General features: G+C 57.5%; 3 protein-coding genes across 11 annotated transcripts in view; 1 reads left to right on the top strand and 2 right to left on the bottom strand.

Annotated features, from left to right (window-relative positions):
• The window catches only part of ZBED4 (zinc finger BED-type containing 4), a 24578-nt gene extending 16563 nt beyond the window's left edge, over positions 1-8015 (bottom strand). For 2 of the 4 annotated variants that reach the window (XM_061418908.1, XM_061418911.1), the window contains exons 1-2: positions 7860-8015; positions 7162-7275 (exon numbers count right to left, since the gene is read on the bottom strand). The gene's annotated coding sequence lies outside the window, so the exon portion shown is untranslated. Of the gene's footprint in view, positions 1-6096; positions 6176-7161; positions 7276-7859 lie in introns of all 4 variants that reach the window. The other 2 variants (XM_061418910.1, XM_061418909.1) reach the window with 2 other exon arrangements.
• Positions 8016-33391: 25376 nt separating this feature from the next.
• Positions 33392-68851, top strand: BRD1 (bromodomain containing 1). Of its 6 annotated transcripts, none has more exons than XM_061418896.1 (13): positions 33394-33482; positions 36357-37734; positions 47928-48084; positions 52695-52826; positions 53159-53287; positions 53520-53832; positions 55236-55496; positions 60483-60587; positions 65241-65376; positions 65720-65847; positions 66065-66174; positions 66816-66970; positions 67455-68851. In XM_061418896.1, exons 2-13 carry the CDS (start codon positions 36371-36373, stop codon positions 67636-67638), a joined length of 3174 nt encoding a protein of 1057 aa, XP_061274880.1. In that variant the 5' UTR covers positions 33394-33482; positions 36357-36370; the 3' UTR covers positions 67639-68851. The 6 variants fall into 6 exon arrangements, 5 of the variants coding, with proteins under 5 accessions (XP_061274883.1, XP_061274882.1, XP_061274880.1 ...); XM_061418895.1 differs by having other exon boundaries at positions 60108-60587; XR_009736762.1 differs by lacking the exons at positions 66816-66970; positions 67455-68851 and adding an exon at positions 60108-60400 and having other exon boundaries at positions 33392-33482; positions 66065-66153.
• Positions 68852-128967: 60116 nt separating this feature from the next.
• Positions 128968-132330, bottom strand: LOC133248798 (palmitoyltransferase ZDHHC3-like). Its single transcript, XM_061419102.1, has 2 exons — positions 132315-132330; positions 128968-129848 (listed from the first exon to the last, which is right to left on the bottom strand). The coding sequence occupies exons 1-2, from the start codon at positions 132328-132330 to the stop codon at positions 128968-128970; spliced, it is 897 nt and encodes a 298-aa protein (XP_061275086.1).
• Positions 132331-139452: the final 7122 nt, after the last annotated feature.

The raw sequence follows: 139452 nt of genomic DNA, 5'->3' as shown, positions 1-139452 counted from the left end.
ATCAGCTACAGCACCAGAGAGCCAGGGCAGGGCTCCCACTCCACGTCCAGCCCGTGAACAGAGACGCAGGAACTCAGCCGAATGGCTCCATCTCGTTCGGGGTGCTGATTAACGCCCGCACTGGGTGCACCCCTGGGGGAAGCGCCGGGGGGCCACACATGAGGCGCCGTCCGAGGGGGCAACAAACCACTGGAAGCAGTCTCCCCAGAGAGCAACCTGATCCCACCGCCCACCCCGAGCAGACCAGGAGCAGGGAAGACTCATGGGACCGCAGTGCCGCCGGCAGGGACCGCCCGGGTGACGGAACCCGCCACCACCGGCCCGGCCAGCCCCGAGGGCCTGCGCCAGGGCTAACGCCAGCACCTTCCTGGCACAGACGGGAGAGTCTGGCGCCGGGGTACCACCAGCACGCACCCGGGACGGGGCTGTCAGGGGAGCCCGCTGCCTTCCTGTTTGTCTTCCTCTATGGCTGGACCAGCTCTCTACACACTAGCTCAACATCGTAAGTGGGATGTTTCTATTTTTTTCCTTTTGGCTGCACGGGGATCTCGGTTCCCTGACCAGGGACTGAACTCACGCCCCCCGCAGTGGAAGCAGAGCCCGACCACTGGACGGCCAGGGAAGCCCCGACGTTTCTGTTTTAGGGAAAATGCTGCCTTTGGCTCTAGCGGCTTCCTACTACTTTTTCTACCATTTTCGCACCAAATATTTAGAAAGACAAAAAAGGATGTTGGCTTTAGTTCTCACACCGCAGAAGGATTATGCACCTGAGGCGCTGGGCATAATTCTACACGGGTGTGAGGAACAACTTGGGTTTGGTCACCCGTCCCAGAGCTCTGGAGCATCTCCGGCTTGAAAGGTGAGGGCCCCCGGTCACGGCACCTGGGTGGCATCCAGAACCAGCTGTCCTGCGGTCCAGCTTCCATGTCCAGCAAGTAGGAACTAGCCCACAGGAAAATCATCAACATGGAGGTCAAACAGGGTGATCAGGGGCAGCAGGTGAAACAGCCTCCTCCTCCGACAGATGCGGCAGGCCTCCCTGCGTGGGGCCGTGCAGCCGCCACCCCATGACAGCCAGAGGGTCACTCTGAAGCTGGTGGTGAGCGGTGTGGGGCTCCACTCAGCAGGGAGCACAGCCCCCTGAACTGAGCAGAGACGGGGGAGGATAGGAGTGCAGAGGACGGACCCAGAGCCCAGGCCTGCCGAGATGACTGCACGCATTTCAGCTCCGAGGGCAAAGCGCCTAAAGGCAGAGGCAGCCGACCAGAGGATCCTTCCACGGGCTAGAACAAATACCGTGTGTGGAAGAGTCTCAATTCCAGGCGTGTGCTCTGACTTGGGGAACATACAGTTATTTTTCATTTTGAGAATTAAAGAAAGCGCCTTCCAGGCTGCTGTAACGCAGGAGTGCCTGTCAGAGCAGGATCCCATGTGTGCATGTCCCGTCGCGGACTCAACAGCTTCCTAACACAGAGACCAGCTTTTGTGCAGGCCCTCACCTGCCACAACACCAAAAATACACGACCAAGTATCTCCATTCCTCATGCTGCAGACGCAGCAGATTAAAGAAAAACTTCAAGTCATCTCACCCACCCAGGCAGGAAGGGCCCAAAGCTTGGCACCACCCCAGCGAGGACTCTGGAGCCCCCTACCAAGCCACATTCACCCAAGGACCCAGGAACCCCATGTCCAGGGACAGACGCTGAAGACCGCCTCATCAGACACATGGCAACACCTGTCCCAGGTCAGGCGCTGCAGCTCCACAGCCAGGCTGCAAAACCACTCACACCGCGAGTAAGGCCTGGCACATACGCGCATCCCAGTCGCTTCAGTCTCGTCCAACCCTTGCGACCCTATGGACTGTAGCCAGCCGGGCTCCTCTGTCCATGGGATTCTCTAGCCAAGGATACTGGAGTGGGTTGTCATGCCCTTCTCCAGGGCATCTTCCCAAACCAGGGATCAAACCCAGGTCTCCTGCACTGCAGGCGGATTCTTCACCAGCGGAGCCACCAGGGCAGCCCAGTTCATACACAGACCACTGGGAAAAAGCGAGACACACACAGTAAACAGTGCTCGTGAGGTTTCATGACGTAAAAGACAGGAGAGAAACAGGTAAGTTACGAGCATTACTGTCTGTCTGAAGAGCTGATTTTGGCACTTCTTAGGTGGTGCTGGTGTAAAGAGCCTGCCAACCAACGCAGGAGGCACAGCAGACACGGGAGACGTAAGAAGCGCAGGTTTGATGCCTGGGTTGGGAAAATCCCCTGGAGGACAGCGTGGCTACCCGCTCCACTATTCCTGCCGGGAAATCCCATGGACAGAGGAGCCTGGTGGCTACCGTCCATGGGGTCACAGAGAGTTGGACATGACTGAAGCAACTTACACCCTTATTTTGCAGGATGAAGCAGAAATAAAAATGGTTGCCTATAAACAGTGGAGGAGACAGGAATGCGAGTGAGCTTGCTGATCGTATCTTTTATATAATGCTGACTTTTGAGCAGTGTGATTACCTCTACATTAAAACACGGAAAATTTCAAGTGTGAAATCTAAAGTGAAAGTGAAGTAGCTCAGTCACGTCCGACTCTTCTGACCCCATGGACTGTAGCCTACCAGGCTCCTCCCTCCATGGGATTCTCCAGGCAAGAGTACTGGAGTGGGCTGCCATTTCCTTCTCCAGAAAACATAGAAAATTGACTTTTGAGCGGTGTGATTACCTCTACATTAAAACATAGAAAATTTCAAGTGTGAAATCTAAAGGTGTATCAAATAAGCAACCATACTGCAAACAAAGAATGTTCACGAAGGGGCTTTAACACACAGGATTTTATTCACCTGAAGCAGAATACGTACTAAAAACAAAAAAACACCTTAAATTTTGCTAAGTGATTTCATGAGCAGCAGCAACATAATGTTTTCATTTTACCTGGGTTATATGTACTTTAGCACAAAACAAAATGTAACTATGCCAATGCCGTTAAGAATCAAAGTTTTCAGGATACAAAAAAGATATAATTTAAAAAAACAAAGAAATTAAGTAAAACTATATAATTTTAAATTTGTCTTGAAAACATCAGTATGGACTCTTGATGTTTTAGACACTGATCCCCTAGCTCTGTGCACCAGACCCGCGCTTAAGGCTGCAGTGCCCCACGAGCACACTGAGCACAGCGGCCCCTGGACTCTGGTTTCTAAACACCCTCCTGCAGTGCCGGGGGCCACAGCGCTCTGCAGAAAGAGCCGACTGCAGCTCTGGAAACAGGAAAGGCTGCAGAAAGGACGTGCCGCCAGGAGCCGGCTCCACGGGGATCCCACAGTCGGTCACAACTGTCTGAACGTACAACAGAGAGACGGAAGACCTCAGCAGGCTATAACATAACGGCTGGATCTGCCTGTCTGCACTGATGCTCAAGAATCAAGAGAAGAAATGAAAACACCTGCCACGGGGCGGGGCGGGGGGGACGACACTGCAGCCACCGCTCCCTGCAAAGGGGTGACGAGGGGAGAAGGCGCAGCGTCCCGCCTTCGAGTGTCACGGGCGAGGAAAAGCACGTGAAAGGCAGGGGAAGGAACCACAGCCCGGGCGGGGTCTGTCCCGACAGGACAGTCTGAGGGCGGCGCACAGGAGGCCCAGCACCGCCGCCTGAAGACGCAGGGTCCCCGGCGGGTGGCACCCACGAAGCTGCAACTTATCCTCGGACTGCTGACCACACGGAGGGTGGCCCCCAACTGCCCGCCGTGTTGTTCAAGGGTCAACTGTCAACAGCAAAGGAGAAAATGGCAAACAGACCCAGACACAGGGACATTTCTGCAAGACGACTGGCCTCGTCTCTTTAAAAAGTCAACGTCCCGAGTGGGGAGACCAGACTGCGGGTTGGCCGCTGAACGCAGTGAGGACTACCGTTCACTCCCTCCACGGCCGCGCTGCTGGGGCGAGCACGGCCCTCTGCCTCTTTCTCCCTCTGGGGGAGGGGGGCGGCGTGCAGCTCGCAGGACCTTGGGTCCCTGACCAGGGACTGAACCTGGGCCCTCGCAGGCAGCATGCTGACGCGCTGAGTGCGAACCGCTGGACTGCCTTTCCTGAGAAGAGGATGCTCAGCGGTGACGTGCTGCGGCCCCTGCTGCCTCCTCGGAGCCCGCAAGCACGGGCGGGGGATGCACACCAGCGCTGCAGCTCAGGGCCGGAGCAGCGGCACCTGGACCTGCTCCCAAGCCACCGCCCAGCCTCCAGGACACGCACACCGGCCTGCAGCCCGAGCCCCGGGCTCCTGGGAGCTGCCGGGCACAGCTGGGGCACCAGTGCCGCCCTGCGCCCGGCGGCCTCGCCCTCGGATGTGGCAGCCTTCCCACCAAGGCTACCAGTGCAGATCTGGTCCACACTGAGAGTGAGCCACACCTGCTGAGGATGCAGGGCCACGGCTAACATCTTCCCGGGGAGGAGCCGCCTCAAGTGCAGACAAGCCACCACCCAGGACTGGCCGCACAGAGCCCAAGAGCCGGACGGAGGCCAGAGCACACTGCGGGGGCCGAACCGAGAGACCCGGAGCCAGCTCCTCGAGACGCGGCGGGCACCCCGATGCAGCCGCGCTGGAAACATGGCGCGGCCCGAGCAGGCACACGGGCTCCGTGCGGGGCCGTGGCCCGTCCACCCCGAGATGTTGAGGCTCACAAACCAGGGCCGCCCGGCTGGCTCTGCTTTGGCTTCGAGGGCCCTCCACTCAGTACCAGCGGCTTCTCTGGGGCAGCGGATGGTCCCACCAGCCACAGGTCTGATGGGTCGCCGCGGTGGGCTGCCCCTGGACATGGTTCAAGTGTCCGCGTGCGACTGTGGGACACCCAAGCTCCTGCTCCAAACAGCACGCGCCCTGGGCTGCTCCCTCCCAGCAGGCCAACCGCGGGCAGGCTCAGTCGCCGGGCCCTGAGTGAGGACGGGCCCTACGTTTAGACCTGCGGGCTTGGGGCGGGCCGGGCAGGGTTGCAGGGACTGAGGAGCCCCTGTGGCAGCGGCGGGTCAGCAGGGGATGCCCCGCCCCAGGCCTGGCCTCTCCGGTTCCTAGGGTGCGCAGACCTCGCTGAGGGGGCAGGTGGCTGCCACAAGGGCTTCACCCAAAGGAGAGCGGAACCCAAGCAGGGTGAGCACCTGAGCAAGGTGGGGGACGGGCTCACGACAGGAGACGGCCCGAACGCAGGGGCCGGGCTCCGCAGCTCAAGGCCGCTCCTCACGCAGGGCCTCCGCTCCGCCACCCCTGGCCCCTCGGCGCGGGATGCAAAGGTCCCTTCCTCTCCAAGCAGTCTTCTGAGAGCACGCTTGTTGCACTGCCCATCACCCTCACCCATGCCTGCCTGTGATCTTCCTTGGAGAGCTCACTCCGCCTTCTCTGCCCATCCCCACCGGGACATGCACCACTGCCCCAGCAGGTAGAACGGCGCCAGGCGAGAGGAGAGAGGCAAGAAGCCTCGCGTGGAGGCAGGCACCTCCAGCCCTCCCGGGCCCTCCGCCTCAGAAACAGGAGGAAGGAGAAAAGGCCTGCTTTCATTCCTAACCGTGCCTTCCAGGATACCAGCTGCCAAAAGCACACATCAGATAGTTAGCTAGACGTGATCTAAATGCTTCAGAGTGATGAAAATCAGGCAGGGACGGAGCCTAAGGGAGGAGGGAGGGAAAGACAGGGAAGTGGAAGGGGCCGAGGCTCTGGAAGCTGCCTGACAGGAAGTCTGCCGCCACCCGGACAGACGGGAGGCCAGACGAGAGGCTGCGGGGTGGTCGGGGCAGGACTCCGTGCGGCTGAATTCAGTAAGACACCAACCGTAAACAGAGATGATGCCTCCTACAGCTTACATTAGACGTCAGGCAGTAACCAGGAGAATGACGGTCACCTCTCAGTCGCCTGCTTTGTGCAGAGAAGCTTAGGAGGAACCGGCGCTGCTGAGGGACAGTCGGAGGGGCCCCAGCCAACCCTGGCAGGCGCCCCCGTGTGCCTGTGAGCACTGCCCCCTGCGCCCTCGCCGGCAGTCCTCACACTGAAGGAGGGAATCAGAGCAGAGCTGGGAGGAAGGAGCTGAGGCCGGGCAGAGAGACACGGGGAGGACAGACTGACCACGGCCACAGCGCCTCGTGCTCCCGCAGCGCCGCTGCCCAGGTCTGCTCTCTCTCCAGCTTCCACGCCGGGCAGGGATCTGAAAGACAACACACACGCTCTTCACCATGTCCTGAGCACAGCTGCCTCGGCTCCTCTGCACAGACGCAGGGTTCAATCCACGGCCCTAACGGTTCCCCTCAAACCCTTCCCAGCGCTTCAGGAGCACTCCTGGCACAGCGTGAGCCACTCACGAACCTCCTTCTGTGTGTGGTGACATGAAAAAGTAGGGCAGACATTTCATGCCCCAAAACATCAGGGTTAACAGTACGTGTGCGGCAATGTGGACTCAAAGTCTGTGCTTTCTTCCCATACAGGAGGTTAACTTCCTGAAGATTCATAGAATCTCTTAACTTGTGCCACATCTTTTCCTGAGAAAATGTAAACCACCACAAGCCGATACCATCTGTTTAAGGATTACAGGAAGCGTGCGCCCGGCACAGACAGCTCGTGGCAGGCCCCGGGTATGAACTGGTGAGAGCAGTCTCCTCTCACAAGATAACTCTGCGTGGAAATTAAGTCATAACTGCAATTTGGCTTGTTCAGAGCGCTTTTTAAAAACTCCAACTAAATTTTTCCTCCTCTCCTAATTTTAACACCATACGTAGAGAAGACATCAAAAGTTAATATACAAAGTCACAAGAATGCCTTAGCAAACTGGTCTCACGCAAGTCTGAGATGCGTTTTCAATACTATGGACTTGATCTGATCAGAGTTCACTTCAAAACAAATAACTTCCCTTTTTTACAAACTTGAGAATGCCCACAGAAGCGTCTCCTGATGGCCCAGCTGGGCAGAGGCTTGCTTGCAGAGAGATGCATATTACGTGTGTCTACAGACTGTCACTCAAAATGCACCGAGAGTCTAGGGGGCTGGCAATTCTCTTAAGCAGGCAGAATGGTGTGGGTCACAGAAAAAAAGATAAATGACTCCATCGTTACTTGGGTCAAAAAAAAAAAAAACACCGCAACTGGAAAAATGACCGAAATTCTGCTCTGCAGCTTGATTCGGGCTTTGACTACTTACACTTGAATGTCATACCCAGAAACACGCTCAGCAACCAAGAAGCATCAGAAGCGTGCAGACATGAGGAGCGTCTCGTGTGCTGAGCCGTGTGAACGAGGCCCCGGTTGCCCCTTCCTGGAAGCGCACAGAAAATGAAATACTGTACCGGGGTTGGGGGACACCCGAAAGGCACAGGGTGGAAGGCGATCCGTGGCGGTGGCGGAGGGCAGAGGCCCTCAGGACGGACACTCACCGGGCACCTGTCTGCTGGCCGGTGACCCCCGCCCCAGGGCGACTGCGGCCCGGGCACGCCGCGTGGTCAGCCGGAGAGCCCACGCCGGCCGGCACGCCTGTCCCCGTGCTCGCCCGCGGCCGGCCCGGCGTCCGCGCCCGCTCCCACCGCCTCGCGCTCGCTCCGCCGGCCGCGCGGCCGGAAGAGGCGCCCCGGGTGCCCCGCTGTCAGCCGGGCCGGCGGCCGCGGGGCGCGCAGCTGGAGCGGCGTCCGGGCACCGAGGCCGAGTCCGCCGCCCGGGCGGGGTCCCCACCACGGCAGGCCGCCCCCGCCCCGCCCCGCGCAGGCGACCCCGCGCCCGCCCGGCCCGACCCCGGCCTCGCCCTCCAGCCCCCGGCCCCCGGGTCCGGCCCCGGCCCTCCGGTCCCGGCCCCGGCCCCGACGGCGCGCCTGGACGGCCGGCCCGGGACGCGAGCCGCGCACTCACCGCGGGGACCCCACGGCCGCGCAGGCGGACGCGCCCCATTCATCGGCCTCGGCTTTGTCCGCCCCCGGCCCCTCCCGCGCCGCCGCCGCCGCAGCCGCCGGACGCTGCACCCCTCCCAGGGCCCCGCGCGGCCGGGGCGGGGCCGGGGGCGGGGCCGGCGCGCGCAGGCGCAATGCCCGCACGCCCGCCTCTCCCCGGGGCCCGGCCGGACGGGCGGCTCTAGGTGCCGAGGCGCCGCTGAAGGGGCGATTCCACAGGCGTCGCCCCGCCCCCAGGGCTGGGTTGGGCCGACTGCGCAGGCGCAGTCCCGCCCCCGGGCCGGAGTGGGCCGACTGCGCAGGCGCAACCTTCCCCGGGCTCCGTGAGGGCCGGCCGCGCAGGCGCAGTCCCCGCGCGCCGGCCCCGCCCCCGGGCGGCCAGCGGGGCGGCCGTGAGGTACCCGGCGCTGGCGGCGCGGGGGGCGCTGGCCCCGCGTGGGGCGCTGGCGGGGTGGGCCGCCGGGGCCTTCCTGGTGACTCGGCGGCGGAGCGGGCGCACGCGGGCCGCGGCATCGGGGGCTGCGGCGCGACGGGCGCCCGGCTCCACCCGCAGGTGCGCGGCGTCCCTCGGCCGCGGAGCCTCGAGAGGCGCACGGGCCTTACCCGGACGGCGTCCGTCCCGCCGAGGAGCTCCGGGGGGCTCTGCGTGCGCGCCGGGCGCGTTTAGGCCCTGGAGTCTCGGACGATAAGGTGCAGCCGTGCGCGGGTGCGCCGGGTGCAGGGATCGAAGCTTAACGTGTGGGGGCCGGGGGGGGGGCCCTTCCTCTCGGGGAGGCCGCGGGGCCGGGCTCGCTCTCCGTGTCTGTCCCGGACACTCAGTTTCCTAACTCACAGTAATTCACCGACCAAATAAATTCTCCAACTTTGTCATCTTGTTCTAGGCTACAGCTCACTTTGTATGAGAACGAGACGACACGGGTTCATTCCCTAAGTCTCACTGTAAAGGTTAGGACGTCTTTCGTTCACCAATGACTGGTCCGCTTCAGTGGGGTCAGTCGGCCGTGTCTCCGTCTGCCCGGAGCCCTCCGTGTGTCCCCCCACAACGGCCTCCACGACCCCCGCCCCCAGCTCTGCCTGCCTGTCTGGCCTCTGATCTCACTCCAGCCCCAGGGGCCTGACCTCTGCGACGGAGACGGGCCGGCGAGAACTTACGGCCGCCTCCGCTCTTTTCATTTGCTTATCGTGGCAGCGGGTTGTGTTCCTTTTGTTCTCCTACCCCAGCGTCTGCTGGGTTCTGTCTGGCCCAGGACGACGGTGGAGGTCTGTTTTAAAGCTGGGGGCTGGCGGGTGGACAGCAAACGACGGCTGCGGTCCAAATCCTGCCGCCAACGGTTTTTATTTGACCCCAAGCTAAGAATGTTTTTTCAGTTTTCAATGGCTGGGAAGAAAAATCAAAAGAATGTTTCATGACATGAAAATTCTGTGAAATTCAAATGTCAATGTCCTGACTGGAGTTTTCCCGGAACAGAGGGGAATCTTCTGCTTCACTGGCCACCTACAGCTGTGTTCACCACACAGGCCATGTTGAGGAGCTGTGGCACAGACCCCGTGACGGGCAAGGCTAGGAGTATTTGCTCTCTGGCCCTTGCGGAAAAAGTTGCCAGCTCGTGCCCTAGATGAAGGAACAGCCTCTTACCTGGTCCCACGGCTTGTCATCCCTCCACTGACTACCTCATGGGGGTTCCTGTCTCACGGTCAAAGCTGGAGTTCTTAAAATCGTGGTGGCGGTGCCCACACTGCCCAGCCCCTGCCGCCCTGCCCTGCCCACACTCGCTGACTCCGCGCCAGCCGAACGGCGGCCTCCTGGGCTCCACCTCATGGCCTCTGCACAGACTCTTCCTGAGCTGGAATGCTCTCACCCACACGTCTGCCTGTCTCACCCTCTACGTCTGCAGATCTTTGCCCAGATGTCATCTGGGGAGGGGGCGTGGCTCTTTCTGGTCTTTCCCTACAGAGCAGTAGCCCCCCGCCCCATCTCCCAGCCTCATTCTTCTCTGACATTGACCTGTTTGTGGTCAGCCTCTCAGGGTAGAAGGAACGCTCCAGGGGAGCAGGGCCTCCTCTTCCTGTGTGATGATGGACAGTGCCCAGTGCTGAGGAGAGCAGGGGCTCCCTGCGTCTTGGTGGGTGGGCTGATTGCGACCCCACTGTGGCCTGGCACTGATCTGAAACGGATGTAAAAGGTTCCGCTGGCAGATGGCGACAACCCTTCCCCAAGGGCCTCACCAGTTCCACCTCCCTCCTTTGTCCGCGAGCGATTCTCACACCTGCAGACAGGCGGGGTGTGCCTGCTCTGACCTCTTCCAGGAGGGGTTTGAAGGGCTTTCGCTCCGTATCTCACTGACCCCAAGGACATGAATCTGAGAAAACTGCGAGACAGCGGAGGTCGGAGGAGCCTGGCGTGCTACAGTCCATGGGGTCACAGAGAGACACGACTGAGGGACCGAATAACAACAACAGCAAAACTTCAGTGCCCAAGTGGGCACCGTGGGCCTGAAACGGGGCACGGCACTCGTGAGGCGCACCAGCGTGAGGCATGCCGTTCCCGTGAATCAGGCCACCTCATGACCCTGTGAACAGCTGCAGGCCATTCATGTACCAAACCCTGGATGAGCACTTTCTGTGAGCCCAAGATGCTGGACTTCAGTTTTAATTTAAGCAAGAGAAGCGTGAGCGCCTGTGTTTTAACCGAGTTCTGAGCACAGACTTGAAGCCCCAGGAAAGAGGGAGGGTTCTGTCTCCTGCCTGGTGCTGGGCACTGTGTGCAGTCCACGCTTAGGCAACGCATGGAGTAAAGAGTGACCAGCCACCTGCTTTGAGGCCACCGGGGCGGAGGACTGACTGGCCTGCAGCACCCTCACGGCTGTCTGTCCACGCGGGGTGCACTGTGGCCCTTGGAAGGGGTTCACCACACGCCAGATTCTAAGCCCAGCTCAGGGGACATGAGGTTGATGGTGTCACGTGTGGAAGCCGCTGGGTGCCCGGCTGTGGTGACCACATCAAGGGTCCTGATGGCCGGGCCTGAAGTGAGGGCGGCTGTGCCATGGAGCCCCGTCTGCATAGGGGTTTGGGGCAGACACCCACCTGTCTGCGGCCGAGTCCCAGAGCCCACAGTTCCCCTTGCGGAGTGTGGGTCTTTGTGGCTCTGGGGCCTTGAGAACGGTCCCCCTCTCTTGTTCTCAGCACAGGTCCCTGCCTTCCCTTCGGGGCAGCAGGAATGCTGTGTGTGTGTGAGTGTGTGTGTGTGTGTGCAGGAGGGGAAAACTGCCAGCAGTTCAGGTGAGAAGACCCCAGGTGGGCCCAGGGGGAAGGGCAGCCATCCGTCCATCCGGCTGCAGGAGGCAGCTTTGGGTGCCAAGCACCCGCCAGACCCTCAGCGTGTTGTCCCCTGGTCCCTGGGAGTGCCACCCCCACCCCAGGCAGATGGTAGCATCTCTGCTCCTCTCGGGGGAGGAAGACTGCAGCTGGAGGGGGCCTCCCCGAGGGGGCGGAGCTGGCAGGGCAGAGTGGGGTCACATGAGGTCTGGGAGCCCAGGAGGCAGTTCTGGGCGGCCCCTCATGTCAGATGTGGATCGGGGCTGCTGGACAGAGCGGCCCGGACAGGAAGGCGCTCGGGAGTTTGTCCAGGTCTCAGGTTTTGCTCTGGGCCTGGGTGGGCGGGGGCTTGGGAACCCCGCCGAGGACCACCCGCTCCAGGCAGCCATCAGCAGATCACCTGAGGGCCCTACACAGCTCTTCTGAACTGGACCCTGGAGTCACTCTGCACACTGACCCCAACTCCTCACCTGGGGGGGCTTGGCCCTCCCCACCCCGTGCCTGCCCCAGCCTCCCAGGAGTTGGCACGTTTGCAGGTTGGGAGAAGGGGTGTGGGGGCACTCGAGGGCAAGGGGGCAACGGGCAGCCTGGGTTGGGGAGGTTTCCCCGGCGCTCCATGGTCGCTGGTTCCGGTGGGGGTGATGTCCTCAGGGTTTTGGGGGGGATGCAAGGAGGGCAGTGGGGCCTGGGGGTGGAAGATGGGTGGGGGCAGAATGGGACCCCAGGCTAGGGTCTGGGCTGCCGGAGGGACTGAGACCGAGGTGGGAGGGAGGCCCGTCAAGGCCGCAGACCTGAGCCCCCTGCCTGCCTTCCACGGCCCCGCGCCTGCCCTGCTCTAGGCCCCACGCCCCAGGAGGTGCCACCCCCACACAGGCACCCGGGCCTCCCCGGGGTGGGCGAGGCCGGGTCTGCGGCTTCCACTTCTCCACGCCCGGCGTTTTTCATCGTCACCTCCCGCCCTGCTGTCGGCGGCTTCCCGTGGTTTTCCTCTGGGCGGAGGGGGCCCGGGGCTGGGCGAGGCCGTCCTCCTTTGAGGCTGAGGAGCTTCCGGGGCCTGCGCTGAACCCCCGGGACCTCACAGGGACCCCGGGTGGTCCTTGACTTTGTGCAGGAGGCCATGCTGCTGTCGTGGTGCCGCCAGCCTGGGGAGTGGCGGCCCGAAGTGAGTGGTCCAGAGGCCTGAGCGCAGGGCGCTTGCGCCAGGAACACTGACCCTGAGGCCTCACTGCCGGCGGGACAGCCCGAGGCCCGTCCCACCCTGAGCCAGCGTCGCAAGGGGCCTGGCTGCCCTTCCTGAGACGCTGGAGTGACGGCAGTGCCAGCTTCCCTGGATGGGGCGGAGGGAGACCGCGAGCTGGGTGGCGGGTGGGGACCTGCGTCTGCCAGGTGCCGCCCAGTCACGCACTCCTGCTTAGAAGATTGTGGGGGCCTGTCCAGGTGGGGGGCCCAAGGGTGGGACCACTCAGCCGCCTGAGAAGGTGAGGGCGAGGGGCCGCTGCTGAGGCGCAGGGGCTCCTGGGGCTTTCCACTGGGCTTTGGCTGCTTCCTGGGCTGCAGATGAGGGGGCTTGAAGGGCTGGGGTGGCTGTGTTAGCAAGACCACTCCGGTGTGGGGGAGTCAGTGAGGGGATCCTGGCCTCTACAGGAGGCGCCCCAAGAACTTTAGGAGAGAGAGAGGCAGGACTCAGGAAGCGCTTGGAGAGCAGCTGCAGCTGGGGTGCCTCGCAGGGGGTAAAGGAACTGGACTCACCGTTTTTGTGGAGGGGGTGCAGGGAAACAGCAGCAGTAAGTGCCGCAGCCAGGAGAAAGCACAGCGGGCTGGGGTGGGCACGTGGAGTGTTCAGGGGCAAAGGCCCTGGGGCTGCGGACACGGGCCAGGAAGGGAGAGAGACGGACACAGAACGACCCCGTGGAGAGGCTGTGATCCCAGCAGGCCTCCTCGGTGGGAGTGTGTGGGACGGAGGGCCTGGGGGGCATGCCCAGGTGGGAGCAGGCCCTGACTGGGCCGAGGGTTCGGGGAGGGGGGCTCAGGCGCCAACCCCAGATGTCAGACAGTCATCACTGTCTGTGATGACTGGCTCTGTCTTATTTTCCAAGGTAGAGGTAACTCGGGGTTTATGCGGGTAACTAGGATTTCTAGATTTAGCAGATCTAAAAAAGTGTTGTTTATCTGATTTAAAATGTAACTGGGTGAACTGTATTTCATCTAGAAGCCTAATCTTAACAGGAGGGCCGTCCTTGTTAACAGTCCAGCCAACACAGAAAGAAAAATGGAGAACTATGTATGATCACACCCCTTCCAAAGGATAACTTGGAAAACAATTAGACATATACTTGGCCCGGGTGTTACAGACAAGGCTGTTAATTAAATTTTTTTACTATATGTACTTTTCTCAAATCTACTGTTTTCACTCAACAGAATGGCTTCTTCCACGTGGACGCACGGATGACGGCTGCGCAGGGTCACGCTTACGCTGAGCACGGCGCTGGAGGACGCCAGCCATCCTGACCCCGCTCGGCAAGCGTTCCCTGAGGAGCACGGGCTTCTCATGCCGTTTGCCTTTTGGTCATTTCTTCAGAAAACATTCCTAGCAGGGGTGGTGTTTTGTTTTGTTTTGTTTTAATGAAAATGTTACTGAGATAACTAGAGGTTCACTTGCAATTCTGACAAATAATGCAGAGGCGGCCTTGGACACCTTAGCCAGGATTCCCCAGTGGAAAGCAACGTTTTCTAAAAAGAAACCAGAAGACCGCAACCAGGACAGCGGTGCTGGTACAGCCACTGCTCCTGTTCCGGTTCCCCTAGCTTTACTCGTACGTGTGTCTGTGGTAAATTCTACACAGTTTTATCAGCCAGGTTGGTTTGAGAAATCTCCAAAGACACTGAAGAGTCCCAACAAGGACTGCTATTTTGTCCTTTTATAACCACACTGCCCCACCTTGTCCCCAAACCGCAGAAAGGCAACTGCTGATCTGTCCTCCCTTCCAAAAGCTTGTCATTTTAGTGTTCCTTAGATCAAAGTGCCAACATCCGCTGGATCATCGAAAAAGCAAGAGAGTTCCAGAAGAACATCTATTTCTGCTTCATTGACTATGCCAAAGCCTTTGACTGTGTGGATCACCACAAACTGTGGAAAATTCTTAAAGAGATGGGAATACCAGACCACCTCACCTGCCTCTGGAGAAACCTGTATGCAGGTCAGGAAGCAACAGTTACAACCAGACATGGAGCAAAGGACTGGTTCCAAATTGGGAAAGGAGTACATCAAGGCTGTATATTGTCACCCTGCTTATTTAACTTCTATGCAGAGTACATCATGAAAAACGCTGGACTGGAAGAAGCACAAGCTGGAATCAAGATTGCCAGGAGAAATATCAAGAACCTCAGCAATGCAGATGACACCACCCTAATGGCAGAAAGTGAAGAGGAACTAAAAAGCCTCTTGATGAAAGTGAAAGAGGAGAGTGAAGAGTTTGGCTTAAAGCTCAACATTCAGAAAATGAAGATCATGGCATCTGGTCCCATCATTTCATGGCAAATAAATGGGGAAACAATGGAAACAGTGACAGATTTTATTTTCTTGGGCTCCAAAATCACTGCAGATGGTGACTGCAGCCATGAAATTAAAACATACTTACTCCTTGTAAGAAAAGCTATGACTAACCCAGACAGCATATTAAAAAGCAGAGACATTACTTTGACAAGAAAGATCCATCTAGTCAAGGCTATGGTTTTTTCCAGTGGTCATGTATGGATGTGAAAGTTGGACTGTGAAGAAGGCTGAGCGCCGAAGAATTGATGCTTCTGAACTGTGGTGTTGGAGAAGACTCTTGAGAGTCCCTTGGACTGCAAGGAGATCCAACCAGTCCATCCTAAAGGAGATCATTCCTGGCTGTTGATTGGAAGGACTGATGCTGAAGCTGAAGCTCCAATACTTTGGCCACCTGATGTAAAGAGCTGACTCATTGGAAAAGACCCTGAAGCTGGGAAAGATTGAAAGCAGGAGGAGAAGGGAATGACAGAGGACGAGATGGTTGGATGGCATCACCGACTCAATGAGCATGAGTCTGAGCAAATTCTGGGAGATGGTGAAGGACAAGGAAGCCTGGCGTGCTGCAGTCCATGGGGTTGCAAAGAATTGGACACGACTTAGTGACCGAGCAGCAACAACAAAGATGGAATCAAGAGGTCAGGAACCTTTTGGGATTGGCTATTTTGCTCAGCATGGGGTTTCCGAAGTGGTTCTAGTGATAAAGAACCCCCCTGCCAAGGCAGGAGATGTAAGAGACACAGGTTCAATCCCCGGGTCTGCAAGATCCCCTGGAGGAGGGCATGGCAACCCACGCCTGTATTCTTGTCTGGGGAATTCCACAGACAGAGGAGCCTGGTGGGACACAGTCCATAGGGTCACGAAGAGTCTGACAAGACTGAAATGACTAACTCATCCGCCTGGTCTGAGTGTCACTGCCCATCGCTCGTGTTGCTCAGGAGTGTTCCCTGGTGTGGACGGACCAGTCTTTCTTCCAGCATCAGCCTGTGGCGTGGCTCGACTATGGTTGGCTCAGCCATCTCCAGTTGAAGGACATCTGTGTTGATTCCTGTTTGGGTCTATTCCAAATAAAGATCCTAGGGATGTGTATGTATGTGTTTTGGTGTGAACAGAAGCCTTCAGTTCTCTGGGGTAAATAACCAGAGGGTGCCTTCTGGGTCACGTGGGCCTGCATGATTAGATTCTGAGGAAACTGCCAGGCTCTACCTTTTCACTTTCCTGCTAGCAGGCATCAGTGATCTTGTCTCTCCACATCCTTGCCGGGGCCCGTTGTGGTCATAACTTTTTACTCTGTCACTGTTAATAGGGGTGATATCTCACTGTGCTTTAGCGGCTAATGTGAGATCTTAGTCCCCGGACCAGGCATTGAACCCTTGCCCTCTGCAGTGAAAGCTCGGACTCCTAACCACTGGGAGACCGCCAGGGAAGCCCCTACAGATACTTAATTGACATCTGTGTATGTTTTCCTTAAAATGTCTCTTCATATCTCTTGCTGATTTTTAAAGTTGGATGACTTATTTTTTTACTGCTGAGTTTTTAGGGTTTTTATATATTCTGTACACTAGCCCTTTGTCAGATAGACGGGCTTGCAAATATTTTTTCTCAGCTTGTCTTTTCCTCCTACAGAGCAAGTTGTACATTTCGATGAGATCTGCTTTATCAATATTTTCTTTTATGTCTTTTGCCTTTGATGTCAAGTTCAGAATTTTGTCCTGGCCCTAGATCCCAAAGATCTATGCATTTTTCCAAAATGTTGTCTAGCTTTACGTTAAAGCTCATGATCCATTTTGAGTTTTGTGTAAATTGTGAAACCCTTGGGTTTCCTTCCCCTCTTCCTCCCCCCGCCCCCGACCCATGCATGTCTAATTGGCTTTGTTTAGTTCTTCAGTCATGTCAGACTCTTTTGCAACCCCATGGACTGTAGTCTGCCAGGCTCCTCTGTCCATGGGATTTTCCCACTAGAGTACTGGAGTGGGTGGCCCGGCCCTCATCCAGGGGATCTTCCCGACCCAGGGACCGAGCCCACATCCTGCAGCTCCTGCGTTGCCAGGCGGATTCTTCACCACTGCACCCCCAGGAAACCCAGGCACATCTAATTGCTCCAGCGCAAGTGGTTGGAAACGCTGTCTCTCCTTCCTCAAAATGCTTTTACACGTTTGTCAAAAATCACTTGGACACCTTTGTGTGGGTCTGTTTCTGGGTTTTCTGTCTTGATCCGCTGATCTGTGTGTCTGTCCCTCCTCCAGTACCACAGTCTTGATTACCATAGCTTCCCTGGTGGCTCAGCTGGGAAAGAGTCCGCCTGCAATTGAAGGTGACCTGGGTTCGGTTCCCAAGTTGGGAAGATGCACTGGAGAAGGGATAGGCTACCCACTCCAGTATTCTTGGGCTTCCCTGGTGGCTCAGACAGTAAAGAATCCGCCTGCAATGCGGGAGACCTGGGCTCGATCTCTGGGCTGGGAAGATCCCTTAGAAGAGGGCCTGATGACCTACTCCAGTATTCTTGCCTGGAGAATCCCCGTGGACGGAGGAGCCTGGGGGGCTCCTGCCCACGGGCACAGCACACACAAGTGCACACAGGAGTGTCAGAGTCGCGTTGACTGAGTGCCCCCACTTTATTCTCCTTTTCAAAATTGTTTTGGCCATTATAGTGCTTGGCCATTCCGTACACATCTGAGGATAATCTTGTCCGTATCTACAGAAAGCCTTGCTGGAATTTTGATAGGATTTGTGTTATCTTGTATATCCATTTGGAGAGAACTGGCATTTACACTATTTTTAGTCTTATAACCATGAAAATGGAATGGCTCTCTATTTATTTAGATCTGTGATTTTTAAAATCAGCATTATGTTATTTTCAGAATTTTAACTTTATTCTGAATCATTGTAGATAGTGTTATGTTTTTAATTCCAGTGTCTTTGTGTTCATTGCTAGTATATAGAAATACAACTGATTTTTTAAAAAATGTTTATATTGTATTCTGAGACCTGCATGAACTCACTTATTATTTCTAGGAATTTTATGGATAGATTCCTTGGGCTACTCTAGTAGATAATCATGTCATCTGCAAATAAAATGCAGGTGGTTTTATTTCTTCATTTTGGAGATAAATGCATTTCTTCCCTTTTCTTATCTTATTTAAAAAAAATTTGGTTGCCCCAAGGTGTGTGGGGTCTTCTTGGACCGGGGGTTGGACCCGTGCCCCCGGCATTGGCAGGCGGACTCTAACCCCCGGAGCACCGGAGATGCCCCTTCCCGGGTTACTGCACTGGGCGATGCCCCCAGCCTGGTCGGGCCTGACTGAAGGTAGTGAGGGGAACGTGCTTCCCTTAGTCCTGGTCTTAGGAGGAGGCATTCAGTCTTTCACCATGAAATATGTTACTTACAGTTGACATCATTCCCTTACTGCTTTTCTGAGAGTTTTCATCACGTTGTATGGGTGTTGAATTTTGTCAAACTGCCTTTTCTGAATTGACTGATACTATGTAATTTTTCTACTCCAGATTGTTAATACAGTGGACCACATTACTTTTGAATATTGAACCATCCTTGCAGCCTTGGAATAAATCCCACTTGGTCATGGTGTATAATATTTTTTTTACACATTGCTGAATTCTATTCACTAATACTTTGTTGAGGGTTTTTGTGTCTATATTCATGAAGGACTTTGGTCTGTAGTGCCCTTTTTTGATACTGTCTTTATTTGGCTTTGGTATTAGACGATTCTAGCTTCATAAAATGAATTTGGAAATGTTCCTCTTTTTTCTATTTTCTGGAAGGGAGTGTGCAGAATTGGAATTATTCTTGTTTAAATATTCGGGAAAAGTCTTCAATGAAACCATGGAGATTTCACAGAAAGTTTGGAGATTTCTTTCCTTGTTTGAGTTTTAAATTATGAATTCAACTTCATTAATAGTTATATGACTTTAAATCATCTGATTTACTTTGAGTGAATGGTGGTAGTTTGTGTTAAGAGATTAGTTCATCTCATCTCAACTGTCAAATTCTGTCTGTAGAGTTACTCCTGTTGTCGTTTAGCCGCTAAGTCATTTTGGACTCTTTGTGACCCCATGGACGGTAGCCCGCCAGGCTCCTCTGTCCATGGGATTCTCCAGGCAAGAACACTGGAGTGGGTGCCATTTCCTCCTCTGGGGGGTCTTCCCGACCCAGGGACTGAACCCAAGTCTACTGCATCGGCAGGCGGACTCTTTAGCACTGAGCCGCCAGGGAGGATCCAGAGCCGCTCATGATACTTGCTTATTATCCTTTTACTGCGTGTGGGGCTCATAGCAGCACCCCTATTTTCTCCCTAATATTATTAATTTATCTTTCTTTTTTGCCTTCTGCTTTGTATGAGGGTTCTCCAGAGAAACAACCAATAATGTATGTGTGTGTGTTTATTTTAAGCAATTGGCTCATGAGATTGCAGAGGCTTGGTGGGTCCAAGATCTGATCAGAGAGGCTGGAGGGTCAGAATTCAAGTCCACAGGGAGTCTGCCTTGGAAATCAGGAAGAGCTGATGCTGCAGATGAAATCAGAAGGCAGTCTGCTGGAGAAGTTACTCGTGCATGGAGGAGGTCAGCCTTTGTTTTATCTAGTCTTCTACTGACGGGACAGGCTCTTTCCACGTGGCTCAGGGGTAACGAATCCGCCTGCCAATGCAAAAGATTCAACCCTGGGCCAGGAAGATCCCCTGGAGAAGGGAATGGCAACCCACTGCAGTATCCTTGCCTGGGGAATCTCATGGACAGAAGAGCCTGTGGGCTACAGTCCATGGGGTTGCAAAGAGTCAGACTCGGCTGAGTGACTGAGCACACGCACGCATGATCGGACAACACACTCTATATGATTTCAATCCTTTTACATTTGCTGCAGTTTGTTCTATGACCCAGGATGTGGTCTATCTTGGTCAGTGCTCCATGGATGCTTGAAAAGGGTGTCTATGCTGCTGCTGTTTGGTGGACAGCTCTATAAATGCCCTTTAGGTCCTGTTGCTTGGTGATGGTTTCGCCTTCTTCTAAATCTTTGTTGACTCTGTGTAGCCGTTCCAGCATTTGCTGACAGTGGAGTATGGAAGTCCCTAAGTAAACGCTGTAATTGTAGACTTGTCTATTTCTTCTTTCAGCTCTATTATATTTTTTTATACACACACACACACACATATATGTATATATGTATTTTTTTTGGCCACACCATGTGGCAAATGGTATCTTAGTTGTCCATCCAGGGATTGAACCGACACCCCCTGCGTTAGAAGCAAAGTCTTAACCACTGGACCACCAGACAAGTCCCACTTTATATGTTTTTAACTCTGGTGTTTGGTGTGTAAATACTTACAGTCATTATGTCTTCCAACTGGATTGATCCTTTTATCATTATGTGATATTCCTCTTTGATTCTAGGAATTTTCTTTGCTCTGCAATCTACTTTATGTGATTTTAATATATCATAAATTATAACATGATAAATAATGCATTCCGTCCAGTTCAGTCGCTCAGTCATGTCCGACTCTTTGCGACCCCATGAATCGCAGCACGCCAGGCCTCCCTGTCCATTACCAACTCCTGGAGTTCACTCAGACCCACGTCCATTGAGTCAGTGATGCCATCCAGCCACCTCATCCTCTGTCGTCCCCTTCTCCTCCTGCCCCCAGTCCCTCCCAGCATCAGAGTCTTTTCCAATGAGTCAGCTCTTCACATGAGGTGGCCAAAGTACTGGAGTTTCAGCTTTAGCATCATTCCCTCCAAAGAAATCCCAGGGCCGATCTCCTTCACAATGGACTGGTTGGATCTCCTTGCAGTCCAAGGGACTCTCAAGAGTCTTCTCCAACACCACACTTCAAAAGCATCAATTCTTCAGTGTTCAGCTTTCTTCACAGTCCAACTCTCACATCCATACATGACCACTGGAAAAACCATAGCCTTGACTAGACGAACCTTTGTTGGCAAAGTAATGTCTCTGCTTTTGAATATGCTATCTAGGTTGGTCATAACTTTCCTTCCAAGGAGTAAGCGCCTTTTAATTTCATGGCTGCAATATGTAATAAATAATATGCTGTGGTCACGGCTACATTTTTGGCTACTATTTGCATTATACGGACTCTGCACTCTTTCATTTCCGTCTTACCTATGTCATTATGTTTGCTGTCCTGTAGACAGCATATAGTCAGGTTATGTTTTTCTTTGATTTAGTCTAACAGTCTGTGTGCTTTACTCAGAGTATTTAAAGCGTTTATGTGTAGACTTTTGATACAAGGCTGAACTCTGCCATTTTATCACTTGATTTCTGTTTGCTTCCTTTCTAATCGTTCCTCTCTTCCTCTTTTCTTGCCTTCTTGTGGGATACTGAACATTGTTTAGAATTCCATTTTGGGTTTTTTAGAGTGTTTTTGAGTATAACATTTTGTAGCTTTCATCAACTCTCTGGGTACTACAGGACACAAATACAAGTTATCAGAGCCTGCTAATATAATTTCAGCCCTTTGAGTGATGTGTAGAAACCTTGCTTGCATTTCACTCCCTTTACTGCTGCTGCTGCTGCTGCTAAGTCGCTTCAGTCGTGTCCAGCTCTGTGCGACCCCACAGATGGCAGCCCACCACGCTCCCCCGTCCCTGGGATTCTCCAGGCAAGAACACTGGAGTGGGTTGCCATTTCCTTCTCCAATGCAGGAAAGTGAAAAGTGAAAGTGAAGTCACTCAGTCGTGTCCAACTCTTAGCGACCCCATGGACTGCAGCCCACCAGGCTCCTCCGTCCATGGGATTTTCCAGGCAAGAGTACTGGAGTGGGGTGCCATTGCCTTCTCTGCACTCCCTTTATATTCCCATTTAAAAACTAGAAGTGCCCAAGTCTTTCTTATCTGTACATTTAGCACCACATCGGACAGCGTTACAAGTGTTGCTTCAGCCACCCAACGTGGCATAAGAGGGTCATGATGAGAATAGTTATTACATTTCCCTCTGTTTTACCCGTTCTGTTGTTTTTCTCACCTTTCTGAGGGTTTAAGTGTTCGGGGATCATTTCTGTTTGAAGAGCTTCTTTTAGGGATTCTGTCGGGGTAGTTCTGCTAGGGACAAGTTCTTTTTGTTTTCTTTGTGGATGTCTCTGTTTCCCCTCACTTCTCTTTGTGGCTGTGCTGTGTGGCAAGGGGGTCCCAGTTCTGCAACCAGGGATCAAGTCTAGGCCGTTGGCGGTGAAGTGCAAAGCCCTAACCACTGGGCGGCCAGTTAAATCCCTCTCCGGCATTGGCAGGCAGACTCTCCACCGCTGAGCCACCAGGGAAGCCCCCCTTCGTTCCTGAAGCATTTTTCGCTAGATATGCAATTGGTGGTTGACAGTCCTTTCCTTCCAGCATTTGAAAAATGCGACACTTCCTTCTGGCCTCTGTGGTTTCTGATAAAAAAGCCAATGTTATTCCAGTTGTCCTTCCCTTATACGCAGTGTATTATTTCTGTCTGCTTTCAAGAGGTTTTTGGTTGTGTTTTTATTTTTTGTTTGTTTTCCTTCAGTTGTTCAGATCAGGTAATTTCTGCTATCCTGTTCTCTAGTTCATAGATTGTCTGTCGTAACACAATTCATTGTGTTACTCACTCGGTGAGTTTTAAATTTTGGTGTATTTTTCAGTTCTGTGATTCCATTTGACTTTTTTTTTTTTTTTTAAACTTTACAATATCCATTTGACTTTTTAATAGGTTGTTTCTATGCAAGAAGATTTTCTATTTTTCTACTTGTTTCGGGATAATTTGTAATCGGTTATAGAGGCATTTTTGTGGCAGCTGCTTTTCAGTCTCTTACAGCATCTGATTCATTTCACTGTTGGTATCTGTTAATCGTTTCCCTGTCCTGTAAGTTCTTTCTTTTTTATACGTGATCTTTTTATCCATTTATTTTGGCCGTGCTGGGCTTTTTTCTGGTCGCGGCGAGCAGGGCCACTCTCGCTGTGCTGTGCAGGCTTCTCATCGCGGCGGCTCCGCTCGCAGAGCACAGGCTCGGGCGCGGGCTCCAGCACTGTGGGTTCCAGGCGCAGGGGTCGTGGCGCGGGGACTTAGCCGCTCTGTGGCACGTGGGATCTTCCCGGATCCGGGATTGAGCCTGTTTCCTGCACTGGCAGGCAGATTCTTTCCAGTGAATCACCAGGGAAGCCCTTTCCCCAATTTTTAAAGTTATATTTAGTTGGGGGAGCAGGAAGAGGTGAGTCTAAATCATCTGCTCTCTAGTGTTAGGATTTTTAACTTTTAATCTATGTGATTGCTCAGTGTATTTTAAGACAGCTTTGAAAGAAAGCGAAAAAAGTGAAAGTGAGTCGCTCGGTCGTGTCGGACTGTCTGTGACCCTGCGGGCGGCAGCCCACCAGGCTCGTGTCGGACTGTCTGTGACCCTGCGGGCGGCAGCCCACCAGGCTCCTCCGTCCGTGGGATTCTCCAAGCAAGAGTACTGGAGTGGGGTGCAATTTCCTTCTCCAGAGGCTCTTCCCAACCCAGGGATTGAACCTGGGTCTCCCGCATTGTAAGCAGATGCTTAACCATCTGAGCCATCAGGGAAGACGGCTTTATTGGGATATAATTCACATGCCCTACAGTTCGCTCATTTGAAATGTGCAATTTGAGGGCGTTCCCTGGCGGCCCAGAGCCTAGGGCTTGGTGCCGTCCCTGCTGTGCCCAGGTTCCATCCCTGGCTGGGGAGTTAAGGTCCTACGAGCCACATGGTGTGGTCAGAAAAGTGAAACTCGATGGTTTTTAGTCTATGCACACGGTTGTGCAACCCTCACCAGAGGCAGTTTTAGAAGAAACTTCTTTCCCGTAAGAAACCCCACACCCACCGGCCTGACCAAGGCCCTGGCAACAGCTAATCTGCTCTGTCTCCGTGGGTTCTCCTGTCCTGGACATTTCATGTGAATGGGGTCATGTGATCTGTGACATTCTGTCTCTTTCACTCTGCAGAACATGATTCAGGATCCACCCTGTTGGGGCCCATTTCAGTGCTTCATTCCTTTTCATTGCTGAACAGTACTTCATCTGGGCTTCCCTGGTGGCTCAGTGGTGCAGAACCTGCCTGCCAATGCAGGAGATGAGGGTTTGATGCCCGGGTCGGAAAGATCCCCTCGAGGAGGAAATGGCAACCCGCTCAAGTATTTCCTGCTTGAAAAACTACCATGCACAGAGGAGCCTTGCGTGGTACAGTCCATGGGGTTGCAGAGTTGGACACAACTCAGTAACTGAGCACTATAAGCTAATACTCCATACACGCCAAGCTGGATGAAGCAAAGCTGGAATCAAGGTTGCCGGGAGAAATATCAATAACTTCAGATATGCAGATGACACCCTCCTTATGGCAGAAAGCAAAGAGTAACTAAAGAGCCTCTTGATGAAGGTGAAAGAGGAGGGTGAAAAAACTGACTTAAAACGTAAAACTCCACATTCAAAAGACTAAGATCATAGCATCCAATCCCATCATTTCATGGCATCTTCATGGCAAATAGATGGGGAAATAATGGAAATAGTGAGAGACTTTATCATCTTGGGCTCTAAAGTCACTGCAGATGGTGACTACAGCTATGAAATTAAAAGATGTTTACTCCTTGTAAGAAAAGCTGCAACAAACCTAGACAGCATATTAAAAAGCAGAGACATTACTTTGCCAACAAAGGTCTGTCTAGTCAAAGCTATGGTTTTTCCAGGAGTCATGTATGGATGTGAGTTGGACCACAAAGAAAGCTGAGTGCCAAAGAATTGATGCTTTTGAACTGTGGTGTTGGAGAAGGCTCTTCAGAGTCCCTTGGACTGCAAGGAGATCCAACCAGTCCGTCCTAAAGTAAATCAGTCCTGAATGTTCATTGGAAGGACTGATGCTGAAGCTGAAGCTCCAATACTTTGGCCACCTGATGCAAAGAACTGACTCATTGGAAAAGACCCTGATGCTGGGAAAGATTGAGGGCAGGAGGAGAAGGGGGCGACAGAGGACGAGATGGTTGGATGGCATCACTGACTCAGTGGAGTTTGAGCAAGCTCCAGGAGATGGTGCAGGACAGGGAAGCCTGGCGTGCTGCAGTCCGTGGGCTCACAAAGCGTCGGACACGACTGAGTGACTGAACAGCAGCAGCAGCGTGTATGGAGAGACCACATTTCTATATTGGTCGGTTGACGGACGTTCGGTCTGCTCCGCCTCCTGGCTGTTACCGGCAGTGCGCTGTGAACGCACGGTGCACGCTCTGTGTGTGCCTGCGCTCCCCTTTCTCTTGGGTGCACACCCAGGAGTGGAGCTGCTGAGGCGCTGCCCAACTCAGCTGCACCGTTTTTCATTCCCACCAGCAATGCAAGAGGCTTCCAACTTCTCCACATCCTCACCTATACTTGTTATTATCTGATTTTTTTTTTTTGGCCACACGGCTTGCAGGATCTTAGTTCCCCAATCACTGATTGAACCCCGGCCCCAGCACTGGGAGGTTGGAGTCCTAACCACTGGGCTGTGAGGGGAGTCCCCTAACTTTTTGATTCTGGGCACTCTAGCGGGTGTGAGGTAGTATCTTATTGTGTTTTTTTCAAATTAATCCGTTACTTTGGCTGTGCTAGGTCTTAGTGCTGCACGTGGGCTTTCTCTAGTTGCAGCGAGTTGGGGCTGCTCCGCACTGCGGGGCACGGGCTTCTCACCCCAGTGGCTTCTCTTGTGAGCTCAGGACCGAGGCACGTGGGCTCAGGAGTTGTGCGGGGCTTAGTTCTCCGTGGCATGTGGAACCTTCCCGGACCGGGGATGGAACCCGTGTCCCCTGCACTGTGAGGTGGCCCCCCATCCACTGCACAACCAGAGATGCTCCCCACTGTGGCTCTGGGCTGCCTTTCCATGACGGCCAGGGACGTTGGGCATCTTCTCACGTGCTTATTGGCCATTTGCAGGTCTTCTCTGGGCAAGTGTTTATTCAGTTCACATGTCGATTCTTTCATCTGGTTATTTTTCGGTTGTCGAGTTGAGGACTTTGGCTTTTATTCTGAGAGAGACTGCAGAGCCACCAGGAGGTTCTGAGCACAGGGGTGATGGTATCACGTGGGCTGCTGTCCAAAGAACAGCTACAGCGATGCCAGGGGCGGCGGAGAGACCGGTCAGGACACCTGGATGACACAGGTGGGAGACGAAAGCCTGGCGCCGGGGTCGTAGCAGGGGCGGAAACACCGGGCTGGTTCCCGATGCCTCCGAGGGGAGCTCGCAGGATTCGCTGACGGCTCAGGGAAGCCTGGCGTGCTGCAGTCCACGGGGTCACAAAGAGTCAGATACAACTTGGCAACCGAACAACAGCAACAACAGATGTGAGCAGCAGGAGTGCCTCTCAGGACGCATGGAGTCACCACCAGCTGAGACGGTGGATTAGTGTGCTGCGCGCCCTGACAAAGCACCGCAGACCCGGTGGCTGTGAGGCTTCGGCCACAGAGCCCTGCAGGCGGGACATCTGAGCTCCGGTGTCAGGCGCTGCCCCCCCGGAAGTCCGTCGGGAGCATCCTTCCCGCCTCTCCCGGCTCTGGGGGTCACTCCTGGCATTCCCGGGTGGGCAGCCGTGTCCCTCCAGCCTCTGCCTCTGTGATCTCGTGGCCCTCTCCCTAGAGTCTGCGCCCACAGTTCCGTCTGCTTGTGGGGACACCACTCATGGGCTCAGGGCCACCCCCAGTGACCTCGATCGCCTGCAGGCACCCTATTTCCAAGCAAGGTCACGTCCATGGTTACTGAGCATGAGGGTGCCAACCTATCTTTGTTGGGGGGACACAATTCAACCTGTAACGGATGGGGAGACACCAGAGGAGCAGGTTGGGGATGGAGGCCAGGAGCCGGGCGTCAGGCGTGTTTGTTTAAGGGCATCCGTTACACCTCTTAGAGAAGATGCCGAGGACGCAAAGAGATACGGAGCTGCCCAAGTGTGATTTTCAAAAGTTAAGAATACGACTCCCCAGCTCTGAAGCGAGGATGTGTCCAAGATTTACTTACCTCGTTAACAAGGAAACCAGCGTAATGCTGAGGCTGGTTAAAACCCTGGAGAGAGAGAAGGATGTGTAGTGAGTGGCTGAAAAAGAGCTTGCTTGAGTAAGTGCGCTGATTTAGATTAAAACCTGGTTAATGTTCTACAGGGCTGTAAAACTGCAACCTCTTCCAACTAACCTTTTCTGCAGAAATAAATTCTGTCACCACTGGGAAAATTCATTTGCAATGCTATCAGACAAGAATCTCATTACCTACCCATCCATTTTCTGCAATCTACCTTTTCTGAGTTATTAAAAATCATAGTCAGTAGTAAACAGCAAGTAAAACAGACACACACCCTAGAGAATCAAAAAGTACCTTGGCGGGTCTGCTGGAACACACTCAGACTCCCACCGAAAGGACCCACCGCCATCCTCTCGCTCATTCACATTTTGGAAATGTTTAAGTAGTCCCCCGCTACGAGGATACATATTCTCCAAAGGCGGTTCTTCACAGAAAGCCGGTCTTTCTGTGTTTGGACGTGACTCACCTTCACAGGTGCTGAAAGAAGTGGTAATTAACACACCCGCGCCTCCTCGCTGGGCTGGCACAGCTAAGCCACGCGGGGTTACCTAACAACCAAGGCCGGAAAATCCACTTCTGTCTGGAGATGTCCTCACCAGGAATGTGGGGTTGAGTCTCTAGCACGCCTGAGATTCCAGTTTCTCTTGCCTGCAACACCTGTGCATGTGGGAGTTTCTTTCTGCACAAGGACCTCGGGGTTGGGCACAGTTCCCGTCTGCCTGACTGCATCCGAAGCTGAACCCGGGCACACCAGGGTTCAGACCTGGCGTGGGCCTGCGGGCCCTGGTTCATCACTGAGGCTACAACCCTGGTTCCACAGGTGGACGGGTCATCCTGAATCACGGGAAATGTGTTCTCAAATGTGACACCTGTCTCAGGCCATGGCGGCACAGTCCTTTTGTCTAATTAGTGGCAGTCGCTCAGTCATGTCTGGCTCTTCGAGACCCCATGGACTGCAGCCCGCCAGGCTCCTCCGTCCATGGGATTCTCCGGGCAAGAACACTGGAGTCGGTTGCCATTCCCTTCTCCATTTGTCTAATTACATCCTGGTAAAAAAAGAGGGCTGATTTCTACTGAACCTATGCAAATAACTAGATTTCTCTTGGAATTTAATTGTGGGAAAAAATGATTTTCCCTGAATTCCAAAGTAAGAAAATATCATTTAAAGAATGTTTTGTTTGCAAAAGCACAGTCTACTAAATGAAAGGTTAGAGGCAGATCAAGAAGAAGGATTTTTTCGTTCCCGGGTTTCGGCACCAAAAAAAAAAAAAAAAAAAAAAGAAGGATTTTAATCTTACTCCTGCCAAAAAATGTCAATAGAACATTACAAAGTAACACCAATACCGTCTCCTTGGCTTTGTCAGGCCCAAGCTTTCAGCAAAGATCCAGTGGGGTGGGGAGGGAGGGAGGGCTGTGGAGGGGGAGGGTCAGGGATGTACCCAGAGCTGGGCTCAGCTTGATGCGCCTAATGGGGAGCTTCACTGATGGCTTGGCTTCCGTGGTGGCTCAGCAGTAAAGAATGGGCCTGCAGTGCAGGAGACACAGGAGACCCAGTTTCAATCCCTCAGTCAGGAAGATCCCCTGGAGGAGGGCATGGCAACCCACTCCAGTATTCTTGCCTGAAAAATCCCATGGACAGAGGGACCTGGCCGGCTACAGTCCAAAGGGTCGCAAAGAAGTCAGACACGACTGAGCGACTAAGCAAGCAAGCAATGGGGTGTGGGGGGAGGTAGTTGTGCATCTTGGGCGAAGTTTCTGGCTGGTATAGCCCAACAGACGATGGGGCTGGAGCTGCAGGGTATACACTCAGAGGCTTCTCACTGTTGAAAGGGTTACAAACTTAGAAATGCGGAAGGACAGACGAGATGTGTTGTGCCACAACTAAAGCTATCATTGTGAGCTCAAGATTTGTCCACAGACATCAGGCGAGAATCAGGCGTGTGTGTGTGCACGTGTGCGTGTGTGTGCGCGTGCGTGCGCATACCATGCCCTCCTGACTCTCTCTGCAGAGTGCAAATGGAAGCACACTGTGCATTATCATGATGATACTATATTCTGTTTCTCCCATTCAGCGTCACGTGATTGAGACCCAGCCACGTGGACCCAAATGGTGCGGCTCCTTCACTTCAGTTGCCGTGTGCCAGACCATTGTGTGGGCACCCCTCACTCTATTCGTTCTATTGTCTGGACATGTACATGTTCCTCCCCCCAGTATTTTTAGGGCTTCCCTGGTGGCTCTGACGGTAAAGAATCTGCCTGCAGTGCAGGAGACCTGGGTTTGATCCCTGGGTTGGAAGGTCCCCTGGAGAAGGGAATGGCAACCTGCTCCAGTACTCTTGCCTGGAGAATTTCATGGACAGAGAAGCCTGATGGGCTCCAGTCCATGGAGTTGCAAGGAGTCAGACACGACTGAGCGACTAACACTTCCACTTTGCAGTATTTTTGTTCTTAAGTGGTGCTGCTTTGAAAATGTTGCCAGGTCTCCTGATGGGTTAGTGCAGCTTTCTCTGGCACGCAGCCAGGCATGGGACGTCCCTAGGAGTATCTGTTGACTGAACCTTAGCGCTGGGAACAGGTGTGCAAACCCTGGCAGCTTGCATTTTCCCAAACGCCGGTCACTTCTCCCTGCCACGTGCTCGTCTCAAAACTGACTCTGACGCTGATTTTCACAGGAGGTAGGGGTCATCGTCCCTCTGTCTGCTGAGTCGGGTCAGCTTTGTCGACAAGTGATGCCACGTGACGTCTGGAAAGTGATGCGGGGACCGCCTGGTTCTCTGGGCACTCTTGCTCTTGGAGCCTGGCCACCCCCCCTTGAGGGCATCCCCACCAGGCCGTCAGCCCACAGCAGGAACCACCTTGCCAGGCACACAGGTGCTGGATGTTCCGGGAAGCACCTGGGGTGCAGCGAGGAGCAGACCAGCCATGCCGCTGAATCTCTCCCAAGTAGCAGATTCCTGAGGGAAAGGAGTGAGTGCTGTTGTTTGAAGCTGCCCAGTTTGGGGGTGCTTTGTTATGCGGCAGTGGCTAACTGATGCACACACCCAGTTTCTTTGAAGAATGCCACATTGTTTACAAGATAATTGTACCACCTGGAGTTCCAGCCAGCAGGGCTTGTGCTCCTTTGGTGTGGTTTTAGTTTCTATTTCCAAAATCGCCGGTGAGGTTATTGGCTTTTTCCATGTTCTTCTCTGAAAGGAGACTGATGACAGACGTGCCCGTCATTCTTTTGGCTTGTCTTTCTCTAACGGATTTGGAGGGTTCTTCATGGCATCGCTGACTCGATGGACGTGAGTCTGCGTGAACTCCGGGAGTTGGTGATGGACAGGGAGGCCTGGCGTGCTGCGATTCATGGGGTCGCAAATAGTTGGACACGACTGAGCGACTGAACTGATCTGATCTGATCATTGTGGATACGAATCATTTGCAAGGTGTTTGTGTTGCAAATATCTTCTAGTTTTCAGTTCTTCATTCTCCTTATGGTCTTCTGAGGAACAAAAGTCGCACGATACATACTTTTCACCTTTTTATTTTCAATCTTGGTGACGTTTTTGGGGTGTGTTTCCTGTAATTAGTATTTAAGTGTGTCAACATTCTAATTAGAGAGTCTCTAACAGATGTTTTTAATTCTACCATGTCTCTGATTACTCAGGTGTTTGAATTTATTCCCATCATCTAATTTTGTGTTCCTCATTTATCATGTATTTTTTTTTTCTCTTTTCTGCTTTTTGTTGGCACAATTTGTCTTCACTTCAGTTTTCTCCTGGCTGTTTTGAAATCTGCAAGTCCTATTTCCATTTTTCTTGTGGAAACTTTGGAATTTCAAACTTTTCTTCTTTTGATTCTAAAATTTTCTTCTTGTTCAGTTGCTAAATCATGTCCGACTCTTTGCGGTCCCATGGACTGCAGCACACCAGGCTTCCCTGTCCTTCACTGTCTCCTGGAGTTTGCTTAAACTCATGTCCATGGAGTCAATGATGCCATCTAACCATCTCATCCTCTGTCGTCCCCTTCTCCTCCTGCCCTCAACCTTTCCCAGCATCAGGGTCTTTTCCAATGAGTCACCTCTTCGAATCAGGTGGCCGAAGTACTGGAGCTTCAGCTTCAGCATCAGTCCGTCCAGTGAGCACTCAGGGTTGTGATACAAGAGCTGTTGGGTGCTCCTCCTTCCTGCTCCTCCCTCCTCTTTCCATAGGCCGTGTTCGTCTCATGTGGGACTTTCTCTCAAGTCGTTGTTTGATTTTCCCTGAACAGTTTAAGCTGGTTTCTTTGCGGCATCAAGGTCTTAACCTTGGATTCATTTTCTAGGGCATATCTTTCAGTCCTTTTTGAGACACTTGGTGTGTGGATGTTTGTAGGTGTGAAGACACCATTATTTGCTGTTTCACTTGAATGCAAGTTTCACTGTGTATGGAATTTTAGGTTCAGTTCTCTAAGAATGTTGACAGGTTCACCCCTTTGCCAACTGACAGTCAGGTTCTGTCTGATTAAAGAAAGCCCTTCCCCACTGAAGGCTTTTGAGCTATTCTCTCCACCCTTGGAATTCCGGAAGGCCACTAGGACAGCCTTCCCTCCTCCTGCCATCCCCCTGGTGGTGGAGAAGCCATCCTCCTGGGCTGTCTCCTGTTTCCTGTCTCCAGCTTCCTGTTGGCGCCCGGCTTGCCTGAGGTGGACAAGGGTGTTTATTCTCCACTGCTGTTCCCACACATCTGGACCCAGACAACAGACATTTGCAGGACAGGAGGACATGCGTGCGGCTCCTGCATCTGGTGCAAACGTGGTCGGGGCCCACTGCTGGGTCTGCCTCACCTTGGCCCAAGGATGTGTCTGGAGGTTGGACTTTGCTCAGGAACTCGATCTCTGGGTGGCCTTGCCTGCAGCCCTCAGCCACCTGCCAAGCCTTCACTTTTCAACGTGTACACTGGCTGCACAGATTCTGGTCAGCGAAAGGCCCCGCCAGAGCCGTGGGTGGACAGGGCCAGCCGACTGCCAATAAGATGTTTGCCCGAACAGCCTAAGCGGCGGCCTCTGCCCTGCCTGCCCACGTGGAGGAAGGTCTCCCGGGGCTCCGAAGAACCCAGGCTCTGCCCTGGGAGCGTGTTTCTTCTCCTACGCTGGGGCCTCCCTGGCTGCCACAGACTGGGGGCCATCTGCCGCTTGTCCCCAGGCAGGGCTGGGCTCTCTCATGGCCAAATCCTCAGGGAAACAGCCAGGCCTCTCCCTCCTCCCAAAACACTTCGGGATTCAATCTCGAGATGAAAACTATCATGAAACCACTGAATTTTGGAGTTTAAGCTAAGGCCACAGTGGAAGCTGCCAGTGCAGACTAAGGCTAACCCTCAGGCCTCTGAAGTAGCGCTGCTCAGGTCCCTTCTGTCCTACCTGGATCCTACACGGTGTTCCCATCCAGGCCCCCCCGCCCTCAGTTCCTCAGGGCTCCCCGCTGCTTGCCCCTGCCAGTACTGGCGCCCCCCCAACCCCCCACCCTGGTCTCCAGCGCAGGGCCCTCCAGGCTGCCCGCGGCTCTCTGCCTGCCCAGCACGTGTGCATCTGGCGCTCACTGTGGGCTCCCTCAGTCCTGTGGCCCCCTCCAGGCACCCTACCCCCCAGGTTCCCCCAACACTCAGCGGGGCCTGCCCCATCCAGTGCTCCCGACTCCTAGACCGGCCCCCCTCATCCCCTTCCCGCTCCCCTCCCAGGCTCCCCCACCAGCGCCCCCTCAGATGCCCCCGGTCAGGTGTCCGCGACTCCCTCGCGCGCCCATTGCCCCTTCTCGTGAAGCCCGCGCCCCGCAGACGTCCCCCACAGCCGGTTTCCAGTCCCCATCGCCCGCCCGGCTCCCCCTCAGACAGCCCGCAGCCCGTGTCCGGGGCCCCGTCGCCCGCCCGACGCCCCCTCTCATGAAGCCCGCGCCCCTCAGATGCCCCCCACAGCCGGTTTCCGATCCCCGTCGCCCGCCCAGCACCCCCTCTCGTGAAGCCCGTGCCCCTCGGAATGCCCGCCCCCCCCCCCCCCAGCCCGTGTCTGGAGCCCCGTCGCCCGCCCGACGCCCCCTCTCGTGAAGCCCGCGCCCCTCAGATGCCCCCCACAGCCGGTTTCCGATCCCCGTCGCCCGCCCGACGCCCCCTCTCGTGAAGCCCGCGCCCCTCAGATGCCCCCCACAGCCGGTTTCCGATCCCCGTCGCCCGCCCAGCACCCCCTCTCGTGAAGCCCGCGCCCCTCCGGTGCCCCCGCCCGAGCGTCGGCGCGCGGCCCTGCCCTCCGTCCCCTCCCCCGGCGGCGGCCGCGCGTCATGGCGGCGGCGGGCGGGGCGCGTCTCGCACGCAGCGCGCCGGGCGGAGCGCTCGCCGCATTGTTTGCTTCGCTGGGGAGCGAGCGGGCGAGCAAGCCGGCCCTGGCGTCCGAGCAGCCCCGCGCCAGCGCCCCGCCGCCCCGCCGCTGCCGCCGCCCGCCGCCCGCCGGCCGGGCTCCCGCGCCGGGCCTCCGCTCGGCCCCGCCGCCCGCGCGAGCCGCCGCCCGCGAGCCCGCGGCCGCCGCGCCGAGCCGGGCCGGGCCGCCGCCGCCAGGAGCCCGCGCCCAGAGCGGCGGCGGGCCGGGCCTGCGCGGCCGTTGGCGGAGGAGCCGCGGGCGCCATTAGCGCCGCCTCGGCCGCGCCGGCCCCCGCGCCCGCCGCCCGGCTCCCGCGGCCGCGGCCCCGAAGGTGAGTGCGCCGGGCGGGCCGGGGCCGGGGCCGGGGCCGGGGCCGCCGCCTCGCCCGCGGGCCGCCGCCGCCGCCGGCCTCTCGGTGCTGGGGCCGCCGCCATGTTTGGGGCCGCCGCGGCGACGCATTGTCCGCGGGCGGCGGGGCCGGGGGAGGCCGCGATGTGGGGGCAGCGGCGGGGAGGCCGGGGCCGGCGGGCGGGAGGCCGGCCTGGCGAGGCGGGGAGGGAGGGCGGCCCGGAGGCCCGGGAGGGAGGCCGGGTCGGCAGGCCGGGGGACCGGGGAGGGAGGCCGGGCGGCTTGGGAACTCGACAGGGAGGGAGGCGAGGCCGGCGGGCGGGAGGCTGGACGGCGAGGGAGGCCGGCCGGGTTGAGAGGCCGGGGGCCGGCGGGGAGGTCGGTCTGGCGAGGCGGGGAGGCCCTGGGTCCGGTCGGGAGGCTGCAAGGCCAGGGAGTGAGGGCGGGCCGGGTTGAGAGGCTGAGCGGCCGGCAGGGAGGGAGGCCGGCCGACGGGGAGGCCCGGAGGTCCGATCGGGAGGCTGCGAGGCCTGGGTGGGAGGCTGGGCCGGGGGTAGAGAGCCCGGGCGGCTTGGGAGCTCGACAGGGAGGGAGGCGAGGCCGGCGGGCGGGAGGCTGGACGGGGAGGGAGGCCGGGCTGTGGAGGCGCCGGGGCCGCCCTGCCCGCCGCGCCTCCTGCCCGGCCGCCCGGCGAGGTGGGGGCGGCCCGGGGGCTCGGCTTCTCCGGCCGAGCGTTTGCCCGAGGGTCGCGTTATGTAACGGACGCGCTGGGCTTGTTGGGCCCGGACGGGAAACTTCCTGTTCCAGGGCCGCGCGGACCCGGGCGGCCGCCCCTCCCGCGCCCGCTGCGGGCGGCCTCCGGGCCCCCAGGAAGAAGTGACCTGGTTGTAATTTACGGGGCACGCGCTGCAGGCGGGCCCCGCTGGAGGAGCCGCCCACCGGCGGAGAAGGGTCGCGGGGGCGGCGCTGCGTGCCGCCCCTGCGCGAGGGTGTTCGTGGCTTTCCTAGGGCCAGGCGGGAAAGGCGGTGTTGGAAGGTGAACCGGCCCTGGGTGCCGCGTTCCTCTCTTGTGGCCACACGGCTTTTCAAGGGGCATTTATCAGAAGGGTCTGGAGGGGCTGCCGATAGTGTCCACGTGGGAACCTTTGTCCTGCACGGAAGCTCCAGGTGGACGGAGGTTGGAGGTTTGGAGCCTGGGGTGTAGGGGAATGGTGGGCTGGTGAGGTGGTCTGCAGAGTGACCAGCGCCTTCTGTCCCTGTCACCATCGAGCTTTCAAATTGCAGAGCTGCCATGAGCAGTAACTGCTGTCCTTATAGCAAGTGGCCAGATAACAAAGCCTCAGTCACTTCAGGAGCGTGTGGGTTTTGAAGAGCCGGTTATGGTTAGTGCTGTTGGTACTGTGCTCTGGAGGAGAAAATTACACGTTTGCCTTTCGTCTGCTGAGTAACCAACTGTGGCTTCTGCCCCACCCCAGAGGACCCCTGAGGCTGCACTGGGGGCCCTCCGCAGGCTGTGGTGCTGACAGCAGGGGGACTTGCCCTCTCCCCAAGAAGGGCTGGCAGGGCCAGGGCAGCTGGGGCGCAGCTTGGCTGACTGCACCCCAGGAATCCAGGGCTGTGGGCCCCTGGGACGTGGAGATGCAGGTGGGTTAGGGTTGGTTTGCTCGTGGTGGCTCTCAGGCTCCCCTTTGTAGGGCATTCTTGTCAGATTTCACATGAACGTTTCTGTTTGACAAAAGAGAAGGAAAACCACAGTCAGAAGGACCTGTCTCAAGGAATGCATTTCGGGTCTGCTGCGATTTCCTCTCAGGTGTGACAGTGCAGGCTGCCGCATGGCGGCTTTTCCTGGCCGACTCCCCAGGGCTTTGTCCATCGGGGGGCCTTGTCCAGCGGGGGGCCTCGGGCTCCACCTGGCATGTGTGTCGGCCAGTCTCGTCAGCATCACTCTGATTCCTGTCAGTGGTGTGTGGTGGTTTGGAGTGGGGAGAGGGCATTGTCATCAGTTCCTAAGGTGTCACCCTGCTTGGCGGGTGGTGGACCAGAGTCAGGGATCGTCAGGAAAGGGAGACTGGAAGTAGAACTTGCTGGTGGCCGATGGCAGATGTCTGACAAGAGCAAGTGCTTGAAAGTCTCCATGGCCAAGGCTTAAGTCGCCTGAGCCTGTGCTGCACCCGGTAGAGGGGAGGAGCACTCTGTGGGTGGCGAGGGGGTCTCCGGGTTGCCCTCACTGTGACGGGATGATGGCCCAGCACTGTGGTCAAGCCAGCAGCCGAGAAGGCCCCCGAGGGGCAGGCAGGTGGCTGGCGTGCAGTCGCCACTTCTGAGAAGCCTGCCCAGGCCAGTATGGGGCTGCCCTCTTGGGTCCCGGCACGGCCGGTGGCCTTTGCCTCAACACGGTTGTGGAGGGTGTGTTCGTGGAGACAGTGACGGGCTGAGGGCTCTCTCCTGGGTAGCAGTGGGGGTCAGACAGTGGCCAGAGCCTGCAGGAGTGCAGCTCTGTGCACGTACTGTCTTGGGCTTGGGACAACTCCTGAGGGGTGTGGATCCAGGGTGACCAGTGAGCAGTGGGCGTCAGCATTCTGGAAGGACTCGTCCCCGTGTGTGCCTCTGGGGGCCCTCCTGACTGCCTGCCTTCTCCTCTGGTCCTGGGAATCCTTGGCGGGGAGCAGTGGCTGTAGGTGGTGGTTGTCATACCTCCGTGAGTCCCGGATGTGTGATTTTGGAAGCCTCAGGGGTGGGTTAGCTGGGACGTCTGCTTGGATTTAGTGCCAGTTGGTTAGTTCTACCCATGTGTGCTTGGTGGTTTTCGCCTCTCCTGTCTTCTGCGTGGCGCTCACGTGTTGTCTGTCTGTTTCAGGGAGTCAGTGCCAAATGAGGAGGAAAGGCCGAGGTCATCGCGCTGCAGCGAGGCACCCTTCCTCCCCTGGCAGCACCAAGCACTCCCCCACACGAGAGACCCTGACCTACGCGCAAGCCCAGAGGATGGTGGAGATCGAGATCGAGGGGCGCCTGCACAGGATCAGCATCTTCGACCCCCTGGAGATCATCCTGGAAGATGACCTCACGGCCCAGGAGATGAGCGAGTGCAACAGCAACAAGGAGAACAGCGAGCGGCCGCCCGTGTGCTTGAGAACTAAGCGGCACAAGAACAACCGGGTCAAGAAGAAAGGCGACGCCCCGCCCAGCGCCCACGGCGCACCGGCCTCCGCCAGCGCCCTCCCCGAGCCCAAGGTGCGGGTGGTGGAGTACAGCCCCCCGTCGGCGCCGCGGCGGCCCCCCGTGTACTACAAGTTCGTGGAGAAGTCTGCCGAGGAGCTGGACAACGAGGTGGAGTACGACATGGACGAGGAGGACTACGCCTGGCTGGAGATTGTCAACGAGAAGCGCAGGGGCGACTGCGTGTCGGCCGTGTCGCAGAGCGTGTTCGAGTTCCTCATGGACCGCTTCGAGAAGGCCTCACACTGCGAGAAGCAGAAGCAGGGGGAGCAGCAGTGCCTGATCGACGAGGACGCGGTGTGCTGCGTGTGCATGGACGGCGAGTGCCAGAACAGCAACGCGATCCTCTTCTGTGACATGTGCAACCTGGCCGTGCACCAGGAGTGCTACGGCGTGCCCTACATCCCTGAGGGCCAGTGGCTCTGCCGCCACTGCCTGCAGTCCCGGGCCCGGCCGGCCGACTGCGTGCTCTGCCCCAACAAGGGTGGCGCCTTCAAGAAGACGGACGACGACCGCTGGGGCCACGTGGTGTGCGCCCTGTGGATCCCCGAGGTGGGCTTCGCCAACACCGTGTTCATCGAGCCCATCGACGGCGTGCGGAACATCCCGCCCGCGCGCTGGAAGCTGACCTGCTACCTCTGCAAGCAGAAGGGCGTGGGCGCCTGCATCCAGTGCCACAAGGCCAACTGCTACACCGCCTTCCACGTGACGTGTGCCCAGCGCGCCGGCCTCTACATGAAGATGGAGCCCGTGCGCGAGCTGGCCGGTGGCGCCGCCACCTTCTCCGTCAGGAAGACCGCTTACTGTGACGTCCACACGCCCCCCGGCTGCACCCGCAGGCCTCTGAACATTTACGGGGACGTGGAGATGAAAAACGGCGTCTGTCGGAAGGAGAGTTCCGTCAAAGCGGTCAGGTCCACCTCCAAGGTCAGGAAGAAAGCCAAGAAGGCCAAGAAGACGGCCCGGGAGCCCTGCACGGCCCTGCCGCCTGTGTGCGCGCCCTACATCCCCCCGCAGAGGTGAGCGCTGCGAGGGGGCGCAGGGTCTGTGCGGGCCCGCCACGTGCCATCTGCCCGGCCCTGACGGCCCCTCTGATGGGGCCTTGTTCCCGCTGCACTTGGCGGGAGCGTGGCTGTTGTCAGAGACTCGGGTCTGAGGCGGGGGTGTGTGTGCGTCTGGTCTCCTCGAAGCCCGGGGCCGAGCCCGCCCAGCCGCAGCCCCGCCTCGGGTGCCCAGGATTCGCTGCCCTCTCTGCCTTCCTCACCGTGCTCACAGCAGCATTTGGGGGTCTTGGGACTGAAAAAACGCACGCATTTATTTATCCGGCTGCGTCGGGTCTTAACTGCGGTGCACGGGATCCTCTGTGGCGTGTGGCCCCGAGCGTGCAGGCTCCGTTGCCCTGCAGCATGTGGGGGCCCAGGTCCCCAGCCAGCAACTGACCCCGTGTTCCTTGCACTGGGAGGCGGACTCCCACCCGCTGGACCACCAGGGAGTCCCCTTGTGGGATGTTTAACTTGCTGAACTTAGGCAGTGTGGCCGGGTGAGGCAGACACGGTGGAGATGAGAGTGGGGCTGACGGGGACCCTGGCGGGAGATCCTGGCCTCATTCCTGTCGGGGCACGGGCTGTCTGGTTTCCCAACCTTTTCTCTCAGATGAGCGTTGCCTGGTCAGCGTGGGGTTCTCTTTCTAGAGTGGTCCCGGTGGTGGGTCAGGATCCCGCCGGCCACCCCTGTCTCTAAACTCTCCGCCTTCTGCTTATCTCTCTTGCTACTGACTTCCTGTTTTTATTTCATTGGATTTAAAATTGCTCTTGTTGGGAACACCAGGTAAGTGGCTTGCGGAATTTCTTAGCAGACTTGTGAGCACCGTGTGGTTTGGGAAAGACTTAAACACAGGCTCTAGTGTTGAGCGGCAGAAAGGCAGGGAGAGCGGTTCAGGGGGCTGCGGCAGGGTGGCCTCGGAAGTCCTGCCTTGTGCTAGAGGAACAGGCACTTCCTGGGTGTTTGTTAGGAGTGTCCAAGAGGAGAAAAGTACGTAGATAACAGTAAATTCAGACAGTGAATAGAAAGCACTTCTCCTTCTTCTTATCTGGAGAAGACTTCTGGTAAAACCAAGCGTCTCTTTGCAAGTAAGTCGGTCTGACTTTTAAGACAGTTTCGCTTGCATTTGGAGAAGGAAATGGCACCCACTTCAGTACCTTGCCTGGAAAATCCCGTGGACGGAGGAGCCTGGTATTCAGGAATCCATGGGGTTGCAGAAAGACAGGACTGAGCGAATTCACTTTGACTTCACTTGCGTTTCTTCCTGAGGGTTGGAAAGTATAGGATTTGTATCAAGAAGTTCTGTTTAAGACCCCAAAGTTTTCAGGTTTACTAAAATCAAAGTAAATAAAAGTTGTGACTTTATAAATTGAGAAGCCAGGAGCCAGGTGCTGCCCTCTGTCCAGTCCCACGTGGTGCCCACTGCCTGCCTGTCTGTCCGTCCACCCGAGGGGCAGGCACGCGGCGGGGAAGTGCGGGCTCCTGGGGTCGGAGGTGCCGCCTGATGGGGGCCGAGCGGAGGAGCGACAGGCCCTTGCGCTGCCCCCCCCCGCCCCCGGCTCAGGGCGGAGGTCAGCGATGCACCTGGGCGAGTGTGTGTGGCCGTGGGCCTCGCCGTCGCTGTTGCCCAGCATCTCCGGAGACCCTGACGTCAGGCCAGCGTGTAGGGTGTTGGGTCGGCTGGGACGCCCAAGCTCACGACCACTGCTCTCTTGCTGAAGCTGTGCTCCGCGGTGCGGCCTTAGGATCCAGGCCCCAGAGGGGGTCAGTGAGGGTGTAACCCCGCGCTCTCCACAGCCGCAGGACAGAGCTGCTGCCAGGACGGTGTTCAGAGCTGGCTCAGGCACTGGCTGCACGAGGGACTCTGAGGTCTCAGAAGAGGAGGGGCCCCTCACTCGGCTGAGGGGAGGGTTGGCTGTGAGAAGGCTGGGGGTGGTGGCAGGGACTGTGAGTGCTTCTGTAGTTTGCGTGGTTTAAAAAGTTGTTTGCAAATGAAAAAGATAGTTCAGACACACTAATTTTGAGACTCTCATCTGTTCTCAACAAGAGGCAGATGGTTTAGTTTTTCTCATCTTGCAGCATGTTTACACTACAAAGGTCGCTTTTTTTGTCTAGTAACAGACCCCAGAACAGAGGTGTGGGTGCCCTGAGCATGTGCTCCCTCCTGTCCGAGGGCCCCAGGCCTGCGGTCAGCCTGGCTGGCTGTGCAGGCTCAGCCCTGTGGCTGCTCCGTGCGCGGCCAGGCATGGCATTGGCTCTTTCGGGAACACCGAGCGCTGCCCTGGGTGGCCCTCCTGGCCTCCCGCTCCTGTTGCCGTGAGGGCCTAGCCTGCAGCGAGCGCGGGAGCTGTGCCCGTCTGCCCGCCTGTCCCCTCCCTCTCCTGCTCTTCAGTTAGAGTGACTTTCTCCCTGATGGAGAGGCGACACGTTTGAAGTTGGGGAAGACCCGTGAGGTCAGGTCGGAAGGAGAGAGAGCTGTTGCTCGCCCTCCTCTCTCCCTCCTGAGCTGGTGCCGCCCTTCTGGTGAAGCGGCCCTTGTCCTCGGGGCCGCTGTTCTCCTTGGAGCCTCTGTCTCCTCATCCGCTTCCTCTGCCTTGTGCGCGAGGGCAGAGGGCGGTAGAGGCAGTCACGGCAGGGCGCAGGCTCGGAGAAGGCGTGTGTGGGATTGGAGCTTCTGGGTCTCTGGGGTCACTGGCTGAGTGAGGCTCCTGCAGAGCCGCAGGCCGCTGTGGGCGCCGTGGCTGCTGCCCTGGGCGTGGGGAGGGGCCACGGCAGGCCCACGTGGCCCCCGGGTGGTTTACGCACTGCTGCTCACTGTGGACGCTGCCTTGCGATCCCTGACAGGGCCCTTGCCAGGGTGGGGGCTCGGCGTCTCATCCCTCCGAGGACGCGGCTGAAATCCCAGGGGGGCCGGCTGGACGGTGGGGGCTCGGCTCACGCACTTAATGCTCGTTGAATGTAGTAGCGAGGAGTGTGGGCCTTAGTCTTGCCTGCATTCTTTTCTAGCAGCTAGTTTTACTACGATTTCTGAAGTTCTGATGGGCTGTGGCCTGGGTAAACGGGGGAGCCTCGTGGCCCCCGCAGGTGGGAGCACAGCTCTGGGTGCCCCATGCGTGTGAGTGTCGCCAGGCAGCCCCCCACTGGGTCCTTGGGGAGGGGCTGTTGACAGAGCCCAGGTCGGGAATGCGGGTTGAATGGTGGCCATGGTGCGGGGAGCCGGCTGCCCCGCTGGGCGAGTGCACGGCTGGGGGACCGCGCCACGTGGGTGCCACGTGTCTGTGCTGACCCTCCCGTGACTTCGCTGGTTTCCCGGTACTTGAACTTGGGGTGGGGTATGGGGGCTGGCGGCCAGCTCCAGGCTCTGCCCCCAAGGGCCTTCGGGGGTGGGGTGGGGTCTGGGCACAGGCCAGCCCGTGGGCACTGTGAGTCAGTGAAGCCCAGTGTGGGGTGCCTGGCGCCTCATGGTGGCTGTGCCATGTCTTGGGCGTCTCTGAGCGCCTCCCGCAGGCCCCCGTGTTTCTGGGGCTGAAGCAAGCGCCGAGCGGGGTTCAGCGGGGCGCGTCCCGTGTGCCTCAGGTGTGTGGACCTCTGGTGGGCTGGGCATCCTGGAGGCGCAGAGGGGGCCTGGCCCCTAGGGCGTCTGCCGAGGACTGGGGTCTGGCAGTCCCTGCTCACGGCCCCCGTGTCTGCTTTGCAGAGGGGGGCAGGCACACGTGGGCGTTTTCCTCCGTGCTGCGCTTGGGGTCGCTGCCTGGAGTGGACCGTGGGGCGGGCCCGGCGCACGTGGAGACCGGCCTCGGCATCCCGCCGCGTCTCGTCCTGTATTAGTTTCGAGTTTTTCTCTGAGATAACTTCAGATTTATAAAAGCTTGCAGAAGTAGGAGGAGAGACGTCTCCCCTCACCCCCTTAGCCAGAGGCCCCTCTCACTGATGGCTCACCAGTGTGCTGTCCCGGGGGCAGACCATGTGCCCCTGGGCACCACCTAGGCGGGGGCTGGCCTCCCGGGGCGCCTTCTTGCCTGCGGCCGGGAGTCCCACTTGGCCTCCCTGGGATCGGGGTCACCCTTAGATTGCCTGTGCCTCCCTGTGAGGGCTGAAGGGCATACCCACCCCATGGGGTTCTCTTCTCCTCTCAGTGCCATGGAGGGAGGTGCGGTTTTCGGAGGGTCTGCCTAGCGGGCCTGGGTGCTGAGGTGGGCGTCTGGGGGCGTCACCGCTGGTGGGGTTTCTCAGGAAAGGGGGCTCTGACCAGCTGGCTGTCACGCGCCTGCTTGGGCTGTGAGGGGCGGCGCCCGGCGCAGGCAGCTGCCTGGCTGGGGGCTGGGGGTCCTGCTGGGAGGCGCGCACAGGCTCCTGGGGTCCCGGCCGTGATCTGTGCCGTCGGGCAGGGGGTGCCCCAGGAACCAGCAAGGCCCAGAGCTGCGCCCCTCCAGAGGCTGACTCTGGGCTTTTTGGGTCTGGTGGGGGGCTTCTCTCGCATCCCCTGATCTCCGACTGAGCTGTTCTGAAAGCGCAGGGCCTGTTGTGGCTGGGAAGGGAAGGTGGCCCTGCTCCCTGAGATGCCGGCGGGGCGGCCTGGGCCCTGCTCCCGCGTCTGTGTGTGTGAGGAGGGATGGTGTGTTTAAAAAACCAAGTAACGAATCTGGCTGCGCGGGCTCTGCAGTTGCGGCATTTGGGCTCGTGATTGCGGCCTGAGGGGTCCCTGACCTCGGCCCCCGCGTGTGGAGTCTCAGCCAGTGGACTGCCGGGAAGTCCCAGGGGTGGTTATTAATGCTGTTTTCTCCCTGTTTTTCATGACTTTAATATAGAAAGTTAAAAAAGAGACGCTGACAGGGATTTATCAAATGTAGCAAAAAACGGTGACTGACGCTTGTTCCTGAGGCGCCTCCAGGCCCACCAGCCCGGCCGCGGTCGCAGCAGCCGCTTGGAGTGGATGGGGCTGGGTCCCTCTCAGGCCTGCCTTTCCGTTCTTCCTGCCGGGGTGGGCTGCTCTCCCGCTGCGGGCATGGGCAGGCCTTGAGTGCTGCCCTCTGACCGCAGGCCCCTGGCGCGGGCCTGGGCCTTGTCAGCAGGGTTGGTCTCCGTGCCCCGCGGTCCCGGGTCTCTCCCTGGTTTGGCCTGTGGTTGGCAGGCAGTTTGCTGGTGCTCAGCGCACGTCTCCCCCTCGGCGTCCTTGCTCTTTACGTCTTTAAAAGCCCTTGTCAAGGCTGGATGTTTGTGAGGCTGGAAGCGCCACCCCCATACCCCAGCTTCGGGAGCACTGGGCTGGCCCCCTCGCCCGCTCCTTCCTTTGGGTCACTTGGAAGCACACCCCAGTCCTGGACGTCCCCCGGGGCCTTGGCAGCGCAGCTAACAGCACACTTCAGAGCCTCGCCGTGCCTGGGCCCTGGAGTGGGTGTGTCTGGACAGCGTGTGTCTGTCTGGCCTGAGGACGCGGCGTGTGACCCTGTGGTCCTCAGCCCACACACCTGTCCTTCCCGCTGGCGGGCAGGGCCATCACTGGTCTGGCCCTGCACCCCTGACCTGGAGACCGCTCTGAGGGCCCCCCATCCCCGAGATGTGCGTCTCGGAAGCCCGGCTCCATGCCTGCCTTCAGCCTGACCCAGGCGTGGCTCACCTTTTGCTCACTACGACCTTTCCAGCGTCTGTTGAAAGTTCACGGTTTTCTCCATAAAAACGTCCATGGAAACCTCAGTCTTAGAAGCAGTGCTCTCTCGGCGTGTCTGGGTGCTGGTGAGATCCAGGGCTTGACGCTGGTGGTGTGCGTTGCAGCCTCCCTTAGGTTCTCTGGACGTCGTGTGTGAGGTGACGGTTTGGGCGGACTTTCCCTCCTTCGGGTTTTCCTGTCTTCTTTTTTGCTAGCCCGAGTGGGTTTGACGGGCGAGAGCGGGCAGCCCCGCCACAGGGATCACCGCCTGCCTTTAATGTGTATTTTTGATCTATTTTATGGCTTGTATATGTCACATCTTACTTACCCGTTCATTTCCTGAGGGCCTCGAGGTTTTCTTCTGAAAGCTTTGCAGCTATCCCTGCGCTCCTGCCCCCTGCCCCGCGGCCTTGGCACTGACGGGACCTCTGGGGCCTGGACTGCTGGCCTCCCGGGTCAGGATGGCTCCGAGGCGAGGCGTCGCAGGCTTGTCGTCCCTCGTGCTCACGCACCGGCGTCCGTGCAGCCGTTTGCCTGCTTTGCCCGCTTCGTCCATGAAACACCTCCTCCCCGAGACTCACACCCACCCAGCCCCGGGGGCGTCTGTGCGGCCAGCCTGTGCGCGTGCCTGCCTGCCTCCTGTGTGCCCCCGGTCATCCGTCAGGCTCTTGGGATTTCAGGTTGGTTTGGGGGTGACCTGCGTGTCCCTTTTTGTCCTCCTCACTGGTGCCTCCACTTCTGGCCTTCCTGTCACTCACACGTGTCTTGTGACCGTCTTCCTTCATGGTTGGTGTGCCCACTTGTGTGGTGAGCGTAGCCCTGGCGGGGGTCCTGGGGGGCTGCTCTCGAGGGGCACCTCCCAGTGCACCAGGAGCAAGTCGCAGGGTGCGAGGGCCCCTTTCCTTGTCTTTTGTCGGGGGGTCGCAGTCTGGTCTCCGCTGTGTGAGTGGTGCTTCTGGGACTTCGGTCTCTAGACCACTGGCCTCCTGCGCGTGGCCGTGGACCCCAGGCCCTGGGGTGTGTCTGTGCGTGTGGCGTCTGGCCTGACCCCCCTGTCCCGCCTGGTTGGGACGCCCACCCGGAGGACTGGACGCGTGTCCTCGCCTTCCTGCAGTCAGTGCGGGGCTGGGTTGGCCTGAGTTTCTTTTCTGATAGTGAACCTCCTCTGAAAAATGGGTTCCTTTTATTTCTTTTGGGGGTGGTAAGAAAACTTTTAAACGGTTCATTCAGTTTCTAGAGTAATTGTTAAAGGAATGTATTTCAGTTTTCTTCTTTTTTTTCATAATTCAGATTTGGCCAGTTACATTTTTCTACAGGTTTGTTTGGCATCTCAGTTTTCATGATACTTTTTTTTTTTTTAATTGAAGTATGGTTGATTGATTTAGAAAGTGTTAGTTTCTGCTTCATTGGAAGGACTCATGCTGAAGCTCCAATACTTTGGCCACCTGATGTGAAGAGCTGACTCATTGGAAAAGACCCTGATGCTGGGAAAGATTGAGGGGAGGAGGAGAAGGGGGTGACAGAGGACGAGATGGTTGGATGGCATCACTGACTCAGTGGACGTGAGTTTGAGCAAACGCCGGGAGACAGTGAAGGACGGGGAATCCTGGCTTGCTGCAGCAAGTCCATGGGGTTGCAGAGAGTTAGTGACTGAACAGTGGCAAATTTCTGGTGTGTTGCAGAGTAACACAGTTACACGGTTGTTTTTTTCATATTCTTTTCCATTGTGGTTTATTACGGGACGTGGACTATAATTCCCTATGCTGCGTAGTAGCCACTTGTTGTTTATGTGTTTTACATACAGTTCTGTGTATATATTAATCCCAAACTCCTGATTCATCTCTCCCCAACCCTGTCCCCTGGTCACTGTAAGTCTGGTCTCTAAGCCAAGCCTGTGGGTCTCTGTTTTGTACTTAAGCTGATCTGTGCCATTTGGATTGCACGCATAAGCGACACAGTGTTTGTCTTTGATTTGGCTCACTCGGCGTGACCGTCTCCAGGTCCATCTGTGCGCTGCTGCTGAGTCGCTTCAGTCGCGTCCGATTCTTTTCGACCCCAGAGACGGCAGCCCCCCAGGCACCGCTGTCCTGGGAGTCTCCACTGTGTCATTATTTCCTTCTTTTAATGGCCGAGTGATATTCCCCCTCTCTCTCCCTCTCTCTCTCTCTCTCACACACACACACACACCCCATCCCTGTTGCTACTGTGTCATTATTTCCTTCTTTTTTTGTGGCTGTTTCTCACACACCCCATCTTCTCTGCCATTCCTGTTGACGGGCATTGAGGTTGTCTCCGTGTCTTGGCTGTTGTGAACAGTGCTGTTTTAAAGGCACAAGGCTCACTGTTAGTTGCTTTCTGCTCCCGTTTGCGTCTTTGCTAGTCTTTTCAGCTAACACGGTTCTGGTTTTGCCGAGGTTTTCCCACACTCTTGTGCCCTGCCTCATGTTCCTCCCTGGCGGCCTCAGTTGGTGTCGCACGCCGAGTCCACCTTTTACTGGTGCCACCCTTCACCGTTGCGGGAGCCGAGCATGTGAGAGAGCACACGTCTGCGTGCGCTCCGTGTGTGAAGCTGCCTGCTCTTTGCTGGTCCTGAGTCAGGTGGCAGTCACAGGGTGAGGACAGGTCTCAGCAGAAGGGCACCTGCTAGGTGCCCAGGACAGACACAGCCCCTCTGCAGAGGGGGGGCCCGGGGTCCCCAGCGCCTTCTGCTGGAGCCGTGGAGGGGCTGTGGGGACGCTCTGGCTGCCGCTGGAGCCGGCACCGTGTAACCGGGCGGGCCTGTGGACGCGCTGGGCTGGGGCTCACTCTCTGCCCGGGCCGCTGTGCCTGGGTGGAGCTGCCCCTCGCTGGATTCCTCGGCCGCCAGAAGAGGCCCCGGGCAGGGCCATCCTGAGCGGCACGTGGCCTTCGGCCCCGAGGCTTGAGCTGCAGCCACTGCCTTAATGACGAGGAGCGTTGTGGGTCTGGACTCAGCGGAGCCGAGGGCGTCAGCACAGTTACATATGAATTAGGAATCACATATGAATTAGGAATCACACTCCTCAGAAGATGTCCTTTTAAAATTCCTTTATCTCCGCCCTGAAATGTTGATGTCCTGTGTACCGGAAGGAAGCCTCCTGGTCCCATTGGAGTTTGGTCCTCAGCCTGCATTTGTTGTCTTCAGGAGGCGCGGTTCCCAGGAGGGGCAGAGGCAGAGGCCAGAACCCAGCCTGGAGGGTGTGAAGCCCTTGGTGTGCCCTTGAGTGTTCTTAAAATCCTTCGAGTTTTACAGTCTCTGAAACGATGGTCTTGCCACGAGGCCTGGAGACGCTTGTGCTTACTTTTGTGATGAGGAGCTGACCCCACCCCCAGCAGCTTCTGCCTCCAGCTGTCCCATTGCTTTTTGTCTGGCGGGGACCGGGGCCCCCTGAGAGGAGCCATCCTGCAGGGCCGCTCCCACCTGGGGGAGGTTGGTGCGTGAGCATGCGTGGCTTGGGGTGGGGGATACCCGGGGTCCCTGGACGCGTGAGCTGAGGGCTCAGAGGAAGGGACACCCGGGGTCCCTGGACACGTGAGCTAAGGGCTCGGAGGGGGGCACACCCAGGGTCCTTGGACGCGTGAGCTGAGGGCTCAGAATGGGGGACACCTGGGGTCCCTGGACACATGAGCTGAGGGCTCGGAGTGGGGGACACCCGGGGTCCTTGGACGCCTGAGCCGAGGGCTCGGAGGGAGGGACACCCGGGGTCCCTGGACGCATTGAGCTGAGGGCTTGGAGGTGGGGACACCCGGGGTCCCTGGACGCATGAGCTAAGGGCTCGGAGGAAGGGACACCCAGGGTCCTTGGACGCGTGAGCTGAGGGCTCAGAATGGGGGACACCTGGGGTCCCTGGACACATGAGCTGAGGGCTCGGAGTGGGGGACACCCGGGGTCCTTGGACGCCTGAGCCGAGGGCTCGGAGGGAGGGACACCCGGGGTCCCTGGACGCATTGAGCTGAGGGCTTGGAGGGAGGGACACTCGGGGTCCTTGGACGCATGAGCTGAGGGCTTGGAGGTGGGGACACCCGGGGTCCCTGGACGCATGAGCTAAGGGCTCGGAGGAAGGGACACCCAGGGTCCTTGGACGCGTGAGCTGAGGGCTCAGAATGGGGGACACCCGGGGTCCCTGGACGCGTGAGCTGAGGGCTTGGAAGGGGGGACACCCGGGGTCCTTGGATGCCTGAGCTGAGGGCTTGGAGGGAGGGACACTGGGGGTCCTTGGATGCCTGAGCTGAGGGCTTGGAGGTGGGGACACCTGGGGTCCCTGGACGCATGAGCTGAGGGCTCGGAGGGGGGGACACCCGGGGTCCCTGGACGCGTGAGCTGAGTGGCAGTGGCAGGTCGTGGCCCGCAGACAGACGGAGCCAGGAGGCAGGTGGTGGTGGGGGGGCGGGGGACAGGCGGGGGCCGCACGCGGTTTGTTAACTGTAACGCTGTTGTTCTAGTTTCCGTGATAACGTGTCCACGTCCTGCTTCATAGCTAAACCCCGAGTTTTTCCATGTTCTAGATTAAATAGGATTGCAAATCAGGTGGCCATTCAGCGGAAGAAGCAGTTTGTCGAGCGCGCCCACAGCTACTGGCTCCTCAAGAGGCTGTCCAGGAACGGAGCCCCGCTGCTGCGCAGACTCCAGTCCAGCCTGCAGTCCCACAGGAGCTCGCAGCAGGTACGTGGCCCGCCGGGGCCGGGAGGCGGCATTCGGCCGGGGCGGCAGGCGGAGCCTCCGTCCGAGGTGCCCCTCGGCCCCGCGGTGTGCTGGCCTTTCCTGGCCCCGCCCACTGGGGGCGCGCGGGGGAGCCTCTGCCAGCTGAGCAGGGGGTGGGTGTGCCGGGGCCTCTGGCAGGGACCAGTGCGCAGGAGGGGCAGCCGGGGCGGGACGCGCGCCTTCCTCTCAGTAGCTGACGCAGGTTCACAGGCCGGCTGACGTTCAGAGTCCTTTTCTGAAAGGCGGGTTTAGGAAGGGAGACACCGACTTCATGAGCTGTCACAGATAAATGGGGCTTGGCCGCTGCTGGAGCTGAGGGCGGGCCTCAGGGCTGAGCGGACTCTGCTCTTCCCACTGCCCGCGTGCAGCAGGGCCGCCCAGCACGTTGTCCGGAAGGCTCCGTGAGCCACGACGCCCGAGGGGGTGCAGGGGTCACGGTGCCCCTGGGCTGGCGGGGACTTCCCTGGTGTGGGGAGCCCCCTGCCGAGTTCCAGTCGGGCAGGGCTGCCTGGCTGGAGGCTCCCGTCGCTGGTCCCACGGCGGGTGACGGCGGCCGCCCGTCCGTTCGCATGGTCCCCAGAGCCGCCGCTTCCCCGCTCTGTGTGCCTTCTTCCCGTGGTTCCTGTGCGAGTCCCAGGCTGTGTGCCGCCCGGCCTGGACGGAGCTCTGCCTCTTCACCTCCTTAGGCCTTCACCTCCTCAGGCCTGCAGAGCTGATGGCAGGTCATTCAGCATTGCACACACATGAATGCTCGTTTAAAAAGGGAAGCTTGGATTCTGCTATCTCTCTAATGCTTTTTGAAATCCAGAGGAGTGTGACGTTTCTGGGCGACTGTGGGGTGGGCCGTGCCCCTGACCCTCCTCTATCTCCAGGGAAGAAGGTGGCACACGGCCGCGGGGCCGCTCCCTGGACCTGCCACTCCCGGGGTGTGACAGGCAGGTCAGGTCCCCCCGCCCGGCGGTCCTGGTGCCTGCAGTGCCGTCTGAGTCCCCTCCCCCGAGACGGGCCCAGATGTGCAGGCTCACCAACACCGCCCCCCCGCCCGCTGGGGAGGCTGAGCCCCACGCACCAGGCTGGAGCCGCCCTGGACGCGTACAGAGGGGCTGACAGGGCCAGGTGCTCGGCTCCCGCCTCCTGCGGGCTCCGTGCAGCGGCAGGACTGCTGACGGCTGAGTCCTGCGGCCCGCCCTGGGGCGGGGATGCTCGTCCTGAGCCTTCTGCCCCTCCTGGGCCTTTCTTGGGGAGGCCGTGTGCTCTCCTTCTCCCCACTGGACACGGGGTTCTGTCTCCGTCAGGGCTGTGTCAGGACCTGGGCCTGTGGGCTGTGAGGGCTGGCTGTGGGCTGGGGGAGCGTCCTTGGGGCTGCAGGGCTGGAACCTTGGGGACTGAGGGTGGCTGTTTGGCTTGGTGCTGCCTCAGGAGCTCCAGGAAGGAGGGCAGGGCAGAGCCCACAGGGCCTTTGGGTGCTCGGAGAGGGTGCTGGGCCTTGGGGCTGGTGAGTTAGGCAAAGGGCATCTCGAGATGGGAGCAGGGAGGCCGGACGGGGGCCTTTGTCCTCAGCCCGGTGACGCGGAGCAGTGGGAGGTGCAGAGAGAGCAGAGCTGGGAGTCTGGTCTGGGGCTGGGCTGGCGTGGGGAATCGAGTGGGGAGCGGGACCTGGGCCGAGGTTGGGGTGCGTGAGGGGCCTGCCTGCACCTCAGGGGAGCACGCATTCCCAGGGTCAGCATGTGGGTTTGAGAGCAGTCATGTTCTTCTCACGTCCTGCTACGCATGGGGAATTCGTAATGACGGGAGAGTCCACGCACAGGAAACAGAAGGGCCGGTCCTCGTGGCCGAAGGAGTTGGAAGGAGCCACAGAGACTCAGACGGGAGGTGCAACCGGGCTTGACCAGGGGCCAGTCCTGCTCGGTGGTGGTGAGCTCAGTGGTGCAGCCTGTGTGGGCAGGGCCACGGGTTGGGGGTCTGCCTGCCCCCCGCCAGCCTGGCATGGCCGGGAGCTCCCCATCGCGGGCTAGGTGGGAGGGCTGCACTATCTCTTGCTTCCCACCCATCCTAGTGAAAGTTGGCTTTGGGGGGCAACCCGTTCATGTTCCACATGGACTGTCGAACGCTTGGTGTGATTTTGATGATTTTTGAAACTTGAAAAATGTTTGGTATCAGAGTTTAACCTGACTCACTAGTCTGTGTGTCTGGGCATCTGCCCTGAGCTGGGCCCTGGGAGAGGCTAGGTGCAGCCCTTCTCTCTCATGGCAGACCTTCCAGTCAGGGACGGACGGACAGATGGGATGAGCTGGGCTGGACGGGATGAGGCGCTGCGGTTGCTGGGCGCTCCTGGCCCCTGCCTCCTTGGTGGTCTGGCCCCTCGGTGGTCTCTCCTGGGCCCATGGAACCCTGGCCTCTGTAGGTTCCCGTGGTGGTTCCATCCTGCAGAGCAGGCTGGGGGCCTGCTGGGCATGAGGGTGCGGCTGCTGTCCCACCCGCCCTCGAGTGCTCACGTCCGCCAGATCTCCCTGATGCGTCCTGTGGTGGGAGGGCGTCCCCCATTCGCTTTCCGGGGGCTTTCGGACAGCTGGTTGTCCTGCCAAGCTGGGGCAGGGCCTCTTGCTGTCCGCACTGCTGCTGCTGGTGGTCCGGCAGGGCGGGGCGAGACGGCCGTCCCTCAGCGTCTCCCACCCTTGCTCGTGTCCTGGGAGTCGGCCTGATGTGCGGGGTCCTCACGCTGCAGAGCTGGTCTGCTCTGTCCGCAGCTGGGGTGCTGGTCTGACCCAGTTGGTGTTGACCTTGTGGGGTGAGGGGGTTCTGTCCGTCTCACTTCTAGGCACCGGGTGTGTTCCCCTCCTTCCACGGGTGAACGACGGCTGGGTTGCAGTCTTCTCAGAGCTCTCTTGATAGCTGTTTGAAACCAGAAATGACTGCAGTACTCCCCCAGTATATGCAACCTTCCAGGATTGGTTTCACTAGCAATTAAAGTGGAGAAGGCAATGGCACCCCACTCCAGTACTCTTGCCTGGAAAATCCCATGGATGGAGGAGCCTGGTAGGCTGCAGTCCATGGGGTCACTGAGAGTCGGACACGACTGAGCGACTTCACTTTCACTTTTCACTTTCATGCACTGGAGAAGGAAATGGCAACCCACTCCAGTGTTCTTGCCTGGAGAATCCCAGGGACGGGAGCCTGGTGGGCTGCCAGACGTCTATGGGGTCGCACAGAGTCGGACACGACTGAATCGACTTAGCAGCAGCAGCAGCATCAATTAAAGACTGCTCATGTGGAGTCAGAAAGGCAGGCCCTTCTGTACACAAGAGGCGTGGGGCTCGGTTACGTCCTCCCTGCAGCTTCCTGCTTGGCGGGGGCACTGTGTCGGAGGCAGGGCCTGTGGTCTTGCAGCCAGTGGTGGGCACAGCAGGTGGGCATCAGGGGTTTCTGGGGACTTAATGCTTTCCTCTGTCTCATGTGGGGCACCAGGCTAAACGTCCTTGGAGCTGATATTTTCAGTGTCTGTTTCAAACTGACGAACAAGATGATTTCAGATGCTCTTGGGGAATTTGGTTTTCTGAGCCCATTGTTTAATGTATTTACTGGCCTTGTTTATACAGCTGATGTTACTGTTAACTCCTGTTTGATGCCTGAGAATTTCAAATAACGTAAAAACAAGCCGGTGATTGGAATCCAGTAGAGCTGGAGGATGCCGGTGGAGGGGAGGCTCAGGCCCGGCTCAGTCCCTGTGCCCGGCCTCCTGGGTGGGCCCCTCTGCTGCCTTCCCCAGTAAAGCGAGAGGGGCCTTGCAACTCTGGCCACGGGTTTTTCGCCTTCAGACCCTGAGGTCCTGGAACGCAGCGTCAGCCTTAGGGTCGATCCTCTCAGAGCAGAGTGCTTCCTGCTGCCAGGGTTCAGGGTTTGCACTGGGATAGGGGTTGGGGGCCGCGGACGCAGCCACATGGCTGTGCTGATACAGCTCACTCCGGATGGGGTGGGCCCCAAGGGGCAGAAGAGGCTGAGGAGAGAAGAGGGCCTGAGGCTTGTGCGGAGCGTTCTGGAAAGCGGTGCCTGCGCCGCCGCAGCCGGAGCAGGTCCACGGTGGCAGCGGCGGCAGGGAAGGGGAGCCTCATGCGTGAGGTCGGACTCGGCTTCCGGGTGGCCTTGACCGGGAGGGCCCCAGACTCCCGCCTGGAGGCTTAGTGGGGGTTGTGGGAGGAGCTGTGGTGGGTTAGTCTTCAGGTGTGCTGAGCGGCCAGCAGGTGCGGCGGTGGGAGGGTGGGCCCCGGGAGCTGGGGGCAGGCAGCCCTGAGCCCCTCCAGGAGGCTCTGAGGACCCCAGGCCCTGGGCAGAGCTCGGGGAGGGAGGGGAGCGAGGCCGGGGATGCGGGCACTGGCGGTGGGGTGCAGGCGGAAGCGCTGGGCGCCCTGGCCGCGCGCTCTCCCTGCCCGGCCCCACCCCTCGCCGCAGCGCTGGCCTGGAGATGAACCAGCTACAGGCGAGCTTGTCCCGGGAGGAGGCGAGGGGCTGAGCCGCGGAGCCCTCCCCTTGCGTGTCTGTGTCGGGGACAAGGTCGACTCCATTCTTCTTCTCAGAGAGAGAACGACGAGGAGATTCAAGCTGCCAAAGAGAAGCTCAAGTACTGGCAGCGGCTGCGGCATGACTTGGAGCGCGCGCGCCTGCTCATCGAGCTTCTGCGCAAGCGCGAGAAGCTCAAGCGGGAGCAGGTGAGGCTGCGGGGGCGGGGCGCCCCGGGAAGGGGCAGCTTGCGCTGGGCCCCGCAGTCCTTGCCCCAGCTTCCTCTGAGTGGTCCTCTCTGGTGAGGGGTGCTGGTGGCTTTAGGGGTGATACCCATCTCTGCCGTGAAGAAGACTGGCTGGGGTGGGATCTTGGTGGTGTCCAGCGGGTCCCAGGAGGTGTGAGCAGGAGGAGGGTACCGCTTGTGCCTTTAATGTGGACCTCCATTGGCCCCTGGACGGTGCTGCGCCCTCGAGGTGGGGGGTGGCTCCTCAGAGGGAGTGTCCCCTCGGGCGCTGAGCCCTGGTGCCCTGGCCCCCAGGTGAAGGTGGAGCAGATGGCCTTGGAGCTGCGGCTGACCCCGCTCACTGTGCTGCTGCGCTCGGTGCTGGACCAGCTGCAGGAGAAGGACCCGGCCCGCATATTCGCTCAGCCAGTGAGCCTGAAGGAGGTAGGTGTCCTGGCCTCCTGTGCCGGCCTCCCTCGGGTCTGCAGTGGCCCAGGGGATGTGGAACGACCCCTCCCAGTGCGTGCGTGTCTGGCCAGAGGACCTGGGCTGCCCCGCGGTGCTGCGTGAGCCTGGAGTGCGCCTGTGTGTGTGTGTACATGACGGGTGTCCTGGTTATGTGGAGTGTGTGACTCTGGTTGTGTCTGTAAACAGTTGCTTTGTTCCCTGAAATCAGGTCCCGGATTATCTGGATCACATCAAACGCCCCATGGACTTTGCCACAATGCGGAAGCGGCTAGAAGCACAGGGGTACCGGACACTCAGGGAGCTGGAAGAGGACTTTGACCTCATCGTGGACAACTGCATGAAGTACAATGCCAAGGACACGGTGTTCTACCGGGCCGCCGTGCGGCTGCGCGACCAGGGCGGCGTGGTGCTCAGGCAGGCCCGGCGCCAGGCGGACAGTGTCGGCTTCGACGAGGCCTCGGGGATGCACCTGCCCGAGCGGCCGCCCCCGGCCCCCCGGCGGCCTTTCTCCTGGGACGAGGGTGAGCACGGCCATCCAGGAGCGGGTGGGGGGCACTTTCCCTGATGCTGGAGTGCAGGCTCAGGAGGCGGGATGCGAGCTGCACGCTGGCTTGAGGTTTCCTAGGAGCCTCGTGAGGACTTGTGTTCACGTCGTATCTTCAACCTAGTATGCCTGAGTATGGTGATTTTAATGTGTAAGTGACACAGGAATCACAGAGGGTTGCTTTCACTGGCTGCTGCTTCTCTGCCGTGTGGCGTGTATCTTACACTCAGCACATCTCTGCTGAGAGCATCCACGTTTCAGGTGCCCACTTGAGAGACACATGAGCCGTGGCCCGAGTGGGACAGCAGGTCGCCCTGATACAGACCAGGGAGCAGTGTCGCTCTGGCCGTGTGCTCAGGTGGGCCTGGGGGCCTGTGAGGATGTCCTGTGGCAGAGGAAGCCCCTGGCGAGGGAGCAGGGAACAGGTGCAGGCCCTCCCTGCTGGGGTCTGCCTACCTCAGGAGGCGGCCTCCAGAGGGACGTCCTGTGTGCGCTGGCTCTCCCAGGTCCTATCCCCTCCCTCACCTGAGCGCTCGGGGTCGGGAAGGGGCGCCGGCCGTGCAGGAAACAGCCGGGCGCGTCACTGTGAGTCTCTGCATCCATTTCCGCGCCCAGGTTTTCACGAAGGATGGACTGGGGCGAGAAGCGCACTTGTGTCCCCTCTGCGTTTGGGCGGCCCCAGGCCCCTCCCCACGGTGTCCTCTGCCCGAGGGCAGGCCAGATGCTACAAGGCTTTCGGATGAGATAGGATTTCTTTCTGTGAGCCTTCCCATCTGTGGCGTCCTGTTAGGACGCGCTGTTACTCGATTCCCTGCACTGGCTTCTTGCTCCTCTCGTAATGAGGTGGGCGCTTTAGGGAGAGGTTTGCCGGTGGAGCAAGGGCGTCTCCTTGACTGATGGCCGCGCTGCCATGCTTTTTGTTCCAGGTATGTCTGCAGGGGGTTCTGTAGACTCCTTTAGTTTCTTAGCCGCGTCTCACTGACTCAGGGTAGTCACTTTATACGTTTTGGTGTTTGGCTGAAATTGAGAATTCGTTAAGGATTTTTCTTATAAATATGCCCCAAACACAGGATTACCTGTGAACTTTGCAGCCCAGTTAAAAAAAGCCACATAGCCACCTGGGACTATGACTTGGGCTCAGACGCACTGGCCCCGAGCTGGCACCCCTGGCTGGTCTGGACCTCTTTCCGGCCCTTCTTTGCCTGGGCACCTGGTCTCGGTGGGAGAGCTCAGCGTCCCCGGGCGCGGCCCCGGCCCCCGTGTCTGCCAGTGGCACCCAGCCAGCAGGCGCCATGCGAGGCGGGCCCTGGGGCCCCTGATGAGGCGGTCTCAGGTGGGCGGCGCCCATGTGGCGGCTGATGGCCGTGTCTCTGCTTCCAGTGGACAGGTTGCTGAACCCGGCCAACAGGGCCCACATGGTCCTGGAGGAGCAGCTGAGGGAGCTGCTGGACATGCTGGACCTCACGTGCGCCATGAAGTCCAGCGGGTCGCGGAGCAAGCGGGCCAAGCTGCTGAAGAAGGAGATTGCTGTCCTGCGGAGCAAGCTGAGCCAGCAGCACAGCCAGCCCCCGGCCGTGGAGTCAGGTACTGCAGGCTCGGAAGAGGACGGTGCTCCGCGGGGGCAGGAGGCCGCGGAGGAAGGTAAGCGCTCGGAGATGCTCCGGGCTGAGGCCGGGGTCTCGTCCTGTCTGCGCCGCGTTTGGCCACTTAAAAACGTTGGGGTGAAATGAGATTTGTTCTCGAGCGCGGTTCAGGTTGTCCACAGCCTTGCAGGGCGGTTGGAGGGTGAAGGGTCGGTGTGCCGGCAGGCACGGCCGTGTGCTGGGGCGGGAACGTGGAGCAGAGTCTCCCAGCAGGTGCCCGGTAACCCGGCAAGGCTGCTCGGGGGGAGGACTGTCTCAGCCCCCCTCCCAGGGCGTGTAAGGTAGCAGGGCCCTCCAGTGGCCCCATGCCCCTGTGGGTGGGACGCGCGCTGTGGGGGCTTCTCCCCGAGGACAGCCCCGGGCTCAGCCTGGGCTCCTGGAGGTGCCCTTCAGGTGCCCTTCGGGCGGGTGGAGGGTCCCCCCCTTCTGCCCTTCTCGCCTCACTTGGGACTTGGGCGTTTCAGGCAGCAGCACAGGCCGTGGGGTCAGGCTCCCTCCCTGCACGGCTCTTAGCAGCTGTGTGTCGTCTTTCTGAATTTTTACCACTTTGTCCAAATAAGAACAACAAAGCGGTTCATGAAAGGACGTCGAAAGCCGTCCTGCTGCTCACCCTTTGAACAGGGCCGTGGCCTCTGCGGGTGTGTGCTGGCCTGCGGCCCTGCCGTATTCTGCGGTGATGCCATGACTCTGTGGTGCCTGTGGGCGGGTGGGCTGCTCTGGTCCAGTGGTGTCCTGGGGTCCAGCTGCCTGAGGAACAGCGGGTAGGACCTGGATCCCTAAGCTTTCTCTGTTGGGAGAAGGTGGCCGTGTGGTGGGGCGGGGCCCCTCGTGGTGCCCTCTGCCTGGGGGGCCGTGTGCCAGCTGCAGGCTCTGGAGTGTCCCTGCTCGGGGGCGGGACTCAACGCTTGGACGGTAGAGTCCAGGGCCTCCCTACCATCAGCACACTGGCCATGCCTGTGGGTTTGGTTCCTAGCAGCCCTTCTCCCGGGGGCCTTTGGCAGCCGGGTCTCTCTGGGCTCCTCGGCTGTGCTCCCCTGTGCCCTCGGGGTTCTCAGGGTGCAGGGCGGCCCCTCCTGCCAGCCACCCCTGCTGCCCCCGCTGCCCCTCAGGGTGAGGGCGTGCGTCTCCCTTCTTGGGGGAGAACGGGTCACCAGGTTGGTTTACTATCCACAGAGCAGCTTCTCTGAGCTCTCCCGCTATGCGGGTGTCCCTGCGGGCCCCTCATGCTGCTTCTGGGGCTGGGCCCACGTTAGAGGAAGCCAGCACAGTGGTCTGAGTGGGGCCGGCTGGAAGGGACGTGTGGGAGGAGCAGTGTGGTGGAGGTGGCTGGCCAGCGGCACGGGTGGGGGTGCCCCCTGTGAGGCGACAGACATCAGCGCTGGGGGTGTCTGTGAACAGTGGTCGGTGCAGACCGCGGAGACGGCCGCGTGTGAAGGACTGCAGGAACGTGCTTGGCGACACGGTCCTGGGACGGAAATCACGCAGTATCGTCTATCACACCTGAAAGGGCAGTGGTTTCTCAACGTCTTAGTTGTCATTTGATGCTCACGGGGTTTCCCCTGGAAACCCTGATGAGGAGATGTGGGGCAGGCCGGAGGGGTGGCAGCCGTGACCTTCCCATGGTCAGCGGGGAGCCTTGCAGGCAGGTCTTCCAGTTTCCAGGTTGGTTTTCTTGAGCAGTGGGGGCCCAAACAGTCAGGAGGGCGTGGCCGTGGGCCTCAAGGGGGTGTCTGCCTCCCGCTGCCACACTGCGGTCTAGTCTCAGGGTGAGGCTCTGTCTTCGCGGCTCAGGACTGGGTCCTCTCCCTCCCCAGAGGGGTAGGGGCTGCCGGGACCACTGCAGCTGAGGCTGGATGACGAGGTCATGCTCAAGTTGGGTGGGGGGCGCCCCGACTCGGGAGAGACGGCGGCACGGTGTCGAGTGAGGCGCCAGGCCGGGTCCCTGGTCCATGTGTAGCTTTGGTTTGGAAGCATCTCATGGGAGGTCAGTGCCCGGGGCATGGATGGTGGCGTGGGGTGCCCTGGGCAGGGCCCATGCTGATCTGTGCGTCGTGAGTTCCCTCAAGTGGGACTCCAGATGCCAGGTTTCACGCTGGCGCGTCCTGAGGCTCTGCGTTCGTTTATGCCGCGAACACGTCATTTATTCCAGATGTTCCCGGAATGTTTCTCCCGAGCAGCTGAGTGGTGTGTTAGCAACCAGTGACCGCGGGGATGGTTAGTCTAGTGTGTCGACCCCGAGGGCAGGCCCCAGAGCCAGTGACCGCAGGGAAGTCGGTCTTGTGTGTGGTCCCTGAGGGCAGACCCCCGAGCCAGTGACCGCGGGGAAGTTGTCTAGTGTGTCGACCCCAAGGGCTGGCCCCAGAGCCAGTGACCGCGGGGAGGTTGGTCTAGTGTGTCGACCCCGAGGGCAGGCTCCAGAGCCAGGGACCGCAGGGAAGTCAGTCTAGTGTGTCGACCCCAAGGGCTGGCCCCAGAGCCAGTGACCGCGGGGAGGTTGGTCTAGTGTGTCGACCCCGAGGGCAGGCCCCAGAGCCAGTGACCGCGGGGAGGTCGGTCTACTGTGTCGACCCCGAGGGCAGGCTCCAGAGCCAGTGACCGCGGGGAGGTCGGTCTAGTGTGTCGATCCCGAGGGCTGGCCCCAGAGCCAGTGACCGCGGGGAGGTCGGTCTAGTGTGTCGACCCCGAGGGCAGGCCCCAGCGTCCCTGGCCAGCACCTGCTCTGTGGGCCGCCAGATGGCGGGCACGGTTCTGTCTGTTCCCGCCTGACGGATGAGAACACCGAGGTTTGGAGTCCGCGGCCCATGAGGGGCCCACAGCTGCTGGGGGGATGGTTTGCACTGGGTCACCTGAGCACCTTCTGCCGTGATCCCCGCCATCTGTGAGGCTGTGGACACCCGGGATACGTCTGTGAGCCGCGCTGGCAGACTCAGAGCCCTGAGCCATAGCGTCATCTTCGGGAGGAGGAGCGAGGCGCCCCTAAGACGAGCCCCCCTCGTGGCTGGTGCAGGCAGAGTGTGGGCACAGTGGGTGCCGCCGGGTTCAGGGCCTGTGTGCTGGGGGCAGCTGCCCTGGCAGGAGTGCCCAGGCCTGGGGTGGGGCGGCCATCGTCTTGGCCTGCTGCCGAGTGGGGGCCCTGGGAGGGGTGTCCTCCACGGAGGGAGGGGTGTCCTCCATGGAGGGCGGGGCGGCTCCAGGGCAGTGTGGGTCCCCTGCCCAGGTGGAGGCAGAGGCAGATGCCGGCAGCTCGGGTATCGGGTCAGCACGAGAGCCCCTGTGGGGCCCCAGGTTGAGGGGAGAGGAGGCCTCTCTGGGGAACGAGGGGGGCCTGCTCCCAGGGAGCGTCCAGTGCTCACTCTGCCCGCCTGCAGCTCCCCAACGGGTCATTGTCCCTCACGGCCATGGGCAGCGGGTGGGAGCTTCGTCACCAGTCACCAGCCACACGCTGTCAGCAGGACTCGAGCCCTGCCAGCTGCACACGTGTTTCCAGTTTACACGTGTATTTGCACTGACGTTTCTAACGGCTTTGGTCAAGGAAAGGCTTTCTCTTCATTTTCCGAGCTGTGTCACGAGCCTTCATAGGCTCGAGTGGCGTCTGAAAGCTCTGGGCGGAGCCTGACCGCTGCCGCCCTCCTGGGCGCCAAGCCTGGCCGGCCCATCTCACTATCAGTGGGGAGAATTCACAAAACGTGCTCCGAGACATAAGTGAACCTTGGAAGTTGTGTAGCTTTTCACTTTCAAAATGACTTCGAGTTGAAAACTTTAACATTGTGCTGTTTCAGATAGATGTGGGGAGGTTTGCAGGCTTCGTCCACTAGAGACGACTTTGTGGCCGTGTGTGCTGCGCAGTCACTTCCTCTGTGTTGCACGTCTTGATGCCAGCCTCAGCCTCGATTGGAGGAAAACCTCAGTGGCTTATCCCAGAGGACGTGCCCAGCCCGTCCTCCAAGGACAGGTCTCTCCAGCTACCCAGGGCCCGGGGCTAATGCACTGGCTCTCAGGCGTCTTGTTTTGTAATTTCTAAAAGCCTTTCTAAAGAGGCTGAGATAGTCGTCCAAAGATTATGTTTTTATCTTTCAAGTCAGATTTAAAATAACGAGCTTGGATTGTAACGTTTCTGAAGGCGGCACGGTCTGAGAGCCGATGGGGGGCTTCCCTGGCGCGTTTGCAGCCACTCACGGCTCCGTTTTTTGACATCAACTTAGAATGCCCTGGTCAGAAATCAGATTCACATGCTTGTTTCCTTCTGTTTGCTAACCTTGTGGACCAGGTCAGGACTGTGGGAATGCCCGCTTAGACCCCCTTAGTTACGTGACATATTTTTCTTCCTCAAGGTAAGTGACTGTCGATTGCAGCGACTGTCATGAACTCGAATGGTGTCTTGGGCTGGCGCATGTGCGGTGGTCTCAGGAGCCTCTGACCCTGGGTGCAGGTGCCGGCCGGGCGTCAGGGGCGCGCAGTGTGGCCGTGGCTGCTTGCAGACAGTTATGTGTGATGCTGTGTCTCCTTGACTGAATTAGTGTTTTGGTGGACTTCACAATTATAGTAAGTTTTATGATAGCTTTGAATAATTATCAGCTTTCAAAAATCACTTTATTTATAATTTTTTCAGGAGATAAATCTCCCCCTAAACTTGAACCATCAGATGCATTACCTCTTCCTTCAAACTCGGAGCCTAACTCAGAACCACCAACCCTCAACCCAGTAGAACTCCACCCAGAGCAGAGTAAACTGTCCAAAAGAGTCACATTTGGTAATGAGTCACATAGCACTTGCACTCAGAGCGCGCTGCTAAGCGGACACTCTCCAGAGCCCACCCTCGCCCGTAGTGGTGCTGCGCCGGGGGCGGAGCCATCGAGCGATGTAAACAGACGCACTTCTGTTCTCTTCTGCAAATCGAAAAGTGTAAGCCCCCCAAAGTCTGCCAAGAACACTGAAACCCAGCCAACTTCTCCTCAGCTAGGGACCAAAACCTTTTTGTCTGTAGTCCTTCCGAGGTTGGAGACTCTTCTGCAGCCAAGAAAAAGGTCGCGGAGCACCTGCGGCGACTCTGAGGTGGAGGAGGGGTCCCCGGGAAAGCGCCTGGACACAGGTAAATAGCGCCACCCGTGCGCCCCCAGTCCCGGGCGGAGTCGGGTGGGGGCGCCTCCAGGGCCGGCGTTTGCCCTCTGCGTCCACGGGAGGAGACACACGCTGTTTGTTTTGGAGAAGCACCCGGTCGCAGGCCTGACGTGGCAGCGCCTCGGGGTGGCCGAGGGCTGGGGTCGGCCTGGCCTGGGGGCCTGCTGGTCCCTCCCGGGGAGTCTGGGCCTGGGGGGCTCCCGACTGGCGGGCGCGTGGGTGCCGGGCGGCGGGCCCCTCTTCGGAAGCCTGCGGGCCCGGGTGGACGCGGCGTGCTGTCCGCCTGCGCTCTGTCCTGTGTGGCTTGGTTGGGTCACGTGCACTGAGCTGTCTGCTGCTAAGGTAGTGCGAATGTGCTTCTGGTTTATCAGGGAGCTCTCATGGCTGAGGTCTGTCTGGTGAACTCCCGTCCGCGTGCCTGCGCTCCTCAGGAGCCCCCGGGCTGTGTTTACACCGGGCACCTTCGCGCCCCTGTGCTCAGCCTGCGCTGAACCCCAGCCCTCCCGGCGGAGGCACGGGGTTTCCGTGTGGGTGAACTAGCGGTGGGTCACCCTCGCGTCCGCTCCACCGTGGCTGTGCTGCGGGTGTCTATGGAGGTGTGCTGGCTGCGGACCAGAGCCGTGGCGTGAGCTGTCGGTGCGTCGGTCACAGCCACGCAGAGAAGTGCGTCCTCCCCTCTGCTGCTTGGATTTGAGCCGCAGCGCAGGTTCGCGGGGTGGGTGGGTGCCCAGCTTTCACGGAGGTGTGTCTCCTGCGCCTTGATGGATAGACCGATCTTCTTGTCGCCAGAGTAAACTTGTGCCCATTAATTAGTTCTATTAGATAATACACTTTCCAGTAAGCACAGTGCTTTGTTTTGATGCGCTGATAGCAAGTGGGTAACTGTTGGTGCGTTGTTGGGGCTCTGAGCTCTGGGCTGCGTTAGTGCCCAGGACCCAGGTTCAGATGGGTCCCTTCGTGGCGGGGCCTTTCTCAGCTAGGCTTAGTGGGAGGCGCTCCGCTGGGTTTTCTGTTGCTAGCATTCTCCTAGCAGGCCCCCTGCTGCCGGGAGGCGAGTCGGACACCGCCCTGTGGGTCTCCGGCTGCTGGACTTTTGGGGCCTCTGGGCTCCCTCCCAAGATGTCTCTGTGGAAACCACGTCGCTTCTTTGCTGCCACCCCTGAGCCAAGGACGCTGCAGGTTCTCGGGTGGTGGCAGCTCTGGAAGGCGGTTCTGGAGGCCTTGCGAGTGGGCTGGGTGTGTTGGAGGTGCCGGCCCTGCGGCCCGGCTCAGGCAGAGCCCTTTCTTCCTCTCCAGACAGCGGTGTCTTCCGTCTTCCACGCGCGGTTTGTCCTGAGGGTTTGCTTGGCACCAACTGGCCTGGTCCCCGGTCCTGGTGTGGCCTCAGCTGGGCGTCTGGCGGGGCTCCGTGGCTCCAAGCCACAGACTTTGCGGTCTCAGGATATGGGCATTCGCAGCCTTGCAGTTTTCCCAGAGAGCCGTTTTGTGCCTCGTAGGAAGTCCTCGGCGTCCACTGCGCACGGCAAGGCCTCCTCCTTCCGGACACGCGGGCCTCTCGCTGCAGGTGCCCCGGGGGTCATCGCGTTGGCTGTTGGTCCCAGAGCCACGTCTCCGGGGCCCGTGCTGTCTGACTGCTTCCTCTGTGCCCGCCGACTCTTGGCCCAGGCCGGGCTCTGAGCTGTCAACCCCTCCTGTCGCGACACCTGCCACGTGGCTCCTGGCATGCGCGCTGCTCAGGGAGCGTCTGGCCTTCAGTCAGACTAAACGGCTGTTTCGCTGTTTTCCAGGTCCTCGTTTTAGCTACTAACATGCGGGCTAACTCACTCTTTGGACCCTAACTGTTCTCTCTCGCTCACCTTGGACGGGAGAAGCGGAAGGACCCCTCATCCTTGGGTGTTACCCGGTCCTTGTGGATGGCATTGGAAGCGCCACACAAAGCCCACACACAGCACCTGGAGGAGCCAGGCCACCTACCCCGCCCGCCCCGTCAGGCGTCCGGCCGCCCGCAGGCGCTCAAGCTGGCTGGGACGTCGCGTGGCCTCCCTGCGCCCGGGGTGGCCGTGCAGAGCGAAGCCTTGGGCTGAGGCGCCCTCAGAGCCGCTGCCTCCACAGGCGACTGATGTGGACAGACCTGGCCTGCGCTCGGCCGGCACCGGACTGGCTCTAGAGGACCTGGGGTGGAGCTGGGGCCGGCGCAGGAAGGACCACGCTGCCCAGCCGCGTGGCGTCAGCGCCTCCGCCCTCGCTGTCTGCTGTTGGTGCTGGCCCCCTGGCGTCTGCCGCCCCCTGCTTCTCCGGTGCCTTGGTCGCCCCCCGGGTCTCCGGGATGCACGGCTCTGTCTCTGTCACCACGCCAAATGCCTGCTGCCGGGAGCGGACGTCCTGTCCCCTGGCGTGGGCATCCGCTGACGGGGGACCCGCTGGCCTTCCTGCTGCTGCGTCTTCTTGGAGCTGGTCTGGGCACGAGCAGGGAGTCGGAATCCTACTTGCTGTGCATCTGTGTTTTCATTGAAAGGTGGAGAAACACCCCCAAATGCAGCTCCATCGCAACACTGAAAATAAAAGCTTGTAACCAAAACAGAGGCTGGCTGCGGCCCCTGCTGCCCCGCGCGTGCCCGGCGGGCTGTGGCGTGTGGGCCTGGTGCCCAGCGCACCTGTGGGAGCCTCTAGGGGCCTCCTGTCCCCGTGGTGTGAGGGTTCAGGACGCTTGCTGTGGCCCCGCCGACCGGCGTCTTGACTTGGGCCAGGGCTCCCCACTCGGCGTGTCAGTCTCTGGGATGGAGAAGGGGGTTTGAGATCCTGGGTGCCTCTGTCATCTGAGGCTTTGGCTCTGATTCCCAGGGAACCTGGGGGCTTTGGCCTGTCCCCAAAGCCACTTTTGACTGGGCCCTGACCTGACTCCTGGTGTTTCAAAGGGACCCTGTGCGAGCTCCTGCCCAGTGTCACTTCAGGCCCCGCGAGGTCTCTGGGCGGCGTGGGGCAGCTGGCAGAGCCTGGCCCTGCTCCAGCCCCGGGCCTCATGCCCTTGGGCTTGTCTGCCGCTCAGCGGGTAGCGTGTGGAAGACTGCTTGACTCGCTCGTCACCCCGGGTGGGTGTGTCCCCTGAGTCCTGGGGAGGCGCGTGTCCTCGTGTCCCCAGCTGCCCCCGGGCCCTCTCTCCCCGGTGTCGCTCGTCACCAAGTGTGTGCATGGGCAGGGCTGTCGGCGCCGTCTCCCCGGGATGTGCTCAGGGTCCTGGGGCTGGCCCGTCTCCCCCTTTTCCCGCCCTCTGTCGGCCTTGGGAGGGCGGCTCCCGCCTCCCGCTGTGTGCTGGGGCCGCAGACGGCAGGCCCCGTTGACCCCTCACCGAGCCCTTCCCAGGCGCCGGGTGCCTGTGGGGGTGAGGCTGCCCGTCACCCTCTCGGGGTCCTCCTCTCCGCCAAGAAAGGCAGCTGAGCGGCTTGGAGGGCGGGGGGAGGCGGCCCCCAGCTCTGGTTCCGTGGCTGAGCACCTTTGGCCCTGCTGTCCCTGAGGGCGTGTCTGGGCCTGGCCCCGCGTTGGTCTGTCTGGGGGCCTCCTGGGGGTGTGGGTGGGGTCTCAGAGCCCCCATTGCAGGGCTTTTGCCCGGGGACCTGGCCCCTGGGCTGAGACGAGACGCGTGCTTTCTCTGGGTGGTTTGGTCCAGGTTCCAAAAATGAGTGTAACACCCCTGACTACCTGTGGCTGCTACTTATAAGTAAATAAGACTTGGTAGGAGAGAGAGAGTGCCAGGCTTGGGGTGCGTCCGGCAGAGCCGCAGCCTCCTGACCGGCTCACTGTGGGCGGGGCAGCAGAAAGCGCGCTGTCTTCCTGCATCTTTGAGGCTGTCTGGTAAAGGGTCTCCATGTCTCCTTTTATTTACAGAGAAGTATGTACAGCAGATGAGAAAACCAGTAATCAGCCAATTCCTTCAAAACATTTTTAAAGAAATAGATTTTTAGATTTTTAAAGCATGAGGAATGGGATTCTTTTGGGGGAAAAGGCACCTCCCCCCTGCAGCTGTCGCCCAGAGGGGCCGGGCCGGGCCGGGCCGGGCGTCGCTGGACACACCTCGGGCTCCTGGCACCTCGTGACCCGGCGGGTGGGGCGCTTGGTCTCCTCCCTGCCTCCTGCTGGCGTGGACTTCTGGGGCAGGACCTGAGGTTGGCTCTGAGGTCCTCCTCGACCTGTGGCCTGATGCCGTGGGCCTGTGGGCCGCTTGCTCTTCGGGCCTCCTGGCCTCGTGTGTGCTGTGGCAGGCTCGGTGTGAGTGGCTTCCAGACACAAGGGTCCCACGCGGACCAGACGCTTGTGTTGGGTCTCAGGCTCTGGAGGGCTGGGGACCCTGCTCGTGCTTTGTCTTGGAAGAAGGTGTTCCTTCGCTGGGGACGTGCAGATCCCCTGGAAGCCTACCCAACCCCCACCCCGCAGGCTCAGGGCCTCGGTCAGTGGGACGGGAGCGTCCAGGAAGGAATAGCTGGTGTCTCTTTGCCTTCGTGGGATCTGTGTTTCCACTCAGTTCCCCCCTTCCTTGCATCTCCTTGTACTGGGCGCGTGGGTGTGGGTTGCAGGGTGCGTTTGTCTGTGAGCTGGCGAGCTCAGGGCTGCACGCACACTTGTTTTTCAGGTCTCACCAATGGCTTTGGGGCTGCGCGGGGCGAGCAGGAGCTGGGCGGCGCCCCGGGGAGGACCGCCGCGCCACGCCGCCGCTGCGCCTCCGAGTCCAGCATCTCCTCCAGCAGCAGCCCGCTCTGCGACGCCAGGTGGGCCCCGGGTGTGCCTGCTCCCCGCCGCCCGCTCTGTGGAGCTCACAGTGGGGAAGGCACCGTGTGAGAGCTGAGCACAGCTTGCGGACGAACAGGCCGTGTCCATACGGGCTTCCCAGCCTGGTTTGTCGCGGCGATGGCTGGGAACCCCTGGCGTCCTGTGGTTAGGACCTGGCACTCTCATTGCCTGGCCCAGGCTGGTCCTTGGTTGGGAAACTGAGATCCCACGTGGTGGAGCCAAAACAAAGTGGCTGTAGCCCACACCGCCTCCCCTGAACAACCCCCACGCCGGGCACCCATGTGCTCTGGGTGCTGACAGTCTGTCCGCTTCCCCCTGAAGCTTCAGCGCACCGAAGTGCGGCCGCGGCAAGCCGGCCCTGGTCCGCAGGCACACGCTGGAGGGCCGCAGCGAGCTGATATCCTGCATCGAGAACGGGAACTATGCCAAGGCAGCACGCATTGCTGCTGGTGAGTGTGTGCCCACCAGCCCTGCGCGCAGCGGGAGGTGCCGGAACCCCGAGGCCCGGGGCTGCGGAGCGGGGCGGGGCGCAGCCGCAGAGGACTCCGACACCACGCCGGGCCACCCAAGTCCCCCGGTCTTGGTGTCCAGGTGATCTTAGGTGCGCGGCCCAGTGGGTCCTGAGGGCCCTGCCGTGACTCCCCTCTCCCCCACTCTTCTCCCCAGAGGTCGGGCAGAACAGCATGTGGATATCCACCGACGCGGCCGCCTCCGTCCTCGAGCCCCTGAAGGTCGTGTGGGCCAAGTGCAGTGGCTACCCCTCGTACCCGGCCCTGGTGAGTGCGGTGGGCGGGTCAGGGTGTGCAGGCACCCAGCCTCGGGGCCGCGTCCCCCGCTCCTGGGCCTGGGGCCACCCCAGCAGCGCTTGGACAGGTGTCCTGGGAGACCCCACGTGGAGTCGGGGTCTCAGGGTGTTGGGCAGTCAGGGTATCAGGGAGTTGGGGTGTGGAGGTCTCAGTTGGGGACTCGGAGTCAGGGCCTCAGGGTGTCGGGGAGTCAGGGTGTGGGGTTCTCAGAGTTGGAGTCTTGGAGTCGGGGTCTCAGGGAGTGGGGGTGTCGGGGTGTGGGGTTCTCAGAGTTGGGATCTCAGGGTGTTGGGGAGTCAGGGTGTCAGGGTCGGGGTGTGGGGGTCTCGGGGTCGGGGTCTCAGGGTGTCGGGGTATCAGGGTCTTGGGGTCAGGGTGCGGGGGTCTCGGGGTCAGGGTCTTACGGTGTTGGGGAGTCAGGGTGTCGGGGTCGGGGTCTCAGGGTGTTGGGGAGTTGGGGTGTTGGGGTCGGGGTGTGGGGGTCTCGGGGTCAGGGTCTCACGGTGTCGGGGTGTCAGGGTCTCGGGGTCGGGTGTGCCTGGCGTCCCTTCCCGCCCACCGCTCTCTGGCCGCGCAGCCTGTGCCGTGACCTCGCGCCCCCCTCTGTGCAGATCATTGATCCTAAGATGCCGCGCGTGCCTGGCCACCACAACGGGGTGACCATCCCCGCCCCGCCGCTGGACGTGCTGAAGGTCGGCGAGCACATGCAGACCAAGGCCGACGAGAAGCTCTTCCTCGTGCTCTTCTTCGACAACAAGAGGAGCTGGTGAGCGCGGCCCCGCTGAGCGCGAGCGGGCGCTCACCCTCCCCCCGTGGTGGGCGGGGATGCGGGCGCTGGGCCCCCGGGTCCACGTGCACCCTGCGGGCCCCACTGAGGCTCCCGGACCCCTGTCTCTGCAAGGGCTGCTCCTGCCGTGGCTGCACGGCCTTCTCCTCTGCAGCCCCTGCCCCGAGGCCCGTGTGAGGCCCACCACCCTGTGCGGGGCCTGCGGTGCCCCAGGTCAGTGGGGGGCGTCTTGCTGACCCTGCCTCCCCCAGCCGGCCGCCCTGCTGAGTTCCGCTTGGCAGCCCTGCCCTCCGCCGGCTGGGGAGCGGTGTGCCTGGAGGTCAGGCGGGGGCGGTGGGAGTGCCCGCAGGGCCCGTGCTCTGGGGTTCCGAGGCGCTGCCTGGGGTGTGGAGGCCGGGCGTGTGCGGGGTTGCCATGGGCAGGCGGTGCGCTCGGGCCTCACATTCTGTTTTCTTCCTCAAAGGCAGTGGCTTCCGAAGTCCAAGATGGTCCCTCTGGGCATCGACGAGACGATAGACAAGCTGAAGATGATGGAGGGCAGGAACTCGAGCATCCGCAAGGCCGTGAGGGTCGCCTTCGACCGCGCCATGAGCCACCTGAGCCGCGTGCACGGGGAGCCGGCCAGCGACCTCAGCGACATAGACTGAGGGGCGCCGCCCAGTGTGCAGAGCTGTACATGCTGTACATTGTTCACCACTTAACTTATTCTGAGTTTTAGGGTTAGTTGAGTTCTTTCTCCCAGGGAGGGGGAGGTTTTCTTTCCTGGTTTTCTAGGACCCATCCCCATCTGGCGCCGTGACGGCGTGGGCGCATCCCGGGCGCCGCTCCGTGCCCCTCACAGGGCACCGGCCGGATGCTGCTGGCGTCATTTCTTCCATCTGTAGCGCTCTCTCTCTCTCTCTTTTTTTTTTTAAAGACTTTTGAATGTTTAATAATTTTGTAAATCATACTCTTTACACAGAGTACCACTATTTAATAGACGGGATGTACATTTACAATGACAAATGTGTATTTTAAGAAAGAAAATGACATTATTTTGAATGGTACTTTGTGGAAAGAGGTGGAGAATAAATTTATGCCGCGTGCATCACTCGCAAATCACCAAAAACACTCCGCCGCCTCCGTGAGGGCCGGGGCGGGCCTCCTGGGCCTCCCCTGCAGCCTTGCCCGCCTGCCAGCCTCCCACGGTGTGCCTCCCAGCGGGTTATTTATTGTAGAAAGTGTATTCATTTGCTTTATAATGAAAAATAAATTTGCAGAAGTATATTGATATGCATTTTTATACAGGCACATAAAAATTCAACTTGCTTTGGGAGCAGGATGTTGGTTGTTGTATAAATGACTCTGGCTGTGTGTGCTTTGATTTTGTAACTTGTAATCTTTTGTTTACAATGAGGGGCTTTCTGTAACTCGTTTTAATTTAGAACACTTTGGTAGCAATAGAAACTTTGGATACATTTTTGTATGGTACATGTGATGTATATAGAATTAGTACTTTATTTTTATTTTTAAGAGGTAAAAGCATTATGTTAGGGGAAAAGGTAGGGTGGGTTTCCAAAATTGCATTTTTTATATAAAAAAAATAAAGTCAAGATTTGGACGGTGTGGCCCTTTCATTCCTGCCTCCCCAGCACGCCGAGCGGCCGGCGGCCGGGCTGGGGAGGGCGCCCTGGCCTGCGCCTGCCCCTGGCTCGTGCCCCGCCTTCATCTCTCGTGTTCTGGGGTGTCGTTATTTATTATTTCACCTAATCATATTTTTATTTTAAAATGGTAGCTTGAAACTTTAAATGTTTTTTTCTTTTCAGTTTCCATTGTTTGTAACATTTCCATAGAAACTTGAAAATAAACATCTTCCTTGGATAGCTCTGTCCCGTGTCTGACGGCCGCCTTCTCTCTGCCGGCATCCCGGGTCCCCGTGGACGGCCTGCTGGGGCTGCCTTGCCGTGGTGCAGCTTTGGCCGTGGTCCGGGGGGACGAGAGGGACAGAGCCCTCCCGCCCAGGGCTGTGCTCGTGGTGGGGTGGGGGCTCCTGCACCTCCGCTCTGGGGCTGCCCCGCCTCTCAGGGCCGCCCGCTTGGCCCTGCCCAAGTGCAGCCTGCCAGTCTGCCCAGGTTCTGTGGTGTAGGCACGGACGTTGGCATTGCCGCTGCTTGCTCTGCTGTGAGGTTCCACCGGGCGCGCCCAGCCTGGCAGCGGCTCCTCTAATGGAGGCAGCCCCAGGGAGCCCCCATCTCGGAAGCTCCCTCGGCCCAGGGCTGACGGCCTGGCCCCCGACCCTGGGCAGGGGCGTGGTGGGTGGGGCTGCTGGCGGACCCCTGCCTGGGCCGAGGGCACCTTGTGTCCTTAGCTTGGGTCATGCCCCAAGGGCCCTGGGGCTCCAGGATGCAGATGTTTCACGGTTGAGAGAAAGATTTGTCCAAAGTCCAGTCTCCTGGGGCCCGACTCCAGCCTGTTCCACTCTTGCTTCCAGCTCATCTGTCTTCCCCATCTCTGTTTCAGACAGGAGTACAGAGCAGGCTGCTGAGAGCTTGGAGTGGGTGTGGGGTGGTGTGTGCCCGCTGGGGGTGTTGGCCAGCCTGGGCGCACTGCTCCCTGGGTCCTCCTGCACTTCGGTCTCTGGCCAGGGTGTAGCATCTCGTCGATAGTCTGAATTCTGTCCCTCGCAGGGTGGTTTAAAGTGCGGGCACCTGTGTTTGGGGTCTCTTGGCCCTGGGTCATGCGGAGGTGTCCTGGGCCTGGTGGAGACAAGGCCTCGGGTGGGCAGTGTCGGGGCTGGTGGAGGGGAGTAGGTTTTCCCAGGGGCTGTGTGGGGAGAGGATGGGTCCTGGGGGACCAGTGGGCAGGGGGCAGTTTCTGTGTGTGAGGGTCTGCACGGATGGCTGGGGGCCCTCGGGCTGGTCTCTCAGCTTCTGCAGCTAACCCTGTGTGCTCTCTGCTCAGGGCCCTGGCCCTACTGACTTGAGGCCACAGGGGCAGAGACTGGACACGGGTCTCCTGGTCCAGGCAGAGGAGCCTGCGCCCCCGCCGAGTGTGGCCCTGGTGTCCAGCTCCCAGCCTGTCCTGGGGCATTCTGTGTTCAAGGCAGTGTAGACGGTGCTTGTTAACGGGGCTGGGGCTCCCGACCTGTCCCCTCACACAGGGCTCCCCAGTGGTGCGGCTCCCCTAGTCCTGTGGGGGGCCCTGAGCAGGGCAGGGATCCTTGCGTCTCCCTGCATGCCCTCTGTGGGGCCCTCCGTCCCAGATGTGTCTTCCTGGCCCCCTCCAGGCCTGCTCTGTGGGTATGGTGGATTCCCCACTCCTGGACCAGGTACATCTGGCTTCATGGGGGAGGAGGGATCAGCGGTCCCCCAAATCCTTCCCCACAAACCAGGGGCTGACTCCAGGCTGGGGAGACTGTTCACACCCCCCTCACCCCGAGAACTTGTGGGGTCAGGTCTTGCCACCCTCAGACCCCAGCCCCTCCTGGGACCCCCCCAGGGAACACCATCCATGGGCAGTTGAGGCCCCTAGCTTCATCCTTGAGCCCCAGGTTTCCAGAACCGAGTTCTGTGGGGTGGGGAGTGGCCTCTGCTATAGTGCCTGCTGCTGAGATATCAGCCGGCCTCCCCCACCGCGTTCTGCTTGTGTGTTGTAATGAAGCCTCTTGAAATAAAGGCCACACCTCCAGTCTCCTTTGCAGCTCGGTGAGGCCTGGGGACCAGATAGATGCTAAGTAACTGGGAGCACCACTGCCAGGAAGTGTCCTCCAGGTGGGAGGAGTTTCCTCTTGCTGGCTGGAATGTGGATGGGGTGGTTGGTGCCAGAGCAGCCATTCTGGGTCCTGTGGAGAGTGGCAGAACCACAAGATTGATGGAGCCTGGGTCTCTGGTGCAAGCACAGAGTTTGCCTTTTGTGAAATGCAACTCCTATTTTATGGCAAGACAGAAGTTTGTACAAAAGCGTTCTCCACCCTTTGGCCCACTCTCTTCCCCTGCTGTGCCGTGCGTGGGGCATCTGCAATATGCAGCAACCACGCTTTCCCCATTGGCAGAAATACCTGCTCAGCCATGAAAACCAATCCTCTCCCAGTGTCAGCAAGACAACTCCTTAGAGATAAATTCCTTCTTAATCTCCTGAGGGGCCATGATGACACTTACATCTGGGTTATGTAAACTGTCAATAATACGTCATTTGATGTCCAACCCTCAAGGTTGAGGTATAAGGTCTCAAAAGCCTTGTCTCACTGTGCCTCGATGTGTAATGGGCAGGACAGTTCTCGGAGCTTACCAACACGTCCTTCCCGGGTTATAACCCTCAAATTTGGCTCAAATGAAATGTTCCATTTCTTATGTAGCTTGACTGATTAATTTTTCGTCAATACCATGAATCCTGAAGACTTTATGTGATGTGTGTTTGTGGCAAGTCACTTCAGTCCTGTCTGATTCTTTGAGACCCCATCAACTGTAGCCCACCAGGCTCCGCTGTCCATGGGATTCTCCAGGCAAGAATACTGGAATGGGTTGACATTTCCTTCTCCAGGGGATCTTCCCAACCCAGGAATCGAACCTGAGTTTCCTGTATTCTCCTCCTGCATTGCAGGCAGATTCTTTACAAGTGCCATTTGGGAAGCCCGATAGTTCACCAATAGGACAGAAAAAAACGGGCAAACAGTGGACTCGTTTCACAGAAAAGTAAGTACAATTGGCTCTACACATGTTGAAAAAAATGCTGAATTTCACGCATAGTAATAGAAACGCAAATTACAGAGGCGCCATAAAGGCCATTTTAAACCTTCGGGAGGGCAGAGAAGCAAGACGGGGCGCGGGACGAGCGCCCCTGGCGGCTGGAGGACGCCACGCCGAGCCCGTCGGGCCCCACGCTGGTCATCCGGCCGGAGCCCTTCCGGCCCGACGCTGCCTGAGTGACGAGCCGTGAGCTGTGTCCACCGCGAGAAGCGCTCTCCCAGGCGGCAGAATCTGGGAAGAGCCACGGTTGGCAGCGCCCTTGACGTCCACAGGCAGGGAGCGGGGGGCCGTCAGAGACACAGTGCACGGGGGTCCTCACGGCCTCGCCCCCTGACGGGGGAGGGTGGACACTGTGTGCCCTGCTGGGTCAGAGGGGGTGCCCGCTTGCATCTGCGGGGACTACATGCAGAGACCCGATCCCGATCCCTGGAGCAGGCCCGGAGCCAGGCAGCCCAGGGGCTCCCTCCAGGTGAGGCCGGGTGGGCGGGGGTCCAGCCTGGGGTCCGACAAGGACCAACCGGTGTCCAGCTGCTCCTGGTTCCCATGTAAAAGGTCTCTGCTCCACGGCCAGGCAGCCGGGGCTGCGGGAACTGGCCTCGGGTCGGGGGACACTGGCTGGCTGGGGGGCTCCTCGGGGCTCATGTGCTTCCTCCCCGCTGGGGGCCCCGCTGTTTGTAACCCAGACTCTCACTTTAAAATACCTCATGTCACTGTTGAGTTGGCTTCTGCCATAAATGACGTGAATGAGCGACAGGAACACACGTCCCCTCCCTCCCGAACCTCCCCACCCCACGTCCAACCCTTTAGATTGTCACAGAGCGCCCCTCCGGCAGCTTCCACTCCCAGTCCCATGGTTATCACCCCACTGGACACATGAGACTTGTGTTTAAAAATAAATGCTTACCTGTCCTGGAGGACTTATTTTATTTGGTCTTAAAAAGCAATATACACAAAGATATTGAAAATTAAAAATTCATCAGTGCTCCAAGACCCCATCGGGCTCACCGAGACACAAGGGGGTGATTTGTCAAGGTGGCTGGGAGTGGGGGGCCTGGGCTCTTTGTTGCAGATTTGGGGAGACACCACGGAGGGCAGAGACTCCTTGGGAAATCCGTCTGATGGCGTTCTGTTGCCTTATCTCATTAACGTGCTTCTTCTGTTGCAAATGAAAAGCGTCTCTTGTAGTACTAACTCCCATCCTGGAGCCTAGACCCTCCAGGCCCTCACGCCTCCCTCCACCTGCCCTACCAGAGGAGGCCCCCAGGGTAGAGGTACAGAGAGGTCTGAGGGCCGTGGTCGTGTCCGGGTTGGTGGGCGGCCCTGTGCACTGGACCTGGGCTGGGTCGGGGTAGCGGGTGGGCAGTAGCCCCAGGCCCTCCTGCTGTTATTAACCAGTTCAGCTCAGTCTGTCCGACTCTTTGCGACCCCATGGACTGCAGCCCACCAGGCCTCCCTGTCCTTCACCAACTCCTGGAGTTTATTCAAACTCATGTCCATTGAGTCAGATAAAACAGCCATAGTTGGAAAGTGTTCCCTTGGTATCTCTAGTTTTCTTGAAGAGATCTCTAGTCTTTCCCATTCTCTTGTTTTCCTCTATTTCTGTGCATTGATCGCTGAGGAAGGCTTTCCTATCTCTCCTTGCTATTCTTTGGAACTCTGCATTCAGATGCTTATATCTTTCCTTTTCTCCTTTGCTTTTCGCTTCTCTTCTTTTCAAAGCTGTCTGTAAGGCCTACTCAGACAGCCATTTTGCTTTTTTGCATTTCTTTTCCATGGGGATGGTCTTGATCCCTGGCTCCTGTACAATGTCAGGAACCTCATTCCATAGTTCATCAGGCACTCTGTCTATTGATCTAGGCCCTTAAATCTATTTCTCACTTCCACTGTATAGTCATAAGGGATTTGATTTAGGTTAGGTTATATGTGAATGGTCTAGTGCTTTTCCTACTTTCTTCAATTTAAGTCTGAATTTGGCAATAAGGAGTTCATGATCTTAGCCATAGTCCACTCCCGGTCTGGTTTTTGCTGACTGTATAGAGCTTCTCCATCTTTGGCTGCAAAGAATATAATCAATCTGATTTCGGTGTTGACCATCTGGTGATGTCCATGTGTAGAGTCTTCTCTTGTGTTGTTGGAAGAGGGTGTTTGTTATGACCAGTGCATTTTCTTGGCAAAACTCTGTTAGCTTTTGCCCTGCTTCATTCCGTACTCCAAGGCCAAATTTGCCTGTTACCCCAGGTGTTTCTTGACTTCCTACTTTGGCATTCCAGTCCCCTATAATGAAAAGGACATCTTTTTTGGGTGTTAGTTCTAAAAGGTCTTGTAGGTCTTCATAGAACCATTCAACTTCAGCTTCTTCAGTGTTACTGGTTGGGGCATAGACTTGGATTACTGTGATACTGAATGGTTTGCCTTAGAAATGAAGAGAGATCATTCTGTCATTTTTGAGATTGCATCCAAGCACTGCATTTCGAACTCTTTTGTTGACCATGATGGCTACTCCATTTCTTCTGAGGGATTCCTGCCCGCAGTAGTAGATACAATGGTCATCAGAGTTAAATTCACCCATTCCAGTCCATTTCAGTTCGCTGATTCCTAGAATGTCGACGTTCACTCTTGCCATCTCCTGTTTGACCACTTCCAATTTGCCTTGATTCATGGAGCTAAGATTCCAGGTTCCTATGCAATATTGCTCTTTACAGCATCGGGCCTTGCTTCTATCACCAGTTACATCCATGTTGGGTGTTGTTTTTGCTTTGGCTCCATCCCTTCATTCTTTCTGGAATTATTTCTCCACTGATCTCCAGTAGCATATTGGGCACCTACTGACCCAGGGAGTTCATCTTTCAGTGTCCTATCTTTTTGCCTTTTCATACTGTTCATGGGGCTCTCAAGGCAAGAATACTGAAGTGGTTCGCCATTCCCTTCTCCGGTGGACCGCATTCTGTCAGACCTCTCCACCATGACCCGCCTGTCTTGGGTGGCCCTACATGGCATGGCTTAGTTTCACTGAGTTAGACAAGCTGCGGTCCATGTGATGAGATTGGCTAGTTGTCTGTGATTGTGGTTTCAGTATGTCTGCCCTCTGATGCCCTTTCTCAGCGCCTACCATCTTACTTGGGTTTCTCTTACCTTGGATGTGGGGTATCTCTTCATGGCCGCTCCAGTGCCATGGAGCCAGCAGAAGATATTAAGAAGAGGTGGCAGGAATACACAGAAGAACTATACAAAAAAGATCTTCACGACCCAGATTATCACGATGGTGTGATCACTCACCTAGAGCCAGACATCCTGGAATGTGAAGTCAAGGGGGCTTTAGGAAGCATCACTACAAACAAAGCTAGTGGAGGTGATGGAATTCCAGTTGAGCTCTTTCAAATCCTAAAAGATGATGCTGCGAAAGTGCTGCACTCAATATGCCAGCAAATTTGGAAAACTCAGCAATGGCCACAGGACTGGAAAAGGTCAGTTTTTGTTCTAATCCCAAAGAAAGGCAATGCCAAAGAATGCTCAAACTACCACACAATTGCACTCATCTCACACGCTAGTAAAGTAATGCTCAAAATTCTCCAAGCCAGGATCAAGCTGCTTTTAGAAAAGGCAGAGGAACCAGAGATCAAATTGACATCTGCTGGATCATCGAAAAGCAAGAGAGTTAAAAAACGTCTATCTCTGCTTTATCGACTATGTCAAAACCTTATGTGGATCACAACAATCAGTGGGAAATTCTTCAGGAGGTGGGAATCCCAGACCACCTGATCTGCCTCATGAGAAACGCGTATGCAGGTCAGGAAGCAACAGTTAGAACTCCACATGGAACAACAGACTGGTTCCAAATAGGAAAAGGAGTATGTCAAGGCTGTATACTGTCCCCCTGCTTATTTAACTTCTATGCAGAGTACATCATGAGAAACGCTGGGCTGGAAGAAGCACAAACTGGAATCAAGATTGCCGGGAGAAATAGCAATAACCTCAGATATGCAGATGACACCACCCTTATGGCAGAAAGTGAAGAGGAACTAAAGAGCTTCTTGATGAAAGTGAAAGAGGAGAGTGAAAAATTGGCTTAAAACTCAACATTCAGAAAACGAAGATCATGGCATGTTGTTCCATCACTTCATGGCAAATAGATGGGGAAACAGTGGAAACAGTGAGATACTTTATTTTGGGGGGCTCCAAAATCACTGCAGATGGTGACTGCAGCCATGAAATTAAAAGACTCTTCCTCCTTGGAAGGAAAGCTATGACCAACCTAGACAGCATATTAAGAAGCAGAGACATTACTCTGCCAACAAAGGTCCGCCTAGTCAAATCTATGGTTTTTGCAGTAGTCAGGTATGGATGTGAAGGTTGGACTATAAAGAAAGCTGAGCGCCGAAGAATTGATGCTTCTGAACTGTGGTGTTGGAGAAGACTCTTGAGAGTCCCTTGGACTGCAAGGAGATCCAACCAGTCCATCCTAAAGGAAATCAGTCCTGAATATTCATTGGAAGGACTGATGTTGAAGCTGAAACTCCAATACTTTGGCCACCTGATGCGAAGAGCTGACTCATTTGAAAAGACCCCGATGCTGGGAAAGATTGAGGGTGGGAGGAGAAGGGGATGACAGAGGATGAGATGGTTGGATGACATCACTGACTAAATGAACATGGGTTTGAGTAAGCTCCGGGAGTTGGCGATGGACAGGGAGGCCTGGCGTGCTGCAGCCCCTGGGATCGCAGAGAGTTGGACATGGCTGAGAGACTGAACTGAGTTGAACTGAGTTGGAAAGTGGCGCCCTCCGTTCCTCTTCCCTCTGCCCCTCCGTGTCCTCTGTGAGCCTGGCTTCCGTGACCTGTCCCGGTGGGGGTGGGCCTCAGTGGGTGACCACCAAGGTCTGAGGACAGGCCGATCCTACTCTGCTCTGCCGGGGGTGAAGCTGGTGGTCCTGGGGTGGGGGCTACAGGTGGGGGGCAGCCTGGCCCGTGGCCCCCGCAGCAGCGGCTCCCTGGCTGTGCTGGTGATTCTGTGCTTTCTGCACATAAATCACGTGTGTCTCGCGCATGCGCCGGCCGCGCCTGTGACGGCTGCATGTCCTCAGAGAGACGGCAGATTTGTTGTAATTTATACGTAGCAGATGCTGCGACTTTGCTGGCGCACCCAGTGGATCGTGGCCTCTGTGAATATTAAGCAATCCGGAGCCCAGAGGTGCTCAGCTCAGGGCTGGGGGCTGGTGTGGACCCGGGAACTTGACTCCCCGCACTCAGCTGCCCACCCCAGCCTGGGAGCCCCACATGCCCCTGACCCACGCACGGTGGCCCCCGAGCAAGTCCTCCCCACCGGACTCCTCACGCCTCTGTGAGCACCCAGCCAGCAGGGGCAGGAGGCTCGGTCCATAGGGGACGATGACCGGACTCCACGGCCACTGCTGCTGAGGGGGGCCCTGGGGAGCCGATGGCCTCCCGGGAGGGAGATGCCTCTGGTTTGGGGGTGCTGGGGCCCCACCGTGGCTCCTCCAGTACTGCCACCAGACCCAGGCCTTCTCTGTCCTCTGCACAGAGACAGCCCTCACGGCACATCTGGGTCTGGGGCAGCCCTGCTGGGCACGCACCAGCTCCCCATGCACCCCTGCCAGCCCCCTGCATTGCTTTCCAGACCCCGGGCCTTTGTCTCCTGGGCTGCAAGCCTGGCAGGGCCCTCCTTGGGCAGTGCCCCCCAGCCCGGCCTCCTTGGCCTCCCTTCTCCCTTCAGCCTCCTCCTCTGGGTCTTCCTCGAGCCCCCTGGTTACTGAGCCTCCTTCCTCTAGCCCATCTGTTCTCCCCCACCTTTGTGCATGTATCTACTTGGGTCCACAGCTGTTTTCTGGAAACTACTGTGTGCCAGATTCTGTGTCAGAACAAGAGATGGGTGAGGGCCTGGTGCCCCCTCCCAGGCAGGAGCTGGGCAGCGCCCAAAACGACAGTGTGGAGTCACAGGTATGCCGGGCAGGCTGCCTGGAGGAGGCGTCTCACAGCTTTGCCCAGGATGGGGTTCTCCTGGGTGCACGGCAGGAAGGCATCAGTTCAAGGGAGGGGGCACAGGGTGTTGGGATGGAGGCGCCCCTGAGAGGCCTGGGGAGGGGCGTAAGACCGCCACCTGGACAAAGGTACCAGGTTAGCTAGCTAGGGGTACCACCACGCTAGCCAGACAGTTGTGCACGTTGAAGGGTGAAGTGGAGGCCGTGACGTGGCTGGACTGAGCTGTAGAGGAGGCAGGTCTGAGGCTGTGGATGGAGTCGCGCCCATGGGGGCTTCCGGGCAGAGGGGCTCTGAGGACATGGCACAGAAGCGCGTGGTGTCAGGAGGGGCGGGCGTCTCAGCTCCCAGTTCTTTCTGAGCCGGGGCCTTTGCGCTCTGCTTATTGTTACCTGGCGGGTCCTGGGTGGAGGGCAAGGCAAGGGCAGAGACCCGGCACCCGGGCAGGGGCCACGAGGCCAGGGCAAATGAGGAGGAGGAGACGCTAGGGGGTGTGCTCCAAGGCCTGCGGGTCGCCCGGTGGGTGACGCCATCCGAGCTACGGGGGCCCTTGAGGCTGCGGCTCTGAGTGCAGGGCCTGGGGCCGCGCGGGGCGGCTCGCCTGCGGGGAGGTGGCGGAGGGGCCGCGTGCGCAGGCGGATCTGCAGGTCAGCGACAGCTGTGCTGATGGTGGGACCTGCGGGCGGGGAACCGCGGGACGCCTGCTGACCCCTGAGCTGGGGGTCCCGGGGAGCCCTGGGGGCTGGAGAAGGCGGGGCAGGAATTCTTCAGAAAGAGGGAGGGTCCCCAGAGAGTGGGTGTGTTCAGAACAGAGTGGTCTCGAGGGGGAGGGGCGAAAGGAGGGTCCAGGGAGGGAGGCGTCCTGGACACCAAGTGGAGAAGCTTCTAGAGGGGGGGGTGGGGTGGCCGAGGGGGTTGGAAGGGAGCCGGGGGCCCCTGGGACCCTGGCGAGGTCGCCTCGATGCAGGGGGGCGGTGGAGCCGCCGAGGAGGCGGGTCCGACAGGGGCGTGGCCGGGGCGTGGCCGGGGCGTGGCCGGGGCGTGGCCGGTACGGGGTGGGGCCGGGGCGGGGCCGGGGCGGGGCCGGGGCGGGGCCGCCTGTTCTCAGGCCCACCGTCTAGTCCCACCCAGGATAGTGCAGTCTGTGGACACCGGGGCCTCGGAGGGCCACAAGGCTTCTTTGGCCTTGAGAAGCACAGGTGCCCGGTCGGAGGGGACCTGGGACGCAGGCGAGGTCACGGCCAGAGAGACAGGAGGACAGGCCACGCGGGGAGACAGCCCACCCACAGGCCCCACCGGTCGCCCCTGGGACGTGGGATGGGAAGCCTCGGGGCCACTTTGCTTCCAGTCTTGCCGGGGGGCCGGGGTGGGGGTCCAGACCCCTGCCAGCAGCTCCCCGGGGGTCCGGGAGCCGCCCTCCCAGTGGGCGACCAGGGCCCGAGTTCTGCCAGTGAGGTCCATGGGTGCCCCGAGGGGCTCTGGGCACAGTTGGCGATGGAGGCCCTGCCACCCTCTTCGGGGCATGCTGCAGCCCCGACCCAGACTGGGGGGTGGACGCGCCCCCCCCTAAGGTGACCCCCAGGCTCACCCTGCCTCACCCCTCCCGGCTCCTGGCAGTTTGAGAAATTGGATTGTGAATGATGAGGTTTGGCTGGATTACTCCTGATGGATTCCTGCAACTTAATTGAAAATAAAATGCATGATCTTTTCTTTTGATGAGAAAAGGCAGATTTAGCTGGAACTAATCAGCAATGGGGCTGGAGAAACTTAGGGACCGTGGAAGGAAAATAAGTTTGAAGGCATTTGAAAAATATGGTAATTCTCCCCAAACTGTGTGAATTATGATATATTACACTGGGCCGCCAGGCGCTGCCCCTCCCCGACACGGCCCCAGGTCCGCCGTCAGCACTTCATCACAGCTCCTTACTAATGCCATCCGCTTCCTCACTTCCGCTGACCATCCCCAGGGAATTGGACTGGGAGCCAGGAGCTGGAGCCAGGGGCTGGCTGGGGTGGGGGGCCATGTACCCCAGCCTCGCGGGACCCCCCTGGCCCCCCTGCCCACCCGCGCCTGCTGCTCCCCACTTTCTGCCCCGCTTCCTTCCTGAGCTCGGCTCTCAGCACTGTGGGCGTGGGGCTGCTGGTGGCGTCCCCCGGGCTCCTGGGCGTGGCCTGGGAACCACCTGTGGTGACCCCTGTGCTGCTGAGCTCTGCCAGGGGCCTCACCCGCGGTTTCTGCGGGCGGGCTGGTGCCGCCGCGTCCTCTGCTACGGCCTCCTGCAGCCGTGGTGCACGTGACTGCGGTGCTTTGAGCTCAGTCCAGCGGCTGGCTCTGTCCAGCTTCCTTTGGTCGTAGGACTGTGGCTTCCCTTTCTGCTGGCTGTTTGTTGGCCAGAGGCCACCCTCCATCCTGGTGTGTGTCTGTCCTAATGTGGCTGCTTTGCCCGGTCCACGGAGACGGTTCCCCCATGAGGAGGGCATGGGTGCCTTCACTGGTAATGCGTTCCCTTGTTCAGAAGTGAGTCACGGGTCCTGCCCACATAGGGTGGCCAGCAGGACGTGGGTGGCCTGGGACCGCCCTGTGTCTGTCTGCCGTGAGTCTAGGCTCCTCTCGCTGGGTTCGCCGAACTGGCCTGGGCCTGGCTCCCTCCCCTTGGTGTGGCCCCCCTCCCTGCCCAGACAAGCCCCCAGAGCCTTTGCCCTTCCCCCTCAGTGCCCCCGACCGCCTGGCAGAGGTAACCGTCTCTGCCCCGACAACAGAGCGTCCGAATAGCGGGCAAAGATTGCTAGACCTGCAAGGACAGACGGCCAAGTCCACTGACAGACGGCCTGGGCTCCTGTTAGTAAGGGGCAGAGAGATGACTATAAAGATGGAGCTGAGCTCACAGCGCTGTCCACCGACTCCTGCGGCTGACGCCTGTGCACAGCTGCCCCCAGCGCAGGGCGCACATTCTTCCCGGGCGCACAGCATTCTGGGCCACAAAACGCACCTTCACAAGCTCAGAAGCCTTGTAATCTTACAAAACACGCTCTCAGACCACAATGGAATTAAACGGGAAATCCGTAAGAGAGAGATGGCTGGAAAGCCTCCAACTATCTGCAGAAGAAGCAGCACGAAGGGCAGAGGAAAGGCTCAAGAGAGGTTGAAAAATATTATGAAGTAGATGAAAACAAAACTGTTATCAAAATAGGTAGGATGCAGCAAAAGTAGCTCTTACAGAGGAATTTACAGAAGAATGGGTGTGTTGGAAAAGAAGAAAGAGCTGGAGCCGGCCGTTAAGCTCTTAGGAAACTAGGTGCAGAAGGACAAGTTGAATCCAAAGAAAGAAGAAAAAGGGGTAGGAAACGGCAGACGCCAACGAGGTGAGAGACGGGAACGGCACTGACGGGCATGGACGCTCGCAGCTGGCTCATTGAAAAGAGCAGCAGAAGTCATAAACCTCCATCGAGGCCAAAAACACACAGAGAGAGAATACACCAATCAGTAATGTCAGAAAGGCGGGCCGCCACTACAGATCCCACGGATGCTGAAACGGCAAGAAGGGAACACCGTGAGCGACTCGATGCCGCCAGTTTCATAATCTAGGGGAGATGGACCAGTTCCTTCAACGACACAATCTGCCAAAGCTCATGCAAGAAACAGGCAATCTGAAGAGGCCCACACCTACTAAAGAAGTTGAATTAACAATTAGTAACCTTCCCAAACGGGGCTTCCCAGATGGCACTGGTGGTAAAGACCTGCCTACCAATGCAAGAGATGCAAGAGACCTGGGTTCAAACCATGGGTCGGGAAGATCCCCTGGAAGAGGAGATGGACACCCACTCCGGTATTCTTGCCTGAAAAATCCTATGGACAGAAGAGACTGGCGGGCTGCAGTCCACGGGGCCGCCAAGAGTCGGGCACGACGGAGAGACTGAGCATGCACACGGCAACCTTCCTGAACAGAGGGCACCAGGCCCAGACGGCTTCTCCAGGGAATTCTGCCAAACGTTTAAGGGAGAGATTATGCCAGTTCGCTACAAGCTGTCCCAGAAAACAGCGGAGGGACTATCTTGTAACTCATTCTGTGAAGCTCTATCGCTCAAGGGCCAAGACAAAGATTAATTAATTAATTACAAGAAAAGGAAACTATAGGCTGGTATTTCTCACGAACGTAGGGTGCAAAAGCTCTCAACAAAATATTAGCAAATCGAATCCGACAGTGTATCAAAAGAATGAACTGTGATGACGAACAAGTGGGATTTGTTTTAGGTAGGCAAGGTTGGTTCAGCATTTAAAAATCAATTAATGTAATCCGTCAACAGGCTAGAGAAAAAGTTCCACAGAATTATATCAATAGATACAAAGAAAGCCTTTGGTAAAATATGATACTCCTTCCTGATAACAATTCTTAGCAAAATAGGGATTGAGTGGAACTTCTTCAGCTTGTACATCCGCAAAACCTACAGGTGGCACCATACTCAGTGATGGGAAGCTACATGTTTTCCCACTCATTTTTGGCCGGTGGGTGCAGACGCACCGCCTCCAGGCAGCCTTCTGGACTCCCCCTCCCTCTCCCGAGTGAGGGACCTCCTCTCTGGGGTTCCAGGTCCTCGTGCAGTCTCAGCTTGCCGTCCTTGTGTCTGCTGCTCGTCTGCCTGGGCAGAGGAGCTGCGTGCAGCAGACGTGCTGAAGGCGGACGAGCATCACAAGAGGGGTGAGTAAGTTTTGCAGTGAGGACACCCCTCAAGGGGCTTTTGGAGCGAGGGGGCCGCGTTCAGAATGTGGCCCACGGGTGTGGGCGGGTGGTTGAGCGGGTCAGTGATGAGGCACGTGCAGAATCTGGGCCAGTGACTGGCCGCGGTCCTCAGGGCTGTTGCCTCCACTCTGTGGGCGGCCGTGTGTCACGGCTGGGGGTGGGACTGCACCGAGGGAGCTGGAGATCTTGAGCCGTGAGTCTTCAAAGGTGGCTGATCAGCTGCCCGGGAGGATTTGTGGCAACCTGCCAGGTGAGAGGAGGCTCAGGACTGAGCAGGGTCGTGATGAACTCCGGGCACGCTCTGGTGATGTCGAGGGTCATCCATCCCTCCCTCTGTTTTCTGTCCACTTACCCATCCACCCAATGATCCACCCATCATCCATCTATCCACCCATCCACCCACACATCTAAGCACACGAGGAAAAGGACACAGTACACTGCTTAAAACGAGTGCTGAGACAACCTCAGGTCTGCAGATGACACCACCTTACGGCAGAAGGTGAAGAGGAGCTGAAGAGCCTCTTGAGGAAAGTGAAAGAGGAGAGGGAAAAGTTGGCTTCAAGCTCAACATTCAGAAAACGAAGATCACGGCAGCCAGTTCCATCACTTCATGGCAAATATATGGGGAAACAGTGAGATACTTTATTTTTGGGGGCTCCAAAATCACTGCAGATGGAGACTGCAGCCATAAAATTAAAAGACGCTTGGTCCTTGGAAGGAAAATTATGATCAACCTAGACAGCATATTAAAAAGCAGTAACATTACCTTGTCAACAAAGGTCCGTCTCATCAAGGCTATGGTTTTTCCAGTGGTCATGTATGGATCTGAGAGTTGGACTACAAAGAAAGCTGAGCACCGAAGAATTGATGCTTCTGAACTGTGGTGTTGGAGAAGACTCTTGGGAGTCCCTTGGTCTGCAAGGAGATCCAACCAGTCCATCCTAAAGGAGATCAGTCCTGGGTGTTCATTGGAAGGACTGATGCTGAAGCTGAAACTCCAATACTTTGGCCACCTGATGAGAAGAACTGACTTGTTGGAAAAGACCCTGATGCTGGGAGGGATTGGGGGCAGGAGGAGAAGGGGACGATAGAGGATGAGATGGCTGGATGGCATCACCGACTCATTCATTGGACATGAGTTTGGGTGAACTCTGGGAGTTGGTGATGGACAGGGAGGCCTCGCGTGCTGCGATTCATGGGGTCGCAAAGAGTCGGACACGACTGAGTAACTGAACTGAACTGAAAGAGAACATCCCGCATGCAGGGAGAACAAAGATAAGAATGACAGCTAAGTTATGCTCAGAAATAAGCAAGCAGGACTTGGTGGGTCAACATTATGAAAGTATTGCAGTAAGATACTGGAACCAAGAGCTCTTTACATGAAAATATCTTTCAAAATTGAAGACAGAATAAAGATGCCCAGACGCACGAACCTGAGAGAACGTGTCCCCGGGAGAAGCAAAGCAGCCTTGAGGTCTGCTCTGTCTGCTTCTGCTGCAGCTCAGAGCGGAGTCTTGGTGCCCAGCTGGGGTGGGTAGAGACAGGGGCAGCTGCCATGTGGCTGCGCTCCCGGGCATGGAGACCCTCCTGAGCCACCCAGGGCCTGGCTGGTCAGAAGGAGGGCCCCTTCTTGGGGGAGCAGAGCTGCGCAGGGAGGATCCTGAGAAGGTCTGCTCTGAGACCCCACCCCACCTTGACACTGGCGGATCCCGAGGTGCGAGCTATGTTGATCGATGCTCTGCCTCCAGGGCCCCCAGGACCATGGGCCGCGGCATTCTGGTCATGTCCCCGGGTCCCCCCGAATACCCAGCCATCCCCCTGAATATCTAGGCTTCCTGGTTGTGTCTCGGGGGTCCCCCTGAACACCCAGCCATCCACCTCAATATCTAGGCATCCTGGTCTTGTCCCGGGGGTCCCCCTGAACACCCAGCTGTCCCCCTGAATATCTAGGCTTCCTGGTTGTATCCTGGGGGTCCCCCGGAATACCCAGCCATCCACCTCAATATCTAGGCATCCTGGTTGTGTCTCGGGGGTCCCCCTGAACACCCAGCCATCCACCCAGGACCCAGCCATCCAGCTGGCCCTTGCCTGTGCCCAGCATCTTAGCTGACTCCCCGGGTTCTGGGAATGGTCTGGTGTGCCGGCCACCCCCCTCTGAGGAGGTGGGCGACGCGTCGAGCCCCTCTCCACCCGGGCAGCCCTCGCAGGCCCCAGGCCACAACTTCACATGAGGCTGGTCCCCCTCTGAGGAGGTGGGCGCCGCGTTGAGCCCCTCCCCACCCGGGCAGCCCTCGCAGGCCATCCCCCTCTGAGGAGGTGGGCGCCGCGTCGAGCCCCTCCCCACCGGGCAGCCCTCGCAGGCCCCAGGCCACAACTTCATGTGAGGCTGGTCTCCATTCTTCTCGCTCTTGGTGTGAGACCCACCACTCAAGCTGAAGGGTGTTTGAGTCTTTTCCGCTTCTCCAAGGAGCTCCTGCCAGCTCATCTACGGGCCCCGTGCTTCTGCCCTGTCCACGTGGGGCAAGCACGGCCTGGAGGGGCAAGACAGGAGGAGGCCCGGCACGGCTTCCTGGGCACCAGCTTGTTTGGGCGATTTCCTCCTGGAGCCCTGATCACCACCCAACCGTCAGCATTGCTCCTCGGAGGCCAACGCTACCTGTCAGGCGAAAAGCCCAGATGCGCAGCATTCGTGTGCACTAAAAACCATTCCTTTATTTCTGGTTGCTCTGGGTCTTGGTTGCTGTGCCGCTCCTCCAGTTGTGGAGCGTGGGGGCCGCCCTCTAGTTGTGGTGGGAGGGCTTCTCTTGCTGCAGAGCACGGGTCCCCCGGCACAGGGTCAGCAGCTGCAGTGCACGGGCTTCATTGCTCCCCATCATGTAAAATCTTCCCAGACCAGGGGTCGAACCCGTGTCCCCTGTGTTGGCAAGCAGACTCTACCACTGAGCCACCAGGGAAGCCCCAACACTCACCTTTAAAACAGAGTCAGAAGAGCCCGGCTCGGGGGTCTTTCCAGATGCGTGTTTAACCTACAGATCTTAATCTCTGAGGAGGTGGAGAAATTTGCTTCCCTTCGAGTTCATACCCGTCACCCTGATCCATCCCCAGGGGTGGCCTCAGTAGGGGCCCCTCGCTCGTCCCAAGGAAATGCTTGGAAGGGACTTAAAAGAAGCCATCTGACTCTATCATAAACGAAAGCCCAGTAAATAGTCCTGGTCCAGTTTTACAGACAAGCCGCTGTCTCAGTTTCTCAGCTCCTGTGCAGCGGCCGCAGGTACAGGACGGCGCTCACCTGTCCTTGTCTGAAGCATGCTGCCATTCTAAGTGACCCTGCGGCGACCATGGGGTCCAAGGAAGCGGAGCGCTCGCCGCTGTGCTCGTAGTTCAGCAGGGCTTGGGGGGGTGCTCCTCAGATCCCCTCAGGATGCCACGGGACGCCACGGGACCCTGAGTCCTGCGGCTGGGCCGTGGGGCAGGTGTCCTCTCGGACCCGGACTCGAGCGGCCTCTGCAACCTGCCCCTCCCGTCCTCCTGGCCCCTCGGGGGCCCCTCAGGTATGTGAAGCCCTCAGAAGCTGCCCCCACCGAGGTCTCACTGTCCAGCTGCTCCCGGGGCCCAGGGCAGCCTGGGGTCCATGAGGACTGACCCTCCAAGGATACCCCTGCCCACTTCAGCCTGCCTCCCAAGGACACACATTAGTCACCTTCTGCATACATGCATGCAGGTGGGGTGTCAAGAGGGCAGGGCTTCTCTGAGCTCCGGGTGCGACCCCCGGGCCATTTACTATCAGAGGCGGGTTTCCCAGAACAAACTGTAAAATTGCTCAGAGTCTGTTTATAAGGAGGGTTTTCTTAATTGCAGTGCATAAACAGTGATTTTTATTAATAAAAATAAATTTTACTTAAGAGCAAGAAAATGCATTAAATAATATTTAGGATCTTGAATTTACGTGAAGTGGCTGATCTAAGAATAAAGGAGAAAAGAAAGTCAGGGTGACCCCTGCAGGGAGCACAGCTTTCCTGAGTGGAGGGTGGGGCAGTTTTCTGCCTGGGCCCCTCACCTCCTCCCACGGGGTGGGCCCCTCTCCTCCCGCCCCGGCCCCTCCCGCTCGATCTGACCTGGTGCCCTGACCGGGCGCCATGTGCCCCACTCTCCAGCACGGCCCCCGGGCTGGGCTCTGGCCTCAGGCCCGGGGAGAGGTGCTGTCCGTGGGCACTGCTCTCACCCTCGCTTACCTCGCTGGGACCTGGGGCCTTCAGGGGAGGCTGAAGCAGAGGTGGGTGCTGACGGTGGCCCTGCCCACGGAGGAGCCGAGCCCGCTCCCTTCCAGCCCTTTGCCCTGGGGGTCTTGGGCGGCCCAGGCTCCTCCCTGTCTAGCCGGTGCTGGGCCCAGGGTCCTGTTCTCTAGGATCTGTTCCGTGCCTACTGGGCTCAGGGGGACAGCGGGGAGGCTGAGGGGGGACCGGCTGCAGAGTGTGAACTCAAGCCCCAGGGGAGCGTGGCACTCAGCAGGTGTTTCCTGCAGCGTCTAAGGCGTCCTGCTCTCTGGCCGCCGCCTGGGGGCGAGGACTCCTGTCTGCAGGGTTCTGGTTCCCCGGGGCTGGGCTTTCCCGCGGTTGCTGTCATCCCCGGCACGGCCACCAGGTGGCATAAGTGCTCTTTGCTGGCCAGGCCGCTCAGGCTGTCACCAACCTCAGCCGGTTTCTTTTCTTTTTTTTTTTTTTAATTTTATGTATTTACTATTCTGTGTTCTCTGGGCCCTGCTGCTGCATGAGCAGTTGCGGTGAGCATGCCCGCGGCTCCTGGGCTTCAGCAGTTGTGGCACACGGGCGTCGGTGCCCCTTGGCACGTGGGATCTTCCGAGATCGGGGATCAAACCCCTGCCCCCTGCACTGGCAGGCGGATTCTTCCCCACCGAGCCACCAGGGCAGTGCCCGCGACCCATTCCTGTGAACTCGAAGTCTGGGGGCGAACGTGAAATATGAAACAGGGAAAGTTTAAGTAGTAGCTTTGGGCAGAATTGGGACGTTCTGCTGGGTTTTGTAGGGGTTCAGTTCAGTTCAGTCACTCAGTTGCATCTGACTCTTTGCAACCCCATGGACTGCAGCACGCCAGGCCTCCCTGTCCATCACCAACTCCCGGAGCTTGCTCAAACTCATGTCCATTGAGTTGGTGATTCCATCCAACTGTCTCATCCTCTGTCGTCCCCTTCTCCTCCCACCTTCAATCTTTCCCAGCATCAGGGTCTTTTCAAATGAGTCAGCTCTTCACATGAGGTGGCCAAAGTATTGGAGTTTCAGCTTCAGCATCAGTCCTTCCAACGAATATTCAGGACTGATTTCCTTTAGGATGGACTGGTTGGATCTCCTTGCAGCCCAAGGGACTCTCAAGAGTCTTCTCCAACACCACAGTTCAGAAGCATCAGTTCTTCGGCACTCAGCTTTCTTCACAGTCCAGCTCTCACATCCGTACCCCACTGTTTATTAACGGCGTGTTTGAGAGCCGGGTGGGGGACCTGCTCCTGGTAGGGTGTGGGGCCCATGGGCTCCGTGGGTCTTCACACGGGGTGTGTTCTGTGTGTGATTTCTAACCAGGCAGGTGGGCGGGGTGCTGTGGACCCAGGAGACCCTCACACCAAGCCAATGGGTGGGACCCAGACTGCAGGGTGGGGGTGCAGGGGGACCTGAGTCTGCTGAGACCCTGTGGGGCTGCCTCCCCTGCATGGTATCAGGAAGCCCCTCTTAGAGTTTAGGCTGCAGAGCCTGGAGTGGGGAGGACCGTGTCTCTGAAGCAGAGCAGGGCTGGCTTTAGGTGTGGTTCTGACCGGCCGGCAGGCGTCTCGACCCCTACCACGACCCCTGCGGATCCCCTGCCCCCCAGGGCAACCTTGGAACCCCTCAGAGGATGGGTCATTCCCCCTCCCTCCCCTGGGCTGCGGCCTCCACGGGTGCCCTGTCCGCAGACCCCCAGTGCAGGGTGCGGGACCCAGCTCCAAGTAGGTCGACCCCTGTGTGGGCAGGGACCTCGGGCGGCTGGTGTGGGATGCGGCGGGGACGAGGGGGTTCCTGATATGGGGGGCTCCCACCTGCTCAAGTGGCTGGGGGTCTGAGATCGTAGCTGGACGTGGAGCGAGCATCCCTGGATATTGAGACGGAGAGGACGTCCGGCTGGGCGGGCCGAGGCGCAGCTCTGCGTCCTTGTCCCCAGGGCCCCTGAGGTTCCCAGGGCCTCGGGACAGGTGGGGCTGGCGAGGAGCAGGCCGGGCCCCCCCACTGTCCCCCCAGACGAGGGGCGTGGCATGAAGACAGAGGCTGCTGGGGACCTCACATTCCTTGGGGGCACAGGAGGCTTTAAGGACAGTGAGCCTGGGCAGCGGCACGTTAGGAGATGTATGGTCCTTAAAGAACCCAATGGCGGGGTTACCAAGAGGCAGCTGCGTGCACAGGTGGGGTCTGAGCCAGAACCAGGAATCTAGAAACTGATGCTGGAAGGAGCTCCACTCCTGCGGTGACAGCTGAAGGAGCTCTATGGACGGCCCCCGGCAGAGCAGGCCAAGCTCACAGGACTCTTTAGAAAACCCACTTAGAGTGTGTTGAAATTGTCCTCGGGGTGTACAGCAAACGAAGCAATATTTACTCGGGAAAATTTACTAAAACTTGGTGAGAATTCCGAGAGCTGGGGCCCCAGCCCGGCCTGACGGAAGTACTGCTCCGGGAGGTGAAGCCCGGGACGCAGGGGCTCGCCCCCGGCCGCTCCAGGCCTTTGCAGCTTGCCAGCCCCCACGCCCACTCCTCAGCTCCACGACGCCCCACGATCCACTCCTGGGGGGCGGCCAGGAGGCGGGAGGGTCCGCGCCAGCTGTGGAGGGCTGACTGGTGGGGACCGGACTGCTCTCACCCCTGCTTCCATGAGAAGCCAGCCTGATGCCCACAGGTCACGTCTTGCCCAGAGTGTGGCTGAGAGACTGTCCAGGGGAGAGGGGGTCCCTCGAGAAGACCGCACCAAAGGCTCCCCAAGGGAACCAGCTTCATCTGAAACAGAGTGAGTGACAGTTCAAGCCTCTTGAAAGATCAGTTCAGTTCAGTAGCTCAGTCTCTCAGTCATGTCCGATTCTTTGCGACCTCATGGACCACAGCACGCCAGGCCTCCCTGTCCATCACCAACTCCCAGAGTTTACCCAAACTCATGTCCATCGAGTCAGTGATGCCATCCAACCATCTCATCATCCCCTTCTCCTCCTGCCTTCAATCTTTCCCAGCATCAGGGTCTTTTCAAATGAATCAGTTCTCCGCAAGAGGTGGTCAAAGTAATGGAGTTTCAGCCTCAGCATCAGTCATTCCAATGAACACCCAGGACTGATCTCCTTTAGGATGGACTGGTTGGATCTCCTTGCAGTCCAAGGGACTCTTAAGAGTCTTCTCCAACGCCACAGTTCAAAAGCATCAATTCTTCGGCACTCAGCTTTCTTTACAGTCCAACTCTCACAAACATACATGACCACTGGAAAAACCATAGCCTTGACTAAATGGACCTTTGTTGGCCAAGTAATCTCTCTGCTTTTGAATATGCTGTCTAGGTTGGTCATAACTTTCCTTTCAAGGACCAAGCATCTTTTAATTTCATGGCTGCAATCTCCATCTGCAGTGATTTTGGAGCCCAAAAAATAAAGTCAACCACTGTTTCCATTGTTTTTCCCCATCTATTTCCCATGAAGTGATGGGACCAGATGCCATGATCTTCGTTTTCTGAATGTTGAGCTTTAAGCCAACTTTTTCACTCTCCTCTTTCACTTTCATCAAGAGGCTTTTTAGTTCCTCTTCACTTTCTGCCATAAGGGTGGTGTCATCTGCATATCTGAGGTTGTTGATATTTCTCCCGGCAATCTTGATTCCAGCTTGTGCTTCCTCCAGCCCAGCGTTTCTCATGATGTACTCTGCATATAAGTTAAATAAGCAGGGTGACAATATACAGCTTTGATGTGCTGCTTTTCCTATCTGGAAACAGTCTGTTGTTCCATGTCCAGTTCTAACTGTTGCTTCCTGACCTGCATACAGATTTCTCAAGAGGCAGCTCAGGTGGTCTGGTATTCCCATCTATTTAAGAATTTTCCACAGTTTGTTGTGATCCACACAGTCAATGAAGCAGAAATAGATGTTTTTCTGGAACTCTCTTGCTTTTTCGATGATCCAGTAGACATTGGCAATTTGATCTCTGGTTCCTCTGCCTTTTCTAAAACCAGCTTGAACATCTGGAAGTTCATGGTTCACGTATTGCTGAAGCCTGGCTTGGAGAATTTTGAGCATTACTTTACTAGTGTGTGAGATGAGTGCAATTGTACGGTAGTTTGAGCATTGTTTGGCATTGCCTTTCTTTGGGATTGGAATGAAAACTGACCTTTTCCAGTCCTGTGGCCACTGCTGAGTTTTCCAAATTTGCTGGCATATTGAGTGCAGCACTTTGACAGAATCTTTTACGATTTGAAATAGCTCAACTGGAATTCCATCGCCTCTACTAGTTTTGTTCACAGGGATGCTTCCTAAGGCCCAGATCGCATTCTAGGACGTCTGGCTCTAGGTGAGTGACCACACCATCATGATTATCTGGGTCGTGAAAATCTTTTTTGTATAGTTCTTCTGTGTGTTCTTGCCATCTCTTTTATAATGGTCCATACCATTTCATGCCCACCTTTGCATGAAATGTTCCCTAGGTGTCTCTAATTTTCTTGAGGGCAGCTCTAGTCTTCCCCATTCCATTGTTTTCCTCTATTTCTTGGCACTGATCGCTGAGGAGGCTTTCTTATCTCTCCTTGCTATTCTTTGGAACTCTGCATTCAAATGGGTATATGTTTCCTCTTCTCCTTTGCTTTTCACTTCTCTTCTTTTCACAGCTATTTGTAAGGCGTCCTCTGACAACTGGAAAAGAGTAACTCTTCTTAATTAATAGCACTCACTACCCCATGGGCCATTAGAAGGAACCGTGGAAAGAGCAAGAGCAAACCTCAAAGACTGCCTGAGCATCGCCCCTGCCTGGATTCAGTTGCATTATCTGCTGAGTGCCCTACCACCCAGCAGGGAAAGCAGCAGAGCATCAGCCGAGCCTCACAGGCTGGGTGTGATGCCTGAGGAGGTGGGCGGCTTGGCAGACAGACAGACAGACAGACGGGGAGGAGATCTATTAGAGCTAACAGACAAGTTCAGAAAGGCTGCAGGACATGGAGCCAAACACAAAAGGAGATTGTATTTCTCCACCGTAGCACTGAGCAGACTGAAAATGAAATTAGGAAAACAATTACACCTATAACAGTATCAAAATAACAAAACACTTGGGAATAAATTTAACAAAAGAAGAGCAAACCTTGTACTCTGAAAGCTATAAAACATTGTTGAAATAAATTAGATCTAAATAAATGCAAAGACGTGTTCATGGTCAGAAAATTTAAAATTATTAAAGTGGCAATGTGAGTGTTAGTTGCTCAGTTGTGTCTGACTCTTTGCAACCCCACAGACTGTAGCCTGCCAGACTCCTCTGTCTATGGGATTCTCCAGGCAAGAATACTGGAGTGGGTTGCCATGCCCTCCTCCAGGGGATCTTCCCCACCCAGGGATCGAACCCTCGTCTCCCGCATTGCAGGCAGATTCTTCACCTGAGCCACCAGCGAAGCCCAAGATGGCAATACCCCCAGACTGATCTACAGATTGTTATGCCGACCAAAATCTAAGCTGACGTCTTTTTAGAAACAGAAAAGTCATTCTACAATTCATATGGACTCTCAAGGAACCCTGAATAGGGTAAAGCAATCTTGAAAAAGGAAGAACAAAGTTGGAGGATCATATCTCCTGATACGCCTTACTTCAGTCATATCTCCCGGAACTTACTAAAAGCTGCGGTGAACAAGGCAGCGTGGCGCCGCCGTGTGGACAGACGAACGAAAGCCAGAAACAGCAGAGAAGCTCATGGTGGGCTTGCTGGCGGCTCAGGGCTTAGAGTCTGTCTGCTAATGCAGGGGACACGCGTTCAGTCCCTAGTCTGGGAGGATCCCACGTGCTGGGGGCAGTAGGCCCGTCCAGCGCAGCTACTGAGCCTGGTGCCCGGGGCCGGCACTCCACAGCAGGAGAAGCCTCCGCAACGGGAGGCCCGCACCCGCAGCTGGAGGGCAGCCCCCGCTCGCTGCAACCAGAGAGAGCCCTCTCGCAGCGCAAGGACCCAGCACAGCCAAAACTAAATACATTAATTAAAAAACCAAAATGTTAAAAAGACCTTACCCTGGAAGTCAACTGATTTTTGACAGGTGCCAAGACCTGTGCTAGGATGAAAAGAACATTTTTCAACTAATAGTGTTGGAACAACAGGATATGTGTGTGCAAAAAATAAATGTGGAGTCCTACCTCAGACCACAGGCGAGAATTAAACCAGAATGAATCGAGGATCCAACTGTAAGAGTTAAAATTGTAAAACTCTTAAAAGGAAATAGGTATGAATCATCATGACCTTGGATAAGGTAATGGTTTCTTAAATATGGCACCAAACGCACAGCAGCAAAGGAAAGCATAGATAAGCTGGACTTCACCAAAGCTAAAAGTTTGTGTATCGAAGGACCCCATCAAGAAAATAAAAAGACGACCCAGAGGACTAGAGTAAATATTTACGGATCTCACATCAGGTAATGACTGGCGTCTAGAATACGTAAGAATTATATACAGTGTCATTGTTGTTCTTGTTCAGTCGCTCCGTGGTGTCTGACTCTTTGCGACCCCGTGGACTGCAGCACGCCAGGCCTCCCTGTCGTTCACTGCTTCCTGGAGTTTGCTCAGACTCATCTCCACTGAGTCGGTGATGCCATCCAACCATCTCATCCTCTACTCCCCTTCTCCTTATTATCATTGAGGTGCCATTACAATTCAGCAAGAAATGATACCTAATTGAAAAATGAGTAAAGGATCCGAAAGATATTTCTTCAAAGAAGATATGTACATGGACAGTAAGCATATGAAAAGATGCTCAACATTATTATGTTAGTCATCAGGAAAGAGCAAATCAAAGCCACAAAGAGACACGACCTCCAAGCAGGAGGATGGCCGGCACCTAGGGACAGAGGCACAGACTCCGCTGTGCTGATCAGAACGACAAAGGCTATAACCACCTCGAAAAACACTTTTGCCCTTTTTCATATGGTTACATGTAAAGTTACCAGATGACCCTGAAATTCCACGCCTAGGTATCCATCCAAGAGAAGAGGAAACATGCCCACAGAAACTCACACGTCAGCATTATTTGTAACAGCCAAAAAAATGGAAACCGTCCCGATGTCTGTCAGAGGATAAATGGATAAATAGAACGTGGTGTAGCCGTAGAACGGGATATTACTCGACCACGAAAAGTGATGAAATAACGACACATCACGGTGTGGATGGACCTTGAAAACGATAAGCTCTGGGAAAGAAGCCAGGATCCCAGGACTGTGTATCGTACGAGTCAGTACACGAACCGTCCGGAGTGGACACTTGTATGAGAGGCAGAGGTTCGTGGTTCACAAGAGCCGGGGGTGGGCTTTGGGGTTGATGAAAATACTCTGAAATTGAGGTGGCGGTAGTTGCAGAATTCCATAAATATATTAAAAGGCATTGAATTGTACACTTTAAATGGGTGAGTTGAATAATATGTGCATTATACTTCAATAAAGCCATTAAGTATAAAAATGAGACCTGTACTAAAAGCTCCTTTACCCGCCCCGCCGCCCTCCGGAGGCTGGAGCAGAAGGGCACGGACCGGAGGGCATCCAGCCTCTGGGCCCTGGAGATTAAAGGCGGCCTGACATCCACGGGCCGCGCACGTTCTGTGTCTCCTGTAGCCAAGTTATCACTGTTATGGAGCTGCTTTTCCAATTATGGCCATATTTGTAATTAGTTTGGAAACCATTAAATGTCTTATTACTCTTGTTTTTCTTAAGTCAAAATTCTCTGCTAATTACTAACCATAATTTTAAAGACAAGGGCTGGAGCTGGGGATAGCTGTGCATCTCTCTCTGATTCCTGCAAGTATTTAATCGCTACTTTTCATTAGCCTGGCGGTGAGGTTGTGCGTATGCGTGATCTGGCCATTCTCCTCTCTTCTGGCAGGAACACCAGACTCTCGCCCCAGAACAAAGACAGAGCAGACAGCCCAGGCCCCGCGGGCTGCTGTGCGGGGGGACCAGGCTCTCTGGGTGTCCAGTGCTGTGGAAACCTGGGGGTCACAGGCGAGCTGGCCACCTCATGCCTCTGAACAAAGCGCACCTTCTTGGGGGCGGTGCTGTGATGGGATGGCGGTGTGGTGGGGTGGGATGCTCCTTCTTTGGTCCATCCCCCATCTATCCACCCACCACCTATCTCTCCATTCATCCCTTCAGCCGTCCATCCACCCATCCATCCATCCACCCCTCGCCTCACACATCCATCCATCCATCCACCCATTCATCTCTCTATTCATCACTTCAACTATCCATCAACCCATCCATCCACCCACCCCCTCGCCTCACACATCCATCCATCCATCCACCCATCCATCCATCCACCCCTCGCCTCACACATCCATCCATCCATCCACCCATCCATCCAACCACCCCTCGCCTTACACATCCATCCATCCACCCATCCATCCACCCATCCATCCATCCATCCCTCGCCTCACACATACATCCATCCACCCATCCCTCGCCTCACACATCCATCCATCCACCCATCCATCCATCCACCCATCCATCTATCCACCCCTCGCCTCACACATCCATCCATCCATCCACCCATCCATCCATCCACCCATCCATCCATCTACCCATCCATCCATCCACCCCTCGCCTCACACATCCATCCATCCCCCCATCCATCCATCCACCCCTCACCTTACACATCCATCCATCCATCCACCCATCCATCCATCCACCCATCCATCCATCTACCCATCCATCCATCCACCCCTCGCCTCACACATCCATCCATCCCCCCATCCATCCATCCACCCATCCATCCATCTACCCATCCATCCATCCACCCCTCGCCTCACACATCCATCCATCCACTCATCCATCCATCCACCCCTCACCTTACACATCCATCCATCCATCCACCCATCCATCCATCCACCCCTCACCTTACACATCCATCCATCCATCCACCCATCCATCCATCCACCCATCCATCCATCTACCCATCCATCCATCCACCCCTCGCCTCACACATCCATCCATCCATCCATCCATCCACCCCTCGCCTCACACATCCATCCATCCACTCTTCCATCCATCCACCCCTCGCCTCACACATTCATCCATCCACCCCTCGCCTCACACATCCATCCATCCACCCATCCATCCATCCACCCCTCGCCTTACACATCCATCCATCCACCCATCCATCCACCCACCCCTCGCCTCACACATCCATCCATCCACTCTTCCATCCATCCACCCCTCGCCTCACACATCCATCCGTCCACCCCTCGCCTCACACATCCATCCATCCATCCATCCATCCATCCATCCACCCCTCGCCTCACACATCCATCCATCCACTCTTCCATCCATCCACCCCTCGCCTCACACATCCATCCATCCACCCCTTGCCTCACACATCCATCCATCCACCCATCCATCCATCCACCCCTCGCCTTACACATCCATCCATCCACCCATCCATCCACCCACCCCTCGCCTCACACATCCATCCATCCACTCTTCCACCCATCCATCTACCCATCCATCCATCCACCCCTCGCCTCACACATCCATCCATCCATCCACCCATCCATCTACCCATCCATCCATCCACCCCTCGCCTCACACATCCATCCATCCATCCACCCATCCATCTACCCATCCATCCATCCACCCCTCGCCTCACACATCCATCCATCCATCCACCCATCCATCTACCCATCCATCCATCCACCCCTCGCCTCACACATCCATCCATCCATCCACTCTTCCATCCACCCATCTACCCATCCACCATCCATCACCCATCATCCTCTCCTCCACTGTCTGATGACCCACCCATGCATCTGCTAATTCACGCCACCTGACTAAGGGCTACAGCGTTCCTGACACCTGGCCAGCTGACTTCCATGCAGCCCCTTCTTTTCAAACCACAGCACAGAGCTGCCCTCCTGACCATTTTCCAGGAGAGGAGACAGGCCCAGAGAAGTTCAGTGACTTGCCTGGGGTCACACAGCGAGGACCTGGGGCCTGTGTTTGGTGGCTTTCTCCTGTACACACTGCTGGTCCTCAAGGGTGTGCTGAAGACAAATTCCACGTAGGGCCACATGCCGACGGGCCCCGAGGCCAGGACCCTGAGGCCAGCAGGAGGGCAAGCAGTTGGGGAGCTCTAGGGGTCCCAGGTCCTGCGAAGGTGGGTCTGACTCTGGCAGACAGGTGGGTGGTGGGCAGCTCCACCCCTCCTCCAGCCTTGGGCTCTCATCTGGCCTCTGACTGTCCCTTCGCCTGCCTAGGCCCCAGGTGTCTCTGTCCACGGGGGAGGATGGTCCAGCCACATGCCCACAGGCCACTGCATCCCAGCCCCACAACTGAGGGGAGCCTGAGCCCAGAGGGTGATCACTCTCTTCACGTGTCTAGGTTGACATTGAAAATGCCGCCTCCAGGAAGTCTTCCTGGGCTGCAGCTGGCACTGGGACAGGCAGCTGACATGGTGGGGAGATGGGCAGGGTGGATGCAGCTCCTGGGGCGGGAAACACACAGGCGAGGGCTGGCGGGTCAGTGGTGTGAGCAGGCGCGGTTGTGTCTCAGGCGGCAGATGAGGGCTGTGAGGGGGTGATGTTTGAGGAGGGACCACCGGGAATGAGGAGATGGAGGACGGAGGGCCTTTGTCCCAAGTAGAGGAGGAGCCCGTGGAGCCCCGGGGCCCTTGGGGGTCCTATGAGGCAGCGGCGGGGCAGGGTGCTTGGACTGCAGGTCTGGAAGGAGGGGGCAGCTGGCAGGTCTCCGGGTGGTGGGTGGGGCCGCTTGTACCTGCGTTGGGGGGCCGGGGGCTGAGCTGTGGGGGGACAGGAGCACTCTCATGAACCTGACGCTGGACGGGCTGGTCTTCCAGGGGCAGTGGGCTGGGGGGAGAAGCACTCCTTTCCAGCTGCGTGTGACCTGGTGATGTCACCCTGAGCCAGCCCCAAAGGGGAGAGGGTCCCCAGAGGGTGGGATGCAAGCCCCAAGCTCAAGGTAGAGCCCCGACTCTGGGAGCTTTAAACCCTCCAGAATTTGAGCAAATAAATTTGTCAACACGCAGCTTCTTTTCACAAAACAAGAGATTTCCTCTAAATAATATTTGCAGCTAAAAGTGAACTCGATTTTTCAGATCTGTAATTGTGCTCATTCGGAAACCGACTCTCATTTGGCCTCATCCTGTGTTTTATGAAATAAAGACAAAATTGCCAACACATTTCCTTATAGTTCCGTTTGGAAGGGGTTATAAACAGCCGGGCTTGGAGAGCCAATATAGACACACAGCTGCAGACTGTTCCTGTCAACAGCGGCAGAGCCTTGGCTCCAGGGTCGGGGTGCAGGCAGGCCGCAGGCCCCAGAGGTCAAGGGTGACTTTGGGGCGAGGACACCGTGGCCCATCTGCCCCTCCAGGTGGCACCCACCCTTCTTTGCGGCCTAATGTGGACGCTTCTGCCAGCTCCTGAAGTTGCAGAGCGGACAGGCAGCTCGCTCCTTCACAGAAGCTCCTGGTCTGTTTCTACACAATCCCGTCATCCAGAAAGTGTCTCGTTCCCCGAGCTGAAGCCCAGCAAGGCTGCCCAGCCAGGGGCCCCCCTTTCCTTGCCCAGTGCCCTGGCCTCGCTGCCAGTGCTCATGGACACGCACCGCTCGTCTTCCCGCGGCCTTCCTCTCACGTGGCTGGAAGCCCCAACTGTCCACTGCTGGCCCCCTGCTCAGGCTCTGTCCAGTGCTGCACTGCCCCCGCTGGAGCTCAGGCCTCATGGGCGCCTCGCCCGAAGGGGATGGAAGCCAGGGCCTTGGGGTTGCTGGTAGTTTGGTGGCTGTGGGCAGACAGCTGTGTCCCGTCAGTTCCTGGGCGGTGCCTACACTCCTCAGCCCCCGTGACCCTGAGAACGGGGGCTGAGCAGGATCCCCGTCTGTGTGAGCCCCATCGTCCCCCTGTCCCTTGTGGAAGCACCCCTCTTTCCCTGCTGGCATGTCCTCGTGAGCCCCGAGTCCATCGCTAAACATTCCCAGCCCCGAGTCACCCGTGAGGCTTTACAGAGCGACTGTGTGTGACTTCCTGCAGCTGCAGATGGGCTGCTCAGCACCGTGGACAGTGCCCCTCTCGCTCTCGGGGACCAGACTCGGGTGGGGCGAGGGTCGTCCCATGTGGCCCCGCTCGGGGCTGGCCACCTCCTTCTCCGGGCCCCCAGGGGCTGGCCCCTCTCAGGACACACTTCCCTCAACAGTTCAGTTGGAAGTAGTCTTTGCCACGAGACCCTCAACCCGCCCTCTTTCTTGGGTCATCTGTGATCTGATGTCTTCTGGGGTCTCTTGGGGTGAAGGGCCCTGAGGAATGTCTTTAAACTCCACTCATCACCCAACCGGCACATGGGGGTCCACACCTGTGCAGGTGTGAGCTCTTGAGATGCCGGAATGCATTGACCCAGCCTGAGGGTGCAGATGGCTGGGGGTGGGGAGGCTCGGGGGTCTTTCTGTGGCTCCTGCCCTGGACCTCCAGGGCACTGTCCCTCTGGAGCTCGCCTCAGCAGGGTTATGTGACCCCGTCTGTGCTCCTCTGGACGTGGACTGACGCTGGTCCTGGCTCCTATTGCCCTGGCTCCTGTGTCCTTGTTTCTTTGCGGCTTTTTGTTCTGCGCTGCTCTGACCCCTCGACCACAGAGCTGGCACACACGACTGGTCTTGGAGAAAGGACCACTGTGCTCTGAGTGGCTGTGATGCTGGCACTGCTCAGGTCCCAGAGGCAAAGCCCAGTTGGCCAGTGTTCAGGCGACCCTGCTGTGGAGGAGAGTCAAGATACACCATGTGAGCAGAGTGAAGAAAGGAAAAAGGAGCACACGACCATCTCAATGGACGCAGAAAGTGTTCAGCAAAATTCAGCGCACTTTCTCGGTGAAGACGTGCAACATTCATGGTGACCACCTTGTATGTAAATGTGAAACGTTATGTTGTACGCCCGAAACTAAGTCAGAATTGTATGTCAATTATATTTCAGTTAAAAAAAAACCTAACTGAGGAAAACACTCGCCAAACTAGGAACAGAATTAAACTACCGTGACCCAGTAATGGCCGTATGAGAAGACCCACAGCAGACATCATAATTGATGGAGAAAGAATAAAAATGTTTCCTGTGGGATCAGGAACAAGTCATGAAGCTTAATTTCATCACTTCAATTCAACATAGCACAGAAGTACCAGCCAAAGCAATTAGGGGGAAAAGGAAATAAAAGCCACCCGAGGTGGAAAGGAAGATGTAAAATTAACCTCTGTTTGCACGTGACATGATTTTAAATGTAGAAAGCTGTAAAGACTCCACAAACGCTCTTTTAGAATTCATAAATTTGGCAAATTTGCAGGATGCAAAATCAGCACCCCCAAATCAGCTGCGTTTCTGTGCTCCAATAGTGAACAATCCAAAGGAAGGTAACAATTCCGTTTATGACCGCATCAAAAAGATTAAAGTGCTTAGGAATTCACAAGGCGGTGGAAGACTCACGCACTGAACAAAATGCTGCTAAGAGAAATTGACAAAGACATAAGTAGAAAGACACCCTGTGTCCACGTCTTGGGAGACTGAAGATTTTCAAGAGGGCAGTTCTACCCAAAGCGACCTGCAGATTCAGTGCAACCTCTATTAAAATCACAGTGTCTTCTTTTTTTTTGCTGAAAAAGAACAACTTACCCTAAATCTCATGTGGAATCTGGAGAGCTAGAATAGCTGAAACCATCTAAAAAAAGAAGAACAAAGTTGAACTCACAGTGTTTTTGGAAGTTACTACAAAGCTGCAGTAATCAAGCAGTGTGGCACGATAACCAACAGACAGACAGACCTACAGGTGAGAACGGACAGCCCAGAAGCACAGGCCCCGGACAGAGATGGCCAGGTGGTTACCAGCAGGGTGCCAAGACCATTCAACGGGGAAAGGACGATTTTCCTAAACAAATGACGCCAGGAAATCCGGACGTCACGGGCGAAGGAAGGAGCTGGAGCTTTGCCTGACGCCATATTCAGAAATGGACTGCAAACGGCCAAAGGCCTAGACAGAGAGCCGAACCAGAAACTCTCGAAGAAACCAAAGGAGACCTTCCTGACAGAGAGCTGAACCAGAAACTCTCGAAGAAACCAAAGGAAACCTTCCTGTTAGTGGGTTGGCGCTGAGTTCCTGGACGTGATACCAGCAGGCAGCAGAATGAAAACAGGTAAATGAGGCCTCACCAAAGCAGCAGAATGGAAACAGATAAATGAGGCTTCACCAAACACAGTGTTCTTTTGTGCGTCAGAGACACTGTCGACAGAGTGGAAGAAAACCCACGGGATGGGACAAGGTATTTACAATTATGTATCAGATGAGGGTCTAATGTCCAGAATAAATAGAGAATTCTTACAACTCGACCACAGGAAACAAACACCTGATTAAAAAAGGGCAAGACGCTTGAACGGGTATTTCTTCAAGGAAGGTACAAATCGCTGATCATTAGGGAAATGCAAGTCAAAGCCATGTGGAAAGAAAGAAAAAACAGCCACATGAGAACCCACCTCACACCCATCACGATGACGGCTACGCAAAGCAGACCGGAGCGAGGGCTGGCGGGGGTGCGGGGACCTGGAGCCTCTGGGCACCGCTGCGGGCCCGCAAACGCTGCGGCCGCCGTGAAAGGCCGCGAGGAGGTGCCTCAAGAATTACGCACGGAATTACCATGTGACCCAGCAGCTCCACTTGTGGGGACGTGCCCCCCAAAGTGAATGCAGGCAGATTCTTTACCATCTGAGCCACCAGGGAAGCCCCAACCCTTTACCGTGGGACGTCCCCCGAGAAGTGGAGTCAGCGGCTTGAGCAGGTGTTTGCACACTGCGTTCAGCAGCATGGTGACCACAGTCAGAGCTGGAGCCGCCCAGGCGTCCACGGGCAAGTGGGTGGAGGACACAGTGTGGTCCCCGCGCAGGGGGATGTAGTCCAGCCTTCAGAAGGCAGGGAATTCGGGCCCTGCCACAGCGTGGGTGTGCCTGAACGACAGTATGCTCCGTGGAATAAACCAGTCACAAAAGGACCAGTGTTACCTGATCCCGCTTCTCCGAGGGGGAATCAGATTCATTGAGACGAAGAGTAGACGCAGGGGCCGTGGGCTGGGGGTGGGCTAGGGAGTGAGTGTTTAATGGGGACAGAGTGTCAGTTTGAGAGGACAAGAAACTTTTGGAGGTGATGTGGTGATGGAGTTTTGGAGGTGATGTGGTGATGGTTTGGACAACAATGTGAAGGTACTTATAGCCACTGATCTCATACTGAAAGATGGCTGAGATGGTCCATTTCACGTTATGAGTGTTTTTACCACAATAAAGGAAATATAATGGAAGGAAAATGTCAGTTGAATTCAAAGCCCGAAAGGACCTGGAACGACCAACACAGGCCACACGATAGCAAAACACAGTCCCGCCGGGCGGTTCCCACGGGAGCTGGGGACTCAGCGTGGACACGGCCGTGCGGGAGCAGCGGGCAGGTGCAGGGGACTGAGAGCGTGGCGAGCGGGCTTCTTCACGATGCTCAGGAGTGGGGCAGAGAGGCAGGAAGTTTCCTCACATCAGAGCCAGTAAGTAAATACAGGGCTTTAGAAGGAAAGCCACACGATCTCAGTACTCCAACCTCTTAATGTGTTCTTGTAATTTCTTCTCCCTATCCTGGTTTGGTGGGATCTTATAGGAACTTTCAAGAAGGAAGAACATATTTTAGCAATTTCTCCACTTTCACTTAAAAAAAAATCTGTTTAGAGTACAGTGTAAAAGTCTTGTTGAAGATCCACGCCTGCTGTGCGAGGCTGCTTCCACAGTTAGTTCTGTCCACCTTCCCGTCCATCTTCCTCCAGGGACAGTTTGCAGGCGTCGGGAGCTGTGTTGTGCTCACCAGGGCTTGCATGGCAGGATTTTAAATTTTAATCCTTTCCTTTCATTTTGTGTTGCCTTAAGTTTTTATAATGAGCATGTACTATTTTAAAAACCTGGGTAACCTATTTTTTAAAATTAGGGTAACCACTAGAAATTGGATAGATAACTTTCCAGAGGGAGAAATGGAACAGAGGAAGCTCCATCCAGCAATGGCCAAGAAACGCAGAGCCGGGGAACGTTAAAATAGGACGTGTGGAGGGAGGGCTGGGCCACGGCACGTGGGCCCCCAGATACAGCGGCTGGCAGACGGTTTCTATCTAAAGATGGAGACTCTCAAATCAAGTACAGACGTGACCCCATCCCATGGTGACAAGGGACAACCTAAACGATGGCGAAACACAAAAAATAAAATGTGTACCAGGCGATCGCCAACCGGCAGAGCAAACACACTGAAGTTACTACCAGACAAAATGAAGTCCAAGACGGAGCGCCCCCAACGGGACGAGGGTGTCTCTGTCGTTTTCACAGTACAGTCCACAGAGAACCATCGGGGAAAACTGCTGACCATGCGCACTAGGTCCCTGCCGAAGCCCAAGCACCAGCGAACGACACGCCCCCTTCAGAAGAGCAGAGGTGGGGACAGGACCCCTCCTCCTGGGCGCCGCCCTCCCAGCACCGAGTGTTAGGTAGCCGGCTGCTGGGGGTCTCAGGAGGAGGGTCTCTGCGGAGGCCTGTGATGTTTCATGAGACTGGCACAGCCCTGACACCAGGATCAGAAAAGAAAGAAAAATACATTGGAAACACAGAAGTAAAATCCTAGAAAGTCAAGCCTAGCAGGAAACTACAATGTTCAGTACTAGTACATCAATGGATAACACTAAAGCCACATATTAAGTGAAAATGTAGAAACAAAAATTAGTACTTGATTCAATAAGACTTTACGTTTCACTCCCGATGAAAGTAGTGCGCACGATGAGCTCAGCCGGGAGTGCCTTTAATTCAGAAATCGTGCGTTCTTCCACCTGCGGGACCCTCACGGCCAGACCCACGGACACAGGACCCCAGGGAGGTCAGGCCAGGACAGAGGGAGCAGCTGCCCTAAAGGGCCCGGGAGGAGTCCAGGCAGGTTCTAGTTCCCGACGATGGACTGGCACTGCCCGCGCCTGCTCTCCTCTCTTCTTTCCCACGACCCTGTGATGAGGTCGCTGTGGTATTCTCTATTTTATGTTCCAGGTGTGCAGCATCACGATCTGAGGTCTGCACGCGCTGCAGCGCCATCACCCCACAAGCCTGGCCGCCACCTCCTCCATCCGACCACCCCTCACCCACATCCAGCACCGGGTGGGGGGGCACAGGCCCCAGCAGAGCAGGGGCACCAGGTGGGGGGGTGGAGGGTGGGGGGCACAGGCCCCAGGAGAGCGGGGGCACCGGGTGGGGAGTGGAGGGTGGGGGGCACAGGCCCCAGGAGAGCAGGGGCACCAGGTGGGGGGTGGGGGGCACAGGCCCCAGGAGAGCAGGGGCACCAGGTGGGGGGTGGGGGGCACAGGCCCCAGCAGAGCGGGGCCACCGGGTGGAAGGTGGAGGATGGGGGGCTTGGCGCCCACCAGCAGCTCCCATGTCACTGTGCAGATATAACCTCAGTGGAGAAGCCGGTGACACCCTGATGTTCTTGGGGAAGGGGTCTGGCCCAGGGGCTCGGGGACCTCTGGACTCACGGGGCCTCACTTGGGCTACTGTTGGTCTGAAGGAAGGTCTTTCTGCATGCAGGAGGTGGGGCGCGGTGTCCTGGGCAGTGAGTGGGGGTGAGCGGGCACTGAAGGGGCGACAGTTAAGTGAAGGCCACCTTCGCAGGAGAAGTGGCCACGTAAAGGCCCTGAGCAGAAGGGCGCAGGCCTGTGGGGGGTCAGGGAGCCTGCAGTGAGGCGGGGGCCCTCAGACCCAGGGCTGCAAGCCCACCGTCAGGTTCCAAGGAGCACCTCTGACCCGCTGCTGGGGCCTGGAGGCCGGGGATGGTGCAGGGAGCCGTGGGTGCCGGGGGCCGGGTGGACAGAGCGCTGGGCGCGGCGACGCGGCGGCAGGTCACCAGCAGCGGCTCTCGGGGGCCTGCACCGTGAGCCCACCTCCGCTCGGAGAGGCTAGATTTTACACAACCGCCGTTCACTCCCTTCGTGACGTGCTGGGTTTCACGCTTGGTGTTGGCACTTGGCCACATCTTCATCATCTTCATCTCGGTGGGTGACCACCAGAGGGACTTAAAACAAATCAGCTGGGCATGGAATCTTCCAGAAAGATAGGACTTACTAAGGCTTCATTTACTTTGTTTTTAATTACAGTAAAAATACACATAGGGCTCGCCATGGTAACCGTTTTAGGTGCGCAGCTCCGCGGCATTAAGTACACTCCTGTTGTTGTTTGACCTTCACCTGCATCGCCTCTGTTACTGACCTTGGACGTGGGGCACCTCCTCTCGGCCGCTCACCGGAATGGGCCGTGAGGAGATACCCCTCGTCCAAGATCACGAGCAGCGGCAGCGCTTTGCTGGAGCAGCTGTGAAGAGACACCCCACGTCCAGGGTAAGAGAAACCCCAGTAAGACGGCAGGCACTGTGAGAGGGCATCAGAGGGCAGACAGACTGGAACCACAATCACAGACAGCAGGCCAATCTCATCACATGGACCGCAGCTTGTCTAACTCAATGAAACTAAGCCATGCCATGTGGGGCCACCCAAGACGGACGGGTCATGGTGAAGAGGTCTGACAGAATGTGGTTCACCAGAGAAGGGAATGGCAAACCACTTCAGTATTCTTGCCTTGAGAGCCCCATGAACCGTATGAAAAGGCAAAAAGATAGGACACTGAAAGATGAACTCCCCAGGTCAGTAGGTGCCCAATATGCTACTGGAGATCAGTGGAGAAATAACTCCAGAAAGGATGAAGGGATGGAGCCAAAGCAAAAACAATACCCAGCTGTGGATGTGACTGGTGATAGAAGCAAGGTCCGATGCTGTAAAGAGCAATATTGCATAGGAACCTGGAATCTTAGCTCCATGAATCAAGGCAAATTGGAAGTGGTCAAACAGGAGATGGCAAGAGTGAACGTCGACATTCTAGGAATCAGCGAACTGAAATGGACTGGAATGGGTGAATTTAACTCAGATGACCATTATATCTACTACTGCGGGCAGGAATCCCTCAGAAGAAATGGAGTGGCCATCATGGTCAACAAAAGAGTCCAAAATACAGTACTTGGATGCAATCTCAAAAACGACAGAATGATCTCTGTTCATTTCCAAGGAAAACCATTCAATATGACAGTAATCCAAATCTATGCCCCAACCAGTAATGCTGAAGAAGCTAAAGTTAAATGGTTCTATGAAGACCTACAAGACCTTTTAGAACTAACACCCAAAAAAGATGTCCTTTTCATTATAGGGGACTGGAATGCAAAAGTAGGAAGTCAAGAAACATCTGGAGTAACAGGCAAATTTGGCCTTGGAATACAGAATGAAGCAGGGCAAAGACTAATAGAGTTTTGCCAAGAAAATGCACTGGTCATAGCAAACACCCTCTTCCAACAACACAAGAGAAGACTCTACACATGGACATCACCAGATGGTCGACACTGAAATCAGATTGATTATATTCTTTGCAGCCAAAGATGGAGAAGCTCTATACAGTCAACAAAAACAAGACTGGGAACTGACTGTGGCTCAGATCATGAACTCCTTATTGCCAAATTCAGACTGAAATTGAAGAAAGTGGGGAAACCACTAGACCATTCAGGTATGACCTAAACCAAATCCCTTAGGATTATACAGTGGAAGTGAGAAATAGATTTAAGGGACTAGATTGAGAGCCTGATGAACTATGGACAGAGGTTCGTGACATTGTACAGGAGACAGGGATCAAGACCATCCCCAAGAAAAAGGAATGCAAAAAGCAAAATGGCTGTCTGAGGAGGCCTTACAGACAGCTGTGAAATGAAGAAAAGCGGAAAGCAAAGGAGAAAAGGAAAGAAAAACCCGTTTGAATGCAGAGTTCCAAAGAATAGCAAGGAGAGATAAGAAAGAGAAATTCCTCAGAGATCAATGCAAAGGAATAGAGGAAAACAATAGAATGGGAAAGACTAGAGATCTCTTCAAGAAAATTAGAGATATCAAGGGAACATTTCATGTAAAGATGGGCTCTATAAAGGACAGAAATGGTATGGACCTAACAGAAGCAGAAGATATTAAGAAGAGGTGGCAAGAATACACAGAAGAACTGTACAAAAAAGATCTTCATGACCCAGATAATCACGATGGTGTGATCACTGACCTAGAGCCAGACATCCTGGAATGTGAAGTCAAGTGGGTCTTAGGAAGCATCACTACAAAGAAAGCTAGTGGAGGTGATGGAATTCCAGTTGAGCTCTTCCAAATCCTAAAAGATGCTGCAAAAGTGCTGCATTCAATATGCCAGCAAATTTGGAAAACTCAGCAGTGGCCACAGGACTGGAAAAGCTCAGTTTTCATTCCAATCCCAAAGAGAGGCAATGCCAAAGAATGCTCAAACTACTGCACAATTGCACTCATCTCACACACTAGTAAAGTAATGCTCAAAATTCTCCAAGCCAGGCTTCAGCAATACATGAACCATGAACTTCCTGATGTTCAAGCTGGTTTTAGAAAAGGCAGAGGAACCAGAGATCAAATTGCCAACATCTGTTGGATCATGGAAAAAGCAAGAGAGTTCCAGAAAAACATCTACTTCTGCTTCATTGACTATGCCAAAGCCTTTGACTGTGTGGATCACAACAAACTGTGGAAAATTCTGAAAGAGATGGGCATACCAGAGCACCTGACCTGCCTCTTGAGAAATCTGTATGCAGGTCAGGAAGCAACAGTTAGAACTGGACATGGAACAACAGACTGGTTCCGAATAGGAAAAAGAGTACGTCAAGGATGTATATTGTCACCCTGCTTGATTAACTTCTATGAAGAGTACATCATGAGAAACGCTGGGCTGGAGGAAGCACAAGCTGGAATCAAGATTGCCGGGAGAAATATCAATAACCTCAGATATGCAGATGACACCACCCTTATGGCAGAAAGTGAAGAAGAACTAAAGGGCTTCTTGATGAAAGTGAAAGAGGAGAGTGAAAAAGTTGGCTTAAAGCTCAACATTCAGAAAACGAAGATCATGGCATCTGGTCCCATCACTTCATGCCAAATAGATGGGGAAACAATGGAAACAGTGTCAGACTTTATTTTCTTGGACTCCAAAATCACTGCAGATGGTGACTGCAACCATGAAATTAAAAGACGCTTGGTCCTTGGAAGGAAAGTTATGACCAACCTAGATAGCATATTCAAAAGCAGAGACATTACTTGGCCAACAAAGGTCCATCTAGTCAAGGCTATGGTTTTTCCAGTGGTCATGTATGGATGTGAGAGTTGGACTGTGAAGAAGGCTGAGCGCTGAAGAATTGATGCTTTTGAACTGTGGTGTTGGAGAAGACTCTTGAGAGTCCCTTGGGCTGCAAGAAGATCCAACAAGTCCATCCTAAAGGAGATCAGTCGTAGGTGTTCGTTGGAGGGACTGATGTTGAAACTGAAACTCCAACTTTGGCCACCTGATTCGAATAGCTGACTCATTTGAAAAGACCCTGATGCTGGGAAAGATTGAAGGCGAGAGGAGAAGGGGATGACAGAGGATGAGATGGTTGGATGGCATCACTGACTCCACGGACATGAGTTTGGGTGAACTTCAGCAGTCAGGGATGGACAGGGAGGCCTAGTGTACTGCAGTCCATGGAGTGGCAAAGAGTCAGACATGACTGAGCGACTGAATTGAACGCATCATCTCCAGAACTTTTCCATCTTCCCATACTGGAGCTCTGGGTTCAGTTCAGTTCAGTTCAGTCCCTCAGTCGTGTCTGGCTCTTTGCCACTCCATGGACTGCAGCTCGCCAGGCCTCCTTGTCCACCCCTGACTCCCGGAGTTTACTGAAACCCATGTCCATGGAGTCGGTGATGCCATCCAACCATCTCATCCTCTGTCGTCCCCTTCTCATCCTGCCCTCAATCTTTCCCAGCATCAGGGTCTTTTCAAATGAGTCAGCTCTTTGCATCAGGTGGCCAAAGTTGGAGTTTCAGCTTCAACATCAGTCCTTCAATGACTATTCAGGACTGATTTCCTTTAGGATGGACTGGTTGGATCTCCTTGCAGTCCAAGGGACTCTCAAGAGTCTTTTCCAGCACCATAGGTGAAAAGCATCAATTCTTTGGCGCTGAGCTTTCTTATAGTCCAACTCAGGGCCAAGTTCCTCATCTCCTGTTCACATCACCCCTCCCACCCCCCACTTCCCAGTTCCTCCAGGTGGAACACACCCATGCTGTCTGCACGCCCATTTCTCCCCACCCCCACCCCCACCACATCCAGCCAGCCTAACCACACAGAACCAGCCTAACCAGAAGCAACCACTCCCAACCACACCCAGCTACACCCAACCACTCCCAACAGACTCAGCAGCCTAACCACGTCCCCCTGTGTCATGGTGTTCCACCCAGAGCATGGGAGGGCTGCGTCTAGAACCACCCCGGTCAGATCTGGGCAGAAGAGGCCCCCTGAGGCTGAGTCCCAGAGTGCCCGCTGCCCCAGAGAGAGGCAGGGGCGGGACTTCCAGACCTGGGGCCTTGGTGCTCGGTCACCCGAGACGCTTCTGGAAGTCAGCATGACGGCCGAGGATGCCGGAGCACATTCATTTATCCAGGTGGCCTCTTCAACTGTTCTTCAAATGGGAAAAACTGCGGGCACTTTTCTGCCTCTTTCCTGGGAAACACCTGACTGAAAGGTGGTGGATATTCGCCTCCCAGTCTGCTGTTTCTCATTAAAATATTTTATTCTTGCTTTTGTTTTCAAGCCCACAATGTTAAACACACAAATTAAAAATGTTTATTGACATTTACTATAAAAGCCCTCAACGGTGAAGCGGAAATGAATATTGTGGGTTAATTTAGCATATATTCCTGCAGACGCTCTGAGGAGAGACCCGTCTGCAATCATGATTTACGAGGTGCGCTGGAAGGACCAGCTGATGAAATCTGATAGGAGGAGGGCGCGAGGCCTGCTGATCGCGCGAGCCTGGGAGTGAAGCTGGAGTGCGCTCACTGATTACCTATCACAGGGAAGTCACTTACTCTCTACCGTCCGGAGCCTGTTTAGGTTTTGCTGGCAGGGTTTGCAGGATGCTGCTGCAGACAGATCTAAGGCCGGCGGGGAACAGGGAGTGTCTCCCGTGGGCAGACGTGTCAGCGGGTCGATTTGCTGGGAGCGTGAGGCCCTGCTCCAAGCAGACAGGATGTGTGTATACAGACAGCGAAGAGGACCCTGCGAGTGCCTCCCGGCCGCTGTTCTCGCGCTTTGCCTTGAGGGGCGGGGGGCTCCCTCGACAGGCGTTGCTGCGGGTGCCTTGGGGTGGGGGCCAGGCGGATGGCCCCGACCCCAGCAGCTCGTCCACTGAAGCTCTGCGGAGAGGCAGGCCTGGGGGCAGGGGGCAGCCACAGCTGTCCTGATTGTGCCCATGGGGACCGGGGCTCTGGGCTCCGCACCGCGCCCACCGGTGGGGCGATGACCCCAGAAGGGCTCCCAGGGCCCACGGTCTGGCCTGTCGCCTTGCAGCCGCCCAGGGCCGTGCAGTCTGCACCCCCGTTCATGACAGCTGGGCTCAGGCCTTGTTTACTTGCAGCAGGGCACAGCAGCTCTGGGCCAGGGCAGCCTGCTGGACGGCCAGACGCCGGTGTCCCGGCCAGGCCTTCCCAGAGCAGCCTGCCACCCGCCGAGCCCCAGACATGGGGCAGGGTCAGCTGTGGACAGCAGGGCTGTAAGTTCCCACTCACAGCTGACCCCACTCACAGCTGACCACCCCCCACAGCTGACCCCCACTCATAGCTGACCCCACTCACAGCTGACCCCACTTACAGCTGACCCCACTCACAGCTGACCACCCCCCACAGCTGACCACCCCCACAGCTGACCCCCACTCACAGCTGACCCCACTCACAGCTGACCCCACTCACAGCTGACCACCCCCCACAGCTGACCCCACTCACAGCTGACCCCACTCACAGCTGACCACCCCCCAGAGCTGACCCCCACTCATAGATGACCCCACTCACAGCTGACCCCCACTCACAGCTGACCCCACTCACAGCTGACCACCCCCACAGCTGACCTCCACTTACAGCTGACCACCCCCCACAGCTGACCCCCACTCACAGCTGACTCCATTCACAGCTGACCCCCACTAACAGCTGACCCCACTCACGCTGACCCCACTCACAGCTGACCCCACTCACAGCTGACCCCCCCCACATGAGCAGAGCAGCCTGTAGCCCCTCTGGCTCCTGAGCAGCGGGGCACTTCAAGCTGCTGAGTTGGGGTGTTTGTTTGCTTTGCAGTGACAGGAAGTGATCCGACCCCCAGCCCAGGGGACCCTGGTCTGCAGGGTGCACCCTCCAGAGTGCACCCGGAGGAGGACGGGAAGGGAGAGGGCAGGAGGGCGGTCTGGTCCGGGACGGGCTGGGAGTGGCTCCCTCCACCTGCTGTCTCTGCCGGGCGCCCTGCGGCTGGGTCTCCGCCATGTGGACCGAGGGCTAGGTGCCTCGGATGCTGGATGCCCGAGCATCAGCGAGATTCCTGTCAGATGCTGGCAGCAGGGGGGGGAGCCCGAAATTGCAATTTGGAAATTTAATTATGTCTCTGGAAGACATGTATGCTCCTTAGAATGATTGTATTTAAAGAGCCCTCAAAAAACTAGAGCCTATTTTTTTCCCATCTTGTGATTAATTCAAACCAAATAAAAGGCACCAGTGCACCTCACTGACAGCCTACGGGGAGTTTTCATTTGCAGTATCTGTAAACCTTGAAATCTCAATTTGTGTCAAATAAGCTCCTACAGGTACAGTCCTGGGTTCCAGGGCTGCGTGTCACATTTTGTTCCGTTTAAGTAAATTACATACGCGGCCACTGCAGCGTTATTCCAGCTTCTAATCAAATTGCCAATCTGTGGAGCGCCGGGCCACACGTCCCCTGGGGGCAGGCTGCTCACGCTGACGGGCACGCTTGGCCCCCAGAATGAAGTCAGGATGTAAGCATAGCTGTAAAGAAGGGGGTCGGCCCTCAGCCCCAGGCGATGGGTGCGCCTCACGTCTTTAAGGGGCTCAGCTACTTCTTCCATTACAGGCCAGATTCGCTTTCCTGCCTCTAGAAGCAACAAGTGTGAGCCTGTGTGCAATGGCTGGTAGGGAGCAGCCCCGTGGGGACACGAGTGCCCATCAGCGTGGGGGTGCATCCAAGCACAGAGGCTGCTGACCTGCCCGTGGACTTGTGCACGCATGTACCTGAGTGCAAGTGTGTGTGGACGCATTTGTACACATGTGTGTTTATGTGTTTATGTGGCATGTATGTGTCTTTGTGGGTGTGTGTGTGCATAGTTAGCTATGCACATGGATGTGTGTGTTATGTTGTATGAAAACACGTGTGGTATGCGTCAGTGTGGGCGTCCCTGAGGCTCAGAGAGTAAAGAACCCACCTGCCGATGCAGGAGACCCAGGTATGATCCCTGTGTTGGGAAGATCCCCTGGAGGAGGAAATGGCAACCCACTCCAGTATTCTTGCCTGGAGAATCCCACGGAGTGAGGAGCCTGGTGGGCTACAGTCCATGGGTTTGCAAAGAGTTGGACACGACTGAGCCGCAAGCACAGACGCAGATGTGAGTGTGCGTGTCAGTGTCTCTGTGCGTTAGTGTGTAGATGTGAGTGTGCGTGTTTATATGGCAGTGTGTGCACGTGTGTGTCTGTGTTGATGTGTGCAGGCGTCTGCGTATCCATGTGTGCAGGCATCTGATGCACGTGTGTGTGACCGTGTCTGTGTGTCTGGGGATCAGCACTGTTATCTTCCACCCGCTCCGCCTCCACCGGGGTCCTCGTCCCGTCTGGGTCTAGTTTGGAGGTGGTGTCTGCAGTCCCTGCAGTTCTTGGGCCCAGCCATGGGCCACGTCAGAGAGGGGCCCCCGAGGAGCCCATGGTGATGCTCTCTGGGCACTGGGCACCCACCATGTGCCACGCCTGCCACCCCCACCAGCACTCGGGGGACACAGAATCACCCCCACTTTACCCTCAAGGGAGCTGATGCTTAGATAGGGTGCGTGACTCCCAGAAAGCAGGGAGTGGGCAGAGGGAGCTGCAGGAGACCCTGGGGACATGGGGGTGGGGTCATGTGGTCATGTGACTGTGGTGGGGGTCATAGGGTCATGTGACTGTGGTGGGGGGCATAGGGTCATGTGACTGAGCAGGGACATGTTTGAGACCCAGCCTTGCCCAGGTTGGAGGGCCGAGCAAGGCTGGGGGTCAGGCCCCCACGGACAGCTTCCGGACCCTCGGGGACTCCCCTCCTCCCTGGCTGAGCGTCCTGCAGGAGCCCTGCACACGGGCTTGTTGTTTCCCTGCCCTATGCCCAGCACAACACCCTGCTGGTGGCTGAGCCTGTGACCCGAGGCCGTGGAGCCCCGTCTCTGCCCCGTGGTGCCTGTGAGGAGACGGCCCCGTGTCCTGCCCACCCCAGACCCTCCTGGACAGTTGCGTGGAGGCTCAGTGCACTCAGGGTGGATGAGGACTCTGTCTGGGCCGAGCTGGGGGCTGGGTCCTGGGGACCTAGAAGTGGACACCCAGGTGGGCCCTGCCTGTGGGGAAACGGGGGATCAGAAGCACCTTCTTGTCACTTGCTCAGTGAGAAGTGACCTAAGGAGAGGCCGGCCCACCAGGTGATGGACGGAGGCTGGCGTCCTCGGGGTAGGAGGGCGGCTGAGCCCTCCTATCCAGCCCGCGCCACGCTCCCGTGTCCAACGGACCATCCAGGTGCTCTGATCTCTGTGCTGTGAGGTGATTTAGTATGACAGCAACACTTGGCATTCAAAGAGAAAGATCGTGAAACTAGAGAGAAGACCATTGTAAACACAAAAGACAAAACCCACGTATTGGAACAACAACAGCAGAGACCACATCTGAAAACACAAGTGGTTCAAATAGCTGCTAAAAAGTAGCCAGGACCCCAGTAGGACAGCAGGCAAAGGCCTCAGGAGCCTCTGCTGCTGCTGCTTCTAAGTTGCTTCAGTCGTGTCCGACTCTGCGTGACCCCATAGACGGCAGCCCAACAGGCTTCTCCGTCCCTGGGGTTCTCGAGGCAAGAACGCTGGAGTGGGTTGCCATTTCCTTCTCCAATGCATGAAAGTGAAAAGTGAAAGCGAAGTCGCTCAGTCGTGTCCGACTCTTATCGACCCCATGGACTGCAGCCCACCAGGCTCCTCCGTCCATGGGATTTTCAGGCAAGAGTACTGGAGTGGGGTGCCATTGCCTTCTCCTCAAGACCCTCTACGGGGAGGGAAATCCTGACCATGATAAGCCCCCAGGTGAGCCGCCCAGCCCGGCTCCACTGTCCAGAAAAGTGGGCTCTGGGTCCCAGGGTCCCAGCTGGTCCCTGGGAGGAGGAGCGTCTGCCTCACTTGGTTTCGTGTCCTCTCCGCCACTTCTGACTTACTTTCATAGCTGAGACTGTTTTCCCTGAGTTCTCGGTATTTCACGTAAGATTCATCAGATTTACTCTTTAGAAGTCATTTATCTCTGGGCCTGGTGCTTGAAGATTCAGCTAAAAGTAGGTTTGTTAAGCAGGTCCTAAAACACCCAGAGCCCACTCTGGTTAGAGGTTTGCCCTTCTTAATAGGATTTGTGCCTTTAGCAGAGCCTGATTTCAAGCGCTCAGGAACATCTGTGCATTCACACCTGCAGACCGAGGGCCCTGGGTGCCGGGGCTGAGCCACGCTGGGGACCCAGCACGCTGGGGACGCAGCAGGGCGGTGGGCGTCTGGGCCTGGGGCCGTGGGTGGGGGTGAGTTCTCTAGCGTAGGGCTCAACAGTGCCCAGATGAGGGAAAGTCTTGGATCTTGTAACACTGACTGACACAAGTGACTTTTTCTTGGCCTCAATTAAAAACATGTAAAGATATAATATACAAGTGATGCGTGCTTATGTAACAGAATTTGAAAAACACTTAAAAATAGAAAGGATTAAAAAGTTATTTATAGCTCCATCCACAAAAGATAGCTTCTGCTATAATTTTGTCTGTTTCATCCTGATATTTTCTTCTACAAACATTTTAAAAAACATAGTCCTCATTATGTTCTAAAGGCATCGTGCAATTTTTAACATTTTGCCATTAGCCTGGCTCTGCTATTTTCCTTCTACGGGACTTTTAGTGTGTATGTGGTCAAATGGATGGATATGTGATTATTTACCTTTTTCCTTTTGCTGATATTGATGTTATTTCTGAGTTTTCATTTCATAAACGATACTGCAGTTGTTATCTTTGAGCCCAAGCTTGTAGTTTGGGACATTCACTTTAAAAAATGGGTTAATGGAATTCCTCGGTGGTCCAGTGGTTAGGGTCTGGGGTTCCATCCCTGCTCTGGGAACTAAGATCCCACAAGCCTCACGGTGCGGCCAGAATAAAAGTGGATTAAGGGGCACACAGATGTGCTTGACTGATGCCGCCAGAGCACCTGGCTTGCCCCCGGCACCTGCCAGGTGGGACGCGCCACCTGCTCCCCGGTGTCTCCCAGGTGGGCGGGGCGGGCTGGGTCCCTGCCCGGGGCTGAGGCAGGCTCTCCTCTCCTCGCTTCTCCCAGGGTCTTTCCCTCGCTGTCTCTGAGCCGAGAACAAGCTTTCTGCCTCCAGGTCTGACGCTCCTATCTTCTGTCTTCTCTTATTTCCCCTGGAGCATCTTCATGGTCTTGGGCCACCTGCCTCTGAAGGCCCAGAGAGGGTGCTGTGCTGAGGATCCCTGAGGCTGCTGCTCGCCGGGAGCCCCCGCCAGGGGGGCAGGGAGCAGGAGAACCCCCTTTCCTGAACTTTCCAGCCCCGCCCCCCACCCACCGGAGCATCCTCTGTCAAAATCAGCAACCTGGAATCTGCTCATTGCTTGAAATTAGGGCACAGTGTTCTTAGATTCACTTGGAAAAACTGAAAATACGACCATGGGGGAAATACAGCCAGGTGGGAAACACAGCGTGAGAAACACCACAGCAAAGGATGGACGGGATGCAGGGTCCTGGGGGAGGGGCAGGCATCCGGACGGCTCCATGGGCCTCTGCCGGCCCTTCAGGTGGACGCCTGCGCTTCACCCGGACTTGTCATCAGGGGAAAGAGGTGCCTCATTCTTTCTTTCCTCAAAGGCCCGCTCCCCTCTGCTGCGGGCAGCCCTGTGCCCCGAGGGCTCTGACCCCCACCTTGAGGCTTGACTCCGGGCTCTGGGCAGAGCACCCACTGTGCGGGGTCCTGGGGGCCTTTCACCTGCCCCTGCGCCAGGACAGAGGGTGGGCGGCGCCTCCGCTGCCCTTAGCCGCCCTGGTGCCTGGCGGGCCTCGAGTGGCAGGCAGTGGCTGCAGGCTCAGGAGGGAGCCATTGACCCTGGAGGAGACGCAGGCCCACCGCGAGGTGGGCGCACGGTCAGGGGCTTCGTGGGAGGACCTCCTCTCTCTGCAGCCCTCCCCCCGCCTGCCCCAGAACTGGAGCAGACTGCGGCCCGCCGGGCGGGGAGCGGCCATTCCTGCTGACTGCTCTCCCCCGAACCCCCTCCAACCTCAGGAGCCGCCGGCGACTGGCAGGGCGGTGGGCACAGGCCGTGAGGACAGGACAGAGGAGCTGCTGGATCCGTGGCCGAGCCCACCCGCTGCGGCGGCGTCCCTGGCATCACGGCTGGTGGAGGGGTGTCCAGGCGGAGGGCGGAGAGGGCGGGGCTCAGGGGACTCCCTGGCGGCCACTCCGCCTCCCAGGGCTCGGGCCAGTGGCCAGTCTCCCGGGACTGACCGGGACCCTGGGCTCCTGTTCCTCCCACCCCCGCGGGACGGGTGCCCTCGAGGTGGGGCCGGCCCGTCTGGCCGCTCCCGGAAGGTGGGCCGGGCCGTCGGTCGCCCTGCAGCGGGGGCATCTGTGCCTGGTGGTCCTGCTGTTTTCGGGAGATCCTGGAGGCTGTATTCGGGCCCCCCAGTGGGCGCCGAGCCTGCGGGGGGCTGGAGGGCGCGGCCAATCAGGGGCCGCTGGTCCCGGGAGGGCGGGGCCCCGCCGAAGCCGCTGGGAGGGCGGGCTCTGCGGGTCTCTGTCCGCACCCCGCCGTCCGTGGAACCCCGCCGCCCAGGGGTCCCCACTGATGGCGCTTCCAGGGCAAGCCCCCAGTGGACACGGTGGGGCCTGACCCTCCGTGTGCCGCTCAGGGCGCGCTGAGCTCTACCCCGGGGCGGGGCGCTGCGGGCACTTTCGTCCTGGGCTTTGGGACCGGGATCCGGCCGGGTGTGGGGCGAAGGCAGGGCCGGGCTGAGGGCGGGGCACACACGACGCAGGACTAAGCCCCGGGGTCCAGCCGACAGAGGAGCGGTGAGCAGCTCCTGGGGGCTGGTTCAGGGCAGGGGCGTCCCGGGCTGCAGTAGGGGTGCCGGACGGGGAGAGGAGGCCCCAGCCCGGAGCCCAGGGGGGCTCAGGGGCCGCGTTGAGGGCCTTCTGGGGAGGTGATCAGAGTGCCCCCACCTCCATCAGGGGCCCCGTGACCCCGCTGGACCCGGTGAGCCTGGCTGTGGGCTTGACAGCTGTGTGTGGAGGGGTCAGTGCAGTGAGCTCGGGGCGGCGGGAAGCTGGGGGTACTGGAGGTCCGCTTTGTCTGCATGTGTGGAGTTGGGTAGACGGACAGCCATCGTGGCCTGCGAGAACCGAGCTCTAATGGGCCTCAGAAGCTGACCCCCACGCTGGGCTGGGCGGGGGTCACAACAGGCCTGCGAACCGTGTGCTTCCCTGACTGCAGCTGCCCCCGCGTGGATGGACTGGGAGGACGAGCACCTCACTTACTGGCCAAGGGGCCCCCCTGGAGAGGATGGAGGCCCCTGAGTCTTGCTGGGGAAGTGGTCCCAGCAAGGGGATGCCGCCCACAACCAAGCCTCTCCTTTGTTCCCGCCCTGCAGCAGCCACGGCCGCTCTCAGCTCCATGGATGCGCTGGCCAGGTGACCAGGAGCCTCCCTCCTCTGAGCTCATCACCAGCAGTGGGTGGGCAGTGGGTGGGGCTCACCTGCCTTTGGGGATGGCTGCTCCCAGGGGGGAGGCTGTGGGGGTGGGGGGTGGGAGGCCGGTCCCTGCTGCCCAGGCTCCGGCTCACAGGGCTCCCTCCCACTTTCAGGGGAAGGCCTGGTGGGGGCCTGCTCGGGGCCCGGAAGGGACCGTCTCCGGGACTCGAGCCCTGCGGGACCCCAGGGTGTCCACCTTCCAAACACGTGCCCACAGATGCCCCCACATGCAGCCGGGCCCCGGCCTCCCTTCAGGTGCCCCCTGGGTCCTCCTCAGGACTTCAGTGGCTAAAATTAGATCCCCCACCCCTAGTCTTGTCTCCCGGGGTGGGGAGGCTTTTAAAAAATACAGTGTTTTCTGTAAGTAATTGATATGTAGGTTAAAAATTGTGTTTAGTTATACTCAGAACAGAAGTCACAATTCTCCATAGAAATACATTTTGGTGCATAAACAAAGCAAACCACCCCACGCGAGAGAGTGGCTGGAACAGGGGATGCGTGTCTTGCCAAGGAGCCTGGGATCCCAGGGTGATGAGGGAGTGTCCTGATTATTGGGGCTGTGATGACATTGTTTCAGTGAGAAGTTTTGACAGTACTGTGAGTGCCGACTTGTGACTCATAAAGGATCTCCACCTCTCGAGCCGTTGTGGGGTTGAGTTGCATGATGCGTCCTCCTGGGGAGAATTCAGATGAGCAGCTGACAGCTCCAGGCCCGGCAGAGGCACTGGGGCGGGGCTGGCTGCCGCAGGACCGGGCTGACCCAGCTGCTTGGAGGCCGTGGGTGCTGCGTGGGCATCCCAGCGGTCACTCACACCCTTCTCCAAGCACTGTTTTGGACTCCAGGCCCCCAGGCCGTAAGTCCTGTGACCCCCGAGCTTCGGAGAGCGCAGGCCCTGGCTCAGCCTCCAGGGCTCAATGGGCCCTTGTGTCCAGCCCAGCCCTCCAGCCCACTCCCCGCAGGCCTCCTGCACGGCCCGAGGGGGGCCTGGAGCCTGGGAGCGCCTCCCCTTGCAGGAAGACGCTGGCCTCTCAGCCTTCCTGGGTGTCGGGGGGGCGCGAGTGCCCCAGCTCGCTGAGGACAGGGCACTCAGCATCGCCTGGTGTGCCGTCGGCTGGGGTGTTATGCGCCTGTTTCATAAGAAAGCAAGACCCAGCTCTCTGGAGGCTGGAGAAGGATGAGAGACCGCCACCCCTTCCTGGCCCCTCCCCTACTGGGGACCGCCCTGACAGAGCACCCTCGGCCGGTCACTGGCAGACCAGAGGCCCCAGGGCCCCGGAGGACAGGGAGGAGGAGGGCCAGGCCGCTTGACCCGGAGCTCGGCCCCTTAGGCGGGGTTCCTGGGGGAGGGGTGTGGGGGGGACGGGGCTCAGAGTTTTCTAGTTTCAGTTTGCTGTAGTAGCAGAAGCCACTCTTCAAAGCAAAGGGAACAGTCGGTTAGACGGTGAGAAACCCCAAATGTTGTGCCCTTGATGGGGGCGGGGCGCAGGCAGAAGGGGCTGCAGACCCTTGCTTGGCCCCCTGCCCCGCCCTGTCGGCTGTCCGCCTACACTGCTTGTGGCCACTGTGACATCTCCAGGGCCACAGCCCCATCAGCTCCATGGACGTCCCACCAGGAAACGTCGCTGACCTCCAGGGGCAGAGCAGGGTCTCCTCCGGGGCAGAGCAGGGCTCCTCCAGGAGCACGATGGGGGCTCCTCCAGGTGCAGAGCCGGGGCTCCTCCGGGGGCACAGCAGGGGCCCATGGCACCATGGTATGTGCACGCTTGTGCACTCGCCTGTGCACACGTGTTTCCAGATCGTGTTCCATGAGCACGTGGGGGTGTCTCATGCAGATTGCTCCAGGGGCTTCGCTTGGCCCATGCTGCGGGTGGCCCCTGGGCTGGGCTCCAGCTCTGGGTGCCTGGGTGATCTCGCCCTTCCCTGGGCCCACGGGGTGTCCGCCAGGACCTCCCCTGCCTGGCACCTCTGCCCCGAGCTGAGGGCTGGGTGAGAGGGTGGGACAGGAGCAGCTGCTGCAGGACTGGGGGCACCCTGGGGGGTGCTCTCTGAAGGTCACTCATCACTTGAGGCTCCCTGCCCTGTGGATGGACATCGTCACCCCTGATTCCTGGAGACCTTGACCCCAGGGAGACTCTGCCGTCCACCTTGACCGTGGCCTGAGGTCCTGGCCTGGGTGGCCGAGAGCCGGGTCTGGGGGAGAAGGTGGGCTTCCAGACCGTGGTGTGGAGGCGATGGCCCAGATGTGGACTCAGGGTGTGGGGCCTCCCACGCCGCCCAGCCTCCATCCTCCAGCCTCCCCTGCAGTTCGGGGTTGCATTAGCATCTCAAAGCCTTCCCTCTGGGTTTTCAAAAGCACCTCTTTCCGCCTTGGAGGGCTAACTCTTTTGTTATCATTTCTGGCCAGAAATTGATTTCTCCTTTAATTGTGTTCCCTAGTGAGACAGCCTCCTGACAGCGGCCTGAGACTGCCCTTCTGGTGTTAGGCTATTGCACCTGAGCTCTCTTGGGGGTAGGGGGATGGGGATCAGGGGGCTTGGGGAACAGGGTCGGGGGAGCACGTCTGAACTGTCCGGTCGGGATGACCACGGCCTGCGCTGGGGCTCCTGGGGGAGGGCGCCTCGGAGAGGAAGGGCGTGCTGCCCCGGGGTCTGGGCGGTCGTAGGTGAGGGCAGAGCTGCCCGTGTTTGGGCCCAGGGCCCTTGGGGGGTGCCATGAGGGCAGAGCACTGACGGTCACGCAGGGTCCTGGGAGGCTGGTCCTGGCTTTGGGTAGAGACTTCCAGCTTCATGATCTCAACCTGTTGGGATCTGACCTAGGTGACCCCAGGCTTCAGGAGTCGGCACCTCCTCCTGACCGCCTTTGGGTGACCCTGAGCTGCGAGAGGGTGAGGATGGGTGTCGAGGTGGCCGCGTCCAGCCCTCTGTGTGCCCAGAGTGTCGCTCTTGCCAGCGTGTCCCCGTCACGCCAGGGGGACCCCAAGGAACCACACTAAGCAGCACTGGGGCCTCGGCCCCCGGACGCCAGGCGCCCCCCAGGCTGGGCGTCAGAAGCAGAAAGGTGTCCCGGGGGAGTCCTGCTCCTTGGGATCCTGCTGCTCAGTCACTGCGGCCAGTGGCTGCACGGCCTGCTGACCACTCTGGGTGAATGGCCTGGGCCCAGCATGACCCAAGCTCGAGACTGCATGAGGGCTCTGAGGGTCCAACTGGGGGCCTCACAGACACACACAAACACATGTACACCCATGGTTGCAGGTCACACACGGTCACAGGTCCACACACACAACACATGCAGTCACACCAGCGTGCTCCAGACACTGCACACACGTACACACGTGTGCACGAGGCATACCTCAAATGCACAGACATGCACACACACACTAACACATATGCGTAAACATGCAGGCTCATGGATGGACTAATACACTCACACACAGACACACACACACATGCACGCAGACACACACACACGCACGCACACACACACACACACACACCCCTGAGTCTCTCTCTGCTCCTCACAGGGGCTCTTGTCACAGCTCTGAGAAGGCTAAGGAGATGGGGCCAAGTGGACGGCATGTCCTGGGTGGGTCCCTGACCTGGCCCTGCTGACCCCTCCCAGGGGCCTGTCCCTTCACCTGTGTGTGGTCCTGGGGGACAAGGAGGCCCGGGACAGCTCAGGTGAGTGGCTGGGTCCTGGTAGATGAGCTCAGCCATCTGGCATGTCCTGCTCTCCAGCCCATCTGCCTGCCGCCCGGGACGCCCCCTAGGACCCCACCAGCATGCCCTGGCACCCCTGGGAGCCACTGTCTTTGGGCAGGAATATGGAAATTTCATCATTTCCATGAAGAAAGGAGGTTGATTTTCCAGCTTCTGGAGAAACTTCTGATTGAGTTTGTGGCCTGTGTTTCCCACAGATGCCTGCTCAGACACTCTCCCCTCTTTTTAGCAACTTTCCTGTTTGTGGGAGGAGAGCTAGAGGCTTTCATAGAGGGAAAAGAGGGGAGCAGTGAGTGGTGTCTGGACAGACGCTAGACAAAGTTCTCCCCAGAGTGAAGCAAGCATCCTCTGCTCCTTGAGTGAGTGAAAGCAGACATGCACCTCGATCATGTTGACATGAAATGGTAGAACATTAGAGATGCGTGCACACACATCCACACCCACCCACATATATACACATGTGTGCACACACATCCACACCCACCCACATATATACACACGTGTGCACACACATCCACACCCACACATCCCCACCCACACACAGACCCACACACACACCCATCCATACACACACCCACATACATACACAGACAGGCACCTGCATGCCTCCACACCACATCTGTCCACCCACACACACACGCACACCCCCATCCATATCTGTCCATACACACACCCACATATATACATACAGACACATGCACACACACCCATCTGCACACAGCCATGAAATAAAGATACCTGTTTCCTGGAAGAAAAGCTATGACAAATGTAGACAATGTATTAAAAAGCAGAGACATTACTTTGCTTATAAATGTCTGTCTAGTCAAACTATGGTTTTTCCAGTAGTCATGTATGGATGTGAGAGTTGGACCATTAAGAAGGCTGTGCACTGAAGAGCTGGTGCTTTTGAACTGTGAAGTTGGAGAAGGCTCTTGAGAGTCCCTTGGACTGTAAACAGACAAAACCAGTCAATCCTAAAGGAAATCAACCCTGAATGTACATTGGAAGGACTGATGCTGAAGCTGAAGCTCCAGTAACTTTGCCACCTGATCCAAAGGGCCAACTCCTTGGAAAAGACCCTGATGCTGGGAAAGGTTCAAGGCAGGAGGAGACGGGGATGACAGAGGATGAGCTGGTCGGATGGCATTGCCGACTCAATGGACATGAGTTTGAGCAAACTCTGGGAGACAGTGAAGGACAGAGAAGCCTGGTGTGCTGCAGTCCGTGGGGTTGGCTGCAAAGAGTTGGACAGGATTGAGTGGCTGAACAACAGTCCATCCACATCCATCCATACAAACATGCACACACACACATACATACATACACAAGGCAAATTCACAGATGTACACACACACACACACACACACACGCATAAAATATACTTCACCAGAGAGTGAGAATGTTACCGTCCAAAGAAAGAGAGGTAATCAGAAAGGCTTGCATCAGCAGTAGTGCAGCTGAGGGCAGTGGGCTACCTCGTATGTGCTGACAGAAAGTCACCGTCGGTCCAGATTCTATACCCAGCTAAAATGCTCAAGACTGACAGTCTGAGGCCAAGACCAGGAACTTGCTTTCACTGGAGGAACTCAACAGGGTGTATTTCAGGATGAAATGCCAGAAAAGACTGTGATCAATCTGGCGTTGTGACTGACCCGGCAAACCTGACATGAAGTCTGAATGACAGTGCTGTGTGAGGAGGCGGCTGATTCAGGGGTTTATCCCAGTGCCGGGTGAGGAGGTGGCTGATTCAGGGGTTTATCCCAGTGCCAGGTAAGGAGGTGGCTGATTCAGGGGTTTATCCCACTTCTGGATGTCCACACCTGGCCATGTGGCTAATAACGCCCTGAATATAATCTGACCACAAACAACGATAAATGCCACAGGCCATCTGTGTGAAGCTTCTTTTCATCACATCACTGGACTATCAGGCAAGTAAGGAGGCCTCCTCTGGAGGAGGACATGGCAACCCACTCCAGTATTCTTGCCTAGAGCATCCCCGTGGACAGAGGAGCCTGGCGGGCTACAGTCCATGGTGTTGCAAAGAGCTGGACATGGCTGAGCAATGAGCACAGCACAGTAAGGAGACTTCAGAGGCCAGTGCGCGGAGAAAGTGCAAATCGTGGGTGATGAGATTTTACTGCGGGTGCAGAGGAGCCCTGGCGGCCGAAGTTCACTCCTGACAATGTGGAGAGTCTGAGGAGGAAGTGATGATGTAATGTGTGAAGTAACGTGTAATATATGTGGGATGTAGTATCTGCGTGATGTGATATATGTGGGATGTAGTATCTGCGTGATGTGATATATGTGGGATGTAGTATCTGCGTGATGTGATATGTGTGGGATGTAGTATCTGCGTGATGTGATATATGTGGGATATAATATCTGTGTGATGTAATATGTGTGTGATTTCTGTTAATAACAGAGATGGCCTTGCCCCTCAGTGGGGAAAGGAGGTGTTTAGTAATTGATGCTGGAGAAATTGGTTAAAATCTTGAAAAAGAAAGCAAAGGGGCTCTTACCTCACTCCACACATAAAAATCAGTTTCGGAGGGATTAAGCACTTAATGGTAATATAAATGCTTGTAACACTTTCATGAGACAATACAGGAGAACATACCATGACCACCGACTAAGAAATTGTTTATTAAAACCGCAGAAGTGAAACAAAAGGGAAGGACTGACAAATTCTGCTCCATTAAAATTCATCAACAGCGGCATAAATAAGTGGACACAGGAGCCACCAACTGGGAGGAGATGTTTTCAATGCATTCAGCTGACAAAGGATTAGTGTCCAGAATGTGTAACTAACTTCCAAATCAGTCAGGAACAGACAGATAACAAGATAAAAATGAGCGAAGGATTTGAGCCTGGAAGAGAAACAGGAGCTCCGAGCGGAGAAGCTCCCGGTGTTCAGTGAGAGCAAATTAAAACTGTAATTAAGAACGCTTCCCACACCTGTCCACAGTCTGATGCCATGGCGCACAGGTGCGGCGGCAGGAGGCTGGACTGGGGTGTAAACTGAGGGGGGATCTTCGAGAGAGACTCTGTGAAAAGGAGCAGGCTTGAGATGCGGACCCACGGAAGTGACATCCAGACTCCCCGTCGTGGCCCGCGTGGACGAGCGTGCACGTGAAGTGAGCGGCGGGGGGCACCACGCCTCGGCCCCCGGGCACCCGGAGGAACCTGAGCTGGGGCGGGTGTTGGACTCGTCCTCGCGGTGACGTCTGTAATTCTGCAAACTGCCTGGCATGGTGGAGTGGACAAGCCAGGTGTGACAGGCTCAGACAGTGGGGACACTCAGCTGTGAGGGCGGGTGAGTGGCCGGGAGCGTGGGTCCGGAGCCTCCCTCGGGCTTCCTTGCAGGTGTGGGGAAAGGACTTGAAATTCCAAAGAGCAGGAAACACAGAACTCAGGGTGACGTTTCACCCAGGGGTGGGTTTGAAGAAGGTCACTCAGGGGGCTTCAGAAATTGTTTTTTTTTTTTTTTTTAGCCTGGGTGGTAGATAATCCAGGGTTTACTGATGGTTAATACTTGTATCTTACATATAGTCTGAACAGTCTTCTTATCTATTGAGTAAAAAAGGAAGCACACCCACCCAAGTCCCACGTCCCTTGTATCAGTTAGCCTCTGCTGCGTAACAGATGGGTCCCAAAGCTTCCCAGCTTCAAGTGGCTCATGCTACCCAGTGCCTGCAGACCTAGTGGGCACCACTGATGGGCACCGGCCTTTACAACCTTCGAGATGGGGCATCCGCTGGGACCTGTGTGGTCTGAACTCAGCTTCACCTTTACAGCCTTGGGGGCCTTCCCTCCTCAGCGTGTCCTCCTCCCACTGTGGGCCTGCGTGGTGGGGACCCTGCGTGGTGGGGACCCTGCGTGGTGGGGACCCTGCGTGGTGGGGACCCTGGGTGATGGGGACCCTGCGTGGTGGGGACCCTGTGTGGTGGGGAGCCTGCGTGGTGGGGACCCTGTGTGGTGGGGACCCTGCGTGGTGGGGACCCTGGGTGATGGGGACCCTGCGTGGTGGGGACCCGTGTGGTGGGGACCCTGCGTGGTGGGGACCCTGGGTGGTGGGGACCCTGCGTGGTGGGGACCCGTGTGGTGGGGACCCTGCGTGGTGGGGACCCTGTGTGGTGGGGAGCCTGCGTGGTGGGGACCTGCGTGGTGGGGACCCTGCGTGGTGGGGACCCGTGTGGTGGGGACCCTGCGTGGTGGGGACCCTGTGTGATAGGGACCCTGCGTGGTGGCGACCTGCGAGGTGGGGACCCTGTTCGGCTCCCTGGGCTCCTGCCAGCGCAGCTCCATCTCTCCGTCTCTGTTTCTGAGGGTCTGTCTCTTATTCTCTGTCTTTCTCTATCTTTCTGTCTCTGTCTCATCCTCAGACTCCAGGTACTGGGAGCTGACTGTCCCTGTCCCCGAGGGGTGATCAGTGCCCACTTGGAAGACCCTCTACGACAGTTTAAAACGGAGGAGAAATCTTTCCATGGGTTCCTAAGGGCCAGCTGCTGTCCTGTTTGAGGGAAGAAATATTGATTGCTAATATCTGCAATAATGAACCCCAGCAAATGACACAAATTACATTTCAGATGGCAACTTGACAGATGACACCTCCAGAGGAGTCCGCAGAAACGTCATTTGCCAAACTCGTATTAAATGTTCTCTGGAGACAGATTTAAAATAACTTTGGGGGTGAAAGTCTGAATCGCTCAGACGTAACAGTGACAGCACGTGCTAGCTGGAATTATATATTTGTGAACTAATTCTCGCATAAAATTAGAGTTTGAGGACTTGATGGCTAAGCTGGCCGTTTTCATTGTTAGCAATTATCTTGCAACCAGTTAGAATCTATACCCCCAAACCTCATTTAAATCTTTCCCACAAAGCGCTGCGTAAGGAAAAGCAGCCCCTACAGAGCATCTGGGGAAGTTTCTCTTTCTCAGATGGGGGGGCTGCCTGTAACACTGTGAGTTGGCGGACAGCCCTGTGTGGGCGGTGCGGGGGGGACGTGCGTTTAATTCATGAGGATTACGGGGCAGCCCGGCCCTCTGGGCATGCCTGTGGCTGGACCATGCGTACGAGGTCACACACGGCTCTGATTTCACGGCCCCGAGATGGGAGACCCTTCTGTTCAGACCTCCAGGGGGCAGGAGGAGAGGAGAGAGATTTGGGGTCTTCAGGTACAAACCTCAGGGTTCACGCCGGGCTGGGCTGGACACTGATGGCGCTTTGCCCTGTCCGCTGTGTTCGCTCCAGCCCAGCTGCCCCTGCCGGCGTGTGGCTGGGCAGGTGGGGACCGCGGGAGGGCACTACCTCTGAGGCCACGGGGCAGGTCTGGAGGGCTCCAGCAGACGCAGTCGCCTCCCCATCCACATCCCCAGGGCCACGGCTGTCACTTCCTCACCTCGATGGCTGGGAGGGGTGCCCAACCGCGTCCTGCCTGCCTCGCTAATCTACGCCGAGGTCCTGGACGGGAGCCGGGGTCCAGGCGCCCCAGTGCCTGCCCACGGCTGACCGGCTCTGGATGCATGCCCTGTAGCCCTTGGTGCCCTTCTCAGAAGGACCCTGCGAAGGGTGAGCTGGCGTGAGGTCTGCACTGGGCCGCGCCCCTGCAGGGAGACCCCCGGGCGCTGGGGCAGCTAACCAGAGGGGCTTCGTGGCTGCCTCGCTGCAGGGGCTGTGAGTGTTCCTTAGCGCTCTTGGCCCTGGAAGGGCTGGGGTGGGCTCTGCCCCTCCTGGCCCCTCTGAGGGTCTCAGTAGGAGTTGGAGCCCTCACACCTCACTTGCATAGACCACTTTGCACAATTCTACTTAAAAGGCTATAATCCCATGAGTACTTAGGGATCCAGACCGTGGTTCCGTCTCAAAGCATCCATGTTTTTCCCCACCTGCAACCAGGCCTGCTGATTACTCCGGACCCACACCAGCAGCCCAGTGGCCTGCACGACGTTTCCTCCGTGGGTCATCACCCTTTGGACCAGCCTCACTGGGAACCCTCCCAGCGGCTGGCTGAGATCTGGGGCTTTGGGACACAGATGTTATCTCCTGGCTAACCCTTCTCACCTGTGACATTTTCACTCTGTTTTACAGACTTCATACCAGCTTCAGCTCTACCTAATCTCCCCGAAATGGCTTCTGGTTCATCACTGAAAAGCCTCCCGGGGGAAGGGCTGTGTGTTCACTGTCAAGCTTGCACCCTGCCCCCCTGTGCCTGGCGGGCACCCATGGGATGAACGGTCACAGGTCAGCCGTCCGCATCAGAGGAGGGCTCGCCCTGCGCTTACGTGGCTGTGAGGCCGTCCTCACGGGGCCAGTCCCTCTCGGGTTTCTGCTCGGCCGTGCGTGGCAGCGTGGTGGGGAGGTGCCCGGCTTGGGGCCAGGCTGTCTGGGTCCAGTTCTCAGCCTTACTAGGTACTGCTGTGTCATCTTGGGGAGTTTGCTCGATCTCTCTGTCTTCCCATCTCTAAAGCAGGGCTGAAAACTCTAGCTGCCTCAGGCTTGGTGTGAAGATGAGCAAGTTAGACACAAGCGCGTGCGTGTAAAACCGAGGGACTGTGAACAGGGTCAAAGGAGTGTGCTGGCACTGCCGTCGGACGTGAGGCTGCAGTCAGGCGCCTTTCCTGCCTGGTACCACGGGAGCAGCTGGGCGAAGCGGGCAGGGAGCCCTTTATGAGCCCTCACCACTGCATCTGTCGTCGTTCAGTCGCTGAGCTGTGTCCGACTCTTCATGACCCCACGAACCGCAGCAAGTCAGGCTCCTCTGCCCTTCACGACCTCCCAGAGTTAGCGCAAACCCATGTCAGTTGATTCAGTGATGCCATCCAATACCTCATTCTAACCTATAAGTATCTCAAAATAAAAAGTTAAACAAGAAAACCCAACCTTGATGGCTTGACTGGTGAGGTCCAAATTTTCAAGCGCTGGTGCCAACCTCACGCAGGCTGTCAGAAAACAGAAAGAGCCACATCCGCCCTGCTCATTTGATATGCATCGTGGGATCTGGTAAATTACAAACAGATTAAGTTAGCAAAGGAATAGAGATTTCTAAGCTCATTTCATCGATGAGCATAAACACAAAAATCCTAAAAAAATAGGAACTCACCCAAACTGACACATTATACAGCATAATCCCTCATTAAGGAGCTGAGATAACCAGGAATGCAACGATGGTTCTGCATCAGATAAGGCAGCTCACAACGGGCCACGTGCAGGTGGTCACACCCTTGCCTCGGTGTGTAGCTACCACCTGTAATGGGGTTCTGCACGGATTCACCATACTTTGCTCACAGATGTTGTGGATTTAATCGCTTTTCCCAGGAGAGTGTTGGCAGAGTGAAAGAAGGGGCACATGTCGCATTTCTTTTGGGGGGAGGGGCCGGTCTTGCGTATTTCCTTGGAAACTTGGAGGCCCTAAACCCCACCTGCTGCTCAGAGGGGAACCTGGCGCTTTTATTCTCTCTTGTGGGGGTCTCGTCGGTGGACACGAGAAAAGGCGGCTTGGCGTTAACAGTCTCGCGGCGATTTTCTGAGGATCATCTGTTCCGATTCCGCGGAGGGAGCTGCGTTCACACAGGCGGACTCAGACCACAGCCTGGGGCCCGCTGGCGGCCCGAGGTCCCGCGGAGGCGAAGGGGCTGATCCAGGCCGGGGAGGGGCGCGAGCCCAGGACGGCCTTCAGGTTCGTCCACGCGGACGCCTGGCCCGGCTCGCCCGGCTGACTCTGTGGGTCGGTGAGGATGCTGCGTATTTGAATCGTGAACATCAGGCCAGCGAAGAGGAAGCCGTTCAGCGCCACCACGAAGAGGAAGAGCAGCGAGGGCCGCAGGCGCACGGGGGTCTGCAGGTCCCACTCGCCGCGCGCGTAGACGCGCAGGGCCGGCGCGGAGAGCAGCAGCAGCACGTGCAGCGCGCCCAGCGCCGTGTAGAGCGTGAAGAGCACGAAGAACTTGCGGTTGTCCTCGCCCACGCAGTTGTTGACCCACGGGCAGTGGTGGTGTGCCCTGCGGATGCAGCGCTGGCACACGCCGCAGTGGTGCGCGCCCGGCGTCTGGGCGGCGCCGCAGAGCGGGCAGCGGGCTGCCAGGCCGGGCGCAGGCGGGGCGCCCACCGGCAGGGCGCCGGGGTCGGTGAACATGGTCCGCGCGTGGGAGGCCAGGGCCAGGGAGGCCAGCAGGTGGAAGAGCGAGCCGTGCACTGCGCTGTAGGCCGGCCGCTGCGCCGGGAGCAGCCAGGCGCTCAGCAGCAGCGCGCCCTCGCTCAGCGTCAGCACCCACGTGGCCGAGGCGCACACGATGCCCAGGGCGTCGGGCACGAACCACACGCGCGGCGCGGCGCCCGGGCTCCGCAGGGCCAGGTCGGCTGGTCCCTGAGCTCCTGCGCCTCCGCCCTCCCCTCCCAGGCTCCGCCTGGGACTCCCCTCCCCCCCACCGCAGTGTTCTAGAATGTGCCCTCCAGTGGGGGCTTTGTGAACACAGAAAGGGCCCCCCCTTCAGCCGGGAAAGCCCCTTCCCGGCGGTGAGTTCTTTGTTTGGGGCGAATGGGGCGTTGGACCTTGGAGGAGGCGGAGGTGCTGGCTGGGGGCGTGAGCCCGGTGTTGCACGCGGCCCTTTTAAGGTCCTCGCAGGAAATGTGGGCGAGGAGGAAACACCGCAGCTCCTCTTGTGTGTGCGTGCGTAGCGCACCTGTGTTTCGGGAGGCAGCACTTCTCTGTACACTGGCTCATTGGTACTCACAACTCTGACAGCACAAAGGTTTACTCCCCAGTTTGCGCATGAGAAACAGCTGGGGATTAGATGGGCGGCCTGTGAGTGACCGGCCCGGATTCCAGCCCGCAGGTGGTCTCAGCGGGCTCTTCCGGCCCCCAGAGGAGCTGGACACAGCTGATGGCAGGTCGGCCCTCTGTCCCGTCTGCCTCACGCGGTCAGGACACCGCACTGGGTGCTCAGCTGCCGGGGATCAAGAGGTTAAGGATGGGTTTGGATTGAACCAACGGCCAGCATTCGGGAAGGTCAGCTCTAGACTCTTGGTCTAAGAAGTGGGTCCTGAGAAAAGACAGCTGCACAGAGGCCAGCATGGCCATCCCCCAAGTGCCCACAGCAGACAGAGAGTGAGGAAGGCGGGTGGGTCTGAGCTGGAAGGAGGCTGCCTGTGAAGGGCATGCCTGCCTGGCTGCATTAATGAGAGTATAGCATCCGGGATGGTGGAGGGGACACAGCTGGGGGAGCATCACCATGAGCAGCACTCCCGGTGGGAGGGGCTTGCGGGGCAGAGCCGCTCAGGAGAGGCCGGCTCTGGGGTTTGGAAGCGGCGAGAAGGGCAGCGGGGAGCAGCCAGTGGCCGGCTCTGGTGCAGACACAGGTGGGATGAGGCTGGAGCCCGGGGCGAGGTGCAGAGAGGGGGTCAGCGCCCACAGAGGAGGACGTTGCTGGTGACCCAGGGGCATCCCAGGGTGAGTGGACGCTCTGTCTCGAGAGGAATTCTGGCGCTTTCTGGGTGCCCTGAGGACTTCCTGGTGTCAGACAATGAGTCGGACAGGACGACGGTGGTGGTCTCGCTCAACTGCAGGGGCTCTGAGGCCACTATCCAGCTTTCCTGACAGTCACCGTGCTGACCCGAGAGGCCCCAGAGCCCACGTTGTCACACCTGACACCTAGGTGTCAGAGAGCCGCCGGGCAGGGGAGGGGTGTGCCTTGCCTGGACCGCTCAGCCTCGCTTGCTAGGAGGGCCTGATATGCCTGTTTGTTTATTCTGTCTTAAAATAATTACCAGACTTCACAAGAGTGGTTTTTGGTTCACAGCAGAACTGAGCAGAAGGTGCAGAGACGCCTCGTCTGCCCGCCCTTGCCCGCTGCACAGAGAGCCGCCCCACCAGAGGGGATGTTTGTCACGACTGATGCGCCCGCGCCTCCGTGCCGTCCGTCTGCACCCAGAATCCATGGTTTCGGTCGGTTCCCTCGTGGAGTGGGACATTCCGTGGGTCCGGGCGCGTGTGCAGTGATGCGGGCCCACCATCGGGCAGGGCGGTCCTAGTGCCCTAGGAAGCCCTCTGCTGGGCCCTTGCCCCAAGCCTGGCAGCCCTGGTCTTTCACCGCCTCCGCAGTTTTGCTTCTCCAGAAAGGGCTCCCGTGGGAGCCGTGCAGCGTGTAGACTTCTCAGATGAGCTGCTTTTGCCCACTGGCGAGCTGTTAAGTTCCCTCTGTGTCTTTTCATGGCTTGATATCTGCTGTGGTTTTTAACTGAAAACCAGATGCTGAAAACAGAACTAGGTGTGAGCAATCATGGCAGGTGATTTCGGGAAGAGAGAACAGAGGACTCCGGGAGAAGCCGGGAAGGGTCAGGCCCCTGTGTGGAAGGGTCAGCTCTGGGTGGAGAGGAGCCGGGAGGGGCAGGGAGGGGACTGGGAAGCAGGGGCGGCTCAGCAAGGCCGGGGGAGCAGAGCTCCTGGGAGCAGAGCCCCTTCGGAGCCGCAGGACGGCCTGACGTGTAACCGAACAGGACCCTGTGAGGTCTTCTTTCTTGATAGACCCCCACCCATGTGCTCCACCTACCTTCGGTCTGCAGAAAAATTTTAGTCCTAGAATACATTCAGTCAGAGAAGTGAGAAAACGCAGAAAGGAAATCCATCAAGCAAAACAAAATAATGATACTTTAGCTATTAAGCAAAGTCAAGGACCTTTAGTGCCTCTTCAAGGGCTTTAGATAAGGCAGCAACCCAATGCCCTCTGCAGACCCCTGGCTGCCTGTGGGCTGTGGGCGCTGCTCAGCTGGAGCCACAGGTGTCCCTGAAGAAAGGAAACCCCAGATCCAGGGTCTCTGAGGGCTGGGGGCCGAGGGCAGCCTTGGGAGGGGAGGACCTCAGGCCTGTCCATTTGTCCTGCTGCCCCCTTGGGATGCAGCATCCTGTGCTGTAGCTGTGGGAGCACCCACCTGGCTGGAAGGCCATCCTCGGGGTGTGTCCAGGAGGGACAGGAGCCCCGGGAGGGAGGCTGGGGGGTCAGGACCCTGGGCTTCATCAGGAAGCCCCCCACACCCTTGCTCTGGGGTGTCCCGCCCACCCTGCCAACCCCACCCCACTGTCAGGGTCCCATGTCAGCCTCTAAGCCTCTGCTTCTCTGCTAAGTGGGAGGTCTCCCTGCTTCCCACCGGATGTGGATCCTGGCCCAGGTGAGGCCGGGTCCCCGGGGTGTTGTCCCCTGGGTTTCCTGTCCTTTGCCAGCCCTGCGTGTGAAAGGGCTTTCCCCCATGTATATGAGGAAGCCCAAAATGGAAAAATAATACTTGTAATTAGGAAAAGGCTCTTTTATCCTGAGCTTAAAAAAGTCTTCCTTTTTCTTCATCAGGAGATGTTAATTGTTACCAGATAGCTTTTATGAACCTGATGGTGTCCCCACAGCTCTCATCCAGCTCTCAACGTCTCCCGGGTTTTCCGTTTGCTGTGACCCAAGACGACCCTCAGGTCGGAGCACAGGCCCCGTCTGCTCCCGGCCTCCGCACTCATTGCAGCGCTGCGCGTTCAGTTGCTCGGGAGCGGGCTTGGGCTGCGGCTTCCCTCTCGCCTCTCTGTCAGGTTTGGGGATGAGAGCTGTCCCAGCCTCAGATGCTCTGGGGCCTGTTTCCTATTCTCCCAGCTGCAGAACGGCTCCTGTCTTGTGGTTGAATATTTGCAAGCTCTCCTCAGTGAGGCTCTGGGCTCGCAGCCATTGCCGAGGTGGGTTTGGATCGTTTTTCTGCCTGGCTTCCTGCCCGCTCCGGCTCTCTGTGTGTTGAGCCTCTTTTGGAAGATGGCACTTGGCTCCCCGGGGGGGGCCCCTTTCCTGGGATCAGCACGCTGGCTGCGTGTTCTGTTGTGATGGAATGTCTTAGCGATTTCAGGAGCTCTGTTTTCTTCTCCATTGGTTTTCGGAGCTTTACCTACTGTCTTCTCCTCCTCCCTCCCCCGGAGAACTGGCGATTTTCCAAAAATCTAGAGGAGTTCTGGTTGCCCATGTCCCTGTGAGCACCTCCTTCCTGCTCCTCTGTTCTCCTGGTGACTCTGGGACTTTTGATTCAAAACCACCATTTCCCTTTCTGCTCGTTTAATCTGCAGCCTGGGGCCTCCCTCGGAGTGGACGGTGGCCGAGCCGTTTCATTTCCACTCACTAAACTCTTCTTGTTGTAATTTTCAGAAAACTTACTGTGTGGAATATTGATTTCCTTTTTAGAGGCGGAATTATTCATGTATGTGTTCTAAATTGCATATGGTTGGACTTTTTGCTTAAACCTTATTCATTTTTGTGCTGTTTCCTGGTGTTAATTGTACTGTCTAGAGATAATAAGACTTGCAGTTTCTCTCTGCAGCAATTTATTGTGGTTTTTATTCTGGGATCTTATTTATGATCAACATTTGCAAACCCTTCATGAATTTTGGAGGAAAAGTGTGTGCTTCGTCTGAACGGGATATTTATTAAATCAACCTTATTAATCATATTGTCCATTTTTCCTACAGTCGCGTCTGTTTCTGTCCATTTCAGTGCTTGAAGATTGAATTGCAGGTTAGTTTCTTTCACGCTAATTGCTTTTCTGTCAAACCTGAAAATATTTTTATTCGTCTTGGCCTCATATAAGAATTTCAGTGCCTTGCTCTTAAGCTCATCCAAGTTCACTGTAGTGGTCTCGTTATTTGGGGTGTAACTTTTGTCCATATGAACTGGTTTTTGCTCCATCCGCTGCTTCTGCCTCTGGCGGTGGGCGGGGACGCCCGCCCCGCGCGCGTCCTGGTCCCTCGGTCTGTGCCTTTGTCGGCAGAACCCGTGTGGGTTTTGGGTGGGACCTGACGTGTTTTCCTGAGGTCACTTAGTGGTGCAAGAAATACTTTAAAGTCCAGTGGCTCAGCGAGCTGCCCCTATGAGTCCTTGTTTTGTCCTGAGACTGAAGGGGTCTCATCACCACGGTTCTTCCAGGTGCCGCGTCTCTTTCCTGGGTCGGCTTCTCCATGCGGCTGTGACCCGTGGGCGTCTCGGCCCTCGCTGCCCTCCTGCGGGTGCGGAGGGGCCAGGATGCGTTGTTCCCAGCAGACGCCCCCCCACCCCTCACCCAGGGAACGCTGGCAGAGCCCCAGCTCGGTCCCAGGTGTGTGAGAGGGTAGTCAGGTGCCCGACGGGCATCTCTGACCCAGGCAAGACCCCCACTTTCCTCACGTCCTGAGCCCCATCCCCTGAGGCAGGAGTGATGCGTGCCCTTGCCTAAGGCCACTGCTCCCCTTCAGCTTCCCAGGGTGGGCGGTGCCCCAGCCGGAGCTGTGCTGCGCTCACTGATGTCCAGGGCGTCCGGCCGCCCAGGCCCAGCACGTCGGCTGCTCACAGAGTCTCCGGCCTGCATGTGGCTTCTGGGTCCAGAGAGAGGCGGTGGCTTGGATTCCCAGATGGCCCGGTATCGCTGATGGGCCAGGGCCTCCCTCCTCGCCCACCACCACCACCGAGTGGCAGACAGGCTTCCGAGAGCCACCCGCCCTGGTCTGACTCCCTCCGCGACGGGGTGCTGCGCTTCCCACCTGCACGAGCTCAGCTTAGCCGGGGAGGGCTCTGCTCGGGGTCACATCTGGAATGTGCGGTGTGTGGATGAGGACGTGTGTTCGCCAGAAGTTGCTTCTAAATAGTTTCTCTGAAATGAAGATACACAGGTATTAGATTTCCGGGCGGTCCCCAGGCTTGTGGGTATTGTGTGTGAACACTTGAAAGACCCCACGTGAGATGCAGACGGGGACTTGGTCCGTGGCGTCTGGTGTATCTGAAGGAGAGGACCCCTCCCCAGGAACCAGCCAGGTTGGCAGGGGGTGCGAGCAGACAGGGGCCGCTGCTTCCAGGAGACTGCTGAGCCTCCCGGCGGGGGTTGAAGGGGAAGGGCAGGTCCTGACGGGGTGAACAGACCTGGGGCGACCTCGATGCATCCCAGCTCTCGACGCCTGCTTCTCCCTCCTTGGGGGGCACTCCACCCAGCTGGAGACTCAGCTCCCGCCTCCCGGCCCCAGGCAGCCCTCAGCCCCCAGAAGACGGTGCTGGGGTGTGGCCCCCGCTCCCTGGGCCCTGGGTGCTCGGCACCCAGCAGGGTCAGCGGTGGCCTTGTCACGGGACCTGGCTTCTCCTTGTGTCTGCTTGCCTCCCTGCCACCCGTGTGCTCCCCGAGCCCCTCTGGGCCTGTAGGTCTCCTCCTGGGGCGGCTGCTTGCTCTTGGGGTCCGTCTGGGGCCGCCTTGGGGACTCGGACACTCAGGTGCCCTAGGTCGGGTCTCTGTGTGGAGCCCCTGGCTTCCTCTGGAGCTGCATCTCCAGCTGTGTCCTGAAGGCTCATTCTGGGCTCCACTCAAGGGGTGGGCCTGCCAGCCCTCCAGACGGGCGACCCCTGGGGTGGGTTGTGGGCCTCAGGGTGCTGTCACGGGTCAGGGAGATGGTCTGTCTTCCTCTCTGGGGTCGGTCACGCTGGCTCTCGCGAGGCAGATGGCTCTGAGGGGGTTGGGGTGAGGCTTGGGCATGAGGCGAGGACCTGGGCGTGGGGGCATTGGGGGCCACAGCAGGCAGGTGGCCTTAGGAGAGGTTGGGTGGGGTGGGGGACAGTCCTGGATGTGACTGGAGAGTTAGGGCGTGAGGGCTGAGCTCCGCGTGGACAGACGGGTTTGCCTGTGCGTCACCACGCGGGGGACATGCCTGGACGCTTCTGTGACGTACAGAGCGAAGGCCAGGCTCACAGGGGATCTGGGCATCGATGTCGGGACGTGGGTGGAGACACCTCTGAGTTGATCATCCTGGCCCCAGAAACTGTGCTTGGAGAGGGAGTGTCCTTGTGGATAAAACTTCTCATGTATTCAAGTTTAGTCCCTCAGGACAGATTTCCAAGAGTGAAATTTATTTGAAAATTTATCAAACCTATTGTCAAAATGTTTTCTGGAAGGGCCTCCCACTTGGCACACCCAGGCAGGCGTGAGAGAGTGCCATCTCCACTCACCGGGCCAACAGCAGAGTCTTGATTCCGGGCAGAAATCACATCGATGCCCTTGTCTGCTTACCCTGAGCTGCAGAGAAGGTGAAGTGGGAAGGCTTCTGTTCAGAAGAGACACTCGTGTCCGGGATCCTGATCTGGGGCCGGTGTGCAAGGCTGGGGCAAGCACAGGTTTCACCACCAGAGGGGCTCTGCGGGCCCTCACGGCTCACACCCGTGTGCATGGAGGCTTCTTCCTCCTGTTAGGAATCCCCCAGAGTCTCGTCCGCTCTGTGTGTCTCTTTTGCAAGCTCATCCTGCAGGGATTTGGGTGACAGCTGTGTTATTTACACAGTCGTATTTGTTAATTATCACGTTTACAAGGAGACTGACGGAAATCGTATACATACGCTGTCGTTCAGTTGCTTGGTTGTGTCTGACTTCTTGAGACCCCATGGACTACAGCTCGCCAGGTTACTCTGTCCGTGGGATTCTCCAGGCGAGAATGCTGGAGTGAGTTGCCATTTCCTTCTCCAGGGGCTCTTCCTGGACCAAGGATTGAACGCATGTCTCCTGCATTGGCAGGCGGGTTCTTTACCGCTGAGCCGCCTGGGAAGCCCATTCATATGTCAGAGCCCCGATTAGAGCATTAAAGTTTCAGGTTATAAAGACATTTGCTCTCAAACAAGGCAAGTCCCCGCCTTCCCCCGGCAGCTCTCCCCCGCCTCTCTCGGAGCTTCGTAGCTTAGACGTCCCCGAGGCGTCCCCACAAAGCCTCTTGTTTATAAGCGTTTCCTGATTGTTCCAGAGACGCGTGTGCACTGTCTCCCGTTCCTGCGCTCCCCGAGTCTCCGCGTCACTTGACTCTGCCTCGTGCTTGCCCGACCTGTCACCTCCGCCGGCTCTGTCGTGGGCAGGCTGGGCCAGGAGAAGCCGTGACCGAAGCTGTCTGGGACCCACTGTCCTAGGGTGCCTGCGGGCGGACGTGGCCCTGCTCCCTGGAAGCCTCCAGAACAAATCACCACAAACTGGGGCTCAAAACAAGAGAGACTCGTTCCCTGGCAGCGTGGAGGAGTCCAGGGTCAAGGCGTCCCCAGGGAGGGTCCCTCCTGCCCCTCCCAGCCTCTGGGCTTTGCCTGCAGCCCTGGGGAATCTTGCCTGTGGCCATGTCTCCCCACTTTCTGCCTCCATCGTCACCTGGCTCCTCCTCCCTTTTCTCTTATGAGGACCTGTGTCCCTGGATGTAGGGCCCACCCTGAACCCAGAGTGCCCTCGTTTCAAGATCCTCGGCTAATTATACCTGCAAAGATCTTGTTTCCGAATAAGGCCGAGTTCCAAGGCTCGGAGTGAACGAATGTGGGGGGCCGTCTTTGATCCCCGCAGTCCTCAGCCCTGCCTGGGCTCTGTTTTTGTGTCTCTAGAGGGTGTGGGGATGTGAGCCCTCGTAGCCTCCCGGGCCCTGGGTCCTTCCTGTGTCCACCAGCAGCGTCTGAGCCGGGCCGGCCCCTCTCCCGGGAGCTCTGGGTGCAGGGACAGGGCTGGTGTTTGGGCGGCTGGACACGGTCTCGTCCTGTGCGGGTCCCTGCGGGGGTCCCGTGTCCCATGATGGCTGAGTGTTCCGTGGTGGCTCACTGTGCAGGGCGAGGGGGGCCCCGCTTGGACCTGGCCCCCTCCTCGCGCTTTGTCTTCGTTGGGAGCAGCCGTGAGCGGGAGCCAGGCCCGTCCGTGCCCCCAGGCTGCACGTCAGCAGGTGAGTCGTGGATCATCCGACTCCTCACTGCTTCACAGTTAATTTACCTGAAGTCTCCAAAGGACCGGCTGGGCTCAGACTGAGGGGGCCGCCCCATCGCATCCTCCTCAGAGGCCCCGGGCTCCCCGGGAAAGTGCCTTTGTGCGTCTGCGTCTTCAGCACTGTGGCCCCAGCGGGGGTGGCCCCTCAAGGCCTCATTGTGCCTGTGAAGCTGCTCCTTGGTGGCGGGGGGGGGGCACCTCTCCAGGCTCTGGAGGACGCTCGCTTCCCCAGGCCTGCAGGGCACGGCCCTCCCAGCCGCTTTCTGCCCCAACAGCTTTCAGCTTGGTCTTGGCCCAGAGAGCCTCTGACCAGGCAGCATGGCTCCTGGGGCCCTTTGCTGCTCGAACTAGTTACAGATGTGACACGCTGGCATTCTGGGGCCTGTGACCCCGTCGTCTGTCCCTGTGGCTCGTGTGACATGGGCCAGGGCATCTGCCTGGGGCTTCCTCCCCGAGAGGGTAGGGAGAGGCCGGGGCCATGGGCCTTGCTTCTGGAGGAGGCCCTGCTCCCGAGGACTCACTGCAGACACGCACCTGAATGTGTGTGTGTTTCCACAGCCCACATACACACACGGGCACACACAGGAACACATGGACAGGCACGCATGCATGTTGCATGCACACACACCTGTGTGCAACACACAGACCCGAGCACACACACGTGTAAAGGGACACGGATCCGAGCACACACATGGGAACACACAGGCACACACACAGCTGCACGTGAGCACACAGATGTGAGCACACACAGTCGTGTAAAGGGACATGGGCACAGTTCATGCACAGGAACACGCATGCACACACACAGATGCACACGAGCGCACAGACCTGAGCACACACAGTCGTGTAAAGGGACATGGGCACAATGCACATGCACACACACACACTCATGCACACACACAGCTGCACACGAACACAGACGCAGGAGTGGATCGCCCCACGCCCAAGGCTGAGGGCTCGTCTCCCCGCTCCCCCAAACGCACCAGCCACTGTCCAGCCCTCAGACTGTGTCAGGGAAACGAAGCTTCCAAGCACAGCTCGCCAGGTGCTGGGCTGGGTGGCGGGGCTTGGGGGGGTCTGCTTCCCCAGGAGGGTCTCCCCTGCCCTGGTGCCTGTCAGCTGCTCCTTCCACCCACCGCTTAACTCTTTTTCTGGGACCCTGGCTGCTGAGTCTGGGGTGATAGAAACCTCAGTCCCCTCTGCAGGATGCTTGCCCCGACCCTTACACTTGGGGGGCTTTTTCTGGGGCTCTGGACACGGGTCCCCAGGCTGCTGCCGACTCTGCAGTCTGGCCCCTCCCTGCCCTGGGCTGCCCCAATGGGCAG

The sequence above is a fragment of the Bos javanicus genome, chromosome 5 (genome assembly GCF_032452875.1).
Source record: "Bos javanicus breed banteng chromosome 5, ARS-OSU_banteng_1.0, whole genome shotgun sequence".
Lineage (NCBI taxonomy): Eukaryota > Metazoa > Chordata > Mammalia > Artiodactyla > Bovidae > Bos > Bos javanicus.
Note: the sequence above shows the minus strand (reverse complement) of the source record. Positions and strands in the feature narration are given on the sequence as shown.

What these genes read in the sequence shown, in the direction of transcription:
- BRD1 (XM_061418895.1), top strand. Translation starts at nt 36,371, where the DNA reads ATGAGGAGGAAAGGCCGAGGTCATCGCGCTGCAGCGAGGCACCCTTCC. An exon ending in AGAAGCTCAAGCGGGAGCAG is followed by an intron (nt 52,827 to 53,158) that starts GTGAGGCTGCGG and finishes CCTGGCCCCCAG; the next exon opens with GTGAAGGTGGAGCAGATGGC. An exon ending in GGCAGCACGCATTGCTGCTG is followed by an intron (nt 65,848 to 66,064) that starts GTGAGTGTGTGC and finishes TCTTCTCCCCAG; the next exon opens with AGGTCGGGCAGAACAGCATG.